A 144,179-nucleotide genomic window follows, 5' to 3' on the forward strand; every position below is an offset into this window, starting at 1 on the left:
AACTCCCCAAAGACTTGTCACCTCTGCGAAAACTTCTTGGTGGAGGGTCCCCTCTACCGGATGGAGATCGTGTCTGCTAAAGCAGTCTGCTTCCCAGTTGTCTACTCCCGGAATGAAAATAGCCGACGGAGACCTTATATATTTTTCTGCCCAGAGGAAGATCTTCGTCACCTCTGCCATTTTTGCTCTGCTTTTCGTTCCGTCCAACTGGAATCACACGGGATGATCTTGAAGATGTACCGCTCGTTGAAGGCCGTTGTAGATGGCTCTCAATTCCATCTTATTCATGAGAAAGCAGGCTTCCTGACTTTAGACTTTTTCTTGGAAGCTTTTTCCCTAGAGTGACAGCTTCCCAGCCTCGGAGACTCGCATCCGTGGTCACTAGGACACAGTCCTGAACCCCGAGCCTGCGTCCCTCTAGTAGGTGCAAGCTGTGTAGCCACCACAGGAGTGAAACCCTGGCAATTGACGACAGGACTATCAATTGGTGCATGTGTAGGTGGGAATCCCAACATGTCCCCCGGGAACACCCTGGCCTGGAACCTGCTAACTGTATGGCCTCGTAGGCCGCCACCAAATTTGCCCTGATGGATCAACACTCTTGATGGTTGCAAAACTAGTTTTTACCATTTTCTGCATTTCCAGAGCCTTTTCCATTGGAAGAAACTCTCTGAACCTCTCTGTCCAGAACCATCCCGAAAGAAAAAAAATAATCTTTCCTGTATGCAACCGTGTTAATGGAGTATGAACAGGTAGAGCGCGATGTTTTGTACCAACCGCTCCCTGGATGTCGGCTTTTACAGGTGACCGTCTAGATAAGGAATTATATTGACTCCTTCTTGAATCAGGAGGATCCTCATCTCCGCCGTCACCTTGGTGAAAACCCTCGGCGCTGTGGAGAGACCGAAAAGGTAACTTCTGGAATCGGTAATGGCAATCCTGACCCGCGAGTCTCAGATAAGCCAGGTGAGGAGGATAAATAGGAACCTGCAGGTAAGTATCTTTACGTCTACTGCAGGCATTCCGAACCGCGGTCCTCAAGGCACACCAACAGTGCAGGTTTTAGTGATATCCAGGCTTCAGCACAGGTGACTTAATTAGCACCTCAGTTATTTTGATTTAACCATCTGTGCTGCAGCCTGGATATCACTAAAACCTGCACTGTTGGTGTGCCTTGAGGACCGTGGTTGGGAATGCCTGGTCTACTGCCACCCTGTAATCTCCCTCCTCCAGACTGGAAATCACTGCTCCCAGTGATTCCAACTTGAATCTGAACCGGTTTAAGCAGAGATTCCAAAATTTAAAAAAAAACTTTTTTTTTTTTTTTTTTTTTTTGGGGGGGGGGGGGGGGGGGGGTTAGGATCGATCCGACCGAGGCGTCTGAGTTTTGGAACTACAAGAGGCTTGAATAAAAGTCCTCCCTTTGGTGCGACACAGGCACCAGGACTATGCCCTGGTCCTGACATAATTTTTGAATTACAGTTATCACTACTTTTCTTTCTGGAAGAAAAGCTGGCAAAATCAATTTAAAAAAAATTGGCATGGGGGAACGCTTGAACTTCAGTTTGAACCCCTGTGACACTATTTGTAAAACCCAGGAATCCAGGCCAGATTGACTCCAACCTTGGCTGACCAGTTTTAAAAAAAAAAACGTGCCTCCACCCGAGCGACTTCCTGCGAGGGAGCCCCAGCGTCATGCTGAAGACCTGGCAGAAGTAGGGGTAGACTTTTGTTCTTGGGAACCTGAAGCCGTTGTGGATATCTTTCCATCTCTTCCCCTACCTGCCAAGACGGGGAGACCTCTCGCTGTACTTACTGGGCCGAAAGGACTGTATATGAGGGTGATCTTTTTTGCCGGTGCAGAGGGCAAAAAAATGTCGACTTACCTGCGGCAGCCGCCTAGACTAACGCTTCCAGTCCATCGCTAAGAAAGGTGTCCCCGTTATACGGGAGAGCCTCCATATATCTCTCGGACTGTGCATCCGCGAAATCACAACGCCCGCCTAGCCGATACAGTCATGGTAGCGGCTTGTGAACGCAAGAGTCCAATATCTTACGTTGCTCCCAGCATGTATGCGGCAACTTCTTAGATATTCCCTAACTTAAGGAGTATCTTATCTTAATCAATCGGGTCAATATCTGATGACACGCTTTCTGACCACTTTCCAATAGCGCGACTCACCCATGCGCAAGCAATAGTGGCCTGAGCAGCGTAGCATTTGCAACATAAAATTTTTACGTAGATTCCACCTTTCGGTCTGTCGGCTCTTTTAGTGAAGACGTGCCAGGTACAGGGAGAATTACCTTCTTTGTCAACCTGGATAGTGTACTGTCTAACCTAGGGGTTGAGTGCCGGGGAAAGAATACATTAAGCTCGTGAAGTTAGTTGAGCCAATTTCCTGGAGCTCCTATCGTCGACACAGGACTCAGAGGCCGTGTCAGCAGTAATAGTCATAACATTTGTAAACGGATTTTACGGGACCCAGGGAGGGTTGCCTGCAGAAGGGAGAACAGAATGCCGACAACATATCTTCTACATATTCAGCATGCAGAATTAGATACAACCTTATCTAATCTCTCATTGACAGAATGCATACTACTACGTATATCATTCACCATACAGGCTCTTGGTGTGCCGGTAGCGCCACCACCTTACGACTCTGCGTCCCCAAACAGTTTCCTCCTTGAAGGAACTCCCTTCCTCAGATATGTCACTCACGTGTATCATCCACACCTCAGACATACTGGGATTAATAGGGGACAGACCTCTGTCAGAGGGACACAAAATTGATCAGCCAGCTCACACCCCAATGCAACACACAATCTGTGAAATATCATAAAACAGAACTGCAGCGCTTTAATAACATAACATGACACAATATAAGCATCATATACATCGCCCTCCCCCACCCCCTTTTTTTGCACCCTGATACTAGTCAGTAGTGAAGGGAAGACCAGCATTTCTCCGGAGGAGAAATATGGCACCGAGTAGTGTGCTGGCTTAGTGAGGAAGAAGCCCCGCCCCCACAATGGCACGCTTCTCCCGCTCTGAAGTAAATTAATTAATTAAATAATTTCACTGGCGGGGGTAGGAGTGTTTGTATGCCCCTTTTGCCAAACCAAGTGTTTTTACAGCCCAGGGTGCCCCCCCCCCTGCTGTGGGTTGTGAGAAGGTCCGCCCCAATGGCGCGCTTCGTCACTCTTTTTGTCACTGATATTTACACTGTACCACACATGAGACTTATCTACAAGCTACAAGAATCAGGGCTAGGAAGCACAATATGCACTTGGGTCAAAAACTGGTTAGATAATAGGGAGCAGCATGTTGTGGTTAATGGATCTTTTTCAACTTGGACTGAAGTGCTAAGTGGTGTGCCGCAAGGCTCAGTATTAGGACCGTTATTGTTCAATATTTTAATTAACGACCAAACAGAAGGTCTAGAGAGCATGGTGTAAATTTTTGCAGATGATACCAAATTGTGTAAGGTTATAAATGCGGAGGGGGATGCTGAGTCGCTTCAGAACGATTTAGTTAAATTAGAAGCTTGGGCAGTGAAATGGAGAATGCGCTTCAATACAGACAAGTGTAAGGTAATGCACTGTGGTAACAAGAACAAAAATAACACCTACCTACTAAATGGGGTAAAATTAGGGGATTCTCTACTGGAAAAGGACTTAGGTGTCCTCATAGATAGCAAACTGAGCAGTAGTACCCAAAGTAGGACTGCAGCAAAGAAGGCTAATAAGATATTAGCATGCATAAAACTGGGAATTGATGCTAGGGACGAGAGTATTATACTCCCGTTATATAAATCACTTGTGAGGCCACACCTTGAATACCGTGTACAATTCTGGGCACCTTACTACAAAAAGGGATATCCTGGAGCTAGAAAAGGTTCAAAGGCGGGTGACCAAACTAATTAAGGGTATGGAGACGCTGGAATACGAGGAAAGGCTTGCAAGACTAGGCATGTTTACACTGGAAAAGAGGAGATTAAGAGGGGGCATGATCAACATTTACAAATATATAAGGGGACAATATACAGATCTTGCGCAGGACCTGTTTTTTGTTAGATCAACACAGAGAACTCGTGGACACTCGCTCAGGTTAGAGGAGATTCCGCACAATACGGCGTAAAGGCTTTTTTACGGTAAGGACGACACGTGTTTGGAATTCCCTGCCTGAGGGAGTTGTAATGGCCGACTCAGTCAACACCTTTAAGAATGGGTTAGATAAATTCCTAATGGATAAGGATATCCAGGGTTACGGGACATAGTCACGCACTATGGTTATTATAAAAAAAGAGGGGTAAAACGTAACGGCAGTCATCAACTTCAGTCAAAATTTTATACAAAATAATCCTGCATAGGAGACCACAAATAGGTTGAACTCGATGGACAATTGTCTTTTTTCAACCTTAGATACTATGTTACACTGGTGGGGGTCCGGACAGTGTCCAGGCACTCAGTCCGTTGTTGCCAGGTTAGAATATATGAGGTGTATATGCTGCCCAGGGCGCCGCCACCCCTCCCCCCGCGCCCTGCAGTGCCGCTGTGTGAGAGCATGGCGCGCAGCGCGTCCGCTGTGCGGTACCTCAAAGCCGTCACTGAAGTCTTCTTTTCTTCTTCTACTCACCTGTCTTCTGACTCTGCAAAGGGGGTGACGGCAGGCTCTGGGAACAAGCATCTAGGCGTACCTAGCGTTCAGACCCTCAGGAGCTAATGGTGTCCTGTAGCCAAAGAAGCAGAGCCTTGAAACTCACAGAAGTAGGTCAGACTTCTCTCCCCTAAGTCCCACGATGCAGGGAGACTGTTGCCAGCAGTTCTCCCTGAAAATAAAAAACCTAACATAAGTCCTTTCAGAGAACCTCAGTAGAGCTCCTCAGGGTGCATCCAGTCTCACTGGGCACAGATCTAAAACTGGAGTCTGGAGGAGGCGCATAGAGGGAGGAGCCAGGTCACACCATTTGAAAGTCTTAAAGTGCCCATGTCTCCTGCGGATCCCGTCTATACCCCATGATTCTTGAAGTGTCCCCAGCATCCTCTAGGACGTATGAGAAATTGCCAATAACGTTTGAAAACTATGGTCCCAAAGAAACGAACACACTATCTAATCCAGGACACAGGACAGTATTCAGGGTTACAGATGTTCTACCCATGGATATCTTATAGCTATGCAGTTAGTATTTTAAGTCAGTAACATCTACGAAGGACAAAGCTCACGGTATATCAAGGACTCTGATTGTTTTTCATACGCATCTTCCAAGTATGCGATTGTGTGGTCTTCATGTGTAAAACAGTTAAGCGTGTGTTATGCTCACTTCCAAGAAAACCAGGAAGTTTAGGCCCTTCAAACGTAGTTTCTTCAAGGTACAGCATTAGAACCACATTCTTCTATAAACTGCTTATTACATAATGTTCTGAGGAAGGAAATACATAACACACAATTACCTTAACTAGACTGGTTGTGCTTGTATATTAGGTGTAATAAATGTCACCTTACTGTAGTTGGATGAATGCTTTATATTCTACAGCAGTCACCTATTTTCAATTATTACAACACTCTACTGTTCATGTTTTTTGTTTCTTAGCAGTATGAATGTTGACATACTGTGAATTGTATATTCCACTTGTTTCAACAGTACATTGGTGTATGTTTTCCAGATGTTTTTTTTTTTTTTAAAGGATGGTCAGACTTCTGGTGTGAAGGAAAAAGGAAAATGGGAGTAGGAATGTAGAGTGTTCACTAACATGAACAACATTTTGTATTGTCAAGTAAGTTCAGCAGATTGGTACATTTACAATGCTAATCGCGCCACTATGCAAAAACTAACAGCCACTTTTCGGTGTCCTAATGTTTGGCCAAAGCTTGACAAATAAGAGGCCCTGGCATCTCCCACTACAAGCTTTTATTAGACCACTCTCCTGCCCCTTTAGGAAATGGACATTAACCTGCAATTTTAAACCAATGGGAAAAAAAAAAGTATGAAAAATTAAATCTAGCCTTAGGGTAATTCAGTAGCCTTAGGGTAATACTGTACGGTAATTCAGTGTCAAATCACACACCAGCTCAGATTTTCTTTTAATTTGGTATATGGAAAATATATATGTAGTCTAAGAAAAATACAAAATAGTACTTAAATATGGGTGTGGTTCGTTTTATCGGCATCCGTTTGTGCGACAATGTTTTGAACGACCACGATAGTTCGAACAACACAACTCATCGACTGTCTGTATATCGGCAGTATCTTTAGTTCGACATGTATTTGATCGACCATAACAAATGATCGACAGCTACTTTATCGAATATTTTACTTAGACATGGATTAAGATCGACAGTAGTTTGCTCGACAACTGCGTTAGACCGACAGTAACTAGTTCGACATTAAATAGGCCGACTGCCATTAAATCGAACATCTTTTAGTTCGAAATGTGTTAGACCGACCACTCATTTGGTAGACAAAACTTAGATCGACACTTAAAAGGTTCGAAAGGTAATAGGTCGACATACACAAGATCGACATAACTAAGTGCGACAAAACTTAGATCGACACTTAAAAGGTTCGAAAGGTAATAGGTCGACATACACAAGATCGACATAACTAAGTGCGACAAAACTTAGATCGACACTTAAATTGCACGACATGTAATAGGTCGACATACACAAGATCGACATAACTAAGATCGACACTAATTACTTTGACAGATAACATATCTAAGATATCTACATGTAAATATAGGCCAATATAGTTTCAGTGCATGCTGGGATGTGTAGTTTCTCCACACCTGGAGTGCCACAGTTTGGACATGCCTGACATACACAATACACATCTGCAACGCTGACACCCTCCCCCCCCCCCGCCCGCTATTCCCCACGATACCCGTCCAAAGTTAGACGCCGCCTCCATCCCCCCTAGTCACCCCGCTGCCCGTCTACATTTACACGCCTAGCTAGACACCCCACTACATTACGCGCCCCATGTTTCACCGTGGCACTACAAGTAACACAACGCCCTGGCACTGCTCCCCGCTCTGGTAGCACAGTCACACCCTTTAAGAACACCCCACCCATGTCTGCCAGCACACCTGGGCACCCGGCTGCACATCTGCAACGCTGACACCCTCCCCCCCCCCCCCCGCCCGCTATTCCCCACGATACCCGTCCAAAGTTAGACGCCGCCTCCATCCCCCCTAGTCACCCCGCTGCCTGTCTACATTTACACGCCTAGCTAGACACCCCACTACATTACGCGCCCCATGTTTCACCGTGGCACTACAAGTAACACAACGCCCTGGCACTGCTCCCCGCTCTGGTAGCACAGTCACACCCTTTAAGAACACCCCACCCATGTCTGCCAGCACACCTGGGCACCCGGCTGCACATCTGCAACGCTGACACCCTCCCCCCCCCCCCCCCGCCCGCTATTCCCCACGATACCCGTCCAAAGTTAGACGCCGCCTCCATCCCCCCTAGTCACCCCGCTGCCCGTCTACATTTACACGCCTAGCTAGACACCCCACTACATTACGCGCCCCATGTTTCACCGTGGCACTACAAGTAACACAACGCCCTGGCACTGCTCCCCGCTCTGGTAGCACAGTCACACCCTTTAAGAACACCCCACCCATGTCTGCCAGCACACCTGGGCACCCGGCTGCACATCTGCAACGCTGACACCCTCCCCCCCCCCCCGCCCGCTATTCCCCACGATACCCGTCCAAAGTTAGACGCCGCCTCCATCCCCCCTAGTCACCCCGCTGCCTGTCTACATTTACACGCATTAGTGGGGTGTTCTTAAAGGGTGTGACTGTGCTATCAGAGCGGGGAGCAGTGCCAGGGCGTTGTTACTTGTAGTGCCACGGTGAAACATGGGGCGCGTAATGTAGTGGGGTGTCTAGCTAGGCGTGTAAATGTAGACAGGCAGCGGGGTGACTAGGGGGGATGGAGGCGGCGTCTAACTTTGGACGGGTATCGTGGGGAATAGCGGGCGGGGGGGGGGGGGGGGGGGAGGGTGTCAGCGTTGCAGATGTGCAGCCGGGTGCCCAGGTGTGCTGGCAGACATGGGTGGGGTGTTCCTTAAAGGGTGTGACTGTGCTACCAGAGCGGGGAGCAGTGCCAGGGCGTTGTGTTACTTGTAGTGCCACGGTGAAACATGGGGCGCGTAATGTAGTGGGGTGTCTAGCTAGGCGTGTAAATGTAGACGGGCAGCGGGGTGACTAGGGGGGATGGAGGCGGCGTCTGACTTTGGAAGGGTATCGTGGGGAATAGCGGGGGGGGGAGGGTGTTGCAGATGTGCAGCAGGTCAGGGTATTGTTTGTCGAACAATTACATGTCGATCTATGAGTGGTCGGTCTATGGTTTGTCGATCTTATGTATGTCGATGTATTTGTTTGACGAACAATTTCATGTCGATCGATAAATTGTCGGTCTATGGTATGTCGATCTTCTGTAGGTCGATGTATTTGTTTGTCGAACAATTACTTGTCAATCTAATGTTTGCCGATCTTCAGTAAGTCGATGTATTTGTTTGTCGCACAATTACATGTCGATCTATGTTTTGTCTGTCTATGGTTGGTCGATCTTCAGTAGGTCGATGCATTTGTTTGTAGAACAATTACATGTCGATGATTTGTTGGTCGACCTGACGTTGTTTCGATGTTGTGCGTGATCGATCATTTGTGTGTCGATGTTTTGTTTATCGAGCATACGTATTGTCGATGTTCAGTGTTTGTCGATGTAGTGTGTGCCGATGTTAGTGGGATGTCGATCTTGTGTTTGTAGATGTTCGAACACTGTCGATGTAGATGTTGTCTATGTTGCGTGGTCGATGTTCGCATTGTCGATCAAGCGTCTGCCGATCCATCGACCGGATACCCTTAAATATCTCATGCCGTTTCCAAATTATGGCTATGAAAAGTTTTAAAAAAATCTGTAAAAAATGTACAACCAGCATATTTTAAAATCGCCATAGCAGCTCTCCTAATTAAGCTAGAGAGGTAGGAGTTGTGTCATTTTACTATGCTTTTTATGCTCTTTCCTGTGGTATACAAAAGGCTTTGTGAGGAAAAACTTTTTCCAAATTGACATTTTTGATCATTATTATCCCCAAAAATACGTTGACAGAGAAGTTCAAAAAATGTCAGGATTAGTCTATACTAATGTTAAGTTTGTCGAAATGTAAAAGTGGGGGATAATGGGTTCATAGTTAAAAAAAAAAATGTTAAAGCAAGGTAGTTTATTCTAAAAAGCCAGTAGTAATAGGTAATTTATAGATTTAATGGTTTCATTAGTTTATTTATATAAATTAAGTTGAATAGAAATATTTGACATTGTATTAGTCAGTCAACAATGTTAGCTGAAGATAGTTTGACAATGCCTCAGTGGTTTTTAAAGTGTCATCAGAAGAAATGACACATTCTCCCAGTTGGAGTTATAGGGTCGACTTTGCAAAAGATATCTATTAGAGGTGTCCAAAGTACATCAGGCTTCCTTGAAAAGAAAAATTATGGTGAAGGTCCAGCTGCATGAATGGAGGGCATAACAAAAAAAAAAAAAAAAAAACACTCCCAACTCTCTAGCTTAATTTGGAAAGCTGCTTTGGCGATTTGAAAATATGCTGGTTGTGCGTTTTTGGCAGATTTCTTAAAACTTTACATAGCCATAATTTGTATTTAAATATCTCATGGCATTTCCAATTTTGTATTATTCTTAGACTACATATATAATTCTCCATATACCAAACTTGAGCTGGTGAGGTAAAATTTTAACAAAAAGTGTGCTGATTTGACGTGGAATGACCCTGTATCAGAATTATTAATTTCTATTACTAGCACACAGTGACTTTACAAACTTATTTTCTGTGAGCGAATATTGTATATATCTAGGGTTTTTTTTTTGCATCCAAAGTTTTGGAAATCAGATAGACCCTTTCCTTAATACTACGGTAATGCTACCACAGGTTATGTATTTTTGCCTGTCCAACATGACACAGAAGCAGATCTCTTGGAGAACAACGTTTAATAGCAATTCAGGTATGCCAACAAACAGCTATTATTCTTTAGCTAGATATCACTAACAATACAAAAGTTAAGTGTACTAGACTTTTGAAAAATAAATGTTCACAAGTTATACACTTATACTTTATCTATACGTAGTGGCAGAGATTACCAAAACAAATTAAACATCAATTATTCAATTTGTTACATCAAAATAACACTTACCACTTAACATATATTACATTCTTTGATCAAGTACAACAGATTTAGTACTGTAGTTTTATGAACAGTTTAAGACAAAAAAAAAATGTAATCCAGTTTCCAAATCTTTTATACAACTTGCAATACAGAGCCCAATATTTTTTAAAGTGTCTATGTGCACACAATTTCATTATTCTGATGCAAACCTTTTAATTGCGCTTTGATATCAGACGTTAATTATTTAGGACTGTTGAAAAGATACTTACAAAGAGGATTTGCAAAACAACATTTATGTAATATTGAGCCTCTCCCTTCAGAAAATTCCAGGCAGGCAGATTTACTGTATAGCTGGGTATGAGAACAATAAAATGAATCTACTTGGAATATAGCCTCTTATGTGAAATTTCTCCATAAAAAAGGGAAAAGAAAAAAAAAGTATGACATTCTGCATAAAAATCAAAATTGCTTTAGCTTAAACCTTTGTGTGGTTGCTAGAATATAGACTTTGTTTTATAAGCAAAACGTTTACACTGAGATGGTTTGCAAAAGATGCATGGTACTTAAAGGAAATAAACCCCCCCCCCCCCCCCCAATATTATGAATCAAATATAGACAATTATGTCTGTCAAATCCAGTTCAAACAAAAACAGCTAAACTGTGGAATGCATTGCTTCGTAACTTACCTTCCAAGGCAGATTTCCCAAATGGAAGTTACTTATTAGAAAATGCTTACGAAGATTACGAACAGATCTAAAGTAATAAAAAATATAAATATATATATATATATATATATATATATATATATATATATGGAATAAGGGTTCTGGCGACCACCGGTGTAAAAAAGAACCGTATCAGTCCATGTATGTGATAAAATAAGAGAGCTCTCCCTCTGTGACCCTCTACCTCAAAGTTAAGACTCTCCTTCATTCAATTTAATTTAAATACTTTTACCTTTATATTTATATATTTATATTGGTCTTAGTAATTTGTATATGTTTTTTAGTACACAGTCCATCCCTCCTCCCCCTTTTTTTCTTTAAATCTATTTTTTAATAATTCAGCATAGAATTGCACATACTTTGATCTATTTGTATTTTAATTGTACCTAATAAATTTGTATATTTTATTTTATCACATACATGGACTGATACGGTTCTTTTTTACACCGGTGGTCGCCAGAACCCTTATTCCATTTTTTTATAAATCACCACTACAGTAGGTTACCACTACTGCATACTTAAGGGTTGGCAGACGCCCAATAAATTTTGGGAGTGTTTCTTAGTGGGGGGTATTTACAACATCTGTGGCGCTTGCACATCCCATATATATATATATATATATATATATATATACATACATACATACACACATATATATATATATATATATACATATACATATTACACACACATACATATACAGTGGGGATTGAAAGTTTGGGCACCCCAGGCAAAAATTTATTTTAATGTGCAAAGCGAAGCCAAGGAAAGATGAAAAAATCTCAAAGGCATCAAATTACAGATTAGACATTCTTATAACATGTCAAAAAAAGTTTGATTTTATTTCCATCATTTACACTTTCAAAAGAACAGAAAACAAAAAATGGCATCTGCAAAAGTTTGGGCACCCTGCAGAGTTAATGCCTTGTACTGCCCCCTTTGGCAAGTATCACAGCTTGTAAACGCTTTTTGTAGCCAGCCAAGAGTCTTTCAATTCTTGTTTGAGGTATCTTCACCCATTCTTCCTTACAAAAGTCTTACAGTTCTTTGAGATTCCTGGGCTGTCTGTGACGCACTGCTCTTTTAAGGTCTATCCATAGATTTTCAATTATGTTGAGGTCAGGAGATTGTGAAGGCCATGGCAAAACCTTCAGTTTATGCCTCTTGATGTAATCCACCGTGGATTTTGAGGTGTGTTCAGGATAATTATCCATTTGTAGAAGCCAGCCTCTCTTTAACTTCAGCTTTTTTTACAGATGGCATCAAGTTAGCGTCCAAAATTTGCTGGAATCTTATTGAATACATTTTTCCTTCTACTCGTGAAATGTTCCCTGTGCCACTGGCTGCAATACAACCCCCCATGCTTAGCAGTTGTACAGAGGTTATTTTCATTAAATTCTGTGCCCTTCCTTCTCCAAACGTACCTTTGCTGATTCCGGCCAAAAAGTTCTATTTTAACCTCATCGGTCCACAGAACTTTATTCCAAAATGCATCAGGCTTGTCTATATGTTCATTTGCAAACGTCAAACGCTGATTTTTGTGGTGAGGACGTAGAAGAGGTTTTCTTCTGATGACTCTTCCATGAAGACCATATTTGTACAAGTATCTCTTTATAGTGGAATAGTGTACCACAACTCCAGTGTCTGCCAGATCTTCCTGGAGGGATCATGCAGTCAAACGTGGATTTTGACTTGCTTTTCTCACAATCCTGCGAGCTGTTCTGTCTGATATTTTTCTTGGTCTTCCAGATCTTGCTTTAACTTCCACTGTTCCCGATGACTGCCATTTCTTAATTACATTCTGAACAGAGGATATGGGCATCTGATAATGCTTTGCTATCTTCTTATAGCATTCTCCTGCTTTGTGAGCGTCAACTATTCTCAGTTTCAGTGTTCTACACAACTGCTTAGAGGAACCCATGGTGCTGATTGTTGGAGAAAGGTCAGATGAGTCTGGGCTTTTAAAACCTTTGAGATTGACATCACCTGGTCTTTCCAGATGATGATTGAGAACAATCCATGACACTGCCAGGTCTCAGCTGTCCAAAGGGGGCAGTACAAGGTATTAACTCTGAAGGTTGCCCAAACTTTTGCAGACGCCATTTTTTGTTTTCTGTTCTTTTGATAGTGTAAATGATGGAAATAAAATCAAACTTTTTTTGACATGTTATAAGAATGTCTAATCTGTAATTTGATGTCTTTTGGAGATTATTCCATCTTTCCTTGGCTTCTTTTTGCACATTAAAATGAATTTTTGCCTGGGGTGCCCAAACTTTCGATCCCCACTGTATATATATATATATATATATATATATATATATACTGGGTCTGATTATCTTCAGTATTGAAAAGTCCTATGAGTGCCGCCTATTCCAATTGTGTGTATATATATATATATATATATATATATATATATATATATATATATATATATATATATATATGTAAAATGTTTTAAATTTATGTTTTAAAGTAATAATCCTATGCTCACCTGAATTGCTGTTTATTCCATGATAACATTATATTCGATATTTTACCGCTATCAATAACATATTAATTGCAAATAAAAAACAAAAAAAGAAGCTAGAAGGAGCGCTTGGGAAACTGATCCTGGGACAAACACAGAATTTGACGACCGATAAGAACCACTTAGCCCATCTAGTCTGCCCATTTTTTAAAATCTTTTAGGTAATCACAGCCCTTTTTGATCATTAGTTCTTTCTAAGGATATTCATATTCCATATCCCAAGCATGTTCAAATTGCACTACCACCTCTGATGGGAGGCTACTCCAAATTATCCACTACCCTTTTTGAATAGATTACAAAAAAAGGTCTATACAGTTTACAAAAGGCAGTTACCCTTCTTCAGTAACAAGTGTTCCTCATAATGCTACTCTATTGGAGAATATCATTTTAAATTCTAGATTATAAATTAGAGCGCCCTTTCATCCCAACAGTGATCCCATAGAGAGGTATTGTTCAGAAATAGATGGTAGAAGTGAGGGGAACCTATTAGAAACTAAGTGGGAAGTTTACCTAAGCTTCCAACGAGAATAATCTTATCTGTTGCCAACAGCAACCAGCTTCTGGTTACCACTTAGTACATTCTATAAAAAAAAAATAGCTAGAATATGATTGGTTGTTATGGGCAACACCTCCCCAATACTCTTTAAAAAGGTTTTAAATATCTCCCCCTAATTAGGATATATATCTTTAGACACATTGCACTCATGTTGTTTATACTATCATCAGAAGTCAGTGGAGCTCTTGTCCACAAATGTATAATGCCTAGTCCTTATCAAAGTGGTTATTAACAGTAGTTAATTAACAGTATTAACATTTAATCACACTTCTTGAGATATAAACACACTTTGGGAGACTGTATTTGTAGCTCATAACTAAAACAACAGAGTCCCCTCATATTTTCTGCTGGTCTCCTGAGGGTGAGGCCTCTAGAAAGTACCAAAGATATGGGGTCAGCAGCAGAATCTCTCAGGAGGACCCCTTAACTAGTGGTAGAGGTTCTATGCCATATTGGATTGCAACCACTGACACCGATGTTAATTAATATGCTGGGCAGAATATCAATTGCTGAGCTTCTAATCATGGATGGATGACATCACGCCTGGCAACACATTTCCACCAATTATAGATCATTTTATTTTTTAGGACTGGTCTCGTAACCTCTACAGAGATTATAAACAATATCTGGACCCTATTCATAAAAAGGAATTTGAACTCCCTGTATCAGGTGAAGGACTACAAAACCAAAAACGGATCATTTTTGGTGAGAGGACACGGAAAACAAAAAATAGCTTTAGATTAAAGCTGTAGACCAAGGTGTTCACAAGTCTTTGTTCTTATAAAAATGATACACAGCCTGTCATTTTAGTTTATTGTTTAAAATGAAGTGCATAAACACTATAAATATCTCTTAAATCAACTTTTACTACACTAAGGTCCCTGTTTCAAAATACAATTTCTCCCCCTGAAAACAAAACATCCTGAAATCGGTCAATTAAAAATAAGTTCCATTGCTTTTCCAGCATTATTGCTTAAAAGGGATATGCTTTGCTCAAATATTCGTTTTTAAGCTTAGTCCCCATGGTTGTCAATCGCATTTACAACATTACTTATCAGGTAAGGAAGGCAAACAGGAATGCTGTGTTTACAAGACCAGAAACCACACTAGATTATCCTCAATATTTTACCTTTTCATTAAGCTCTTAGGGGTATACAGTATTTACTAGATGTCAATTTGTAGAGATTGAAAATCTCAGAAAAACGATGGGGTATTTCAGGGGCTAAAACACAAATTTACTAACATATACATTTTTATATTCATTTTTAAATGTTAGTAAATGTGTATTTTAGCCCGTGAAACTCAACATAGATGTAGATAAATTTTCAGAATTTCATAATTGATTAAAATAAACCCCCTATAGTGATGCATCCGCCCCGAACCCCCCCCCACACCTTTTTTTTTGGGGGGGGGGGATGCAATCTCAAACTGTAACTTATGTTAAAACAATGTTGTAGTCAAATTTGCCTATTAGTTTGGTATTTAATAAAGAAGGGACAGTGTATTACGAAACTGAATCATGGGCTTGAAAGATGTATTTATCTAATGGGACCTGGTTACATAAGTAACCGCTCATCCACCTAGATGCATCAGGTCATTGTTCAACCAAAAGAAAATTAAATTAACAAGAACAAAAAACAAGTGTTAAAAGAACACAAGTTAACCAACATATTTATGTTTAAAAGGTGCATGTAAAATTACATTTCAACATGTGTTTATGAAATAGATCACATTAACTATCTTAAGATATCAGTGACCAATTTTGAGAATCCAGTTAATTATTCATTTATTGCATTTTTATAGCATTGCTAGAATGCTTATTGTTCATTTACATCATATTGGTTCTTAATAAATAAGAAACATTTAAAATTCATTGAAAAAGTCACACAAGTCAGTCTTTATAAACACTGTGCTGTCCAAATATTCATATGGAGGTTGAATTTAGAATATAAATTATTGCTGCAGACTAAAGACCACACAAAACAGAAAATCATCACATCCAACAAACCAGTAATAAATGTAGGACAACATATTTCACAATAGGTTTCTCCTATTTTAAATAGCATTGTATTTTTCCTGGAATACAGTGGTTTAAATGGTCAGATTAACAGAAAGACAGCTAGCTGTTGCCTTTACAGGTCTCCAAACCGCAGGCTTATTAACAAAAAGCAGCATTATAATGTAGTGTGAACCATTGTGACGTTGAAACGAGATAAGTGAAATCCATGCAATGCTTCAGAACCCTCCAAGCAACAGTTATTTATTTTTGAGCAATGCTAGACAAAAGTAATCAAATGAATAAGCTGCTCAATGTGTATAATATCCAAATGTGTATCGTAATTTCCAGTAAAAAATAAAAATAACACTTACCCTACGGTAAAATTAGATAAAGTGTAAGGAATATGGTTAGAAACATCTGGAATGGGAAAACCTGCAGGATTTGAGGTTTCCACATACATGTTGTGTTACAAGACATTGATTCCAAGAAGCACTTCAAAATCGCAACAGCTGAAGGCTTGCAACAGCTCCCTGGATTTATCGCATTTATTTCCTATATCACACACACAAAAAAAAAAAAAGAATGTTTCTTTTGTGGGTAGATGTGTTTACCATGTACAGATGGAGATTTTGTAAGGGCCAGTAACAAGCATTGCAAAACACAGTATTTAACTATACGGTCATCCTATTTAGTCTAAGTACTGTAGTTAGTTTACCCATTTCCAGGAAGTGAATACATATCTGTTACAAGGTCATGCTAGAAGCTCTGTCAGGCAAAATCTGCTTTTACAGCTACCGGCAGAAATAAAAACAGCAACAATCATACAAATGCACAGCACATGAAGACATTGAAAATTACATAGTATATCTGTTCAATTTCAGAAACTCAAATTAGGAGTTAGGTTTGGATTTTGTTTTCTAATTCTACGCTGCTAAAGTGCATAATAATGCAGAGAGAGCAAAAAAAAAAGAAAAATGAAAAGACATGTAATCCAGTTTACACATAGCAAATGGAAGGAAAGAAACCTATAGACAGGACTATGCATCGCAAAACTCAACATTTCCTGGGGAAGCACAAAATGTAATCTTGGGGTTCTATTCCTCAGAGGTAGAAATCTTCCAGTTTCATCAAGCAGCATTTGATAGGTCTGGCAATAAGAATTGTTCAGTGAAATTAAGGCTCTAGTCAAATATTCTGTGGCCACAATACAGTTCTTTTGGCTTCATTAAGCAAATTGAGAGAATGTAAAATAAGCGTTACACTTAGGATATGGGGCACTATGACAGCCTCATGGACATCACACTGATCAGGGTGAAAGAGCTATGTATCGCCTTTTTTGCAGCTTTCAAACGTTTGAGATGAACATGGGACTAATTGGGGGAAAAGGCCATTAATAGCAATTAACACCACATGAAGTCAAAAGTGATTCATTCATTTGAAATATTTCTTTCTACCTATGTGCAACATGAAATCCAGGTTCAAATGCCATAATCCAGTTACATCACTCCATAAATTAAATTACCCAGAATACACCTGGCTTAAAGAAGCCTTTGCTTTCATGTTTAATGGCACTGTCTACACAATAGATATACTGTAGCCAGTGACAAAAGTTAACATTCTTGAAAATGCAGGTTTTTCGTTAAATAGGAACCAAAGATATACGGTGACTTGCTAAAGTATTAACCCCCTTGGCGTCTTACCTATTTTGTTACATTACAACCTGTAATTTATTTTATTTATTTTTTTAGTATCTGAATTTTTTGTGACGGATATGCACAAAATTGTCTAAATTGGTGAAGTGAAATGAGAAAAATTTATATAAAACTTTTTTATAAATAAATTTTTTTTATAAATAAAATTTTTTACATTGGCATGGGCAAATGTATTCACCCCCTTTGCTATGAAGCCCCTCAAAAGTTCTGGTGCAACCAATTACCTTCAGAAGTCACATAATTCGTGAAATGAAGGCCACCTGTGTACAATCTAAGTGTCACATGACCTGTCAGCATAAACACACCTTTTATGAAAGGCCCCAGAGGCTGCAACACCGCTAAGCAAGAGGCATCACACCATGAAGAACAAGGAGCTCTCCAAACAAGTCAGGTACAAAGTTGTTGAGAAGTACAAGTCAGGGTTGGGTTATAAAAATATATCCACATCTTTGATGATCCCCCGAAGCACCATCAAATCCATCATCTTCAAATGGAAAGAACATGGTACCACAACAAACCTGCCAAGAGAGGGTCAGCCACCAAAACTCACAGACCGGGCAAGGAATGCATTAATCAGAGAGGCAGCACGGAGACCAAAGGTAACACTGAAGGAGCTGCAGAGTTCCACAGCAGAGACTGGTGTATCTGGGCATGTGACCACAATAAGCCATACACTCCATAGAGCTGGGCTTTATGAAAGAGTGGCCAGAAAAAAGCCATTAATTAATGTTAAAAATAAGGCGGCACGTTTTGAGTTTGCCAAAAGGCATGTGGACAACTCCCCAAATGTATGGAGGAAGGTGCTCTGGTCAGATGAGACTAAAATTGAACTTTTTTGGCCACCAAGGAAAACGCTGTGTCTGGCGCAAACCCAACACATCCCATCACCCCAAGAACACCATCCCCACAGTGAAACATGGTGGTGGCAGCATCATGCTGTGGGGATGTTCTTCAGCAGCAGAAAGGACTGGGAAACTGTTTCGAGTTGAGGGAAAGATTGATAGTGCTAAATACAGGGATATTCTTGAGCAAAACCTGTTTCAGTCTGCCTGTGATTTTAAACTGGAACGGAGGTTAACCTTCCAGCAGGACAATGACCCGAAGCATACTGCTAAAGAAACACTCGAGTGGTTTAAGGGGAAACATTTAGGTGTGTTGGAATGGCCTACTCAAAGCCCAGATCTCAATTCAATTGAGAATCTGCGGTCAGACTTGAAGATTGCTGTTCACAAGCGGAAACCATCCAACATGAAGGAGCTGGAGCAGTTTTGCCTTGTGGAATGGGCAAAAATCCCAGTGGCAAGATGTGTCAAGCTCATAGAGACTTATCCAAAGTGACTTACAGCTGTAATTGCTGCAAAAGGTGGCTCTACAAAGTACTGACTTTAAGGGGGTGAATAGTTATGCACGCTGAAGTTTTCTGTTATTTTGTCCTATTTGTTGTTTGCTTCACAATAAAAAAAAAACAACAACATCTTCAAAGTTGTAGGCCATGTTCTGTGAATTAAATGATGCAAACCTTAAAACAATCCATTTTAATTCCAGGTTGTGAGGCAACAAAACATGAAAAATGCACAGGGGGGGGTGACTACTTTAGCAAGCACTGTAATCGAGGCATGAGGCACCTGCATTGTCAACTTGGTATAGTAACTTGATAAACTGTATTATCACACTGGTTCTGCTAGCAATAGCTGATGCTGCGTGTAAGAGACAATTACACTTTGAAAATGAGTACATATTCACATATATCCTCTACTAAGAGCTTTTCCATATTTATTCCTGGAAGGTTTAATGAACACAATGAGGCAGATTCAAATCAAGCACTAAATCCCATGGGAGTAGTGTGTAATGCAAGGATGCACACATTTCCAGATATTAAACATTTCATAATTTCTCTTCACAGCTCAAAATAAGCAATGCTTTAGTACCATAACATGAGGCTCCTTCCAGATCTCGCACTTAATTTGCCCCAAGTGTCTACTTATAAACTATGTTGAGATCCATTATTATGTAACAGCAAAGGTTCATTTCAGCTTGTTACACTCCGTACCACTTTCGGGTTAGAAAATTAATTTTGGTCTGAGACTACGAGAACAGTGTGACTTTTGTGAGAAGGCACAGTTTCATCTTCATGGAAAATAGCAATGGGCAATTTTAGGTAAATTAGTGTCTTGTAAGAATGGTCCCAAATTCAGATCTAATGGATGTCAAAAAGGCAACATTATATTCCCATGTTTTCAGGTCTATTCTACTACTGATGCAACAGCATTCCTATTTGCTAACCCTCAACTAATGGACATGTTCCCTAATGCCTTATGTATCGCCTGAAATTTCCTGAGTAATATTAGAAAGAGGAAAATCAATTTCACCACAATAGAAAGGAGAAGAGATAAAAAAAATTACCACAATTACGAGTGCAAATATTCTTGATTATCTGGTCATTGGCTCCCATTCACAATTACATTTAAAAGTTACTCAATTAAAATGCTCTGCAAGACCTCAATTAAGTTCTTCAATCCATAAATATAGCCAAAGTCTTTTTCATTACTTGGAAACACATGGGCAAAATCAATCATTCTCACATCGACCTGCGTGCTCTCCTTCAGCTCTGCTGAAACATGGCAAAGTACATTTTCCAGTTTAGATAGAAGATTTCCATTGAGATGTTCTGGTGGAATACGGTTGTGACTCTTCCAGGCTTTGTCTTGGTCCAAAATCTCTCCTTCCATAAATGCTTGGCTGTGTGGTCTCTTGGGACACGTCTTCTTGTGCACAGCATAAATTCTAGACAGATTTTTCTCCACTGATTCCTCATTCCTCCCATTCTCCATAGATCTCAACATACTAATGTTATTATTACACTCCAGTACCTCCTCATCTGTAAAAAGCTCTTGAGGAATAACTCTCTTCTCAAAGACGTTTCCATCAATGGATCTCCTTGTTATTTGTGGGCAAGAACCGTCATAAACAAAGAGTAGCGAGCTTGCATAAAAATTAAGGGTGTCCTGGTTCTCAAACCACTGCAGAATGCTCTGCACTTTCTGGAGGCAGGCAGAGACGGCATCTCTTCTCAGATGATAACCGTTATTGAAGAATTTTGACATACCTGCAAAACAAAACAGGCTCTTTGAGAGAGAGAGAGAGAGAGAGAGAGAGAGAGAGAGAGAGAGAGAGAGAGAGAGAGAGAGAGAGAGAGAGAGAGAGAGAGAGAGAGAGAGAGTGTGTGTGTGTGTGTGTGTGTGTGTGTGTGTGTGTGTGTTATGGGCATTTTATCTGACCCATCATGTAATACAAGAGTTTTGCTTCAAAGCTAACAAACAGGACATATTAAGTGTAATATAAAGTTTCCAGTAGAGGCACTACAGTTAAAATACAGACTCTATAGGGGGGTGGAAACAACTGGGAGAGAGGTTTAGAGAGGTAAAAACCTTGCTTACCTCACACCCAATTTTGGATTACCACAGTATCCAATTTTTTAAAAATGGACCTGGCTCTCGATGCAGGATGTAGAAAACACCTCTACAGAAGGTGAGTAATTACAGTCTAATTAAGATAATTGAAAACTTCTAATTGTTTAATTATTCCTCAGGGGTGCTAGAGCAAGTCTCAGTAATTTTTCCTAAAAGTAATGATTTTAAATCAGACTTGCTCTGGTGGTGCATGAAACAAAGTCCCATTTTCTCCCATTTAATTGAATTCCCCTCCGACAACTGAATACCCCTACATAATGGAGGCAAACCATAATGTTCACGGCTGATAAAATCTATGAATCCATTAACAATGACCAGCAAAACATAACCGTTAACCAAATACACATTGTCCAACTGCTGACTACTTTAAGATTTATTATTATTGCTCTGCAGTGCCTCATTTTACCAGCTGGTACCTATTCTTCTGTTTGTAGAAAACTGGATAGTGCCCATATTATATGGTGTGCCAAAAATGAGAGAACTCATTTCTTAAAGTCAGACAAATGGCACAGGTATTATACACTGATTTTACATATTTAGAGGGTATCCAAGCAATAAGTTGCAAGGCATCACCGCACACAACAGTTATTTACGGTGGTGCCAACACTGCGAGCTTTCCCTTGCACCTCTATGGAGTGCGAGGGAAAAGTTGCAATGCCAGAGGAGCACACAACAGAGTAATTCAATTGTTTTGGTCACCCAGTAAATTTATGGCTTCTTGCTACCAAAAACACTGGGTTCCTGACACCCAAAATGCCAGCGCTGGAATCCCGAATGCAAGTATCCAGGGGTGAATTAGGCTGCGGGAAGGGAGGGTTAGGTTTAGGCTGCAGGGATGGAGGGTAAGGGGGAAGTGAAAAGAGAAGGCTTAGCTGCCTCCTGAACCTCTGTCGGCATTTCAAATAGTATTATGACCGCCAGGATCTCGTGCCCAACCCGTTAAACCCATTTAAAGTCCTGATTAGAGAACCCCAATGGCAGTTTACGCACCCACCTTTCTGATCACCACAAGGGGCTATGAGCTGAAGTGTGGCTACCCACAGCATTTGCTCCCAATCAGAGCAATAATTAAATTGCTCCATCAGGCATCCACTAATTAGGAATACTCCCAAAACAATTCAATTCCCCCACAGAGTAATTTTAAAAGTAACCAGAGCTGTTTAGGGAATTTAGGGACCCAGACTAGGATTGGTATGGATCACAGGGTCGACCTTAATTAGGTTGACAGTGATTAGGTCAACCTCTATTGGTCAACTGGGACAAATGGTCGACCAGTTATTTCCTTTTTTTTCTGTGTTGTTTTCTCTTTCACAGCACATGGTACCCCAGTGTACTGCGTTTGCTCGACATGCTTCGGGCAATGTGCCTCGCTCTGCTACAGCTGCCCTCAACACAGGTTACTATTCCCAATTGTAGTCCCCATGGATGGTAAAGTATGAAAAAACATGTTTTTTTTAATGGGAAAACCCCAAAAAAAAAGATGTCTGCCATTTGCTAAAAGCCGACCTAATGCATGTCAACCATTTGTGGTTGACCTAATGAATGTCAGCCGAATTAATATCGACCTATCATCCAGATACAGACTGGAATAATCCCTTAGACAAATTAATACGGCGTGGTCCTTCTTGCAAAAAAGCCGTATCTTATTCTGTATCTCCGGAAATCCCTGTTGACCATACTGCTTCACAATCAGGCATAGGACAGTAGTTCGTTCATTTTCCTGCTTTCTCAAATCAAGATCTCCTGTGCTTTATACTGTCTCTTGCAAACGGTTATCTTCCAGTATGTATCAAGAATTGTTTTACAATATAATACATATAACTTATCTTTCTCCTTATACTATCTGGCTAGAGTGCGATGAAGTGCACTATGTCACACCAGGTGTATGCTCTATGGGGGTCATTCCGAGTTGGTCGCTCGTTGCCGATTTTCGCAACTGAGCGATTAAGGCAAAAATGCGCATGCGCATGGTACGCAGCGCGCATGCGCTAAGTATTTTAGCACAAAACTTAGTAGATTTACTCACGTCCGAACGAAGAATTTTCATCGTTGAAGTGATCGGAGTGTGATTGACAGGAAGTGGGTGTTTCTGGGCGGAAAATGACCGTTTTCTGGGAGTGTGCGGAAAAACGCAGCGTGCCAGGATAAAACGCGGGAGTGTCTGGAGAAACGGGGGAGTGGCTGGCCGAACGCAGGGCGTGTTTGTGACGTCAAAACAGGAACGAAACGGGCTGAGCTGATCGCAGTGTAGGAGTAAGTCTCGAGCTACTCAGAAACTGCTAAGAAATATTTATTCGCAATTCTGCTAATCTTTCGTTCGCTATTCTGCTAAGCTAAGATACACTCCCAGATGGTGGCGGCCTAGCATGTGCAATGCTGCTAAAAGCAGCTAGCGAGCGAACCCGGAATGAGGGCCTATATTGTATGCAATATAGTGCAGTGGGTTGGATCCAACGTTCTATGTCAGATGAACATGCAGTTCAATTTTAGCAAGCTAGTACACTATATAGTGCATATTGTACCATGTGTATGTTAACATAAGATATTGTATCCAATTTGCGTCATCACAACAAAGTAAGAAGCCATATCTTGTGCTAAATCTTACCGTGTGTATGCACTATTTCGTTTGTTCATGAGCTCAGGGAATTCCAATGTAAATAGTGTAGGATATCTTAACATAGCCAAAATCTTACCATCTGTAACCAGCATTACTGTCTTTTGCAAACTTATCTTCTAGCATGTATCAAGAATTGTTTTTTTATAATACATATAACTTATCTTTCTCCTTATAGATAATTTCTAATAGGATTAAGTTCCTCGGATAGATACTGTATTCCGAATGCCCTATGAGACTGCCCATAATTAGGGTTTTTTGAAGGACAGTTAAATGAGATGCAGAGAATACATTTTTTCGTTGTCACCTGAGTGGGTCATATATATAGTAAATAAAGGAGTCTGCGGCACTCAAGGTCTTATCAAAAAGCTGATTGTTATTGAAACATCAAAACAGGGACATCCGTCCCTGTTTTGATGTTTCAATAACAATCAGCTTTTTGATAAGACCTTGAGTGCCGCAGACTCCTTTATTTACTATTGATTGACACACTGGAGGCACCGGGGCAAAATCTGGACTACAAACAGAGTGCCGGGCTTATCTTTCAACATACATACATACATACACATATATATATATATATATATATATATATATACACATACACATACATATATACATATACATATATATATATATACATACATATACACATATACATACATATACATATATATATATATATACATATATATACATACATATATATATATACATACATATATATATATATATACATACATATATATATATATATATATATATATATATACATATATATACATATATATACATACATATATATATACATATATATATATATATATATATATACACATACACATATATATATATATATATATATATATATATATATATATATATATATATATATATTAAAAAAAAAAAAAAAAAAGACTTCATCATATCTTTAGGATGGATACCATGTTTGAAAAGGAAAGGTGTGAGACTACATTTTTTGATGTTTGGGAACGTTATATCACAACACTCTCTCTTCCAATGCGTAAGGGTATTCATAACAATTGCCATCTGACCGCTTGGTGTGGATTGAGAATAACAGATGGATCTTCGAGACAGTGGAGCGGGTTTGGGTTCGTTTCAGGCACCCTCAGGGAGGGTTAGGATCCATGGCGACGGGGGTTAGTTTTAGGGTGTGGGGAGGGGGAGTTAGGGTTGTCACTTGTCAGGAATTCAACTGCAGGGATGCAGCTGTTGGTCTCCTGACCGTCAGCCTCCCGACAGCCGGCATTTCATACCCAACCCAGGAGGGACATGTTTTAAGTTTAGCAAAGATGCCTTTTGGAACTACTGACGCATCAAATACACACCGCAACAAACAGTGTGTCATTTCCAATTGACCCCAATTGTGAAGAGAAAATGAGAAGCAACTCACCATCTTTTACAGTATCTCTTGTTAAGCTCCGTCCATAGTGCTGGTTTTCTGTTTCGTATCCATCAGAATCAATATGATAAACCTATAACAAAATTGCACCAAATAAACATTTTGTGTATGTGTAGTTTTGGTCAAGTCACTAAATACACAAAGTAAATTTTTCCTTTCTACGAGAACAGCTACTGATACAAGATTCAGTACTGTAACCAGCAGACAGATCTCCGGTAAAACATTGCCATCTACTGTTGTAATATGGAACTAGGAATGCAAAATCCCACAAACAGATAAGGGATACATGGCAAAAATTCCTGTGAAACCATAATAACGAAGCATCATATGCCCTCAAACATCTATCCTTTTTGCGTCTTACGACATAAGACGACTAGTTCAATTCCAGTGCTGTGCACTTTACTAAATTTAGCATTTTAGTTCATATTTAGGATTAATATTTATGTAGGAAAGGAATTGGTACCAAATCTCAGATTAAGCATAACAATGCAAGGCACGGGTCAATCATATCTGACAGCTCTTTTGCTTTCTTACCCTAGCTTCTCCTCAGTTTTGAGGCTTAGGCCGCTTATAGTTTGTGGCGCACTAAAGGGGGCTATTTGGTGCAATTCAAGAATAGGTGCATGTGGACACATCTGTACACATTATGGCTTGATGTATTGCTCATCTATGTACCTAAATCATATGCTCGGAAATTAACAGTTCTGCAGCAATTTCCACAGCATTCATTAACATGGGTGCAGGTGCTTACAGCACAGGTAGAGTCTTGTTTTGAAGACACCTTAGCGCACATATAAAAAAAAAAAAACACTAAATAAAAATTAAAAACAAAAAGTAACTTGGTTTGACACTGACAAGAGGAACTTTCAAGACAAATGACCTGAACATAAATAGACCTAAAAAAAAAAAAAAGTCTAAGATCAACCAGAAAACCACAGAGTAAATCATATGCAAGATGCAGAGCTCTGACACCTTACAGATGCCCACTCTTGCCAGCAGTCCACTTCCACCCACATATGAGCAGCATGCTGGCACAGGGATTTGGTGATACGTTTAATTTGCGGCTGTCGGGATCCCGGTGGTCAGGATACAGGTGTCGGATCCAGACAGTTGACAATGCCATCAGCCGGAATCCTGGACTATTCCCACTCGTGGGTGTTCACGACACCCATAGAGTCGAAAAAGATCCTGTGGCAAGCGCAGTGAGCCACCGAGCACGCAGCGTGGTGAGCGCAGTGAGCCACCGAGCCCGCAGCATGGTGAGCGCAGTGAGCCCGCAAGAGGACTCTCTGCGCTCGCACCGCTGCAGGCACTCTGGAGGGGTGGGATGCCACTGTCGTGATATTGACAGCCGGCATCCCATTCGCCGGTAAACCACACTGAATCAGTGATTAGCTATGTCTTCATTCCAACCAGTGCTCTACCAAAATTGTACGTTCTTCACATATTCACATGAGATTTATCCAGATGTTCTGGTTACTTCCAAAAATATTTTGATACATTTATTGGCTGCTGACAAAATGGGCCCTAGTAATGTGGCAGAGAATTTATACAATCACCTTAAGTAGGGAGAAAACAATGTGGGTACAGTAATCAAACATTATTATTTGTAATGCATATGGTGGTTTAGAAACAACAAAACACTGAATAAGTAATAGAATCTTACTCGCAAAAGAGATCCTGGCATATTTTAATTTGGCCCACATACACTGTAAATTAAAAAAGTATATGGGTTTATTGGGATCACGGATCCAGATACCTACTCTATTTGCGGGATGCTGTTGGGATTCCGGTGCTCAGGATACCAGCAGTCAGAATGCAGATGCCAGAATCCCAAGTATCCCATTGCGGTTAAGGTTAGGCTGCGGGGAGGGAGGGCTAGGCTGCAGGGAGGGAGGGGATTAGGGTTAGCTGCCCTCCTGCTTCCCTGTCGGGATTTCAGACAGTCAGGATGTTGGTATTTTGACCACCAGTATCCCGCCCCCAACCCCTATTTGCAGTGCACTTTGTATATGGTCAGAGCCCAATGAGATTATGAGACCAATTTAATTAGGGACTCGCAGCCCAGTCTCATCCAGGACTCACTGTTTTTTTGCACGTAGCCCTCGAGGGCTACAAACAGAAATGTGCAAATCCAGCAATATCGTGAGTGCGGCATCGAACCGTACTTACTCGCGAGGGCATGAACACTGCACACAACTGAATGGACAGTAAAGTGACTAAACCCTTACCACACGCTGCCATCTCTAAGTTTATTTTCTAAATCAAAAGCTAGTTTGGTTTCCCCTCGTTTTACATATTTCCTTCAGAGCTCACAGAATTTCTGTCATTTTGTTTGTGACAATGTGAAATGAAGAGTCCATCCGAAGTGTAAATACATTTTAAAAAAGTCGCCCCCCCTCCCAAGACATATTCCAGGCATTTTCTCATATCCAATCCCTTAATGGGATACATAAGGCGATTGTTTTATTGAAAAGGCCAAGAAAGCAGGAGACGCACAAGCTTGGATAAACACGACAGCATTAAGAGCTATCACATTTTACCCCTCCTCTCCTGTTCATCAAACACTTGAGAATCAAATATAATCTATTTAGTATTATGCACAGCCTGGATCTACATGCAAGTCCGTGTACTTATTACAAACCACAAACGTTATTGCTTTATAGTGCATTTTAGTACAAAGAGATGTCAAATCTGACAAGCACAACACGTTGTATATTGTGGGATCACAGGGATAAAGTTTTATAGTAATCATTGTAAATACCAATGTTATCCTTTAGGGATAAGTGACATCATTTATAATTGGGTACCCTACAAATCTTTGAGATACTGTACCCTACATCTAGCTCACATCTCATGATCTACATACACACCTCAGGAATACTTTACTCAAACTGTGTTCTATATTAATATTTCTCTTACGTCCTAGAGGATGCTGTGGACTCCAAAAGGACCATGGGGTATAGACGGGATCCGCAGGAGACATGGGCACACCATAAGACTTTTACTGGGTGTGAACTGGCTCCTCCCTCTATGGCCCTCCTCCAGATCTCAGATTCTGTGCCCAGGAGAGACTGGAAACACACTAGGGGAACTCTACTGAGTTTCTCTGGAAAGACTTTTTGTTAGGCTTTTTTATTTTCAGGGAGACCTGCTGGCTACAGGCTCTCTGCTTCGTGGGACTGAGGGGAGAGAAATCAGACCTACTTCTTCTGAGTTAAGGGCTCTGCTTCTTAGGCTACAGGACACCATTAGCTCCAGAGGGTTCGATCACTTGGTGCGCCTAGCTGCTTGTTCCCGGAGCCGCGCCGTCACCCCCCTCACAGAGCCAGAAGAAAGAAGCCGGGTGAGTATTAGAAGAACAGAAGACTTCAGTGACGGCAGAAGACTTCAGTACGGAGGTACAGCGCAGCAGTCGCGCTGCGCTCCATGCTCCCACACACCAACGGCACTCGCAGGGTGCAGGGTGCTGGGGGGGAGCGCCCTGGGCAGCAAGTTACTTGAGCCTTGTTTTACACTGGCAATATACATATTAGGGGTGCCTGGCCACTGTGTATGTACCCCCGTCAGTATAATATTTTACATTTTAGCGGGACTATAGCGCGCCGGGAAGGGGCGGGGCTTATCCGCACAGCTTACCAGCGCCATTTTCTCTTCTCCACAGTGCATGTGGAGACGCTGGCCTGGACCTCCACTCCACGAAATTGGTTAAGAGTATTCAGTACATGATTGTGGCTATTAAAGATGTTTTACATATTTCTGAAGTGCCTGCTGTTCCAGATACGAGGGTTTGCTTGTATAAGGGAAAAAAAACCTGAGGTGACCTTTCCCCCCTCTCATGAACTGAACGCTCTTTGTGAAAAGGCTTGGGAGTCGCCTGACAAAAGGTGGCAGATTCCCAAGAGAATTTTTATGGCATATACTTTCCCCTCTGACGACAGGGAGAAATGGGAGTCCTCTCCCAATGTGGACAAGGCTCTGTCCCGACTGTCCAAGAAGGTGGCGCTTCCGTCTCCTGACACGGCTGCCCTCAAGGATCCGGCGGATCGCAAGCAGGAGACGACATTGAAGGCCAATTTCGTCACTACTGGTGCACTCCTCAGGCCTGCGGTGGCGTCGGCGAGTAGTGCTATTGCTAAGTGGGCTGATAATTTAGCATCTGACATGGATACCCTTGATAAGGATAACATTCTTGTGACTCTTGGTTATATCAAGGACGCTGCAAATTACCTAAAGGATGCGGCGAGGGATATTGGCCTCTTGGGATCAAGGGCCAATGCCATGGCAGTCTCGGCCAGGAGGGCGCTGTGGATTCATCAATGGAATGCTGATGCCGACTCCAAGAAAGCCATGGAAGCTCTCCCTTTTAGAGGTAGTGTCTTGTTTGGTGACAGCCTTGCTGACCTGGTGTCTACCGCTACTGCGGGTAAGTCATAGTTTCTTCCTTATGTTCCCGCACAACAGAAAAAGACGCCCCATTATCAGATGCAGTCCTTTCGGCCTAATAAATACAAAAAAGGAAAGGACTCGTCCTTCCTCGCTTCAAAGGGTAGAGGAAGGGGAAAGAGGTCGCCTGCTGTGTCTGGCGCCCAGGACCAAAAGTCCTCCCCCGCCTCTGCCAAGTCCACCGCATAACGCTGGGGCTCCCCTATGGGAGTCCGTGCAGGTGGGGGGCCGTCTCCGAATCTTCAGTCAGGTCTGGTTTCAATCGGGCCTGGATCCTTGGGTCTCAGACATAATGTCCCAGGGGTACAAACTGGAGATACTGGAGTTTCAGGAGATGCCCGCCCCCCCCCCCCCCCGCTTTTTAAAATCAGCCCTGACAGTTTCTCTTCCAGAAAGAGAAGTAGTAAATGCTGCGATACAAAAGCTGTGTGTCAACAGAGGGTCATTGTCCTGGTTCCCCCGTCTCAACAGGGGGGGGGGGGTTTCTATTCGAGCCTCTTTGTCATGCCAAAGCCGGACGGCTCAGTCAGACCGATTCTGAACCTAAAATCCCTCAATCTGTACTTGAAAACTTTCAAGTTCAAAATGGAATCTCTTCGAGCTGTGATCTCCAGCCTAGAAGGGGGGGGATTTTATGGAAAGATGCCTACTTACACGTCCCGATATATCCTCCTCATCAGGCCTTCCTAAGCTTTGCGGTGCAGGATTGTCCTTACCAATTTCAGACATTGCCGTTTGGGCTTTCCACGGCCCCGAGGGTCCTCACCAAGGTGATGGCGAAAATGATGGTACTCCTATGCAAGCAGGGTGTCACAATTATCCCATACTTGGACGATCTCCTGATAAAGGCGAGATCAAAAGAGCAGTTGCTAAGAAATATGGAACTCTCCCTGACTGTTCTGCAACATCATGGTTGGATTCTAAATTTGCCAAAGTCTCAGTTGATTCCGACAACTCGGCTGCCCTTCTTGGGCATGATTCTAGACACGGAACTACAGAGAGTGTTTCTTCCGGCAGAAAAAGCTCTGGAAATCCAGACCATGGTCAAGGAGATTCTGAAACCGGCAAGAGTGTCGATTCATCAATGCACTCAAGTGCTAGGGAAGATGGTTGCGACTTACGAAGCCATTCCGTTTGGCAGGTTTCATGCCCAGGTGTTTCAGTGGGATCTGCTGAACAAATGGTCCGGGTCTCACCTGCACATGTACCGGAAAATAAGTCTATCTTCCAGGACCAAAATTTCTCTCCTGTGGTGGCTGAAAAGTTCTCACCTTCTTGAGGGACGCAGGTTCGGAATCCAGGATTGGGTCCTGCTGACCACAGATGCAAGTCTCCGAGGTTGGGGTGCAGTCACACAAGGAAGAAGTTTCCAGGAAAAATGGTTAAGCCAGGAAACCTGTCTCCACATAAACGTTCTGGAGTTAAGAGCCATTTACAACGGCCTTCTGCAAGCGGAACACCTTCTTCGAGGTCTACCTGTCCTGATTCAGTCGGACAACGTAACTGCGGTGGCGTACGTAAACCGCCAGGGCGGGAACAAAGAGCAAAGCAGCGATGGCAAAGGCCACAAGAGTTCTCCGCTGGGCGGAAAAGCACGTGAGCACTCGGTCAGCAGTCTTCCTTCTGGGCGTGGACAACTGGGAAGCAGACTTCCTCAGCAGACACGATCTCCATCCAGGACAGTGGGCTCTTCATCAAGAGGTATTTGCGGAAGTGACAAGGCGTTTGGGAATTCCTCAAATAGACATGATGGCGTCTTGCCTCAACAAGAAGCTTTCGAGGTATTATTCCAGGTCAAGGGACCCCCAAGCCAGTGCAGTGGACGCCCTGGTAACTCCGTGGGTGTTTCGGTCGGTATATGTGTTCCCTCCACTTCCTCTCATTCCAATTGTGGTACCTGTGGCTACGGATGCTGTGGCAAGTCCCAAAATCTCTTGATGTCGTAAGAGCTTTGAAAATTTATGTCGCCAGAACGGCTCGTTAGGAAAACGGAGGCTCTGTTTGTCCTGTATGCTTCCAGCAAGATTGGAAATTATGCTTCCAAGCAGACTATTGCTCGCTGGATTTGTAATACAATTCAGCACGCTCCTTCTTCGGCTGGGTTGCCGAAGTCAGTAAAGGCCCATTCTACCAGGAAGGTGGGCTCATCTTGGGCGGCTGCCCGAGGGGACTCCGCACTTCAGCAGCTACGTGGTCGGGTTCAAACACTTTTGCTAAGTTCTATAAGTTTGATACCCTGGCTGAGGAGGACCTCCTGTTTGCTCAATTGGTGCTGCAGAGTCGTCCGCACTCTCCCGCCCGGTCTGGAGCTTTGGTATAGACCCCATGGTCCTTTTGGAGTCCCCAGCATCCTCTAGGACGTAAGAGAAAATAGGATTTTAATACCTACCGGTAAATCCTTTTCTCCTAGTCAGTAGAGGATGCTGGGCGCCCATCCCAGTGCGTACTGTTACTTGCGGTTGTATTGTTGGTTGTTGTTTTTGGTTACACGATGGTTGTGTATCGGTTATGTTCAGCTTGTTGCTGTTTTTTTCGTTCATACTGTTATCTGGTATTACTGCTATTCCAGTTGTACGGTGTGTTTTTGGTGTGAGCTGGTATGTATATCACCCTTAGTTTAACAAAAATCCTTTTCCTCGAAATGTCCGTCTCCCCATGGCACAGTTCCTATAACTGAGGTCTGGAGGAGGGGCATAGAGGGAGGAGCCAGTTCACACCCAGTAAAAGTTTTATGGTGTGCCCATGTCTCCTGCGGATCCAGTCTATACCCCATGGTCCTTTTGGAGTCCCCAGCATCCTCTACGGACTAGGAGAAAAGGATTTACCGGTAGGTATTAAAATCCTATTTTAATATCTGTATGTAGCATTTTTACTATGTAGATATATATATACAAGAGTGCCCATAGACTGGCGTACAGCAGCCACAGCTGAAGCGATCAAAGCTTTCAACCTGGGCATCTTAATAAACACAAATAAGTTAATATTTGTATTCTTTTAAAAGTAATGTATTTTTTTATCATCCAAAACTGGGGGACACAGTGGGGCATTTGATTTGACAGAGCCAGTTAAGTGGGTAAAACCGCATATTAAACCATATTAATAGGATGTTAAACCTTAAATAAACCATTGGCTCAAATTATTACCTCTTAGACCTCAAACATGTGCACCCATTCTCTTTTTCTTGAGGTGGATCCCAGGAGCACCAATACATAAATAAGCCTTCTGTAACTACTATAGAGCAGCCGTGGCCAACCTGTGGCTCTTGAGCCGCATGCGGCTCTTTCTTTATTCAAATGTGGCTCCCGACACTCAGTCACCTGACCACAACAGATCCTGGAAACTGGTGCTCTCCAACCAGACACACAGCAGCACTACGGTGACTGAAAACTGGGGAGCCAGATACTGGGCCGTAGTGACATATGAGGGTGGGCTGGAGTGACACAAGGGGGAGCTGGCTGGAGTGAAAGAAGGATTCTGGCAGGAGAGCCATAATGGGGGAGCTGATTGGAGTGATACAGGAGGGTGCTGGCAGGAATGACACAGCGGGGAGCTAGCTGGAGTGACCAAGGAGAATCCTGGCAGGAGAGACAATGGGGTGCTGGCTGGAGTGACACATTGGGGAGCTGAAGTGTATTATGTAAATATGGCTTTTTCAATATATTTTATGTGGATCTGGATTTTTTAATTATTTTATGTGGAAGTGTCATTTTCAATGTATTTTATGTTTATTCTTGCTTTAAAAATGTATTTTACGTGTATTTGGCATTTTCATTGTATTTTATACCATGGGGTGTAGCCCAGCAGGCACAAGGTCCCACCCCATTTTTGCACACGCGCCTTCGGCTTGATGTCGGCTCTTTGATGTACCTAACAAGATCTTTTGGCTCTTTGTCTCTGACTGGTTGGCCATCCCTGATCTAGAGTAATATCTACTTAACGCAAACCAAAAGAGTGCAATTTTTCTACTAGCTAAAGGCGACAAGAAGCAGGATCCATAGCAGGAGTTAATTGCTGGGTTTCTACATGCGTATTGTAATAGATATAGGGTAATTGAAATGCCATGTGATCTCATTAAAATACAGTCTGAAGGCTATATCTGGCCTACTAGATGGGGTATTTACAATAATGGTTCGGGGCGAAAACCTTTAAAATGTTAAGTATGTGGATCATGATTTGTTTACGGACTTCAGAATAAATGTATTCTGTGGGAAGGATGCACTGGAACAGCAATACTGGGAACGTCTTCTGTATATGTACATCCTTGGGCAGGTGTATGGTTTAGTGTACTGTACAATGTCAATTGTGTTTCCCAGTGTACACTGAAATGTCTGTATCAATTATGTTGTCGAATAAAAACACTATTCAAAAAAATACAGTCTGAAATGTGTAGAGTGGTTATGTATACAAAAAAACAAGCAACTGTATCCAACTTTGAAAACAAATGTGGCATACTTAAGCAAGGCATCTCCAGGTTAAATATAGGGAGAGAATATTAAAGGATTGCTTGAATTAATGGTTAACATGGTTATAGATGTCAAGTGCAGATTCTTATTCTACTTACGTAGATAAAGCTATGGACTGTATGTCAGCTACAGTAACCAAATGTTTCTGTTAAAGAGAATAGATGGCGAAACTACAAGTTCTCATTAGAACCTTTTAAAATGATCTTGACACAAGTGTATCAGAGAGACATGATCAACAAGTGCTAAGCAGCAGGTGACTCTGAATAGAAGCATTTACCAGATATACTAGTATCAATGGGCACCCCCACATCAGCCTTTTTCAACTGAGGTGCCGCGGCACATCAGCTGCTAGGTGTGCAGCCGCCGCACAGACCCGCCTGCCGCCAGCCAGATCGCTGCCTTCCGCACGCCAGACAGTCCCGACTGTCTGCCACCGGTGTGCCGCCGCCCACCACCACACACACCCACCTGCCGTCCGCCAGAAAGTCCCGACTCCCACAGCAGCAGCCTACTGGCAGTCAGATATGTAAGGCTGCTCGTCCAGCGCTGCACTTCCGTTCCACGACAGCCGGCCCGTGACCTATGGCGAGTCATAGGTCAATCACCGCATGTCGCATTCCCACCCGCCCACACACACTGTTCTGCTGCTCCAGGCTGCCTGGTGAGGTCCCACCGTCACAAATTATTATGTGGGCTGGAGGCAGGTATGTGGAATTACTAAGTGGGGGGTGTAGGTATGTGGAATTACTAAGAGGGGAGCTGGTGTGTGGAATTACTAAGGGGGGAGCTGGTGTGCGGAATGACTAAGGGGGAAGCTGGTGTGCGGAATTACTAAGGGGGAAGCTGGTGTGCGGAATTACTAAAGGGGAAGCTGGTGTGCGGAATTACTAAGGGGGAAGCTGGTGTGCGGAATTACTAAGGGGGAAGCTGGTGTGCGGAATTACTAAGGGGGAAGCTGGTGTGTGGAATTACTAAGGGGGAAGCTGGTGTGCGGAATTACTAAGGGGGAAGCTGGTGTGCGGAATTACTAAGGGGGAAGCTGGGGTGTGGAATTACTAAGAGGGGAGCTGGGGTGTGGAATTACTAAGGGGGGAGCTGGTGTGCGGAATTACTAAGGGGGAAGCTGGTGTGCGGAATTACTAAGGGGGAAGCTGGTGTGCGGAATTACTAAGGGGGAAGCTGGTGTGCGGAATTACTAAGGGGGAAGCTGGTGTGCGGAATTACTAAGGGGGGAGCTGGTGTGCGGAATTACTAAGGGGGGAGCTGGTGTGCGGAATTACTAAGGGGGAAGCTGGTGTGCGGAATTACTAAGGAGGAAGCTGGTGTGTAGAATTACTAAGGGGGAAGCTGGGGTGTGGAATTATTAAGGGGCATGTGTGTGGAATTACTAAGGGGCATGTGTGTGGAATTACTAAGGGGCATGTGTGTGGAATTACTAAGGGGCATGTGTGTGGAATTACAAAGGGGCATGTGTGTGGAATTACAAAGGGGCATGTGTGTGGAATTACAAAGGGGCATGTGTGTGGAATTACTAAGGGGCATGTGTGTGGAATTACTAAGGGGCATGTGTGTGGAATTACTAAGGGGCATGTGTGTGGAATTACTAAGGGGCATGTGTGTGGAATTACTAAGGGGCATGTGTGTGGAATTACTAAGGAGGAAGCTGGTGTGTGGAATTACTAAGGGGCATGTGTGTGGAATTACTAAGGCGTATGTGTGTGGAATTACTAAGGGGGAAGCTGGTGTGTGGAATTACTAAGGCGTATGTGTGTGGAATTACTAAGGCGTATGTGTGTGGAATTACTAAGGGAGGAGCTGGTGTGTGGAATTACTAAGGCGTATGTGTGTGGAATTACTAAGGCGTATGTGTGTGGAATTACTAAGGGGGAAGCTGGTGTGCAGAATTACTAAGGCGTATGTGTGTGGAATTACTAAGGCATATGTGTGTGGAATTACTAAGGGGGAAGCTGGTGTGTGGAATTACTAAGGCGTATGTGTGTGGAATTACTAAGGCGTATGTGTGTGGAATTACTAAGGGAGGAGCTGGTGTGCGGAAATATGAGGGGCATGTGTGTGGCATTATTATGGGGGGGCAGTGTGTGGCATTGCTATGGAAGGGGGGGCAGGTGTATGGAATTACTGAGGGGGGGGGGGAGAGATATTCTTAAGTAGAACATATTTAATTCTACTAGTTTTAAGATAAATAACAAAATTTAAACATATTAAATATGTTGATACTTTTTATTGTATGTATTATATTTGATTTAAAAAAAATGGTGTGCATTGGCAATTTTAAAATCTTGTTTAGTGTGCCACGAGTTTAAAAAAGTTGAAAATCACTGCCCCTCATGACTACGTACTACGGATGCTAGTACGATACATTTACCATCTTATGCAGGATATGCAATACTGAAGTCTTATTAACCTTCACCAAATGTAAAACATGTTAAATGAAACCTTCGTTTGAGAGAGTTGCCTTCACTTTATGATGCAATTAAATTAGAATTACAATTATTACCCTTAATAACTGAACTGAATATCCAGTTTCTCTAAACTTACATAAAAAAAACTTTCTATTAGACAAGAGGATTAATAAGTGCTGCATTTTGCCATTTCAGACAGTATTATAAAATAAACTGCCAAAATAATCTAAACCAAAGCAAATTCGCATTTGGCTGGCAGTCTTCATTTTCACACATCATAGAACAAACGGGAAAAAGTAAATAAACACTGCCTGGACAACATGCGACTCATCCAAACAATCCTGTGAAAATTTCTCTAAAAGAAAATTAGTTCCCTGCAGGCTTATTATGTTTGACCGTGTTCCAATACCCAAATCAGGATTTAGAACAGTAGGTGTAAAGCTTTGTGCAAGGGATAATGGCTGATAAGCTCCATTAGAGGCGTTTAACCTAACTCACTGCCAGACAAGCCAGTAATACAACATGTTAAAACCTTCCAGCATTTTACAGACTCAGATGTTAAAAAAAATAAAAAATGAAAGACTTAACAGGCAACTTGTTGAATCTGCGCTCTATAGCTTGACAGGAGAGCAGATCTCTGGTACAATAATATATTAAAACATAAATATCTCTCTCTCTTTGTTGTACGTTACAACCCCAAATGATTTATACTATTCAATTTAAATTTCAAAAATACTGCGCCACTTGTGAAATGCAACCGATTTTATCAGGCAATAATTAGGACACTTTAAATTCGTATAAAGATCGATAGATCGATAGATACTAGATGTAAAAATAAGATTTTAAACCTACCGGTAAATCTTTTTCTCCTAGTCCGTAGAGGATGCTGGGGACTCCGTAAGGACCATGGGAAATAGACGGGCTCCGCAGGAGACATGGGCACTATAAAGAACTTTAGATGAGTGTGCACTGGCTCCTCCCTCTATGTCCCTCCTCCAGACCTCAGTTAGAGAAACTGTGCCCAGAGGAGACGGACAGTACGAGAAAAGGATTTTTGTTAATCTAAGGGCAAGATTCATACCAGCCCACACCATCCACACCGTATAACATGGAATATACGCAACCAGTTAACAGTATGAACAAAACAGTATCAGCCCACGACTGATCTTAACTGTAACATAACCCTTATGTAAGAAATAACTATATACAAGCCTTGCAGAAATTTGTCCGCACTGGGACGGGCGCCCAGCATCCTCTACGGACTAGGAGAAAAAGATTTACCGGTAGGTTTAAAATCTTATTTTCTCTTACATCCTAGAGGATGCTGGGGACTCCGTAAGGACCATGGGGATTATACCAAAGCTCCAGACCAGGCAGGAGAGTGCGGATGACTCTGCAGCACCGATTGAGCAAACATGAGGTCCTCCTCAGCTAAGGTATCAAACTTGTAGAATTTAGCAAAAGTGTTTGAACCCGACCAAGTCGCCGCTCGGCAAAGCTGTAATGCCGAGACGCCTCGGGCAGCCGCCCAAGAAGAGCCCACCTCCCCAGTGGAATGGGCCTTAACCGAATTTGGTACCGGCAATCCAGCCGTAGAATGAGCCTGCTGAAACGTGTTACAGATCCAGCAAGCAATAGTCTGCTTAGAAGCAGGAGCGCCAACCTTGTTGGCTGCATACAGGACAAACAGCGCCTGTTTTCCTAACCCGAGCCGTCCTGGCTACATATATTTTTAAGGCCCTGACTACATCAAGGGACTTGGAATCCTCCAAGTCCTTCGTAGCCACAGGTACCACAATAGGTTGGTTCATATGAAACGATGAAACCACCTTAGGCAAAAATTGAGCACGAGTCCTTAATTCAGCTCTATCCACATGGAAAATCAGATAGGGGCTTTTGTGAGACAAAGCCGCCAATTCAGACACCCGCCTTGCAGATGCCAAGGCTAACAACATGAACACCTTCCAAGTGAGAAATTTCAATTCAATCGTTTGAAGAGGTTCAAACCAGTGAGATTTTAGGAACTGTAACACCACGTTAAGGTCCCATGGTGCCACTGGAGGCACAAAAGGAGGCTGTATGTGCAGCACTCCCTTTACAAAAGTCTGGAATTCTGGGAGAGAATCCAATTCCTTCTGAAAGAAAATTGATAGGCTGAAATCTGTACCTTAATGGAGCCTAATTTTAGGCCCATATCCACTCCTGTCTGTAGAAAGTGGAGAAAACGGCCCAGATGGAAAACTTCCGTAGGAGCATTCTTGGCTTCACACCAAGATACATACTTTCTCCAGATACAGCAATAATGTTTCGCCGTCACCTCCTTTCTAGCCTTCATCAGAGTAGGGATGACTTCTTCCGGAATGCCTTTCCCAGCTAGGATCAAGTGTTCAACCGCCATGCCGTCAAACGTAACCGCGGTAAGTCTTGGAACACGCAGGGCCCCTGTTGCAACAGGTCCTCCCTGAGAGGAAGAGGCCACGGATCTTCTGTGAGCATTTCCTGAAGATCGGAATACCAGGCCCTTCGAGGCCAATCTGGAACAATGAGTATTGTCTGCACTCTTTTCAGTCTAATGATTTTCAATATCTTTGAGATGAGTGGAAGAGGAGGGAACACATAGACCGACTGAAACACCCACGGTGTCACCAGTGCGTCCACAGCTACAGCCTGAGGGTCCCTGGACTTGGCACAATACCTCCGAAGCTTCTTGTTGATGCGTGAAGCCATCATGTATGATATTATAGGCATTACTGAAACTTCAGAAACAAACACCTACAATCAAGTAGTCCCCTGGCGCTAACAAGATAGTTAAATTCAGTTGTAATAAACGTGTGTGTCCCAAAAAATAAAAATCTGATGCAGCTCACTGCAGAGCTGGGGGACCTCTCCACCCCCTGCAAAAAACAGTTACCACAGAAAAAAAACACAAATACAGACAGCGCTACCAGATTTCTTATTAAAATACAAATTTATTTAATTTATTCTGTTATCATTAAACTTTCATTAACCATTCTCATCTCGAAGGCTAATTTGCATACATTTATAATATTGGTATTTAAAATACTGGCCTAATCAATGAACAATCATACCATAAAACTCTGTTCCCTATACCACTTAATACTCCCCTGCTGCACAGAGCCTCCAGCTGTAATCAATTACCTCACACTGTTTCACTTGAATATTGAGTGTAGCAGTTTAGTATTTAGTACATTGATACAAAGAATACCAGCTCTGATTCAGATGTAAAATGTCTCTATTCCATTCCAAATAGGAGTATATATTATACTAATACTTTTTGTAGCAGAAGAATCACTTGTTTCGAATCAAGTTGTATATTTGAGACTCTTTGCTTCCAACAGTTCATATGGAATGTAGATATTTAGACAGCTGTTTACTTTCTTTTGTAGAAACAATTTTTTTTTTTTTTTATATTACGTTTTTATTATTGAGTTTTCAAACACATTACAATTACAAATAAATTGGCAAATGTAATCTGAAAAAAAAGGGGGGAGAAGACATACATAACATAACTAATAAAGACAAGGGGAAGGAGAGGTAGGTATCAGGGGGATCATAATACAGCAATGATATAATGTGATGAAGGGCAGAAGGTCTGCATCGCGGAACAAGCTAATCAATATGGATCGGGGATTGAAGCACAGAGAGGTCAGGTATGTCAGCTGGTGTATCAGAGGTACCAATTTGGCCCGGTCTCTCCTTATATAGGGACCATTTAAGCCATTTCTTTCTAATAGGGATAGTCTCCGAAGAGTGGGTGCCTTCAGCAGTTTCGAACACATAATGTTGATGTACCTTTTGCACTATCATTGATAAAGTGGGAACGACTGCCGACTTCCATTTGGAGGCTATAGCGGCCTTGGATGCTATGAGAATGTGTCCTAAAAGATACCTATCTTGACTCGACATTTCACCGTAATAATAGTGAAAGAGTGCTAACAGGGGGTCAGGTGTAAGGGTTACTCCTAATATGTGGGAGATGAAAAGGAACACTTCCCTCCAGAGCGACTGTATTGCTGGACATGACCAAAATATGTGAAGGATATTCCCCACCATCCCACAATTCCTCCAACAGCCAGCGGAGACATCAGGCCAAATCTTGTGTAACCTCTCCGGTGTAAAATAAACCCTATGGACCAATTTATAATACATTTCGCAGTGATTTACACACTTGGAAATTTTGAAACAAGATCTAAAGATCGCTTTCCATATATCTTCGGTGAAGGCCATAGGGAGGTCTTTCTCCCATTTAATCTGAGAGGGGAAAGTCCCATGCCGGGATTCAGTCACCAGATATTGGTACCATCTGGAAATTCCTCCCTTATTACCGCTAGGCAATAAAAGGGAGGTCAGCAATTTAGGGAGACCGGTATAGCGGGCTCGGTTGGGGGAGCAGCTTTGGAGCCAATGTCTCAGTTGCAGATACTTATGAAAATCTTGTTTAGGCACCTGAAATTGTTCCTGGAGTAGGGAAAAGGGAACTAAAACACCGTCTATTAGGACATCCTGTAGGGTGGATATGCCCAAGTCCCTCCAACGGTGCAAATGTAGATCTGGGATCAGTAGGGCTATGGTGTGGAGAGATAATTGGGGGGAGGGCAGAGCGCCAGCAGGGAGAGATTTAAGTACCATTCTCCACATCTGCATCGTTACCTGGACCGCGGAGCATTCAGCTGCCCCAGCGGGGATTGAGGTGGTAGGCAACCAGAACAGGTCTGGTAATGTAAAGGGGGATACAGCATTCTGTTCTAAGGATACCCATGGTTTGGGAGTGCTCTGGGAGAGCCAATCACTGGCCTGGGCGAGTAAACACGCACTATGGTATCTTTCTAGATCTGGGTATGCAACTCCACCGGCACATTTTGGCGCAATTAAAGTGGATTTCGCTATTCTCGGCTTTGAGCCTCCCCAGACATAGTTGGTTATCAATCGGTTAAACTTATTGCAAATATCTTTAGGGAAGGTTCTGGGGATGGTTCGGAAAAGATACATCAATTTAGGTAGGAGGACCATCTTTGCGGCTGCAACTCGTCCAACCCAAGAAACCTCCTGCATCATCCAGTCTTTGATAAATAGTTCAAATGCCCGAAAGAGAGGGTCGTAGTTACACCCCATTAAATCCCGCCCCCTAGATATATGGACGCCTAAATATTTAAGTGATCTGAGTTGCCACGCGTATTTATAATAATTTTTTAGACGTCTAAGAGTATTGTCAGGCACATTCAGAGGGAGGGCCTCAGTCTTAGTAGTATTCAACTTGTAGTATGAGACAGCTGCGTAAGAGTTCAAGAGGGAGTGTAAATGTGGCAGCGACGATTCAGGCTCTCTTAGGCATACTAAGATATCGTCGGCAAAGAGACAGATTTTGTGTGATATTCCCCCTATCACTGGACCAACAATTGAGTCTAACTTCCTGATCCGCTCCGCCAGAGGCTCGACAGCCAGCACAAAAATGAGGGGTGACAGGGGGCAACCCTGGCGAGTCCCATTAGTTATATTAAATGTAGAGGAGATGCACCCATTGGTGAAAACCGAAGCCGAGGGTGAGGAATATAAAGCCAGTATGGAGTCTAGTATTTTGCCCGTAAACCCAAAGCAGCCCAGGGTGGCCTTTAGATAGTCCCAGTGGAGTCTATCGAATGCCTTCTCTGCATCCAGGGAAAGGAGCAAGAGAGGTTCGTCTCGGGCCTGGCAGCGTTCAATCAAGTTTATTACTCTGCGTGTGTTGTCTGATGCTTGCCGGCCCATTACAAAGCCCACCTGGTCTGACTTAATCAAGCTGGGCAAAAGGGGGGCTATCCTATTTGCGACCATCTTAGCAAATAATTTAAGGTCGGTATTCAGCAGTGCAATCGGGCGATAATTCTGAACCGCTGTAGGAGATTTGCCCGGTTTAGGGATGGTAACTATTCGGGCTTCCAACATTTCCTTCGGGAAACATGTAGATTCCGAAGCTTCATTGAAAACCGACAATAAAAGCGGGGCAAGAGTTGTTTTATATGTTTTATAAAAGTTAGATGGGTATCCATCTGGACCTGGGGCTTTATTTACTGGACAGGAGTCTATGACTGCTTAGACTTCTTTGAGTACCCAGGGTGAGCTAATGGACTCGCGATTCTGAGGATCAATAGTGGGCAACGACAGTCCATCTAAGAACTTAGCTATGTCTGCCGGAGTGGGCTGGGGGGTACCAGAGTCTTTTCTAAGGTTATACAGCTGCGAATAATATTCAGCAAACGCATTAGCTATCTCACCTGGATCAGTTACTTTTACTCCCGAGGATGTATAAATTGCTTGTATGCGTTCTTTTGCTCTGCGCCCCCTCAATTTACGCGCCAGCAGACGTCCCGCTCTATTACCAAGCCTATAGTATTGTTGGTGGAGCCGCTGCAGATTGCGGTGGACTTCCGCTAAGGCAAATGTATTTACTTTTTCGCGGGCGGCAAGTAGTTGTTTAAAGAGGGCTTTATTATCGGGGTTAATTTTATGCGCAGATGTCAGACGGGCAGCTTCTCTTTCGGCCGAGGCGTGTCTGTTTCTATATTCCCTTTTAATTCTGGATGCTATCTGGATTGCGGAGCCTCTAACCACGGCTTTCAGGGAGCACCAATGGGTGAAGATGGATGTATCCTTGGGGCAATTTGTCTCCAAATAAAGGTCTAGGGATTGCTGGACGGTCTGGCGGGCCTCAGGGCGGGCAAGAAGGCATGAACCCAGTGTCCATGGACCATGTGGGACCACCCTCTTACTAATATCCCAAACTACAACCAGTGGTGAGTGGTCTGACCAAGTCATAGGTAATATGTCCGCTTTATTAATGGCCGCTAGGGTCCATTTATCCGCTAAGGCTAGGTCTATTCTAGAGTATGAACTGTGTACGTGGGAATAAAAAGTGTAATCTCGTTCTGCAGGGTGTTTGGCTCTCCAGACATCATACAACTCATACTCAGCTAGAAGTTGACTAAATCTGCCTGAGGGGTCCTGGGACGGACTGCTACGCAGGGTTCGGGTTGGACGGGAACGGTCTATAGTGGGGTCCAGCACCATGTTGAAGTCTCCAAGGATCAAGAGGGCTCCCCTAGTATGCTCCTGGAGCACTCTACAAAAGGTTCTAAGAAATGGGATTTGTTTGGTGTTAGGGGCGTAGCAAGAGACCAGAGTGGTCTCTACATTATCTAGTTGACCCACTAAGATTAGATATCTCCCGTTAGGGTCTTCACATTTAGAGGACAGAACGAATGGACAGTGTTGTGCTATAAGAAGAGCCACTCCAGCTCTCTTAGTGGGTCCGTTTGCAGTATAGCAAAGGGGGTATCGTGAATTAGTGAAGAGGGGGGGGGGGGTTTGGTTCTGGAAATGTGTCTCCTGCACCGCCACCACCTGTGCTTTAAGCTTCTGAAAATAATTCAAAGCCACTCTTCGCTTTTGGGGAGAATTAAGGCCTTTGGCATTAATAGAAACTATCTTAACCATAATCTGCTTCCAATGGGGCTAGTAATTCCGCTAACTTATTTCTGTGTTTAAGCTGATCTACCTGAGAAGGGGAGGGAAACAAAACAGAAGACATGAGGAAAAACATAAGAAAAATAAAAAAAACGAAACTAAATTGATCTCTCTTGAGATCACATCCAGTCGCCATACTGTGGCGGCTGTGTAGGTTAAAGGGGGGGTTAGTGGCAGCACTCCCACCTGCCGCCATATTTTTATATTGTAATCTAAAGAAATTGCGAATATCTCGATAGTATATGAACAAATTAATGCCCAAGTGTGCAATCTAAATCTTCAGGGCAAATAGAGTAGGATAACAACATACTAACAAGGGAACAGAACACATAACTCTAACATTAGACTCAGTCTAGCGACTCCTTCTGTATAACAAGCCCTAAAGCTATACCAACAGGCCCACAATGAAAATTAAAAAATGAAGAAGAAGAAGAAAAAAAAACAACCGCTATGTCAGGGCAGGCGTCAGGCACCTTGCCCCTATCGAAAGAGTCACTGGAGTCACAACAGTAGGAGCACATTAGCGAAGGAAACATTCCGGCTCAGAGCATGCCTCCTCACTTCACCGAGGACCAGTCCTGCTGAAGTCGATGGGGGGAGGGGTCCGCCGCGGGATCAACAATGTTCCATGATCTCAGCAATTTCGTTCCCTCATCTATGGAAGAAATAGAGACAGTGGAGCCATCTCGGGGGACCAGCAATTTGGTAGGGAAACCCCAACGATATGGGATATCCGCCTTCCTGAGGGCCGTAGTGATCGGTTGAAACGACCTCCTTTTGAAAAGGGTGGCAGCAGACAGGTCACCGAAGAGTTGAAGTCCTTGAAGGGCTGAGGATGTGTCAGACGATGGTCTAGACGCTTTCAATAAGGCCTCTTTAACGTGGAAGTAGTGTAGTTTCATTAGGACATCTCTAGGGGCCTCTCCTGGGGCCGCTCTGGCCTTCGGCAGCCGATGTATCCGGTCTATTAGGAAGTCTGCAGGTGGGGACTTAGGTAAAAGCGCCTTAAACAAGGCCACGGCGTAGTCGTGTAAACTGCTGTGTGACACCGATTCGGGGACCCCACGTAGTTTGAGATTACTACGGCGCGACCTGTCTTCCAAATCTGTGACTTTATCTCGCAAAAGCTTTACCTCCGCTTCCAGTGCATCATGAGAGTCCAATAGGCCGTTATGAGACCCCACAACTTCCTCCATTTTAGTTTCCAAATGGTCTGTGCGACCGCCCAGGTCGTCAATCGATTGTTGACACGCCGTTAATGTGGTACGGAACTCAGCCGCAACCTCCTCCTTAAATCGGGACAGAAGTAGCTTCATAGTACCGACCGTAAGGGCCTCTCCATCTCCTACTCGGTCCAGGCCCGCAGCAGTTCCGGCTTTGGGAAGGGGTACCTCCAGTTGGGGAGAGGTCTGAGGGACTGCACCCTTTGTAGAGGCCCCGACGACTTTGGAGCCAGGCATTTTCGGAGACGACTTGAAAAATGACAGCTGTTGCGCAGGTTTTGACGGTTTGTTACGTCTTGTAGGCATAATAAGGCCCCGAAGAGGAAAGGTCAGCGTTTTCAAACACAGGACTGTAATGATCAGAAGGCTCCACTGTCTCAGAGACCAACGAGACATCACGTAGATAAAGGCAGGGGTGGGAGAGTCCTCTTGTATTACATTGGCATAAGCAGGGCTGACATAGGTGTTAAGTTATCCATCCTCTCTGTACACGCAGGAGATTCTGGGGAGAGCTCCAGCCTCCACCTTTCTAACGCTCCAGGGAGACTCGGGTTAGGACTGCCGATTTTATAGGATCTGGGGTTATTGTAGCTCAAGGGGGAATAATTCCCGCTATAATCAAGCTCTGGTATAAGGGTGCAGCCTTTCTCCAGGGGAAGGATCCAGGCAGAGAGGGGGATGTGTCGGTATTGCTGGGGTCCGGGTCCCTTAAATTAGCCCCTGCAGCCTTTTAATATTGGGCATCCACCTCCAGCCCCAGCCTTCAACTTTTCTGGGGATAGGAGGCCGTGTAGGATTCGCTGTCTGCTACTGCGTGATACCCACAGCCGTGGGTGGACTCGCGGGGGGCCACAGGCTCTTCAAGTGACCCAGGGCGAGCCCGGCGGGCGGCGGGGAGGAGGGTCTACGTTGTCTCCTTGGGCCGCTCTCGTTCCTGGGCCCAGGAGCACACCGAGAGTGATTCTTTGGGTTATTAAAGCGTACCTGCAGGAGTGGATGGTGTTCTACTGGCAGACAGAGGGGGGGCCGCGGGTGCTTCAGCGGTCCGTCTGTCACTCTGTCCGACGGGCGTCCAGCAGGGACTCCTCAGCGGTGGTTGACTCGGTCCTCCCTCCGGGTCAGGGCCGCCAGCCGCGTCCTCCCGGGGGCCGCCAGTCACCTCCGTCGCGCCGCCGCTCTCCGCTGTATGTCCTCTCTTCACTCGGAGCCAAGATGGCCGCCGCCCAGGCTCCGGCGCGCGAGGTCCCGCTAATCTTCGGTCCCGAAGTAAGTCTGCCGGGCGGGAGGGAGCCTCGGGTTGTGTAGACTGCTGTTGCAGCGGTAGCAGGGTTTCGGATGGCACTTCAAACGTTCTCGGGGTGGAGGCCCACACGTCCGGGGATGATCCAGAAATTGAGGCCCCGGCTTCAGGGCAAGGAGCAGGCCGCAGTCCGCAGGAGCCAGAAAACTGGCTCCCCGACTCCGCAGCACTGACTCCCCGCTTGCACCACCAGGGTAGAGCCTAGAGCTGACCTTGCAGATCAAAGATTTGCGTGTATAGAGGCTTATTTGAAATCTTTAAGTCCCAGATCCCTGGGAGCTCATATGCAGTGCAGCCTATTCAGTCAGCCTCCAGGCCACGCCCCCTGTAGAATCAATTTTGATTTTGTGCACAACCCATATCAATAATTATTTGATTTAGTTGATTAAATGTGCATGCATATATGAATTGATCTCAAAGCAGCAGAGTTAATATGATGTCTCAGCAGACATTTAAAACATGGCCATGTTAAAATCCCGTCTTTACCGCAGTTACTTCTGGGTTTCTTTTTACCAAGGTAAAGGTATTTGGCACCAGAAGCCGGGAGCTTGGTAAAAAGAAACCCAGAAGTAATTGCGGTAAAGACGGGATTTTAACATGGCCATGTTTTAAATGTCTGCTGAGACATCATATTAACTCTGCTGCTTTGAGATCAATTCATATATGCATGCACATTTAATCAACTAAATCAAATAATTATTGATATGGGTTGTGCACAAAATCAAAATTGATTCTACAAAAGAAAGTAAACAGCTGTCTAAATATCTACATTCCATATGAACTGTTGGAAGCAAAGAGTCTCAAATATACAACTTGATTCGAAACAAGTGATTCTTCTGCTACAAAAAGTATTAGTATAATATATACTCCTATTTGGAATGGAATAGAGACATTTTACATCTGAATCAGAGCTGGTATTCTTTGTATCAATGTACTAAATACTAAACTGCTACACTCAATATTCAAGTGAAACAGTGTGAGGTAATTGATTACAGCTGGAGGCTCTGTGCAGCAGGGGAGTATTAAGTGGTATAGGGAACAGAGTTTTATGGTATGATTGTTCATTGATTAGGCCAGTATTTTAAATACCAATATTATAAATGTATGCAAATTAGCCTTCGAGATGAGAATGGTTAATGAAAGTTTAATGATAACAGAATAAATTAAATAAATTTGTATTTTAATAAGAAATCTGGTAGCGCTGTCTGTATTTGTGTTTTTTTTCTGTGATTACTGAAACTTGGTGGGATCAATCTCATGATTGGACAGTCAATCTAGAGGGCTATACACTGTTTAGGAGAGACAGACTAAATAAAAAGGGTGGAGGGGTGTGTCTTTAAGTAAAGCCGTTTTTAAACCTAATATATGGGAAGATATTCAGGAGGGGACTGTAGACACTGTCGAGACATTATGGGTAGAAATTGCATGCGGGGGAAAAGGATTAAAAAAGTTAGTATTGGGTGTATGCTATAGGCCGCCTGGTATCAACGCATCTGATGATGAATTGTTACTAAAGCAAACTGAAAGAGCAGCAGGAGTAGGAGACATAGTAGTGATGGGAGATTTTAACTATCCAGAGATTAACTGGAAAAACGATTCATGTGATACTGCTAGGGGCAATATGTTTTTAAACACACTTAATGATAACTACTTAGTCCAACTAATTGAGGAACCAACTAGGTACAATGCAATCTTAGACCTGGTATTAACAAACAATGGGGATTTGGTATCAGGTATTATAGTAGGGGAACCCATAGGAAATAGCGACCACAATATGGTCACATTCAATATCAGTTTCTATAAACAGCCCTATACTGGCTCAACTAGGACTTTAAACTTTAGCAAAGCAAATTTTGAAAAGATGAGGGTATTTTTCAGGGATATTGAATGGGAAGGTTTGTTTTTAGGAAAAAAATAAGATTTTACTTACCGATAAATCTATTTCTCGTAGTCCGTAGTGGATGCTGGGGACTCCGTCAGGACCATGGGGAATAGCGGGCTCCGCAGGAGACAGGGCACATCTAAAAAGCCTTTTAGGTCACATGGTGTGTACTGGCTCCTCCCCCTATGACCCTCCTCCAAGCTTCAGTTAGGTACTGTGCCCGGACGAGCGTACACAATAAGGAAGGATCTTGAATCCCGGGTAAGACTCATACCAGCCACACCAATCACACCGTACAACTTGTGATCTGAACCCAGTTAACAGTATGATAACAAAACACGAAGTAGCCTCTAAAAAGATGGCTCACAACAATAGTAATAACCCGATTTTTGTAACAATAACTATGTACAAACATTGCAGACAATCCGCACTTGGGATGGGCGCCCAGCATCCACTACGGACTACGAGAAATAGATTTATCGGTAAGTAAAATCTTATTTTCTCTAACGTCCTAGTGGATGCTGGGGACTCCGTCAGGACCATGGGGATTATACCAAAGCTCCCAAACGGGCGGGAGAGTGCGGATGACTCTGCAGCACCGAATGAGAGAACTCCAGGTCCTCTTTAGCCAGAGTATCAAATTTGTAAAATTTTACAAACGTGTTCTCCCCTGACCACGTAGCTGCTCGGCAAAGTTATAATGCCGAGACTCCTCGGGCAGCCGCCCAGGATGAGGCCACCTTCCTTGTGGAATGGGCATCTACATATTTCGGCTGTGGCAGGCCTGCCACAGAATGTGCAAGCTGAATTGTACTACAAATCTAGCGTGCAATAGACTGCTTAGAAGCAGGAGCACCCAGCTTGTTGGGTGCATACAATATAAACAGCAAGTCAGACTTTCTGACACCAGCCGTCCTAACTATATATATATATATATATATATATATATATATATATATATATATATATATATATATATATATATATATTTTTAGGGCCCTGACAACGTCTAGTAAATTTGGAGTCCTCCAAGTCCCTAGTAGCCGCAGGCACCACAATAGGTTGTTTCAGGTGAAAACGCTGACACCCCTTTAGGAAGAAACTGGAGACGAGACCCAGTTCTGCCCTGTTCAAATGGAAAATTTTTAATATGGGCTTTTGTAAGACAAAGCCGCCCATTCTGACAATCGCCTGGCCGAGGCCAGGGCTAACAACATGGTCACTTTCCATGTGAGATATTGGTCAACAGCATGGTCACTTTCCATGTGAGATATTTCAAATCCACAGATTTGAGCGGTTCAAACCAATATGAATATAAGGAATCCCAACACTATGTTGAGATCTCACGGTGCCCCTAGAGGCACAAAAGAGCTGTATATGCAATACACCCTTTACAATCTGGACTTCAGGAACTGAAGTTAATTTATTTCTAGAAGAAAATCTACAGGGCCGAAATTTAAATCTTAATGAACCCCAATTTGAGGCTCAAAACACTCCTGTTTTCAGGAAGTGTAGAAATCGACCTAGTTGAATTTCCTTCGTGGAGCCTTCCTGGCCTCACCCACGCAACATATTTTCACCACATGTGGTGATGACGTTGTGCGGTCACCTCCTTCCTGGCTTTGACCAGGGTAGGTATGACCTCTTATGGAATGCCTTTTCCCTTCAGGATCCGGCATTCAACCGCCATGCCGTCACACGCAGCCGCGGTAAGTCTTGGAATATACATGGTACTTGCTGAAGCAAGTTCCTTCTTAGCTCCCCAGGCCCTTAGTCCTCTGTGAGCATCTCTTGAAGTTCCGGGTACCAAGTCCCTCTTGGCCAATCCGGAGCCACTAGTATAGTTCATACTCCTCTATGTCTTATAATTCTCAATACCTTGGTTATGAGAAACAGAGGAGGGAACACATACACTGACTGTTACACCCACGGTGTTACCAGAACATCCACAGCTATCGCCTGAAGGTCTCAAGACCTGGCGGAATACCTGTCCCGTTTTTTGTTCGGGCGGGACGCCATCATGTCCACCTTTGGTCTTTGCCAACGGTCCACAATCATGCTGAAAAACTTCCCTATGAAGTTTCCACTCTGCCGGGTGGAGGTAATGCCTGCTGAGGAAGTCTGCTTCCCAGTCGTCCACTCCCGGAAAGAACACTGCTGACAGTGCTATCACATGATTTTCCGCCTAGCGAAAAATCCTTGCAGTTTTGTCACTGCCCTCCTGGCTTCTTGTGCCGCCCTTTCTGTTTACGTGGGCGACTGCCGTGATGTTATCCCACTGGATCAATACTGGCTGACCTTGAAGCAGAGGTCTTGCTAAGTTTAGAGCATTATAATTTTGCTCTTAGCTCCATCTATGTGGAGAGAATTCTCCAGACTTAATCACACTTCCTTGGAAATTTTTTCCCTGTGTGACTGTTCCCCAGCCTCTCAGGCTGGCCTCCGTGGTCACCGGCATCCAATCCTGAATGCCGAATCTGCGGCCCTCTAGACGATGAGCACTCTGTAATCACCACAGGAGAGACACCCTTGTCCTTGGATATAGGGTTATCCGCTGATGCATCTGAGGATGCGATCCGGACCATTTGTCCAGCAGATCCCACTGAAGTGTTCTTGCGGGAAATCTGCCGAATGGAATTGCTTCGTAATAAGCCACCATTTTTACCAGGACTCTTGTGCAATGATGCACTGACAGTTTTCCTGGTTTTAGGAGGATCCCGATTAGCTCGGATAACTCCCTGGCTTTCTCCACTGGGAGAAACACGTTTTTCTGGACTGTGTCCAGAATCATCCCTAGGAACAGTAGACGTGTCGTCGGAAAAAGCTGCGATTTTGGAATATTTAGAATCCATTCGTGCTGTCGTAGAACTACTTAAGATAGTGCTACTCCGACCTCCAACTGTTCTCTGGACCTTGCCCTTATCAGGAAAGCGTCCATGTTTCTTTTAAGAAAAATCATCATTCCGGCCATTACCTTGGTAAAGACCCGGGGCGCCGTGGACAATCCAAACGGCAGCGTCTGAACTGATAGTGACAGTTCTGTACCAGGAACCTGAAGTACCCTTGGTGAGAAGGGCAAATTTGGACCTGTATGTAAGCGTCCCTGATATCCAGTGACACCATATCGTCCCCTTCTTCCTGGTTCGCTATCACTGCTCCGAGTGACTCCATCTTGATTTGAACGCTTGTATGTAAGTGTTCAAATATTTCAGATCTCACCGAGCCGGTTGGCTTCAGTACCACAATATAGTGTGGAATACTACCCCCTTCCTTGTTGTAAGAGGGGTACTTTGATTATCACCTGCTGGGAATACAGCCTGTGAATTGTGTGAGGGGGAGACGTCTCGAATTTCCAATGTACACCTGGGATACTACATGTAGGATCCCGGAGTTCCCTTGCGAGTGATTCTGAAACTCTTGAGATGACCCCCTACCGCACCTGAGTCCGCTTGTACGGCCCCAGCGTTATGCTGCGGACTTGGCAGAAGCTGTGAAGGGCTTCTGTTCCCGGGAATGGGCTGCTTGCTGCAGTCTTCTTCCCTTTCCTCTACCCCTGGGCAGATATGACTGGCCTTTGCCCGCCTGCCCGTATGGGGACGAAAGGACTGAGACTGAAAAGACTGTGTCCTTTTCTGCCGATATGTGACTCGGGGTAACAAAAGGTGGATTTTTCAGCTGTTGCCATGGCCACCAGGTCCAATGGACCGCCCCTTTATACGGCAATACTTCCATATGCCGTCTGGAATCTGCCTCACCTGACCACTATCGTGTCTTTGTCTGGCAGATATGTACATCACAATTACTCTTGATGCCAGAATGCAAATATGCCTCTGCGCATCACGCATATATAGAAATGCATCCTTAAAATGCTCTATAGTCAATAAAATCTTGTCCCTGTCAAGGGTATCAAAATTTTCAGTCAGGAAATCCGACCAAGCCCCCTCAGCGCTGCACATCCAGGCTGAGGCGATTGCTGGTCGTAGTATAACACCAGTATGTGTGTATATACTGTTATGATATTTTTCCAGCTTCCTATCAGCTGGCTCCTTGAGGGCGGCCGTATCTGGAGACGGTAACGCCATGTTTTTATAAGCGTGTGAGCGCCTTATCCACCCTAAGGTGTGTTTTCCCACTCGCCCTTACTTTTGGCGGGAAAGGGTATACCGCCCATAACTTTCTATCGGAGGAACCCCACGTATCATCACACACTTCATTTAATTTATCTGATTCAGGCAAAACTACAAGTAGTTTATTCCCACCCTACAAAATACCCTTATTTGTGGTACTTGTGGTATCAGAACACCTCCTTCATTGCCCTTAACATGTAACTTGTGGCCCTAAAGGAAAAATACGTTTGTTTCTTCACCGTCGACACTGGGGTCAGTGTCCGTGTCAGTGTCTGTCGACCGACTGAGGTAATTGGGCGTTTTTACAAGCCCCTGACGGTGTCTGAGACGCCTGGACCGATACTAATTTGTCCACCGGCTGTCTCATGTCGTCAACCGGCTTGCAGCGTGTTGACATTATGACGTAATTCCATAAGTAAGCCATCCATTCCGGTGTCGACTCCCTAGAGAGTGACATCACCATTACAGGCAATTTGCTCCGTCTCCTCACCAACATTTTCCTCATACATGTCGACACACACGTACCGACCTACAGCACACACACAGGGAATGCTCTGATAGAGGACAGGACCCACTAGCCCTTTGGGGAGACAGAGGGAGAGTTTGCCAGCACACACCAAAAGCGCTATAATGTATATAACAACCCTAGAAGGTGTTGTTTCTATATATGCGCTCTTAATATATATATATATATCGCCAATTTATGCCCCCCTTCTCTTTAACCCTGTTTCTGTAGTGCAGTGCAGGGGAGAGTGGGAGCCTTCCTCACCAGCGGAGCTGGGCAGGAAAATGGCGCCTGTGTGCTGAGGAGAATAAGCTCCGCCCCTTTCTCGGCGGGCTTTTCCTCCCGGTTTGTTTAATACTGGCCTGGGTTAAAATACATACATATAGCCTTAATGGCTATATGTGGTGTATTTCTTTTGCCAAATTAGGTATTTATATTGCTGCCCAGGGCGCCCCCAGCAGCGCCCTGCACCCTCCGTGACCGTGTCAGTGAGCCTGTGAGACAACAATGGCGCACAGCTGCAGTGCTGTGCGCTACCTCTATGAAGACTGAGAAGCCTTCTGCCGCCTGTCACCGGACCTCCGTCTCCGCCGTCTTCAGCGTCTGTAAGGGGGATCGGCGGCGCGGCTCCGGGACGAACCCCAGGCTGACCTGTGTTCCGACTCCCTCTGGAGCTCAGTGTCCAGTAGCCTAAGACTTCAATCCTCCTGCACGCAGGTGAGTTGCAAGTCTCTCCCCTAAGTCCCACGTTGCAGTGATCCTGTCGCCAGCAGGAATCACTGATTAGTTTAAACCTAAAAAAGACTTTTCTAAACAGCTCTATAAGAGAGCCATCCAGGTTGCACCCTACTCGGACGGGCACAGAAACCTAACTGAAGCTTGGAGGAGGGTCATAGGGGGAGGAGCCAGTACACACCATGTGACCTAAAAGGCTTTTTAGATGTGCCCTGTCTCCTGCGGAGCCCGCTATTCCCCATGGTCCTGACGGAGTCCCCAGCATCCACTAGGACGTTAGAGAAATACTACGGAGAAATGGGAGGTACTAAAATTCCTGCTAGCTAAAAATACACTCAAATGTATTCCTATGAGTAGCAAAAAAAAGGAATAAAAATCATAAACCGATGTGGCTTAACAAAAAGATTAAGGAACTTATGGGCAAGAAAAGGCGAGCATTTAAAAAATACAAATCTGACGGGGAAGCAGAGTCATTTCAGCACTATAAGGAATGTAACAAAATTTGCAAAAAGGAAATAAGAGCGGCTAAAGTAGAAACTGAAAAACTAGTAGGAAAGGAAAGCAAAGCGAATCCCAAAAAATTCTTTAAATACATTAATAGCAAGAGATTAAAGAAGGAGAGTATAGGCCAGGCCTGGCCAACCTGTGGCTCTCCAGATGTTGTGAAACTACACATCCCAGCATGCCCTGCCAAAGTTTTAGCATTCCCTAATAGCAAAACTGTGACAAAGCATGATGGGACTTGTAGTTTTACAACAGCTGGAGAGCCACAGGTTGGCCAGGCCTGGTATAGGCCCTTTAAATGACAAGTTGGGAATCTTAAGCAAAAATGATAATGACATAGCGGACACACTAAATGAGTTTTTTTCAACAGTATTCACTCGTGAGGACCCAATTCAGGGACTAACGCACAATCTCAATAATGAGAATATCCCACTGATAAGTACTTATTTAAGCGAGGAAGTAGTCTGTGACCGATTAAAACATTTAAAGATTAATAAATCACCAGGGCCCGATGGTATCATCCAAGGGTTCTAATGGAGCTTCACTCTGAACTGGCAAAACCGCTATCTTTGATCTTTAAGGATTCAGTTATATCAGGTATGGTTCCCAAAGACTGGCGTATAGCGGAAGTAGTGCCTATATTCAAAAAGGGAAGTAAAGCTGAACCAGGTAATTATAGACCAGTTAGTCTTACATCTATAGTGGGGAAAGTATTGGAAGGTATTCTAAGAGATAGTATTCAGAAGTTCCTTGAAACCAATAAGGTCATTAAAAGGAATCAACATGGGTTTATGAAGGACAGATCCTGTCAAACCAACTTACTTGGCTTTTATGAAACAGTAAGCGCAAACCTAGATCAGGGTAAAGACGTGGATGTAATCTTTTTAGACTTTGCCAAAGCGTTCGATACTGTACCACACATGAGACTTATCTACAAGCTACAAGAATCAGGGCTAGGAAGCACAATATGCACTTGGGTCAAAAACTGGTTAGATAATAGGAAGCAGCGCGTTGTGGTTAATGGATCTTTTTCAACTTGGACTGAAGTGCTAAGTGGTGTGCCGCAAGGCTCAGTATTAGGACCGCTATTGTTCAATATTTTCATTAACGACCTAACAGAAGGTCTAGAGAGCATGGTGTCAATTTTTGCAGATGATACTAAATTGTGTAAGGCTATAAATACAGAGGAGGATGCAGAGTCTCTTCAGTACGACTTAGTTAAATTAGAAGCATGGGCAGCCAAATGGAGAATGCGCTTCAACACAGACAAGTGTAAGGTAATGCACTGTGGTAACAAGAACATAAATTACACCTACCTACTAAATGGGGTAAAATTAGGGGTTTCTGTACTGGAAAAGGACTTAGGTGTCCTCATAGATAGCAAGCTAAGCAGTAGTACCCAAAGTAGGACTGCAGCAAAGAAGGCTAATAAGATATTAGCATGCATAAAACGGGGTATTGATGCTAGGGACGAGAGTATTATACTCCAGTTATATAAATCACTAGTGAGGCCACACCTTGAATACGGTGTACAATTCTGGGCACCGTACTACAAAAAGGATATCCTGGAGCTTGAAAAGGTACAGAGGAGGGCGACCAAACTAATTAAGGGCATGGAGACGATGGAATACAAGGAAAGGCTTGAAAGACTAGGCATGTTTACATTGGAAAAGCGGAGACTAAGAGGGGATATGATCAACATCTACAAATATATAAGGGGACAATACACAGAGCTTGCGCGGGACCCGTTTTTGGTTAGATCAACACAGAGGACTCGTGGACACTCGCTCAGGTTGGAGGAGAGGAGATTCCGCACAATACGACGTAAAGGCTTTTTCACGGTAAGGACAATACATGTTTGGAATTCCCTGCCCGAGGCGGAATCTGTCAACACCTTTAAGAATGGGTTAGATAAATTCCTAATGGATAAGGATATCCAGGGGTATGGTGCATAGTCATGCATTATAGTTACTATAAATAGGGATAAAATGTAACGGCTGACAGCATCAGTCAGAAATTTTAGTCAAATCATCATGCATAGGAGACCACAAATAGGTTGAACTCGATGGACAATTGTCTTTTTTCAACCTCAGATACTATGTTACTATGTCTATTTGAGGACGTCCCCACTGACTTATTATCTCTGCAAAAACTTCTTGATGAAGTCCCCACTCTCCTGGATGGAGATCGTGTCTGCTGAGTAAGTCTGCTTCCCAGTTGTCCACTCCCGGAATGAAGACTGCTGCCAAAGCGCTTATGTGATTTTCCGCCCAGCGCAGAATCCTGGTGGCTTCCGCCATTGCCACTCTGCTCCTTGTTCCGCCTTGGCGGTTTACATGAGCCACAGCTGTGACGTTGTCTGATTGAATCAGAACCGGTAGGTTGCGAAGAAGATTCTCCGCTTGACGTAGGCCGTTGTATATGGCCCTCAATTCCAGTACGTTGATGTGTAGACAAGCCTCCTGGTTTGACCATATCCCCTGAAAATGTCTTCCTTGTTTGACTGCTCCCCATCCTCGGAGGCTCGCTTCCGTGGTTACCAGAACCAAGTCTTGAATGCCGAACCTGCGACCTTCTAGAAGGTGAGCACTCTGCAGCCACCATAGGATTGACACCCTGGCCCTGGAGGACAGGCTTATTTTTTGATGAATTTGAAGATGGGACCCGGACCACTTATCCAGAAGGTCCCACTGAAACGTCCTCGCATGAAACCTGCCGAAGGGGATGGCCTCGTAGGTTGCCACCATTTTTACCAGTACTCGAGTGCATTGATGTACTGACACCCTTTTCGGTTTTAACAGGTCTCTGACCATGTTCTGGAGTTCCTGGGCTTTTTCCATTGGGAGAAAAATCCTCTTTTGTTCCGTGTCCAGAATCATGCCTAAGAACGATAGCAGAGTTGTTGGAACCAACTGTGACTTTGGTAGATTCAGAATCCAGCCATGTTGCTGCAGGACTATCAGGGAGAGCGCCATGCTTTTCAGCAACTGATCTCTCGATCTCGCCTTTATCAGGAGATCGTCCAAGTACGGGATAATTGTGACTCCCTACCTGCGCAGGAGCACCATAATTTCCGCCATTACCTTGGTGAAAATCCTCGGGGCCGTGGAAAGCCCAAACGGCAACGTCTGAAACTGGTAATGACAGTCCTGTACAGCGAATCTCAGGTACGCCTGATGAGGGGAATATATGGGGACATGAAGGTATGCATCCTTTATGTCCAGTGACACCATACATTTCCACCCACCCTCCAGGCTGGAGATCACTGCCCGGAGCGATTCCATCTTGAATTTGAACTCTCTCAAGTACAGGTTTAGGGATTTTAAATTTAGAATGGGTCTGACCGAGCAATCCGGTTTCGGGACCACAAATAGGGTAGAATAGTACCCCTTCCCCTGTTGAACTAGGGGAACCTCGACAACCGCTTGTTGTCGACACAGTTTTTGAATTGCAGCTAAAACTATCTCCCCTCTCTGTGGGAGAAGCCGGTAGAGCCGATTTGAAAAACCGTCGAGGAGGCATGTCTTCGAAGTCTAGCTTGTAGCCTTGGGATACAATTTCCATTGCCCAAGGATCCACGTCTGACTGAGCCCAGACGTGGCTGAAGAGTCGAAGACGTGCCCCCACCGGCGCAGACTCCCTGAGTGGAGCCCCAGCGTCATGCGGTGGATTTAGTAGAAGCCGTGGAGGACTTCTGCTCCTGGGAACTAGCCGTAGCAGGCTGCTTTTTCCCTCTTCCCTTACCTCTGGCGAGGAAAGAAGAGCCCCGACCTCTTCTGGACTTATGCGACCGAAAGGACTGCATCTGATATTGCAGCATTTTCTTTTGCTGTGGGGAAACATAAGGTAAAAAAGTAGATTTGCCCGCGGTAGCTGTGGAAACCAGGTCCGCGAGACCTTCCCCAAATAAATCCTCACCTTTGTTAGGCAAAAAATAAGATTTTACTTACCGATAAATCTATTTCTCGGAGTCCGTAGTGGATGCTGGGGTTCCTGAAAGGACCATGGGGAATAGCGGCTCCGCAGGAGACAGGGCACAAAAAGTAAAGCTTTTCCGATCAGGTGGTGTGCACTGGCTCCTCCCCCTATGACCCTCCTCCAGACTCCAGTTAGGTACTGTGCCCGGACGAGCGTACACAATAAGGGAGGATTTTGAATCCCGGGTAAGACTCATACCAGCCACACCAATCACACCGTACAACTTGTGATCTAAACCCAGTTAACAGTATGATAACAGCGGAGCCTCTGAAAGATGGCTTCCTTCAACAATAACCCGAATTAGTTAACAATAACTATGTACAATTTATGCAGATAATCCGCACTTGGGATGGGCGCCCAGCATCCACTACGGACTCCGAGAAATAGATTTATCGGTAAGTAAAATCTTATTTTCTCTATCGTCCTAGTGGATGCTGGGGTTCCTGAAAGGACCATGGGGATTATACCAAAGCTCCCAAACGGGCGGGAGAGTGCGGATGACTCTGCAGCACCGAATGAGAGAACTCCAGGTCCTCCTTAGCCAGAGTATCAAATTTGTAAAATTTTACAAACGTGTTCTCCCCTGACCACGTAGCTGCTCGGCAAAGTTGTAATGCCGAGACCCCTCGGGCAGCCGCCCAAGATGAGCCCACCTTCCTTGTGGAGTGGGCCTTTACAGATTTAGGCTGTGGCAAGCCTGCCACAGAATGTGCAAGTTGGATTGTGCTACAGATCCAACGAGCAATCGTCTGCTTAGACGCAGGAGCACCCATCTTGTTGGGTGCATACAATATAAACAACGAGTCAGATTTTCTGACTCCAGCTGTCCTTGCAATATATATTTTTAATGCTCTGACAACGTCCAGTAACTTGGAGTCCTCCAAGTCACTTGTAGCCGCAGGCACTACAATAGGCTGGTTCAGATGAAATGCTGACACCACCTTAGGGAGAAAATGCGGACGAGTCCGCAGTTCTGCCCTGTCCGAATGGAAAATCAGATATGGGCTTTTGTAAGATAAAGCTGCCAATTCTGACACTCTCCTGGCAGAAGCCAGGGCTAGAAGCATGGTCACTTTCCATGTGAGATATTTCAAATCCACCTTTTTTAGTGGTTCAAACCAATGAGATTTTAGGAAGTCCAAAACCACATTTAGATCCCACGGTGCCACTGGAGGCACCACAGGAGGCTGTATATGCAGCACTCCCTTAACAAAGGTCTGGACTTCAGGGACTGAAGCCAATTCTTTTTGAAAGAAAATCGACAGGGCCGAAATTTGAACCTTAATAGATCCCAATTTGAGACCCATTGACAATCCTGATTGCAGGAAATGTAGGAATCGACCCAGTTGAAATTCCTCCGTCGGAGCACTCCGATCTTCGCACCACGCAACATATTTTCGCCAAATTCGGTGATAATGTTGCACGGTTACTTCCTTCCTTGCTTTAATCAAAGTAGGAATGACTTCTTCCGGCATGCCTCTTTCCTTTAGGATCCGGCGTTCAACCGCCATGCCGTCAAACGCAGCCGCGGTAAGTCTTGAAACAGACAGGGACCCTGCTGAAGCAAGTCCCTCCTTAGAGGTAGAGGCCACGGATCTTCCGTGATCATCTCTTGAAGTTCCGGGTACCAAGTCCTCCTTGGCCAATCCGGAACCACTAGTATCGTTCTTACGCCTCTTTGCCGTATAATTCTCAATACTTTTGGTATGAGAGGCAGAGGAGGAAACACATACACCGACTGGTACACCCAAGGCGTTACCAGCGCGTCCACAGCTATTGCCTGCGGATCTCTTGACCTGGCGCAATACCTGTCCAGTTTTTTGTTGAGGCGAGACGCCATCATGTCCACCATTGGTCTTTCCCAACGGGTTACCAGCATGTGGAAGACTTCTGGATGAAGTCCCCACTCTCCCGGGTGAAGATCGTGTCTGCTGAGGAAGTCTGCTTCCCAGTTGTCCACTCCCGGGATGAACACTGCTGACAGTGCTATCACATGATTCTCTGCCCAGCGAAGAATCCTTGCAGCTTCTGCCATTGCCCTCCTGCTTCTTGTGCCGCCCTGTCTGTTCACATGGGCGACTGCCGTGATGTTGTCCGACTGGATCAATACCGGTTTTCCCTGAAGCAGAGGTTCTGCCTGGTTTAGAGCATTGTATATTGCTCTTAGTTCCAGAATGTTTATGTGAAGAGACGTTTCCAGGCTCGTCCATACTCCCTGGAAGTTTCTTCCTTGTGTGACTGCTCCCCAGCCTCTCAGGCTGGCGTCCGTGGTCACCAGGATCCAATCCTGTATGCCGAATCTGCGGCCCTCCAATAGATGAGCACTCTGCAACCACCACAGAAGAGACACCCTTGTCCTTGGAGACAGGGTTATCCGTAGGTGCATCTGAAGATGCGACCCTGACCATTTGTCCAACAGATCCCTTTGGAAAATTCTTGCGTGGAATCTGCCGAATGGAATCGCTTCGTAAGAAGCCACCATTTTTCCCAGGACTCTTGTGCATTGATGTACAGACACCTTTCCTGGTTTTAGGAGGTTCCTGACAAGCTCGGATAACTCCTTGGCTTTTTCCTCCGGGAGAAAAACCTTTTTCTGAACCGTGTCCAGAATCATCCCTAGGAACAGCAGACGAGTTGTCGGCATTAACTGGGATTTTGGAATATTCAGAATCCACCCGTGCTGTTTTAGCACTTCTTGAGACAGTGCTAATCCCATCTCTAGCTGTTCTCTGGACCTCGCCCTTATTAGGAGATCGTCCAAGTATGGGATAATTAATACGCCTTTTCTTCGAAGAAGAATCATCATCTCGGCCATTACCTTTGTAAAGATCCGAGGTGCCGTGGACAATCCGAACGGCAGCGTCTGAAACTGATCGTGACAGTTTTGTACAACGAACCTGAGGTACCCCTGGTGTGAGGGGTAAATTGGAACGTGGAGATACGCATCCTTGATGTCCAAGGATACCATAAAGTCCCCCTCTTCCAGGTTCGCTATCACTGCTCTGAGTGACTCCATTTTGAACTTGAACTTCTTTATGTACAGGTTCAAGGACTTCAGATTTAGAATAGGCCTTACCGAGCCATCCGGCTTCGGTACCACAAAAAGAGTGGAATAATACCCCTTCCCTTGTTGCAGAAGAGGTACCTTGACTATCACCTGCTGAGAGTACAGCTTGTGAATGGCTTCCAACACCGTCTCCCTTTCGGAGGGGGACGTTGGTAAAGCAGACCTCAGGAAACGGCGAGGTGGATCTGTCTCTAATTCCAACCTGTATCCCTGAGATATTATCTGCAGGATCCAGGGATCTACTTGCGAGTGAGCCCACTGCGCGCTGTAATTTTTGAGACGACCGCCCACCGTCCCCGAGTCCGCTTGAGAAGCCCCAGCGTCATGCTGAGGCTTTTGTAGAAGCCGGGGAGGGCTTCTGATCCTGGGAAGGAGCTGCGTGTTGCTGTCTCTTCCCTCGACCTTTGCCTCGTGGCAAATATGAATAGCCCTTTGCTCTCTTATTTTTAAAGGAACGAAAGGGCTGCGGTTGAAAAGTCGGTGCCTTTTTCTGTTGGGGAGTGACTTGAGGTAGAAAGGTGGATTTCCCGGCTGTAGCCGTGGCCACCAAATCTGATAGACCGACTCCAAATAACTCCTCCCCCTTATACGGCAAAACTTCCATATGCCGTTTTGAATCCGCATCGCCTGTCCACTGTCGCGTCCATAAAGCTCTTCTGGCCGAAATGGACATAGCACTTACCCGTGATGCCAGTGTGCATATATCCCTCTGTGCATCACGCATATAAAGAAATGCATCCTTTATTTGTTCTAACGACAGTAAAATATTGTCCCTGTCCAGGGTATCAATATTTTCAATCAGGGATTCTGACCAAACTACCCCCGCACTGCCCATCCAGGCAGTTGCTACAGCTGGTCGTAGTATAACACCTGCATGTGTGTATATACTTTTTTGGATATTTTCCATCCTCCTATCTGATGGATCTTTAAGTGCGGCCGTCTCAGGAGAGGGTAACGCCACTTGTTTAGATAAGCGTGTTAGCGCCTTGTCCACCCTAGGAGGTGTTTCCCAGCGCTCCCTAACCTCTGGCGGGAAAGGGTATAATGCCAATAATTTCTTTGAAATTATCAGCTTTTTATCAGGGGCAACCCACGCTTCATTACACACGTCATTTAGTTCTTCTGATTCAGGAAAAACTATAGGTAGTTTTTTCATACCCCACATAATACCCTGTTTAGTGGTACCTGTAGTATCAGCTAAATGTAACGCCTCCTTCATTGCCAAAATCATATAACGTGTGGCCCTACTGGAAAATACGGTTGATTCGTCACCGTCACCACTGGAGTCATCGCCTGTGTCTGGGTCTGTGTCGACCGACTGAGGCAAAGGGCGTTTCACAGCCCCTGACGGTGTTTGAGTCGCCTGGACAGGCACTAATTGATTGTCCGGCCGTCTCATGTCGTCAAACGACTGCTTTAGCGTGTTGACACTATCCCGTAGTTCCATAAATAAAGGCATCCATTCTGGTGTCGACCCCCTAGGAGGTGACATCCCCATATTTGGCAATTGCTCCGCCTCCACACCAATATCGTCCTCATACATGTCGACACACGTGTACCGACACACAGCAGACACACAGGGAATGCTCCTAATGAAGACAGGACCCACTAGCCCTTTGGGGAGACAGAGGGAGAGTTTGCCAGCACACACCAAAAGCGCTATATATATATATCAGGGATAGCCTTATAATAAGTGCTCCCCTATAGCTGCTTTGTTATATAAAAATATCGCCATAAATTTGCCCCCCCTCTCTGTTTTACCCTGTTTCTGTAGTGCAGTGCAGGGGAGAGACCTGGGAGCCGTCCTGACCAGCGGAGCTGTGAGAGGAAATGGCGCCGTGTGCTGAGGAGATAGGCCCCGCCCCTTTTCCGGCGGGCTCGTCTCCCGCTATTTTGAGAAATCAGGCAGGGGTTAAATATCTCCATATAGCCTCTAGGGCTATATGTGAGGTATTTTTAGCCTTTATAGGTACTCATTTTGCCTCCCAGGGCGCCCCCCTCCCAGCGCCCTGCACCCTCAGTGACTGCCGTGTGAAGTGTGCTGAGAGGAAAATGGCGCACAGCTGCAGTGCTGTGCGCTACCTTTAGAAGACTGCAGGAGTCTTCAGCCGCCGATTCTGGACCTCTTCTGTCTTCGGCATCTGCAAGGGGGCCGGCGGCGCGGCTCCGGTGACCATCCAGGCTGTACCTGTGATCGTCCCTCTGGAGCTTGATGTCCAGTAGCCAAGAAGCCAATCCATCCTGCACGCAGGTGAGTTGACTCCTTCTCCCCTCAGTCCCTCGCTGCAGTGATCCTGTTGCCAGCAGGAATCACTGTAACATAAAAAACCTAGCTAAACTTTCTCTAAGCAGCTCTTTAGGAGAGCCACCTAGATTGCACCCTTCTCGGCCGGGCACAAAAATCTAACTGGAGTCTGGAGGAGGGTCATAGGGGGAGGAGCCAGTGCACACCACCTGATCGGAAAAGCTTTACTTTTTGTGCCCTGTCTCCTGCGGAGCCGCTATTCCCCATGGTCCTTTCAGGAACCCCAGCATCCACTAGGACGATAGAGAAATGCTTCGTTGAGTCGGCATCACCCGACCATTGGCGGGTCCACAGGGCTCGCCTAGCAGAAATCGCCATGGCGTTGGCTCTCGAACCTAGCAGACCAACGTCTCTCTGAGCGTCTCTCATATATAAGACCTCATCTTTAATGTGACCTAAGGTCAATAAAATGGTATCCCTATCTAGGGTTTCAATGTCCGCTGACAAGGTATCCGTCCAAGCCGTAACAGCGCTACAAACCCAAGCCGACGCTATTGCCGATCTGAGCAAGGCCCCCGTATGTGTATAAATAGATTTTAAGGTAGTTTCCTGTCTGCGATCAGCAGGATCCTTGAGGGCGGCCGTGTCTGGAGACGGCAGCGCCACCTTTTTGGACAAGCGCATTAACGCCTTGTCCACCCTGGGTGAGGATTCCCACCGTAACCTGTCCTGCGCAGGGAAAGGATACGCCATAAGAATTCTTTTGGGAATCTGCAGTTTCTTGTCTGGAGTTTCCCAAGCCTTTTCAAATAATGCATTCAGCTCATGAGATGGGGGAAAGGTTACCTCAGGTTTCTTTTCCTTAAACATGTGTACCCTCTTGTCAGGGACAGAGGGGTCATCATTGATATGTAAAACATCCTTGATTGCAATAATCATATAATGAATACTTTCGGCCACCCTTGGGTGTAACCTCGCATCATCGTAGTCGACACTGGAATCAGAATCCGTGTCGGTATCAGTGTCTGCTACTTGGGACAGGGGACGTTTCTGAGACCCTGAAGGGCCCTGTGACAGAAAAAGCACAAACAAAACTCTAAAAGCTATGTGTGCAAATGCTAGGAGCTTAGGAAATAAAATCCCAGAACTAACTGCAATAATGACAAGGGATGATCTAGACATTGTGGCAATTACAGAGTCATGGTACAATGAAAATCATGACTGGGACATAGCTATACCGGGATATACTTTGTTTAGGAAGGACAGAATTGGAAAAATCGGGGGAGGGGTAGCAATGTATGTAAAAAATGCCATAAATACTACATTAATACAAAGTATTGAAGAAAAAACTGAGGCCCTTTGGGTGACCATAGAAACAGGGGAAAAGTTGATTATTCGTATTGGCGTGATATACAGGCCACCAGGTCAGGAAGAGGAACTTGACAAGAACCTATTGCAGGACATAACTAAAATGGCATTAAAAGGAGAGGTAATAATCATGGGAGACTTTAATCTTCCTGATGTAAACTGGGAGGTGTCTGTTGCTAGTTCCACTAGAAGTAGGAACATTTTAAATTCCCTTCAGGGAGCATCCCTCCACCAATTGGTGAGGGAGCCCACTCGGAAAGACGCAATATTAGACTTAATACTTACAAATGGAGACAGATTATCAGACGTAAAAGTGGGTGAAAACCTCGGATCCAGTGATCATCAAGCAGTATGGTTCAGCATTAAGACAGAGACTGACTCGTCCCATACAAAAACAAAGGTGTTGGATTTTAGGAAGGCTGATTTTGTAGGGATGGGAAAATGTGTAAGCGATTCTTTGGCAGAGTGGAGGAACTTGGAAACAGTGCAGGAGAGGTGGAAAACATTCAAATGTGCAATATTGAAGGCAACAGACCTTTGTATCAAAACTGTTAGGAAAAACACAAGGAAAAGGAAGCCAGTGTGGTTTGCAAAAGAAGTAGCAAATATTGTGAGAGCAAAAAAGATGGCTTTTAGGAAATATAAGCAGACACAAAATAATGAAGACAAAAAGATATATCTTGTTAGACAGAAGGAGACAAAGAAGGTAATCAGATGTGCAAAGGCACAAGCTGAGGAGAAAATGGCCCAGTCAGTGGGTAAAGGAGGCAAAACTTTTTTTAGGTATATAAGCGAAAAAAGAAAAACAAAAGGCGGAATTATAAAACTAAAGACGGACACTGGGAATCTTGTTGAGGGAGACAATTTAATAGCAGATCATCTTAATGATTATTTTTGCTCAGTATTTACTACTGAAAGAGAGGGGAAGGGGCCACAGTTAAGTTGCAGGGATATTCAGGAAAATGAAACAAGTACATTTACAGAGGAGAAGGTCCTAACAGAACTCTCAAAGCTGAAAGTGGACAAATCTATGGGGCCAGATGGGATACATCCAAGGATACTAAAAGAACTTAAAGAGGTGCTGGTAGCACCATTGACAGAATTATTCAACCAGTCATTAGCTACAGGAGAAATTCCAGGGGACTGGAAAAGAGCAAACGTAGTCCCACTGCACAAAAGTGGAAGCAAGGAAGAGGCAAACAACTACAGACCAGTGAGTCTTACATCAGTAGTAGGGAAATTGATGGAAACACTCTTAAAAGAAAGAGTTGTAGATCATCTCAAATCCAGCAATTTACTGGATCCCAAACAGCATGGATTCACTGGGGGAAGATCATGTCAAACAAATCTTATTGACTTTTTTGATTGTGTGACTAAAGTGATGGATAAAGGTGGAGCCATGGATATAGCTTATCTTGACTTTAGTAAGGCTTTTGACACAGTTCCACATCGCAGACTGCTAAATAAACTTGAAAGTTTGGGATTGGATATTAGGATTATTGAATGGATAAGATCTTGGTTGCGGGATAGAAAACAGAGAGTTGTGGTAAATGGAGTGCATTCACAGGAGGGAAATGTTACCAGTGGAGTACCCCAGGGATCTGTACTTGGACCAGTGCTTTTCAATATCTTTATTGGTGACATTGCAAATGGGATTAAAGGGAAAGTATGCCTTTTTGCAGATGACACAAAGGTATGCAACAGGGTAGACACACCAGGTGGGGTAAAACAAATGATTGAGGATCTAGGTAGACTAGAGGAATGGTCAAGAGTCTGGCAATTACAGTTTAATGCCAAAAAATGCAAAATCATGCACTTGGGTCTCAAAAATCCTAAAGCTAAATACAGTATTAATGGCACTATACTGGAAACTACTGAGGAGGAAAGGGATCTAGGAGTCACTATTTCAGATGACTTAAAGGCAGGTAAGCAATGTAACAAGGCAATGAGGAAGGCTAGTCAGATGCTTGGCTGCATTGGGAGAGGAATCAGCAGCAGAAAGAAAGAAGTAATAATGCCACTGTATAGGTCATTGGTACGGCCTCATCTAGAATACTGTATTCAGTTCTGGAGGCCATATCTTCAAAAGGATATTAATACATTAGAAACTGTACAAAGGAGGGCAACTAAAATGGTGCATGGCCTACATCACAAAACATACCCAGAAAGACTAAGAAATCTCAATATGTATAGTTTGGAGCAGAGAAGAGAAAGGGGGGACATGATAGAAACTTTCAAATATATGAAGGGTTTTAACAAAGTCCAGGAGGGAAACATTCTCCAAATGAAGAGAAGCAATAGGACACGAGGACATGCACTGAGACTGGAGGGGGGGAGGTTCAGGGGAAATTTGCGGAAAAATTATTTCACAGAAAGGGTAGTGGACAAGTGGAATAGCCTCCCATCAGAGGTGGTAGAGGCTAAGACAGTAGAGCAATTTAAACATGCATGGGATAGACATAAGGATATCCTTACAAAGAAATAAGGATCAAATAAGGTTAGTGATAAAAAAAAATAATATATAAAAAAAAAAAAAGGGGCAGACTAGATGGGCCAAGTGGTTCTTATCTGCCGACAAATTCTATGTTTCTATGTTTCTATTGACTCCCTGTTCAATCCCTGGACTATGCTTTGACCAACCTCTGATGTAATAAAGACACATTTGCATTTAAAACATTCAGCATATCCATCCAATCATGTCCCGGCGTTGCCGACGGAGACACCACAATCATCTGCTCCACCTCCTCCTTAGATGAGCCTTCCGCTTCAGACATGCCGACACACGCGTACTGACACCCCCACACACTCAGGGATATCTATATGGAGACAGTTCCCCAATAAGGCCCTTTGGAGAGACAGAGAGAGAGTATGCCAGCACACACCCAGCGCCAACTGACACTGGATACCAAATTCCCAGACAAACAGCGCTTTTATATAAATATACACTCACTGCGCCAATAAAAAGTGCCCCCCCCCCTCGCTTTTTTGCCCTCTGTCACCATGTTCAGCAGGGGAGAGTCCAGGGAGCCAGCTTCTCTGCAGTGCGCTGTGGAGAAAATGGAGCTGGATAGAGCTGGAGGATCAAGCTCCGCCCCCTCAGCGGCGGGCTTCGGCCCCGCTCAAATTTTCTATACTGGCGGGGGATTCTATAATATAATGCCTCCGCAGCCTCTATATATATTAGCCAGTCCCAAGAGGTTTATAATTGCTGCCCAGGGCGCCCCCCCTGCGCCCTGCACCCTTCAGTGTGTGTTGTGTGTGGGAGCAATGGCGCGCAGCGTTACCTCAGAGAAGATCTGAAGTCTTCAGCCGCCTTTGAAGTCTTCTTTCTTCTTATACTCACCCGGCTTCTATCTTCCGGCTCTGTGAGGACGGCGGCGGCGCGGCTCCGGGACGAACGGCGAGGGTGAGACCTGCGTTCCGACCCTCTGGAGCTAATGGTGTCCAGTAGCCTAAGAAGCAGAGCCCATCATTTAAGTAGGTCTGCTTCTCTCTCCTCAGTCCCACGATGCAGGGAGCCTGTTGCCAGCAGTGCTCCCTGAAAATAAAAAACCTAACAAAATTATTTTTCAGAGAAACTCAGGAGAGCTCCCCTGTAGTGCACCCAGTCTCCTCTGGGCACAGGATCTAACTGAGATCTGGAGGAGGGGTATAGAGGGAGGAGCCAGTGCACACCCATGTAAAGTTCTTTATAGTGCCCATGTCTCCTGCGGAGCCTGTCTATATCCCATGGTCCTTACGGAGTCCCCAGCATCCTCTAGGACGTAAGAGAAAAAGCACTCCCTAATATATAAGGATGTCAGCTGTTCCCCAAAGTACCCGGGGGTGGTAGGTCCCCGTAAAAATGTGTGGCGGTAAATCCTTTTCTCTTAGTCCGTAGAGGATGCTGGGGATGCTTCAAGAACCATGGGGTATAGACGGGATCACAGGAGACATGGGCACTTTAAGACTTTAAAAGGGATGTGAACTGGCTCCTCCCTCTATGCCCCTCCTCCAGACTCCAGTTATAGGAACTGTGCCCAGGGAGACGGACATTTCGAGGAAAGAATTTATTGTTAAACCACGGTGAGCATCTTACCAGCTCACACCTCAGTATGCCGCAGAACGTGGCATTCAATAGAACACCAGCCCACGGCATGAAGAATATGCAGCAATACGCTGACATAAAGCGTAACACAACCTGTGTGTGTAAACACAACCAATAACAGCACAACGCATGACATGGCATGATCATCATCAGCAACAGGCTGACGTAAACACAACACACCATGTGTGTAAACATACCCAATAACTGCAGATACAGTACGCACTGGGACGGGCGCCCAGCATCCTCTACGGACTAAGAGAAAAGGATTTACCGGTAGGTATTAAAATCCTATTTTCTCATACGTCCTAGAAGATGCTGGGGATGCTTCAAGAACCATGGGGTTTATACAAAAGCTCTAGAACGGGCGGGAGAGTGCGGACGACTCTGCAGCACCGAATGACCAAACAAGAGGTCCTCATCAGCCAGGGTATCAAACTTGTAAAACTTCGTAAAGGTGTTTGATCCCGACCAAGTAGTAGCTCGGCCAAGCTGTAATGCCGAGACCCCTCGGCCAGCCGCCCAGGATAAGCCTACCTTTCTAGCAGAACAGTACTTAACCAAGAACTAAGCAGTACTGAACTAAGTAACCACTGCAGGATCACGAAGCGCTGGGCGGGCGCCCAGCATCCTCTACAGACTACGAGAAAAGGATTTACCAGTAGGTAATTAAAATCCTATTTTCTCTTACATCCTAGAGGATGCTGGGGTACACATTAGTACCATGGGGATGTACCAAAGTTCCCAGAATGGGAGGGAGAGCGAGGCGGCTCCTGCAGAACTGATTGACCAAACTTTAGGTCCTCAGAGGCCAAATTATCAAACTTGTAAAACTTAGCAAACGCGTTCGACCCAGACCAAGTAGCCGCTCGGCAAAGCTGTAAAGCTGAGACACCCCGGGCAGCCGCCCAGGAAGAACCACCTTACGAGTAGAGTGGGCCTTAACAGATGTAGGACACGGCAATCCTGCCAAAGAATATACGCATGCTGGATAGTGAACCTGATCCAGCGAGAGATAGTCTGCTTAGAAGCAGGACACCTAATTTTCTTGGGATCATACAGGACAAACAGCTTTTTGGATTTTGCACGACCACCTCTAAAGAAAGTGGTAGGAGGCTTGGACTTTTTTTGCCTTAGCGGTCCGAAAGGACTGCGACACAGCTGAAGAAAATGGTTTCTTCGTAGAAGGTGTAGCAGAGGGAAAGAAAGGTGACTTACCCGCGGCTGCCGTGGAAATCCACGCATCCAATGCTTCCCCAAAAAGAGCCTGACCTGTGTAGGGTAGGTTCTCCACACTTCTCCTGGATTCTGCATCTGCAGACCATTGGCGTAGCTAGTCCCCTACGAGCTGAGACCGACATGGAAGATATCCATGCAGTCAGCGTACCCAGGTCCTTCAAGGATTCTACCATGAACCCCGCAGAATCCTGTATGTTATGTAAAAATAATTCAATTTCCCTTCTATCCATTGTATCCAAATCCTCTAGTAATGTGCCTGACCACTTTACTATGGCTTTAGAAATCCATGCACAGGCAATAGTGGGCCTTAACGCCACTCCTGAAGCCGTGTATATGGATTTGAGCATAGTGTCAATCTTACGATCAGCCAGTTCTTTTTAGACACTCTGGAGACAGATGCGTCAACTATGGGTGCCTTTTCCCAATTTTTCCTATCCTCCTCAGGGAAAGGAAAAGCAACCAGAACCCTTTTTGGGATCTGGAATTTTTTCTCCGGGTTTTCCCAGGATTTTTCAAATATAGCGTTTAATTCCTTTGACGCAGGGAAGGTTAGCGAGGCTTATTGTCAGTGAAGTAAGCCTCCTCAACCTGCTCAGGTGGCGTGTCATTAACGTTTAACACATCTCTAATGGCCTCAATCAACACCCTCAGCACGTCCCCATCACCGTCTGCTGTATCAGAGTCTGTATCCGTATCATCTTGCATAATCTGGGCAAGTGCACGTTTCTGTGGGAACATACTAGGGGATTTTGCAGGAATAGGAACATAACCTGACCAAACTGCCATAGAGTTCTTTAACACCCGAGTTTCAGTCTCAGTATTAGCTACACTGGTAGAGATCTGAGAGATCATCCCCTTAATAGAGGTCAACCACTCAGGCTCATTAATAGGGATCTGAGACAAGACATTACATTCCTGTATACATGGAATGGATTCCTTCTGAGAGGAAACATCCTCTGCAGCATATGACACAGAGTCCCTAGACATGGCTATGTGAGACAACACCCACCCACACCCACAGGGAAATGTCAGACACAGTTTCCCCCAAGGATGCCACAGAGAGACACAGAGATTGGAGCCAACCCACACACAGCGCTTACTGAGGTAGATATAATACAACTACCTAGCGCTTACTGTGTACCTTTATAGACTACACAGTATTTAACACAGCCTCCCCCTCCTTCTACAACCCCCTGGTACCGCACAGGATAGCTGAAGTTGCTTGGAGGGACAGCTCTCCCTGTCAGCGTCTCTGTACAGGATCTGCAGGCAGGAAAATGGCGCTGAACGCTGCTGGGTCCGCTCTGATGAGAAGCTCCGCCCCCTGAACACGGCGCTGCTCCCCGCTCTTCAAACCTTTATACTGGCCTGAGGATTTCAGCTGGCAGCGTAACAGAGGTCCCCGACAGGCTTGCTGACCAGTGTAGGACATCCCTTACAGTGCCACACTATGTACCACTGAGCCTCCAGAGCGCAGTTAATACTGCGCTTCCCACCCTGTTGCCGCCATCTTCACACTGGCTCCCCGCTTGCTAAGGGGGCCGTTGACTCACTCGCCACTAGAATCTTCAGGCTCTGTTAGGGGGTGGCGGCAGAGCTGTGGGAGTGAGCTGTCGCCTGGGGCGGCGAACGATCATACCCTCAGGAGCTAATGTCCTGTCAGCGGAGATAGTGGCTCAAAACACCTCAGGGCGGACACTTCCCCCCCCCCCCCCCCCCCCCCAAGTCCAAGGAAGCAGGGAGGCTGTTGCCAGCAGCCTCTCTGTGCATAACTTAACTATAAAAAATAATAAAACTAAAGAAGCTCTAGGAGCTCCCCTAGCTGTGACCAGCTCCTCTGGGCACATTTTCTAAACAGAGTCTAGTAGGAGGGACACAGAGGGAGGAGCCAGCCCACACTCTCAAACTATTAAAGGTCCTAGTAGACCAGTCTAAACCCATGGTACTATTGTGGACCCCAGCATCCCCTAGGACGCAAGAGGAAGTAAAATGCTTACCTGTAATGTTTTCCTGTGCACAGTCAAAAAGTTGTTGTGGTGTAAGAATCTGATCATCATCTGAACGTAGAAGGCTTGCTCAGTATGCTAAATTCACTGTGCCACCTACAACATCGCAAGGCTCTTTGCCACAAACAGTAACGGAAAAATGCCGCTCTGCTTCTATACAAAAATCATCTTTATAAGGGCATAAGTTGGCAAAGTTCATCTTGTTCTTAAGTTGTGTGGCTTACCCATCGGAGAAGTAAAGATTTTTTCTTGTGTGTGTGGTGGTGGGGGGGGGGGGATTTTTTAAATTTTTTCTTCAGGTAGTTTGAGATTTCTCCGGAAGCAGTAAACGGTCACTGTGTTGTGTTCCAGTCCGAGATAACATAGCTAAGAATCTGTTTTTATTTTACCCTTGTAATACACCTCAAATGGGAAAATTGTAGATAGGCCTATCACTGGTCCAATGATAGCTTTTTCATATGTGACCCAAATGGTCCAGGGACAGGTTAGGTTTGGGGGGGGGGGGGCTTAAATTCGCGACCAAGGGGCTTTTCATCACTATTTAAAGCCATCCCAAACCTATCCTGTACCACATGTAGTGGTCCAGAAAAATGTAAAGATGGGCCTATTCAACACAACTGAAGTGCCTTTCCGCTTATGTTTATGTGCCTGCGCAGAAGTGGAAGCAGTACCTATCTGTAGCATCTTGTCCTCAAACACACCTGAAGAGGAACATAGTTTTCAGTAATGTAGTGAAACTGAAAAAATATTGTTTTGTTAATTTTTAAATACAATTTTCATGGATCACTCAAAAACTAAAGCTCTTACAGCAAGTGATCCAAATAGAAAACTTTTGGGATTTATTAACAATAGTATGAGTGGGCTGGGCTCAGGAGACCAGCGTTTGATATCTTTAGATTGCTGGCTGGGGGGGGGGGGGGAAGGGGGGGGCGCAACAATGATGCACGATGCCCCTTGCTCTCTGCGCTCGCCACAGGTTCTATTCCCACTCTAGGAGTTGAAATAGTCGCCGTCAGTCGTCATGCTGACTATCGGGCTCAGAATCGGGCGGGATCCAGTCGTCGATATAGTGACCAGCGGTATCCCAACTACATCCCATATGAGCAGTTTGAGATTTTTTTTCTCTAAAAATTCCAAAAATTTGGTGTGGAATAACCCTTCACCATTCTTTAAAAATAATTAAATACTATTGAATAAAAAAAAAACACTAACACATGAGACTCAACGCCTTACCCTCATGCCCAATACCAGGAAACCAATCTCTTCCATCAGGGGGTACTTGCTGACTTGCTGTTGAATCTTCTCAGCCGATGCAAACGGATCATAACTCTTTTGGCCTATTTTGACATCCATAATACATGGCTTGCTAAATTTACGAGTTACATCTTCCAGTTTTAAATACAGATCTGCAATGAAAATAGCTATTTTTTAAATACAGCATTGCATCTCTGCACTGAGCAATACTTATTAAGCTAGTAAAATATGAATAGCTGGCCAAATAAAAAAGGTTCACATTTCCTGCAGATATCTTCATAATGGTTTAATTGGAACATTTTACCAATGACACTCGCTACAACCAACTATGTAGTAATTAGCATCTACCTGTAAGTATTTCCAAATCACATACCGCATCTCAATACATGACAAGCTTTCAGAGAGTAACAATCCAAAAATAGGCTATACAGTTAAACAGTCCCCTTCGCTGGCATGGGTTAGTTAGTGCCATGATTGTTCTTAAAAAGGCCCTATTGCCATATTTTAGACTTAGCTGCTGCATTACTGAGAATTATTTGTCACGTACTCAAACAAAACTATATATAGATAACACATACTATCAGTGGACATTTTAGAAGTACTCAAAAAATAAATATGTAAAGGGTCAAATTATGCTGGGTCTACAAATCTCACTTCCACAAAACTACAGATGTGTCCTCATACATGTAAGGGGCAATTCAATTGTGTTAACAGTGACAATAATTAACGGGCGCCACGGAAGGAAATCAATTGAATTCTCCCCCTAGCCTCAATTTGGCATGAGACTAAAGGTGCCTGGCGCAAGTAAGCCACCCGTTACTGTGCGAATCTGCTAACGCCAGGCGTCTTTTAAGACTGCAATGCGATGTGACTATGATGCACCAGGAAACTGCTCTGATTAATTTGATATGTTACAACTGTATATCTGTGTGCGTCTCAGTCTGTATACGAAGCACAATTAAATTTGTCATGAAAAGAAAAAGCCACTGCCACTGTATAGCAACACTACAGATACAGAGCAGCGCCTGGCATGCCAAGAGGGTCTGTTTGGCGCAACTGCAATAATAGTGTATGAGGGGGATGTAGTTGGCATCCAAACGTTCACTATGCCAGTTGTCAGAAGACCAGTAGCAGAATCCTGACAGGCAGAATCCCAAAAGTAAGTATGCTGGTTAGGGTTAGGCTGCAGGAGGAGAGGTTAGGGAGACGGTAAGAGGTAGTGTACACTTACCCTTCAAAAAGTGTCAGGATTCTAACAGTAGGGATGCTGCTGTCTGTATTTTGACCATCAGCATCCTGACTATCAGGATCCCGTATACAACCAGTATGAGGACACATCTGTATAAGCTCTTATGAGTGTCTTCCCACTAGAAGGAAACATTTTATTTAGTTGGCAAACAGTTTTTGGAAGATAAGATAAAGCCACAATGAAATGGAAAGTATGATACTGCAAGGACTGTCTGCCCTTATTTCCAGCTGCAGAAAGAGTAAGAACCAGTCCCATACAAACACACTGATTCCATTCACATGCCCTGAGAGATAAAGGAATATCTGGAGTCAGTGTAACTAAAAAAGCTGCATACTCCCACAATACTAACATGCTTTAACTGGTCAGTTACAATTAGGAAATAAAGAGGTATAATATATATAGAATACCATTTGTAGATCCTGGTGGTGACCATATGCCAAAATATTTTGGTAAAAAAGTCTGCAGGTCACAGAGTTTAGGATTAGTGCAGTCACTTGTGAAAACCTGTGGCAAGAAAGAGAATTTAGACAGAAATGTACTAGACATGTGGCCATTTTGCTGTAATTCCTGGCTACGGTCTCTTTACAGGCAGCATCTGTGAAATGTTAGTGACCGATGATAAACCTGGTTTCTGGGAAAAGAACACATCAAACACACAGTAGCTGTGAAGTAAACTATCTGCCTAATAAACCTGGAATAGAGCAAATGTGTATATTTCACTGGTTCAAATCCCTAACTAACTTGCCAAATATAAGACATGAAGTAGCAAAACCAAGGAAAAAGAAAACCCCCAGCAAGTCAGTGTTATTACTCCTCATGGCTTGTATTATGCGATAAAACCTCGGGGGGGAGGGGGGGGAAGCAAATGCTAGAATTATTGTAGTCTCAAGAAAACTGACTAATCCAGCCTGTAGCATACTCACCATGTTATAGAAGTCCAGTTCTCTTGGTCCACGAGGTGGAGGCTGTAATTGTTTTAAGACAGTCCCATCAGGATGCTGCAGTATGCCTTAAAATGAAAACATTGATATATTATAAGCGTATAATTTGTTTCATTGGAGGGGGGGGTGACTAGGGTCAAACTTGTAAAGCATGATTAACAGAACAATTGCCTACACAGAGTGGTAGCTGCTATGTTGTGGGATAATGCAATTCCCATAAGGATGCAGCCTATTATTTCACTGGGAACACGTAAAAACTCTGTCACAAGACGTAGTCCTCCTAAAATCAAGAGGGGTTGAGGACACTGGACTTGACACAGTCTGTGTTGTTTTACTCTCTGTTCCCCTCACCCTATTTGTGTACTACCAAAGGCCATCTAGATTGTAAGCGCTCAATAGTTTGCCTTCAACTCACTCATTCTTCTGTATCTAGGGTCCAGAAAGACAATGCATGAAGAGAAACCTTTCTGATGGGTCTTTCTTCTAGCAGCTCACTCAGAGGCTTTTCTACGTCAGATCCCCTTGATACAACAGTTGCTCTTATATTCTATTTCTCTTACGTCCTAGAGGATGCTGGGGGTCCACATTAGCACCATGGGGTATAGACAGGTCCACTAGGAGCCATTGGCACTTTAAGAGTTCGAGAGTGTGGGCTGGCTCCTCCCTCTATGCCCCTCCTACCAGACTCAGTTTAGAAAATGTGCCCGGAGGAGCCGGTCACAGCTAGGAGAGCTCTAGATTTTCTCTAGTAAAGTTGTTTTTTAGAGTTTATTCTTTTACAGGGAGGCTGCTGGCAACAGCCTCCCTGCTTCGTGGGACTAGGGGCAGGGGGGGGGGAGGGGGAGTAGTGTCCACCCTGCGGGGTCTGAGCCACTATCTCCGCTGACAGGACACTGGGCTCCTGAGGGGATCAAACGTTCCCCGCCACAGGGGATCGCTCACCCCGGCAGCATGCCGCCATCCCCTTACAGAGCCAGAAGATCAGTGGTGAGTCAGTCACCAGCCCACCTAGCAAGCGGGGAGCCGGTGTGAAGATGGCGGCAACAGGGTATGGAGCGCAGCACTAAATGCGCTCCGGGGCTCAGCGGTACACAGTGCGGCGCTGTGAGGGGCGCCCTGAGCCAGCGCCTACACCCTACACTGACCACCAAGCCTGTCAGGGTCCCAGGATCGCTGCCAGCAAAACTCCTCAGGCCAGTATAATCTTCAGAAGAGCGGGAAGATAGCGCCATTAAGGGAGCGGAGCTTCTCCTCAGAGCAAACACAGCAGCATTCAGCACCATTTTCCTGCCTGCAGAAGCGCCGTCAGTGAGAGCTGTCACTCCATTTCAACTCCAACTATCTCTTACGGTACCAGGGGGTTGTAGAAGGTGGGGGGGGGGGGGGCTGTGTACAGACTGTGTAACCTATTATGGTGCACAGTCAGCGCTGGTTGGGGGTCTCCCTATAACTTTGAAGCGCTGTGTGTGGGTTGGCTCCAATCTCTGTCTCTCTCTTGCCATTCTTGGGGGTAAAACGGTGTGTGTCCCCGTGTGTGTGTGGTCTCCATTAAGCTATGTCCAGGGACCCTGTATCATATGCTGCAGAGGATATGTCCTCTCAGGATGATCCCATTCCATGTAATCAGGATTGCACTGTCTTAGCGCAGATACCAGCCAGGGAGCCTGAATGGTTATCCTCTATCAAATCTATGATTTCTCAGATTTCTACTAGGGTTGCACAGAATTAATCTGCAACTCAGGTTTTACAGAACTCTATGGCAGTTTGGTCCGGTTCTGTTACCTCAGGGCCCCTCACTGTAGGTTCCCACAAACGTGCTCTTGCCCAGATTATGCAAGATGACACGGATACCGATTCTGACACGGTGGTGATGTGCTGAGGGGGGCCGCATCTCTTGTAAAAGGGGTGCAGTTGATGATAGAGTCTATTAGGGATGTGTTGAATATTGCCGATACAACACCTGAGCAGGTTGAGGAGGCTTACTTCACTGACAGGTTGAGGAGGCTAACCTTCCCTGCGTCCAAAGAATTAAATGCTATAGTTGAGAAAGCATGGGAAAACCCGGAGAAAAAATTCCAGATCCCTAGAAGGGTTCTGGTTGCTTTCCCCTTCCCTGAGGATAGGAAAAAATAGGAAAACCCACCTATAGTGGACGCGTCTATATCCAGACTCTCAAAAAAGGTGGTTTTACCTGTTCCAGGATCTATCGCCTTAAAAGAGCCTGGCTGATCGCAAAATTGATACTACGCTTAAATCCATATACACAGCTTCAGGGGCGATACTACGTCCCACTAACGCCTGTGCATGGATTTCCAAAGCTATAGTAAAGTGGTCAGGCACGTTACTTGAGGATTTGGATACAATGGATAAAAATTATGTTGAATTGTTTTTACGTAACATTCATGATTCTGCAGGATTTATGATGTAATCAATGAAAGACCTGGGTGCCATGGCTGCAGGGATATCTTCCATGTCTGTCTCAGCTCGTAGGGGGCTTTGGCTGCGCCAGTGGTCTGCTGACGCGGAATCCAGGAGAGGTGTGGAGACCCTACCCTACACAGGTCAGGATCTTTTTGGGGATGCGTGGATTTCCACGGCTACAGCAGGTAAGTCTCCTTTTCTTCCCTCAGCTGCAGCTGCTACGAAGAAACCCTTTTCTTCAGCTGCATCACAACCCTGTCGGACAGCCAAAGCAAGAAAGACCAAGCCATCCAACACCTTCTTTAGAGGAGGTCGGCCAAAATCCAAGAAACCTGCTGTTGCGGGTTCCTAGGAACAGAAACCTAATTCAAGTACGCCAAAGCCCTCAGCATGACGGTGGACCGCGTGGCCTGGAGGTGGGGCCGGGGGGGGCGAGACTCAGGCATTTCAGTCACGTCTGGGTGTCGTCCGGCCTGGATCCCTGGGTGCAAGATATTGTGTCCCAGGGGTTCAGGTTGGAATTTCAAGATATCCCTCCTCACAGATTCTGCAAATCAGGCTTGCCAGCTTTGCTGGCAGACAGGGCTATCCTACAGAAAGCCATCCAAAAGTTGGTGGAGGCACAGGTTATTGTACCAGTTCCACTCCATATGCAATATTCGAACCTTTTCGTGGTACCGAAACCGGATGGTTCGGTCAGACCCATTCCGAACTTAAAATCGCTAAACCCATTCCTGAGGGAGTTCAAGTTCAAAATGGAGTCTCTAAGGGAGGTGATATCAGGGCTGGAGGAGGGGGAATTCCTGATATCCAGGGATACCAAGGATGCGTACCTCCACATTCCGATTTGGCCGCCGCATCAAGCTTATCTCCGATTCGCACTGTTGGACTGTCATTTTAAACTCCAGGCCCTGCCATTCGGCCTCTCCACAGCACCAAGAGTATTCACCAAGGTGATGGCAGAAATGATGGTTCTCCTCCACATACAGGGGATGAACATAATTCCATATCTGGATGATCTGCTGATAAAGGCATCGTCCAAGGAGAAGCTGTTACAGTCCATTGTTCTCATGACCCATATACTCAGGGAACACTGTTGGATCTTGAATCTTCCAAAATAACATTTGGAACCAACGAGGAGGTTGTCCTTTCTGGGAATGATCCTCAACACGGAAGTGCAGGGGGTGTTTCTTCCAGAGGGAAAAGCGTTGGTGATACAAACAATTGTCCGAGATGTCCTGAAGCCAGCCCGGGTGTCTGTTCATTAGTGCATTCGCCTTCTGGGGATGATGGTGGCCTCTTACGAGGCTTTGCAGTACGGGAGGTTTCATGCTCGGTCCTTCCAGCTGGGTCTCCTGGAAAAGTGGTCGGGATCTCATCTACACATGCACCAGAGAATACGTCCGTCGCCAAAGGCCAGGATTTCACTCATCTGGTGGCTACAATTACCTCACCTTCTGGAGGGCCACAGGTTCGGGATTCAGGACTTGTCCTTCTAACCATGGATGCAAGTCTCCGGGGCTGGGGCGCAGTCACTGAAGGGGAAACCTTCCAAGGAAGGTGGTCAAGTCTGGAAGATGGCCTACAGATAAACATTCTGGAACTAAGAGCCGTCTACAACGGTCTTCTCCAAGCGGCCTATCTTCTCAGAAATCAGGCCATTCAAGTGCAGTCGGACAATGTAACGACAGTGGCTTACATACACCGACAGGGCGGAACGAAGAGCAGAGCTGCAATGTCAGAGGTAACAAGAATCATCCTCTGGGCAGAAAAACACGTGTTGGCACCGACAGCAATCTTCAGTCCGGGAGTAGACAACTGGGAAGCGGACTTCCTCAGCAGACACGATATCCATCCAGGGGACTGGGGTCTCCATCCGGAGGTGTTCAAGGAGGTAACAGATCTTTGGGGTGTACCCCAAATAGACATGGACTCTCGCCTCAACAAGAAGCTTCGGCGCTATTGTTCCAGGTTGAAGGACCCGCAAGCAGTGGAGGTGGACGCCCTAGTGACTCCGTGGGTATTCCAGTCGGTGTACGTGTTTCCACCACTCCCACACATTCCAAGAGTGCTCAAGCTCGTAAGGAGAACAAGGGTTCAAGCGATCCTCATTGCTCCAGACTGGCCAAGAAGGTCTTGGTACGCGGATCTACTGCTAGAAGAGCCGAGGCCTCTTCCTCTTCGCGAGGACCTGCTGCAGCAGGGGCCGTTCGCCTATCAAGACTTACCACGGCTACGTTTGAAGGCATGGAGGTTGAACGCCAGATACTAGCTCGGAGGGGCATTCCGGACAAGGTTATTCCTACCCTGATACAGGCTAGGAAAGGAGTAGCGTCTAAACATTACCATCGTATTTGGAAAAAATATGTATCTTGGTGGGAGACCAAGAAGTTTCCTATGGTGGAGTTTCAACTGGGACGGTTTCTCCTCTTCCTGCAAGCAGGCGTGGATATAGGCCTGAGGTTAGGATCCATAAAGGTCCAAATTTCGGCCCTATCCATTTTCTTCCAGAAACAATTGGCTGCCCTCCCTGAGGTTCAGACTTTTTTGAAGCGAGTTCTGCACATCCAGCCTCCCTTTGTACCGCCTACGGCACCCTGGGATCTTAAAGTTGTGTTGCAGTTCCTCCAGTCGCATTGGTTTGAGCCTCTACAGGAGGTTGAGGTCAAGTTTCTCACGTGGAAGGCTGTCACTTTGTTGGCCTTAGCTTCTGCTAGGCATGTGTCAGAGTTGGGGGCTTTGTCCTGTAAAAGCCCATACTTGAATTTCCATGAAGATAGAGCTAAACTCCGGGACACGTCAGCAGTTTCTTCCAAAGGTTGTGTTGGCATTTCATATGAACCAACCTATTGTGGTGCCAGTTGCAACGATTCCTCAATCTCATCAAAGTCCTTAGATGTTGTAAGGGCTCTAAAACCCTAATGTGAGGAGGACTGCTCGTCACAGAAAAATTGAACTCTGTTTGTCCTGTATGATCCCAAGAAAATTGGGTGTCCTGCTTCTAAGCAGACAATTTCTCGCTGGATCAGGTTCACTATCCAGCATGCGTATTCTACGGCAGGCTTGCCGTGTCCTATGTCTGTTAAGGCCCACTCTACTCGTAAAGGTGGGTTCTTCCTGGGCAGCTGCCTGGGGTGTCTCGGCTTTACAACTCTGCCGAGAGGCTACTTGGTCAGGGTCGAACACGTTTGCAAAGTTTTACAAGTTCGATACTTTGGCCTCTGAGGACCTTAAGTTTGGTCAATCGGTTCTGCAGGAGCCCCCGCGCTCTCCCTCCCGTTCTGGGAGCTTTGGTACATCCCCATGGTACTAATGTGGACCCCAGCATCCTCTAGGACGTAAGAGAAAATAGGATTTTGGTTACCTGCCGGTAAATCCTTTTCTCGTAGTCCATAGAGAATTCTGGGCACTCGCCCAGCGTTTCGTTTTCCTGCAGTGGTTATCTGGTTCAGTACAACTTTGGTTTTTAGTTAAGTACTGCATTGTTACTTGGTACGTAATGTTTCAGCAGTTGCAGAGTTTCAAGCTGGTTAGCTTGTTTTGCCTTGTGTGTGAGCTGGTGTGAAACTCGCCACTATCTGTGTATAATCCTTCTCTTGAAGATGTCCGTCTCCTTGGGCACAGTTTCTAGACTGAGTCTGGTAGGAGGGGCATACAGGGAGGAGCCAGCCCACGCTCTCAAACTCCTAAAGTGCCAATGGCTCCTAGTGGACCAGTCTATATCCCATGGTACTAATGTGGACCCCAGCATCCTCTACGGACTACGAGAAAAGGATTTACCGGTAGGTAATTAAAATCCTATTTTCTTAATATAGTGGAAATTCCAATCAGCAAATGTTTATATATTTTCTTACAGCTTCCACCTGCCATGGAACCGTCTATGATGGGAATTCAATCGTTTTGGGCGTCTAATTATCCCGTCTTAAAGGGACTGTTTAGGCACCCAAACAACTGCCAGTATTCAATGGTGTTTGGGCGCCCATGAATATTGTGCAAGTCATGCACAATCACAGGGTTTAGCCATGTAAAACATCTAAACCCATCTAAAGTTCTGCTTTGGGCACCCAAAGTAATGCTGGATGCCTAAAGTGGTGAGTTTGCATATATTTTCTCTCACTCCTTAGGAGGCAACAAGAAAGAAAAAAAAAAAAAAAAGGGTCCTCCTTTGCTAAAGGATGCACAAACAATTTAATTGCTGCCTTCAGGAGCCATCTAGTGGCGGGCACAATAGAAACAACTGAATACACACCAGTGTTTGACAACTTATTTATTTCCAACGCCTTAGAATTGACCAAGGTTATTTACTAGAGTTGGCGCCACAAGCGACAATATTTACTCAACTTTAAGTTCATCACCAGGCATGTATATATTGCGTGTGTGTGTGCGCGCGTGTGTACACACACACACTCTACCAGGAAAATATTTGAGAAGAAACCCCTTTACCCAGATTTTAATCAAATTGAAGAAGTTCTACGTTTAATGGAGTTAAACGCATACAATAACAATTGGGAATAAAAAAAAAAAAAAAGAAAGAAATCAAGTATCAACGGGGCATATTCAATTGTGGCGCACAACCTGCTGGCCATCTGAAGGAATGGGCATCTATCGGAGCTATTCAATTGTTTCTCCGATAGACACCCATTAGCAGCAGTCAGGTTTTTTTTTCTCAAAGCCTCAGGAGGTGAGAGAAAAAAAGTGCTAATAAATCAGTAGTTTAGGCTCCCAAACTGGGACTTTGGACGCCCATTCAAGCTCTTTAGAAAGGTTTAGCCACTTTTGGGCTTGATTCAATTCTGCGTAGATTGAATAGCGCCGGGAATAAGCTCCAGTGCTATTCAATTCAGTGCGCTGTGACACCCGACGAAAGGATTTCTTCTTGCACCACTCCAGTGGGGTGTGAGCAGAAATCTGACAAAAGTGCTGGCACAATGCAGATTTCTGCCCTTAGTGCGGTGGAAACAGAATCGCGCCGAGCACTTTAGACGAGAGAATACCGATTCTCGCAGCAAAACACCCTGTTTAGTCCGAATGTAACCGGCCGACCCCGGCATGACAGCGCACTGAATTGAATAGGCTAATTCCCGGCGCATTCTACTGAATTGAGCAGTTTGCGTGCCTAAATCTGGAGCCGTCAGGTGCCTTAACTGGTAATGGGAGTCTGATCGAAGCAACAATTGAATTGATCCAATAAACGCCCATCAGGGGGCACAGAAAACACCTGAATCTGCCCCAATTTGTTTAACAAAATGTAATCTAAACTTCTGACTCAAATAAGTCACCTGCAGATATAACTGCCAAATAAACTCATAGAATTCTTTCTAAAACGGAAATCATTTTTCAGGAAGTTATTCCCAACACGTTTTAACACTAATTAATCCGTCTCACCACTTAGCTGCTGCTTCTTACTAAGGTAATAGTTTAGACCTAAACCTCTTACTAGTGTATTGCCTAGGGCCGGTTGGCTTGTGCTGGCCTGGGGGATCCCGTGCTCTGGACTTGAAAGATAAACTGGGTACACACTAGCCGATATATCGACCGTTCTATTGAATGACCGATATATCGATGGCCCGTCAACCAGTGTGTACAGACAATATGTCTGTGAACGCAGTCGTTCACAGACATATCGGGTAGGCCTTGCTGCACACACAATGACAATATATCTACAGATATACTGGCGCATCGTGTGTGTATGGGCACTTGCTGCAGAAGGCACTGGTGATTGACAGCTCAACTGTGTGGGCGTATGTAAATGCCCGTCCATTGATCTGCAGATATATTGATCAGTGTGTATCCACCATTAGTGTTTAGGGATCCATCACAAGGTCACGGTGGGTGGGTTCATACTTTTGCCCAAAACTATGTCAAGTACCTCAAATTTACTGCATGTTATATTGCAGAGTTTACTCTAATTATTCTGATTAGCAGTGTTCAGCATTTAGGGGGTTATTCAGAGATGAACGCAGATTGCTGTATACGCAGCCATGTCTGAGTTCATCTCTGCACATGCTGGGGGCCGCCACGTGTCACATGCAGCTTCCCCGAAAACGGTTCCAGCCTGCTCCGTTCTCCTGGCGCTCCCACCGCAGCACCGTAACTCCACCCCCACAACACCCACACCTGTCAATCACATTGCGGCGATGCAGCCGCAATGTGTAAGGTCACGCACGTGCTCATCGGCCGATGCGTGTACCACCTGGGTGCGGTGGCTGCGAGTGACCACACGGCTGCGTACAGGTCTGAATCGAGCCCTTACAGTGTGCACCTGTTTTCTTTTGTTTCTATGTAGAAGTTCCCACAAATCTGTTGCACTTGTAGTTTGCTCTGCTTTCACCCTTCTGCCCAGTTCATTCCAAACCAACTCAACAGAGTTTAAGTCTGAAGACTGTGCTGGCCATTTAATGATTTGAAGCCTAGCGTCGTCTTGTTCTTTCCTCTAAGGTAGTTATGCCATAGCCTGGAAGTATGTTTTGGTTTATTAATTAGTTTGCTGTAGGGATGAACCCTTGACCAACTTTATGCATAGACCAGAGTATATTAAAATAAGAATTTACTCACCGGTAATTCTATTTCTCGTAGTCCGTAGTGGATGCTGGGTACTCCGTAAGGACCATGGGGTATAGACGGGCTCCGCAGGAGACTGGGCACTCTTAAAAGAAAGATTAGGTACTATATCTGGTGTGCACTGGCTCCTCCCTCTATGCCCCTCTTCCAGACCTCAGTTAGGGAAACTGTGCTCGGAAGAGCTGACATTACTAGGAAAGGATTTGGAATCCAGGGTAAGACTCATACCAGCCACACCAATCACACTGTACAACTCGTGATAACTATACCCAGTTAACAGTATGAACAATAACTGAGCCTCTCTCAACAGATGGCTCATACAATAACCCTTTAGTTAAGCAATAACTATATACATGTATCGCAGAGAGTCCGCACTTGGGACGGGCTCCCAGCATCCACTACGGACTACGAGAAATAGAATTACCGGTGAGTAAATTCTTATTTTCTCTGACGTCCTAGTGGATGCTGGGTACTCCGTAAGGACCATGGGGATTATACCAAAGCTCCCAAACGGGCGGGAGAGTGCGGATGACTCTGCAGCACCGAATGAGCAAACTCAAGGTCCTCCTCAGCCAGGGTATCAAACTTGTAGAATTTTGCAAAAAAGTGTTTGAACCCGACCAAGTAGCAGCTCGGCAAAGTTGTAAAGCCGAGACCCCTCGGGCAGCCGCCCAAGAAGAGCCCACCTTCCTCGTGGAATGGGCTTTTACTGATTTAGGATGCGGCAGTCCAGCCGCAGAATGTGCAAGCTGAATCGTGCTACAGATCCAGCGAGCAATAGTCTGCTTTGAAGCAGGAGCACCCAGCTTGTTGGGTGCATGCAGGATAAATAGCGAGTCAGTTTTTCTGACTCTAGCCGTCCTGGAAACAAAGTTTCAGGGCCCGGACTACGTCCAGCAACTTGGAATCCTCCAAGTCCCTAGTAGCCGCAGGCACCACAATAGGTTGGTTCAAATGAAACGATGATACCACCACCTTACGGAGAAATTGGGGACGAGTCCTCCATTCTGCCCTTTCCATATGGAAGATCAGATATGGGCTTTTACATGACAAAGCCGCCAATTCTGACACACGCCTAGTCCAAGCTAAGGCCAAAAGCATGACCACTTTCCACGTGAGATATTTTAGCTCCACGGTCTTAAGTGGCTCAAACCAGTGGGATTTTAGGAATCCAACACACGTTAAGATCCCAAAGTGCCACTGGAGGCACAAAAGGGGCTGAATATGCAGCACCCCTGTAACAACGTCCGAACTTCAGGCAGTGAAGCCAGTTCTTTTTGAGAGAAAAAGGGATAGGGCCGAAATCTTGGCCTTTATGGATCCTAATTTTAGGCCCATAGTCACTCCTGACTGTAGGAAGTGCAGGAATCGACCCCCCTGGAATTCCTCTGTAGGGCCTTCCCGGCCACACACCAAGCAACCTATTTTCGCCATATACAGTGAAAAAGTCTTGCTGTCACGTCTTTCCTAGCCTTTATCAGCGTAGGAATAACTACATCCGGAATGCCCTTTTCCGCTAGGATCCGGCGTTCAACCGCCATGCCGTCAAACGCTGCCGCGGTAAGTCTTGGATCAGACAGGGTCCCTGTTGCAACATGTCCTGACTGAGAGCCAGAGGCCATGGGTCCTCTGAGAGCATTTCTTGCAGTTCCGGGTACCGAGTCCTTCTTGGCCTATCCGGAGCAAAGAATATTGTTCACACTCCTCCGTTTATTACAATTCTCAGCCCTTGGGTCTGAGAGGAAGAGGAGGGAATATATAGACCGACTGGAACACCCACGGTGTTACTAGTGCGACCACAGCTATCGCCTGAGAGTCCCTTGACCCAGCGTAAAACCTTTTTTATCTTTTTATTGAGGTGGGATGCCATGTAGTCCACCTGAGGCAGTTTCCATCAATTTGCAAAACTGCGTGAAGACTTCCTGATGAAGTCACCACTTTCCCGGGTGGAGGTCGTGTCCACTCCCGGAATGAACACTGCTGACAGTGCGCTTACTTGATTCTCCGCCCAGCGAAGAATTCTGGTGGCTTCTACCCTCGCCACCCTGCTCATTGTGCCGCCCTGGCGGTTTACATGAGCCCCTGCGTTCTAACTGGATCAGAACCGGTTGGTCGCGAAGCAGGAACTCCGCTTGACTTAGGGCGTTGTATATGGCCCTTAGTTCCAGGATATTGATATGAAGGCAAGTCTGTTGGCTTGACCATAAACCTTGGAATTTTCTTCCCTGTGTAACTGCCCCCCACCCTCGGAGGCTTGCATCCGTGGTCACCAGGACCCAGTCCTGAATGCCGAATCTGCGGCCCTCGAGAAGGTGAGCACTCCGCAGCCACCACAGGAGAGACACCCTGGCCCTGGGGGATAGGGTGATTAACCGATGCATCTGAAGATGTGATCCGGACCACTTGTCCAGTAAGTTCCATTGTCCTTGCATGGAACCAGCCGAAGGGGATGGCCTCGTATGATGCCATCATCCTTCCCAGGACTCAAGTGCAGTGATGCACTGACACCTGTTTTGGTTTTCAATAGATTCCTGACCAGTGTCATGAGCTCCTGAGCTCTCTCTATCGGGAGATAAACCCTCTTCTGGTCTGTGTCTAGGATCATGCCTAGGCGAGGCAGATGAGCGGTAGGAACCAACTGCGACTTCGGAATATATAGAATCCAGTCGTGTTGCCGTTTCACTTCCAGAGAAGGTGATACGCTGTCCAGCAACTGCTCTCTTGATCTCGCTTTTATGAGGAGATCATCCAAGTATGTGATAATAGTGACACCTTGCTTCCTCAGGAGCACCATTATATACGCCATTATCTTGGTGAAATTGGTAATGACAATCCCGTACCGCAATTCTGAGGTACGCCTGATGAGGTGGATTAATGGGGACACGAAGGTATGCATCCTTTATGTCCCGATTCATTTCAGGCTTGCAATGACCGCTCTTAGCGATTCCATCTTGAACCTGAACCTTTTCAGGTATATGTTCAGGGATTTTAATTCAATATGGGTCTAACCGAACCGTCTGGTTTCGGGATTATAACATGGTCAAATAATAACACCCTCTTGTTGAAGGAGGGGACCCTTGACCACCACCTGTTGAAGATACAATTTACGAATTGCAGTTAACACTGGCTCCCTCTCTTGGGGGGAAGCCCGCCGGGTCCTCGGTGAGGGGGCATCTTCTTACAGTCCAGCCTGTATCCCTGCGATACAATTTCTATTGCCCAGGGATCTAACAGGGAGTGAACCCACTTGTGGCTGAACTTACGAAGGAGTGTCCCCACCAGGCCTAGCTCCGCCTGTGGAGCCCCAGCGACATGCGGTGGATTTTTGTAGAGGCCGGGGAGGACTTCTGTTCCTGGGGACAAGCTGTGTTGTACAGCTTCTTCCCTCTGCCCCCGGCTCTGACAAGAAAGGACGCACCTCAGACTTTCTTGTTTCTTTATTCGAAAAGCTGCATTTAATAATGTCGTGCTTTCCTAGGCTGTGCAGGAATATAAGGCAAAATATCAGAATTACCAGCTATAGCTGTGGAGACCAGGCCCGAGATCCTTTCTCCACACAATCCTCAGCCTTCCATATGCCTCTTAAGTCGGCATCATCTGTCCAATGTATATTCTACAGGACACGTCAAGCAGAAATCGACATAGCTTTTGTCTCTAGGACCCAGTATACTCATGTCCCTTTGGGCATGCTTTATAATTATATATCTATCACTTAAGACAGCATCTTAAAATATTTATATGCATACTAGGGTCTCAATCTCTGCTGATAAGGTACCTGTCCACGCTGCCACAGCGCTATAAACCCATGCCGACACAATCGCCGGTCTGGGTAGTATACTAGAATGTGCACACTATCTGCAGGATCCCTGAGAATAGCTAGTGCAAACAGGACACCCAAGGGGAAGATTCTCAACACATCCTGGCCCTAGTGGGGAAAGGATACAGCCTGAGAATTCTATTGTGGGAAGCTGCCGTCTCTTGTCTGGAGATTTCCGCTCTCTTTTTCCTCATGAGAGGAGGGAAATTTACCTCAGCATTCTCCCCCTTAACATGTGTACTCTCGTGTCAGGGACAGATGAGTCATCAGTGATATGCAAATCATCTTTTATTCCAATAATCATATATTGAATATCTTTTAGCCCTCTTGGCTGTAACTTTGCATTATCGTAGTCGACAGTGGAGTTAAACTCCGTGTCGATACTTTGTTATTTTGGATAGTGAGCATAGAGAGACTCTGAAAGACTCTGTGACATAGGGACAGACCAGGGTAGATTTCCTTTCTGTTCCCTAACCTTTTGTGCAATAATTTTACCTCAGCACTTACACATATCCAAACAGGTGTCGGCGTTGTTGACGGAGACACCCTCCCACACACTTATCCGCTCTATCACCTCCTTAGAGGAGCCTTTTACCTCAGACATGTCGACACACGCGTACCGACACACCACACACACAGGGGATGCTCTATTTGAAGACAGTTCCCCCACCAGGCCCTTTGGAGAGACAGAGAGAGAGTATGCCAGCACACACCACAGCGCTATATAATACAGGGATGTACACTATACTGAGTGATTTTTCCCCTATAGCAGCTTATGTACACAGTTTTGCGCCTAAATTTATGTGCCCCCCCTCTTTTTTACCCTTTGTGTACCAGGATACTGCAGGGGAGAGCCTGGGGAGCTTCTTTCCAGCTGAGCTGTGAAGAGAAAATGGCGCCGGTGTGCTGAGGAAGAAGGCCCGGCCCCCTCAGCGGCGGGCTTCTGTCCTTTTATGTACTTTAATGGCGGGGGTTAATGCACATATACAGTTTATCAGACTGTATTATGTGCTTTTCGCCAAGCAAGGTAATCTAATTGCTGCCCAGGGCGCCCCCCCCCCCCAGCGCCCTGCACCCATCAGTGACCGGAGTGTGTGGTGTGCTAAGGGAGCAATGGCGCACAGCTGCAGTGCTGTGCGCTACCTTAATGAAGACCGGAGTCTTCAGCCGCCGATTTTCAACTTCTCTTCGTTCTTCTGGCTCTGCAAGGGGGACGGCGGCGCGGCTCCGGGACCGGACGCCGAGGACTGGGCCTGTGTTCGATCCCTCTGGAGCTAATGGTGTCCAGTAGCCTTAGAAGCCCAAGCTAGCTGCAAGCAGGTAGGTTCGCTTCTCTCCCCTCAGTCCCACGTAGCAGTGAGTCTGTTGCCAGCAGATCTCACTGAAAATAAAAAACCTAACAAATACTTTCTTTTCTAGGAAGCTCAGGAGAGCCCCTAGGGTGCATCCAGCTCTGGCCGGGCACAGATACTAACTGAGGTATGGAGGAGGGGCATAGAGGGAGGAGCCAGTGCACACCAGATATAGTACCTAATCTTTCTTTTAAGAGTGCCCATTCTCCTGCGGAGCCCGTCTATACCCCATGGTCCTTACGGAGTACCCAGCATCCACTAGGACGTCAGAGAAATGTGTATTACATGGCGCTGCAAAATGTTGTGGTAGTCCTTTTGGTTTTGGGTGCCTGTCATTCTGAGCAAGGTGCCTACTCCGGGATCCAGCAAAAATACCCCAGACCTCTTCCACGTTTGACAGTTGGTATCACAGTGTTTATTTACTAATCAGAGACTTGTAAAAATTATAAGGCAATGCATTCAATAGTAAAACATAGGAGGTTCTGAAATTAAAAGCATTGCCCTTTTACATTTGTGGCTTAAACATGCCAGGAAGCAGAAACCTTTATAAGCTACTGCCTAGTAAATATAAACCCTGCATGATGAACCATTTATACATTTTCATTCATGAGTCCATAATACCTTCCAGTTAGTAGTACACGTGAGTGCTTCATGGCCCAGGCAAAACTCTCTCATTGCTGCAGAACATCCCTCCAGTTTTTTTAAGATGGTGAGTTTTTTGTGGGTTAATGTATGCACAGCAACATACAGGTTAAAGTATCACAGGATTATCTAGTGTTAAAATAAATAAAATATATCTATTTTATTTTTTTCCTAATAGAAGTCGAAAGCTGCCGTCTGTCGAAAAGACGGGAGTTTTCGACTTTTTTAGGTCGGAAGGGGTTCCGACCTATTCAATCTAACCCCAAATTATTCGACTTGTTGAAAAGCACGTGGATCAGCGGAATAGCTGCCGATTCGCGTGCTTCTGTCGAAAACGGGGCCAAAACCGACATTGAGATGCAGGAGCAGAGACAGGGGAGACGAGGAGAGCAGCGCTACAGCAGCGTAGCCGGAGGATGTGTCATAGCAGCGTCTACCTGGCTCCAGCAAGCGAGACTTCGCTTGCTGGAGCCGGATGGACGCTACCGTGAGCAGTGGCTGTGACACATCCTCCAGCTACACTTGCTGGAGCCTCTGCTGTAGCACTGCTGTCCCCCATCTCCCCGCTGGTCTCCCCCTTCTCCGGTCCCTCATCTCAATTTGACTTTTTTAAAGTCAAATTGAGATGGGCGTTGAATAGCCCTTGTCGGATCCATTCCGACAAATGCATGTCAGAATGGATCCGACCTCAATTGAATATACCCCATAGTAAAGCATGTACTCTGAAGACAGTAGTCAGACTGCAAATTAACACTATGGAAAGACATTTGCACCAACATGACCTGCTCTGCTAAAGCGATCATTAGAGACAATTAGCTTCAACAGGTTTAGATTATTTATTTATTTTACACCTATAGAGAGTGCATTACGTACTTTGTAAGTCTCATACATGACAGGACATGTTTAAAAAAACAACCCAGTGCTCAAATAGAAATTAAGCTGCTCCTTTTCTTTACCACAATTAGTTTGACAGTTCACTATTAAGTTGTTCAAACTGATTACATAACACTTTGCATTCAAGGAGAAAATGACAGTCTAAACCTATGATAACAGGGTCACTCCGAGTTTATCGTAGCTGTGCACAGCAACAATCAGGCACTCAGACATGCGGGGGGGGGGGGGGGGGGGGGTTGACACCCAGCACAGGGCTAGTCCGCCCACCTTGTCAGTGCCCCCCACCCCCGCAGAAATGCAAAAGCATCGCGCTTTTGCAATTGAGGAGTAATTCCCAGCCAGCGCAGCTCCTGTGGCTGGCCGGGAGAACCTCTTCGTTGCCCGGGTCGCAGCGGCTGCGTGTGAAGTCACGCAGCCGCCGTGGCCCGCCCACCCAACGGTCCAGCCGCGCCCCCTAAACGGCGGCTTAATGCCGCCGTCCAGCCCCCTCCCATTCAGTGACTGCCTCTGCCTGTCAATTAGGTAGAGGCGATCGCTAGGCAACGACGGCCTTCGGCGCCGGCACATGCACAGTTCCGACCGGATCGCTGCAGCAAGCGATCGAGTCGGAATGACCCCCAATAACCTTTATGACGGTTTACAATCACTTTTTTTGTTGCTCCAATTTTTGTTGCTCCAACACTGCAGCGCCAGAAATTGATACAAAAATTAAATAAATACAAAGATAAAATAAAAAATAAAATAATCCAGGAAAGGGGGTGTGGCCACGAGTAAAAAGGGGTGTGGGACTACTGGAGACACTGAACCTGGTACAAGGCCTCTTTTGCCCAGTACAGACCATATAAAAAAACGACACTGTACCGGCTAAATGTTACAGTTGGATGGTATGCAATTATTAAAGTACTGTAACTAAGGATTTACTGAATCAGTATATTTTAGGAGTATACCGATATGTGCTCAGAAAAAAAAAAAGGCTCATTAAATCCTGCACTCCACAATTGCAAGGAAATCAGATTCAATTAAGCCACAGGACAACTTTTACACATTGATATAGGTATGGGTCGTTGGGTCGACACAACTTAGGTCGACAGTCATTAGGTCAACCACTATTGGTCGACAGGGTCACTAAATCGACAGGTCAAAAGGTCGACATGAGTTGATGTTTTTTACTTTTTTCTGTGTCGTTTTCTTCATAAAGTGACGGAGAACCCCAAGTAGTGCACCGTGTTCGCTCGCCATGCTTCAGGCACGGTCCCTCGCTCTGCTACCGCTGCACTCAGCACAGGTTAACGTTCCAAATTGTAGTCCACGTGGATCGTAAAGTATGAAAAAGTTCAACAATTTTTACAAAAAAAGTGAAAAACTCATGTCGACCTTTTGAACTGTCAACCTAGTGACCCTGTCAACCTAATACATGTCGACCAATAGTGGTCGACCTAATGACTGTATCCCCATTGACATGGCTATATAAAATGTATAGGCATGATTTTTTAAGCATCTCTCCTTTTATACTGAAATTCTTGTGAGGTAGATCAGTGTTAAATTATGATGGTGCTAAACTGGTTTTGAGCAACCAGGGATGAAGGGCAATGTTACTGCACAGCAAGCATGTAATAAATGCGTTTGAAACATATGAACATTTGTTGTTGTACCATCTACATCCGTGCAATTGGTTTCATAGCAATCATCAGTGTGCATTTCATACCTGCCTACCCATCCGGAAAATTGGATGGCGCTCCTGGCCACCCAGTAAAAGTAAGCAAGCCTCCCAGAGCTAGCCGCAACCCCCCGCAGTGCCCAAGAAAGTGGTCAGTCTGGGGAAAGCTGTTGACACAATTTGCGGAGAATCGCTTCATTGTAGCCCCGTCCCCACTTTGCAATGCCTGCAATGTGGGCAGTGTATACCAGGGGACGTGGCTGCGATGGTGCAATCGCGTCTCCATGCCCCATTTCCAGAGCACCCCCCCCCCCCCCAAGTTCATAGTCAGCAAGCCTGGTGCGCGTATCCTTGGTGCATTGTATCTGAAGACAGACATAATTACACAATCGCAAAACTGCGAATAGCCCGCAACTCCGTTGCCACACCCTCAGTAAACTTAGCCTACTAGGAAACACCCCCCCCTTACCAATCAGTTACTCGCAGCAGCCACAAGTGGAGATTCACCTGATTGAAGTATGACTCCGCATCGCCCCTAATTGTTTTCGCCCACCTCGGAAAAGCAAGTTCAGTGAGAAAATAGACATGGTAGGTCTGCAAAACCGACTTGCATTTAACTCTACATCAGTACCTAGTTGTCAAAAGGCATTTCCCAAATGGCAAAAGCATTTTTGACAACCACACTACAATATCCCTAGTTTGATATACCTGCCCAAATAACTAGAGAATTTAAAAAAAATCATATTGCAAGTCTGTACAGAATACATATATGAAGTCACCATGTCAATACCAGAATGGCGGTGCCAGTATCCAGATGCGGTTGTAATCCCACAGCACAGATGGTGTAATGGTTAGCATTACTGCCTCACAGAGGTCACAGGTTCAATTCCAACCACAGCCCTAACTGTGTGGATTTTTGATATTATCCCTGTGCTTGCGTGGGTTTCCTCCAACAACCCAAAAATATACTGGTAGGTTAATTAGCTCCCAACAAAAGAAAAAAATATATATACCTTAATAAACAGGTGCATGTGTTTAGGGAACACTAGATGGGCCAATTGGTTGCAGTCAAATTCTTTGGGGTCGGTTATATTTTTTTTTTTGTGTGCGGCCGCCTCTAGAGAGAGTGCCCAGTAATTCAATTGTCCTGCCATTCTGGGTGCCCAGCGGAAGCGTTGGACACATTTTTTCCTCACAGCTTCCTGAGGTGTGGGGAAAAAACGTGTAGAAACTCTGAAGTTTGGGCGTCCAAACGGATAGTTTGTTTGGACACCCAAAACAAGGAGTTTAGACGGGTTTAGCGGTTTTAGACGGCTAAACCCCGTCTATTTGAGTGCGACATGTGCAACGTGCATAGGCGCCCAAACACAATTGAATTGTGACAATTGTTTGGGTGTCTATTTTTAGACGCCCACAACAACTGAATCTGTCCCTATGTATATATGTTAAATAATTTTAACAACGTAGGTACTGTAACGTTAAACATCCTGCTTTACATCATAAAGTTGTGTCTGCACGGTTAAAATGCTTTAAGTAATACAGCAGCTTTGTCGTGATACCGGTGTTGGCATTCTGATTTCAGCTAAGTGAATACACACAGTCTGTACTTCGCTGCTGGTTGCAAAATAAAGACGGTATGGCATTAATTAGTCAATAAAGCTATAACATGGAAGGAAGCTTACTCAATATACTGTATAACACGTTCACAGTTTCTTAACGCAATGTCGTGCTCAAACTAGAATACACTACTCGACTATATGCTGTGAAAGCAGAAAAGTATTTATTCTGGCAATCTGAGGATACTCACTGGGCAAGATTTTAAACCAGTTTGCAGTAAAATAAGAATTTACTTACCGATAATTCTATTTCTCGGAGTCCGTAGTGGATGCTGGGGTTCCTGAAAGGACCATGGGGAATAGCGGCTCCGCAGGAGACAGGGCACAAAAAAGTAAAGCTTTTACCAGATCAGGTGGTGTGCACTGGCTCCTCCCCCTATGACCCTCCTCCAGACTCCAGTTAGGTACTGTGCCCGGACGAGCGTACACAATAAGGGAGGCAATTTGAATCCCGGGTAAGACTCATACCAGCCACACCAATCACACCGTACAACTTGTGATCTAAACCCAGTTAACAGTATGATAACAGAAAGAGCCTCTTAAAGATGGCTCCTTAACAATATAACCCGAATTTGTTAACAATAACTATGTACAGTATTGCAGATAATCCGCACTTGGGATGGGCGCCCAGCATCCACTACGGACTCCGAGAAATAGAATTATCGGTAAGTAAATTCTTATTTTCTCTATCGTCCTAAGTGGATGCTGGGGTTCCTGAAAGGACCATGGGGATTATACCAAAGCTCCCAAACGGGCGGGAGAGTGCGGATGACTCTGCAGCACCGAATGAGAGAATTCCAAGTCCTCTTTTGCCAGGGTATCAAATTTGTAGAATTTTACAAACGTGTTTTCCCCCGACCACGTAGCTGCTCGGCAGAATTGTAATGCCGAGACCCCTCGGGCAGCCGCCCAAGATGAGCCCACCTTCCTTGTGGAATGGGCCTTAACAGATTTAGGCTGTGGCAGGCCTGCCACAGAATGAGCAAGTTGAATTGTGTTACAAATCCAACGAGCAATCGTCTGCTTAGAAGCAGGGGCACCCAACTTGTTGGGTGCATATAGTATCAACAGCGAGTCAGATTTTCTGACTTCAGCCGTCCTTGAAATGTATATTTTTAAGGCTCTGACAACGTCCAACAACTTGGAGTCCTCCAAGTCGCCAGTGGCCGCAGGCACCACAATAGGTTGGTTCAGGTGAAACGCTGATACCACCTTAGGGAGAAAATGCGGACGAGTCCTCAGTTCTGCCCTATCCGAATGGAAGATTAGATAAGGGCTTTTATAAGATAAAGCCGCCAATTCAGATACTCTCCTGGCGGAAGCCAGGGCCAGTAACATAGTCACTTTCCATGTGAGATATTTAAAATCCACCTTTTTCAATGGTTCAAACCAATGGGATTTGAGGAAATCTAAAACTACATTTAGATCCCACGGTGCCACCGGAGGCACCACAGGAGGCTGTATATGCAGTACTCCTTTAACAAAAGTCTGTACCTCAGGAACTGAGGCCAATTCTTTTTGGAAGAATATTGACAGGGCCGAAATTTGAACCTTAATAGATCTCAATTTGAGACCCATAGACAATCCTGATTGTAGGAAATGTAGGAAACGACCCAGTTGAAATTCCTCCGTCGGAACACTCCGATCCTCGCACCACGCGACATATTTTCGCCAAATGCGGTGATAATGTTTCGCGGTGACTTCCTTCCTTGCCTTAATCAAGGTAGGAATGACTTCTTCTGGAATGCCTTTCCCTTTTAGGATCTGGCGTTCAACCGCCATGCCGTCAAACGCAGCCGCGGTAAGTCTTGAAAGAGACAGGGACCCTGTTGTAGCAGGTCCCTTCTCAGAAGTAGAGGGCACGGGTCGTCCGTGACCAACTCTTGAAGTTCCGGGTACCAAGTCCTTCTTGGCCAATCCGGAGCCACTAGTATTGTTCTTACTCCTCCTCACCGTATAATCTTCAATACCTTTGGTATGAGAGGCAGAGGAGGAAACACATATACTGATTTGTACACCCAAGGTGTTACCAGTGCGTCCACAGCTATTGCCTGTGGATCTCTTGACCTGGCGCAATACTTGTCCAGTTTCTTGTTGAGGCGAGACGCCATCATGTCTACCATTGGTCTTTCCCAACAGTTTATTAGCATGTGGAAGACTTCTGGATGAAGACCCCCCTCTCCCAGGTGAATATCGTGTCTGCTGAGGAAGTCTGCTTCCCAGTTGTCCACGCCCGGGAAGAACACTGCTGACAGTGCTATTACGTGATTCTCCGCCCAGCGAAGAATCTTGGCAGCTTCTGCCATTGCACTCCTGCTTCTTGTGCCGCCCTGTCTGTTTACATGGGCGACCGCCGTGATGTTGTCCGACTGAATCAACACCGGTTTTCCTTGCAGGAGTGGTTCCGCCTGGCTTAGAGCATTTTAGATTGCTCTTAGTACCAGAATGTTTATGTGAAGAGACTTTTCCAGGTTCGTCCATACCCCCTGGAAGTTTCTTCCTTGTGTGACTGCTCCCCAACCTCTCAGGCTGGCGTCCGTGGTCACCAGGATCAAATCCTGTATGCCGAATCTGCGGCCCTCCAATAGATGAGCCTTTTGCAACCACCACAGAAGATATACCCTTGTCCTTGGCGACAGGGTTATTCGCAGGTGCATCTGAGGATGCGACCCTGACCATTTGTCCAACAGATCCCTTTGGAAAATTCTTGCATGGAATCTGCCGAATGGAATTGCTTCGTAAAAAGCCACCATTTTTCCCAGGACTCTTGTGCATTGATGTACAGACACCTTTCCTGGTTTTAGGAGGTTCCTGACAGGTCGGATAACTCCTTGGCTTTTTCCTCGGGAAGAAAAACCTTTTTCTGAACCGTGTCCAGAATCATCCCTAGGAACAGCAGACGTATCGTCGGAAAACAGCTGCGATTCTTGGAATATTTAGAATCCAGTCGTGCCGTCGAAGAACTACTTTAGATAGTGCTCTTCCGACCTCCAACTGTTCTCTGGAACTTGCCCTTTTTAGGTCGTGCAAGTAAGGGATAATTTAGATGCCTTTTTTCTTTGAAGAAACATCTTTTCGGCCATTACCTTGGTAAAAAGGCCCGGGGTGCCGTGGATAATTCAAACGGCATCGTCTGAAACTGATATTGACAGTTCTGTACCACGAACCAGAGGTACCCTTGATGAGAAGGACAAAATTTGGACATGGAGGTAATCCTTGATGTCCAGGGACACCATATAGTCCCTTTTTTTCCGGTTCGCTATCACTGCTCTGAGTGACTTTATCTCGATTTGAACCTTTTATGTAAGTGTTCAAAACATTTTAGATTTAGACTATGTGTCACCAAGCCGTCTGGCTTCAGTACCACAATATAGTGTGGAAAAATAATACCCTTTTCCTTGTCGTAGGAGGGGTACTTTGATTATCACCTGCTGGATATACAGCTTGTGAATTGTTTCCAATGCTGCCTCCCTGTCGGAGGGAGCCGTTGGTAAAGCAGACTTCAGGAACCTGCGAGGAGAAGATGTCTCGACTCTCCAATCTTTACCCCTGGGATAATACTCGTACGATCTAGGGGTCAACTTGCGAGTGATCCCACTGCGCCCTGAGACTCTTGAGACTACCCCCCCACCTTGAGTCCGCTTGCACGGCCCCAGCGTCATGCTGAGGACTTGGCAGACGCGGTGGAGGGCTTCTTTTCCTGGGAAAGGGCTGCCTGCTGCAGTCTACTTCCCTTACCTCTATGTCTGGGCAGATATGACTGGCCTTTTGCCTGCATGCCCTCATGGGAAAGGAAAGATTGAGGCTGAAAAGACGGTGTCTTTTTTAGCTGAGATGTAACTTGGGGTAAAAAAGGTTGGATTTCCCAGCTGTTGCTGTGGTCCCCAGGTCCGATGGACCGACCCCCAAATAACTCCTTCCCTTTATACAGTAATACTTCCATCTGCCGTATGGGATCTGTATCACCTGACCACTGTCGTGTCCCTGACATCTTCTGGGAGATATGGACAACGCACTTATCTTGATGCCAGAGAGCAAATATCCCTCTGTGCATCTCACATACATATATATAGAATGCATCCTATTAAATGCTCTACATGAATAAAATATTTTCAGTCAGGGAATCCGACCAAGCCAACCCAGCACTGCATCTCCAGGCTGATGGCGATCGCTGGTCGCAGTATAACCACCTTATGTGTGTATATACTTTTTAGGATATTTTTTTTTTTTTTTCAGCTTCCTATCAGCTGGCTCCTTGAGGGCGGCCGTATCTGGAGACGGTAACGCCACTTGATAAGCGTGTGAGCGCCTTATCACCCTAAGGGGTGTTTCCCAACGTACCCTAATTTCTGGCGGGAAAGGGTATAACGCCAATATTTGCTATCGGGGTAACCCTACGCATCATCACACACTTCATTTTATTTTATCTGATTCAGGAAAAACTACAGGTAGTCTTTTCACTCCCACATAATACCCTTTCTTGTGGTACTTGTAGTATCAGAAACACGTAACACCTCCTTCATTGCCCTTAACGTGTGGCCCTAATGAGAAATACGTTTGTTTATTCACCGTCGACACTGTATTCAGTGTCCGTGTCTGTGTCTGTGTCGACCGACTGAGGTAAATGGGCGTTTTTAAAACCCCTGACGGTGTTTCTGAGACGCCTGGACCGGTCCTAATAGATTGTCGGCCGTCTCATGTCGTCAACCGACCTTGCAGCGTGTTGACATTCTCACGTAATTCTCTAAATAAGCCATCCATTCCGGTGTCGACTCCCTAGAGAGTGACATCACCATTACAGGCAATTTCTCCGCCTCCTCACCAACATCGTCCTCATACATGTCGACACACACGTACCGACACACAGCACACACACCGGGAATGCTCTGACAGAGGACAGGACCCACTAGCCCTTTGGGGAGACAGAGGGAGAGTCTGCCAGCACACACCAAAAACGCTATAATTATATAGGGACAACCTTATATAAGTGTTTCTCCCTTATAGCATCTTTTATATATATACAATATCGCCAAAATCAGTGCCCCCCCTCTCTGTTTTAACCCTGTTTCTGTAGTGCAGTGCAGGGGAGAGCCTGGGAGCCTTCTCTCCAGCTTTTCTGTGAGAGAAAATGGCGCTGTGTGCTGAGGAGATAGGCCCCGCCCCTTTTTCGGCGGGCTCGTCTCCCGCTATTTTTGAAGTTAGGCAGGGGTTAAATATCTCCATATAGCCTCTGTGGGCTATATGTGAGGTATTTTTTGCCTCTAATAAGGTTTTTATTTGCCTCTCAGAGCGCCCCCCCCAGCGCTCTGCACCCTCAGTGACTGTTGTGTGAAGTGTGCTGAGAGGAAAATGGCGCACAGCTGCAGTGCTGTGCGCTACCTTTATGAAGACTCAGGAGTCTTCAGCCGCCGATTTTGGACCTCTTCTCTCTTCAGCGTCTGCAAGGGGGCCGGCGGCGCGGCTCCGGTGACCATCCAGGCTGTACCTGTGATCGTCCCTCTGGAGCTAGTGTCCAGTAGCCAAGCAGCAAATCCACTCTGCACGCAGGTGAGTTCACTACTTCTCCCCTAAGTCCCTCGTTGCAGTGATCCTGTTGCCAGCAGGACTCACTGTAAAGTAAAAAACCTAAGCTAAACTTTCTCTAAGCAGCTCTTTAGGAGAGCCACCTAGATTGCACCCTTCTCGTTCGGGCACAAAATCTAACTGGAGTCTGGAGGAGGGTCATAGGGGGAGGAGCCAGTGCACACCACCTGATCTGGTAAAAGCTTTACTTTTTTGTGCCCTGTCTCCTGCGGAGCCGCTATTCCCCATGGTCCTTTCAGGAACCCCAGCATCCACTTAGGACGATAGAGAAAGTGTCATTGTTGTGTACATGCTACTGTGGCTTACCCCACGCAACCCAGTTAAAGCCAAGTCGTGATTTGTCAGCACTGCTGAGATCCATGGAGCCTCAGAGAAACTCGTACACAGTGCAAAGGTTAGACAGTAAGATAAACAAAATTACAGTTTAGACACAACAGCAAACGACACTGTTTGCATCCAGTAACTTCTTTTGAAAGGTTGTCAACAAAACAAAATAAAAAGGCAGTATTACTAAAAACGCTATACACTAATATATAATAAATAAATCAGTTTACAAAATAACTTCCATTTTCTGTAACCACAAATACCTCTACTAAATATATGGCAGCATTCCAGCACTCAAACAAAGCAAAGACATTTGCTAATCACCTTCTTTGCTGTTCAGTTATTACCACAGCAAGCGAGACCCAACACACCGGATCTAACAGAAAGCTTTAGGAGGCTCAAGTTCAGCACATGGGACAGTTTCACTATCCACATGGACATCTGTGGGAATAGTAACCTGTGGCCAGCAAAGTGGCGTGAGCCACCGTAACCAAAGCATGGTGAGTGAAGACAGCACGCTTTGTTACACTTTTTAATGAACTGAACAAGTTTAATGATGATCTGAAGCAGGTAAATTATGCTTATCCATGGGGTACAACTTTAGAGCAGATAATGCCGGATTACTCCCCCACTATGGATAGAGGCACACAGTGCCAGAAGGGATTTCCAGCTCCTGATTAATACAGCACTTGGGGGCAGATGTATTAACCTGGAGAAGGGATAAAGAAGTGATAAAGCAGCAATAAGCGCAATGTAATAACGCAGCAGCCAATCATTACGGATTAGAAAAATGACAGTTAGGAGCTGACAGGCTGGTGCATTATCACCTTGCATTTATCACTGCTTTATCCTTTCTCCAGGCTTAATACATCTGGTGAGTGGGTCCAAAGGAAAGGGTACCCTCCAAGAATATTGTGGATAAGAGGACCTATTTGATTTATATAGAGTGAAATCAACTTTGATCCTTACAAGCTCAAAAAATATGCTGCACCACACCTACAGATAGATAGATATGGAAGAAAAAAAATCTTACAAATCTGTATTTGTACAGGCCAAACCTTATCTTCTACCCACCCAACAGGTCAACATTCATCATACTCGCTGCTTTACTCATATAATGTACAGAGTAGCATAACACAGCAGCTCTTGCACTACACACAAACAATGCCATTGGCCATTTACCATAGTTTAGAAAAGCCTCAGATTTCCCATTAAAGGTCTGGCAGTCACCCAATACTTGTATCACCAGTAACAGTATTTATACAAGTTATCCAGCACAGGAGTTCTTACTCTATAGCCTGGTACCCAACCAAACCATGGCTCTCCAAGCAGAATGGATGAGACGCAAAACCCTCAGATTTTGCTGCAATTCTCACCTATACAGGTTCAGTCTTGTGACGTACAAAGTTATCATCACACGCAAAATATATGTATATATATATATATATATATATATATATATATATATATATATATATATATATATATATATATATTTTTTTTTTTTTTTTTTTTTTTTTTATTACACACACATGTGTTGTACACTGTCCATAGAGCTGCACAAAGATTACATGTATAAATGATATGACTCGCAGATAGCTACTATCACTGAGGAGAAGGTGAGCAATGTGACAAGAAACCGCATAAGGTTAGGGTCAGGGGCCTCTGCGATAGTCGCGATAGAGTGAACGAAGGGACAGTAGGTGAGGGGGCAGAGCCCAGCAATACTCACCAACTTTATCCTTGCCGTACATATGGCCGGCCACCTGATGCGAGAGCGGGACGCAGCCGTTCAGTAACTTGTTGTGGCCGGGGTCTTTCCGCAGCAGCTCCGGATCGCTCCCCCCGGTGGGGCGGTGAGGGTCCTGGCTGCCCGGGGGAAGCGGCTCGGCGGCCCCGTGGTGGCGGTGCTGGGTCTCCATCCTGCAGCAGAGATGAGGGAGCCCCTGCACGAGGTGGGAATGGGTCTCTGCCCTCACCGGGCGCTCTCCGCCTTCCTCCCCTCCGGCGTTCCGGCAACCAGCATGTCGCGACTGGCGACACGCCGCGCCTATCGCCAGCTCAGGCGAACGGCAGCGGCTGAGATTGCAACAGAGCTGCGACAGCGGACACACGGACGGTTCTCTAGCTCCTGCGTCACCGCGTTACCTCTCTCTGCCAGCTGCGGCGCCGCCCACTGCGTGACGTCACTGCAGCTCTCACGTAGCTTCTGGTACAGTCAGGGTGCTGGCGGCTGCTGCGTGGGCGTGGTCTGGCGGGGACACATCATGGGGGTGTGTCTGTTATGTAAATAAGGACCTTGGGCTCGGCTCTGAGTATTGTTAACTCATGTGGTGACAGCTGCCCGGCTGTGTGCTCTGTGTGACCATAGGGGTAGGGCTGTCTCTTATCTACAGTTTACATGATACACCAGGACTGACGTGCAATGGTTATATGTGTCTGGTGCACAGATAACAAAAGGCAGGGTCAGGAAATAGCACTAATGGTAACAGTTAATGAATAACATGGATTTGCAGGATTATAAATATTGTCAGACCTAGTACTTATATATTCATTCACATGTACAGTGCCAGTATATTTCTTTACAATCGGTATATTAGTAGCAGGGCACTGTTAATAGATGTATCACACATTGGGACTGATTCATGTTTGTGGGTAAATGAAAAAAAAAAGTAACTTTGTTTCTGGAACAAACTACAGTATGTTGCCATGCAAGGGCAGGGGCAAACGCAGGATTTAGTGAGGGGGGTTTCCATGTGGGGGTGTGGGGGTGTGTGTATATATGTACAGTATGCATGTATGTGTGCACGTACGTGTGTGTGTGTGTGTGTGTGTGTGTGTGTGTGTGTGTGTGTGTGTGTATATATATATATATATATATGAGTGTGTGTATATATATATATATATATATATATATATAATGACAAAAAGTAGGCACTCACTGTAGATGTTGCTTAATACCGAGGTGCCCTCCTTATATGTAATAGGTGGCATCCCCCCTTCCCATGCAGTAGAAACCAGGCGGCACTCAGCGGTCTCTGTGAGTAAATCAATGTATTACAGTACAAAAGGCATAGTGTACCGACGTTTCAACGCCACATAAAGCGGGTTTTTTTTCCTTCAAGCCTACAGTAAAGCACCTTGAAAAAAACGCCCACTAAAACATCGGTACACTATGCCTTTTGTACTTTAATACATTGATTTACTCACAAAGACTACTAAGTGCCACCTGGTTTCCACTGCACGGAGGGGTGCATGCCAGTCTCCACCCAGGGACGTGCTGTATTGCACCATATACACACAGAGTGACACACAAACACATATACACAAACACACACCCAAACATACATACACAAACATACATACACACAGAGCCGGCCATAGGTATAGGCAAATTAGGCAATTGCATAGGGCATTTGATATGCCTAGGGGCATCAGCAGCTTCTGCTGATTAAAATGATATGTGGCATGCCTATATTCAGTGTGTAGCATTTCATATGCAGATACAGCTGCAGTCTCACACAGTATATAGGCATGCTGCATATCATTTTAATCAGCAGAAGCTGCGTGTTCATCCTAGCCACATAGCAATGAAAATAAGATGCATTTTCATAAAAAAAAAAGGTGTGCCCGACGTTAGCATTGAGGCAAGATTTATGAGGACACATCTGTTTCCAAGCAGAGGCAGAGGTCACAGTGTTAGCGGCAGTGTGAGTGCTGTGTGCATGTGAGTGGGTTGGTTGTGCAGTAGTGTTTGGAATGTGTAAGGAGCATTATGTGTGTCATGTAAAAATGCATTAAAATGTGCAACATATGTGTAAGGGGCACTATGTGTGTCATTATGTGTATAAGGGCATTAATAATGTGCAGCATATATGTAACAGGGTACTACTGTACGTGTGTCATTATGTGTATAGGGGCACTAATAATGTGTAGGGGCACTATGTGTCATTATGTGTATAAGGGCATTAATAATGTGCTGCATATGTGTAAGGGACATTATGTGTAAAAGGGCATTAATAAAGTTGTCATAATGTGTAAGGCACATTATGTTTATAAGGACATTAATAAGGTGTCTCATGTGTAAGGGGCATTACTGTGTGGAATTATGTATATAAATGCATTACTAATGTGTGGCATTATGTGTATAAGGTGCTCTACTATGTGACGTTGCGTATAGAAGGGGCACTACTGTGTCGTCTAATGTGAATAAAGAGCAATAGGGTGTGGTGTAATGTGAATAAGGAGCAATTCAGTGTGATGTAATGTGAATAAGGGGCTCTACTGTGAGGAGTAACGTTTATAAGGTAAAGTGATACTACTGTGGGATGTAATATGAATTATGGACACTATCGCATGATCAAATGTGAATAAAGTTGCAGTACTGTGTGGCGTAATTGGAATTGGGGTTACCATTGTGTGGTCATGCCCCTTACCAGCAAAAACACACCCTTTTTGGGCTGTGCACCAAATGTGCGAACTGTTCCTATTTAAAATATGGGGGGTCCAAACACCAAAATAAGGACTGCTATGGGTGAGGGGTGATGGTGCTGGGAAAGAGGTGCTGGGTCAGAGGCGGAACCAGTGGTGGTGCTAGGGGGCATCAGCCAAAATCTTGCCTAGGGCATCATATTGGTTAGGTCCGGCTCTGCATACACAAACAATCACATACATACACACATACATAAATGACTACAAATACAAACATACACACAGTTACAGTATGTGATTACCCTTCCACCAGGCGCTAGCAGCAGTGTGAGGACGGAGGGAACTTGCGCAGCCAGCAGCTCCCCCTTCACCCCTCCGGACTGTTTATAGTAGAGAGCTATGGTAGATCTCTGCTGCCGCTGCAGTGTAGCGGGTCCGCGGTCGCGATCGCGGCTTTTACCTGAGACGGAGACAGCTGTGTCTCCATCTCAAGAACAGAAGATTCAACTCATCAGGGGGGGGAGGGTTTCCAGGTACTTGGAAACCCCCCCTGCGTGCGCCACTGAAGGGGATCAAATACATGTATACTGTTTCTGTGCAGGGCCAATACTGGCTGCTTTTACATGTAGCCCACAAATCATTGTTGCCTTCCCTCCCTCATTCTGCAGGAGACTGCCTGAAAAAGTAGAAATCTCCCTAACTCCCTGAATAGTCCAGCAATCTCCCTGATTGCACCTTACCCCCATTATGTAGCTGTTACATTCTTGGGGAAATAGAGAAATCAGAGATACATACATTATAAAGGGGTCATCAGTGCCATTTTCCTGCATTGGTTATAAGGCACACTGATCCCTATGGCTACATGCATTTTAAATAAGGTTTCTCGTGGCCACTTACAGTATATGGAACCTCTTGTAAAACACAATACACAAATCTTACTAACTTTGAGGCTTATTTACATTTGCATGTAAGTCATTTTCATGACACACCTCTCAGATGTAGCAGTACACATCAGCGCTGATAGGTGTTACTTTCACAATCTCCCTGAAACGCTTTTTCAAAAGTAGGCAAGTATGCCACAAATGTTAGACAGCTATAGTTTTACTCTGCACCTTATATTTCCGTTTGAACACAACCCACCCAAATCTAACTCTCTCTGCACATGTTACATCTGCCCAACCTGTGGTGCAGCATGGTTTTGCCAATTTGATTTTTTGCTTTAATTACAAACATGAATCAGGTCCATAATACAGGTGCACTTAGACGCCCACAATTGTACGCCCATATTCCGAGTCGTACACATCTATGCCATTGCTCTAACTCCAGCCATAAGAACCGCTGTCATCACTATCAATAACACACCCACTCCATGCCAGTAGATGTTATATTATTTCAATAACACTTATAACATCTACTGGCATGGAGTGGGTGTGTTATTGATAGTGCTGACAGCGGTAGATCTACTGGCATGGAGTATAATTGATATGCATAAGATATGACTGAATATGAAGAGCAATGTGCATATGCACAACTCAGCATAGGTGCAATTCTGGCTGCATGATCGCGAAACATCCACAGAACATTTCTCTTATATCCGAGTATCGTATTACTGTCCAGTAACCATACATCACAACTTTTCTGTGGTGCATGCCTGAAATTAGGGCACATGGCCTCGTAGCAAGGGGTCATGGCCTCATGGTAAATATCATGCCCATGAGCCACGCCCCCATTTTCTTCTTGGTGGAGGCATTCCTAGTGCTCCAGGAGCTGTTCGACATGTCCCCAGTCCCTTTTTCCCATGAGTAGATGCCCAGCACGTGCACATGGTATGTATTCACTGCTGTGCCTGAAAAACTGGGATGGTTGGGAGGTATGCAGTGCCGTTCAGCCATCACAGAGAAATGACTGAGAGATGCGTACTTATAACACTTTCAGATGTGTATGCAAGCTGGGACATATGCACAGTTTTCAAAAACAGTAATTGCTAGATGTGGCCACTTTCAGACTTACATGGGACTCAAAATCAGTTCATTGTGTATATTTGAAGTCTAAAAATGAGTTATAGACATTTGGCACACATCCCTCAAGGTAAATTATCTCCTACTTACACGTTGTGCCAATGCATGCAGTTCAGAAATGTAGTGTTTTGGTATTTGGAGAAGTGTCCTTTGACTTAGGAATATCATAGGCTCTTGGGGTCAGCTGGTAGCTGAATTGTTTCTGGTTTCTGACTCCTTTTATCCTGCGTCTACCAATATTACGTGAAGATTCATCAGATTGAAGTTTCTATTTTGCGTCATCTCATTAAGTAATCATAGGACTGAGAAGACATCCTTCAATCTTCAAATAATTTCTCACTGGCAGATCACTGAGAGATTCTTCTGGAGAATACTCATCATCACCAGTGCCACTGCCATGCAGTGTTCCACAAGTTTATATACTATCTCCCATGCTTTTTGCAGTATTCATGCTACCACTGGGTGAAATAATCAAACATCATGGCCTGGTCTACCACTGCTATGCAGAGGATACATAACTGTAATTGTCCTTGCTCTGGGTAATGAGAACCCAATACCAACCATAAATGGCTGCCTAGCTGAGGTTCAGGAGTGAATTAGCGCCAACTGTCTGTTATTGAATCCTGATAAAAGGCGGTCCTTATGATAGCAGCTCACCAACAAGGGACAAGATGGCAGATTAGTCAATCAACTGGGCTTAATGCTTGGGGGCTCAGAATTACAAAACAATGAACATTTGCAGAATTTAGATGTTGCCTTGGATGGTGGCTTGGTATTGGTTTTGCATCTGTATTTAAAAAAACAAAAAACAAACATAAAACAGCTAAAGTTACAGAATTTTAGCCAGTTCTTATTCCTACAGTATTATTGACCTCAATAACATTAATGTCTGCTCATTTCCAGTCAATTTTTACACAATATTGTTTTCATACACTTTAGGCCTAAAGATTGCAGGGAGGTAGCTGGATGACTAAGCTAAGTGACAGCAGTGACAGCAGTGGGGGGGTGTCTTTACGTAAAGCCGTTTTTAAAACCTGATATACGGGAAGATATTCAGGAGGGGACTGTAGACACTGTCGAGACATTATGGGTAGAAATTGCATGCGGGGAAAAAGGAATAAAAAAGTTAGTATTGGGTGTATGCTATAGGCCGCCTGGTATCAACGCATCTGATGAGGAATTGTTACTAAAGCAAATTGAAAAAGCAGCAGGAGTAGGAGACATAGTAGTGATGGGAGATTGTAACTATCCAGAGATAAACTGGAAAAACGATTCATGTGATACTGCTAGGGGCAATATGTTTTTAAACACACTTAATGATAACTACTTAGTTCAACTAATTGAGGAACCAACTAGGTACAATGCAATCTTAGACCAGGTATTAACAAACAATGGGGATTTGGTATCAGGTATTATAGTAGGGGAACCCATAGGAAACAGCGACCACAATATGGTCACATTCAATATCAGTTTCCATAAACAGCCCTATACTGGCTTAACTAGGACTCTAAACTTTAGCAAAGCAAACTTTGATAAGATGAGGGTATTTTTCAGGGATATTGAATGGGAAGGTTTGTTTTTAGGAAAAAATACTACAGAGAAATGGGAGGTACTAAAATTCCTGCTAGCTAAAAATACACTCAAATTTATTCCTACGAGCAGCAAAAAAAGGAATAAAAATCATAAACCGATGTGGCTTAACAAAAAGATTAAGGAACTTATGGGCAAGAAAAGGCGAGCATTTAAAAAATACAAATCTGACGGGGAAGCAGAGTCATTTCAGCACTATAAGGAATGTAACAAAATATGCAAAAAGGAAATAAGAGCGGCTAAAGTAGAAACTGAAAAACTAGTAGCAAAGGAAAGCAAAGCGAATCCCAAAAAATTATTTAAATACATTAATAGCAAGAGATTAAAGAAGGAGAGTATAGGCCCTTTAAATGACAAGTTGGGAATCTTAAGCAAAAATGATAATGACTTAGCGGACACACTAAATGAGTTTTTTTCAACAGTATTTACTAGAGAGGACCCAATTCAGGGACTAACATATAATCTCAATAATGAGAATATCCCACTGATAGGTACTTATTTAAGCGAGGAAGTAGTCTGTGACCGGTTAAAACATTTAAAGATTAATAAGTCACCAGGTCCCGATGGTATTCACCCAAGGGTTCTAATGGAGCTTCATTCTGAACTTGCAAAACCACTATTTTTGATCTTTAGGGATTCAGTAATATCAGGTATGGTTCCCAAAGACTGGCGTATAGCGGAAGTAGTGCCTATATTCAAAAAGGGAAGTAAAGCTGAGCCAGGTAATTATAAACCAGTTAGTCTTACATCTATAGTGGGGAAAGTATTGGAAGGTATTCTAAGAGATAGTATTCAGAAGTTGTTATGAACAACAGGTAGTGGTTCATTCCTATTTTATGTTTATAAGTTGTCTTGCAGGCCAGGATTTCCCGTTGCTCTGTTTAAGAATACTCTTGGTTGCTGCCGCTGGTGAGTCTGTGTAATTGCAGCTTGTTCCCATGTGTTCAGCCTCACCTGGCTGCTAATTGCATCTTGTCAGTTTGGAGTCATGCAACAGGGCAGCTGCATTATATTATTAATTAGGCCTCTCTGTTATATGCTGGCTCAGTGCAATTCACAGACGCTGGTGATATTTCTAGGTTTCCAGTCTGCTTGAGTTCTGAGCTTGTACCTGCCAGTTCCTGAGCTCCTGTGTAGCAGTGTCTGTCGATTCCTGTGTCAGTCCCTGTGTCAGTCCCTGTGTCGATTCCTGTGTCTGATCCCGTGTCCTGCCGTGAAGCGTTCCTGTCCAGAAGTCCGGTGGCTTTGCCTATGCCTGGTCGAGTTTCTGGCTTCTTGGTGTCCACCGGTCTGTCGTTTGGGATTCTGCCTGTCCTCCAGTTCTGAGAGTCTGTGTCGGCAGCATTGGGGGTTCCTGTCCGTTTGCCATTATTCATACCGGTTCCGTGAGTAGCGGCTCTGCCGCGTCCGTCGGCCTAGGCCGCTGTATTCCGTTATTATTTCTGTCACTGGTGTTTTGCAGAGGGTTCTGCTTATGCTGTCACCGCCGGTACACAAAAGTATTGTGTCGGCGTGTGGTCAGCATTTCCTTTGTTGTTCTTTTCCTTTGGCGGCAAGCCGCACATACTTTGGTTTTAGGTTTGTTAGTAGCCCCTGGCCTTGTTGTTTAGTCAGAGGGCCCCTTGTTATCACCCTGTCTCGGTTCACTCTTTGTCTCTCATTAAGACCTGAGGGGGCATCGAAGTTGGGCAGACGTAATCCGCCCTTCAAATGCGGCTGCCATGGGCTCAAGCAACCATAGTCTCGCAAGAGTGTACTGACAGCACGGGCGAGACAACGGAGATAGGGCGCCAGGGGCTATTCCCTTTCCATTCCCCTTTCCCAGCATTACGTCCTGGTGCTCTGGACTCGCTTCATAACATCTCCCTTGTTCTGAGCACCAGGAACCTAACATTATCACCAGCCCAACCACAAAAAAGAAATAAAACTTTTTTTTTTTCTTTTTTGGCCCAGTCCAGTGTCTAGTCTAGAATCCAGCCCTGTCTAGAATTCAATGTGCAGAATCCAATCCGGTGTTTAGAATCCAGTCCTGTTTAGAATTCCTTGTGCAGAATCCAATCCGGTGTTTAGAATCCAGTCCTGTCTTGAATTTAGTGTGCAGAATCCAATCCGGTGTTTAGAATCCAGTCCTGTCTAGAACTCAGTGTGCGGAATCCAGTCCGGTACTTAAAAAAGAAAAAACAGTCTTGTTTTGTCTAGTTTAAAAATTTAGTCTTGCCTTGTCTAGTCTTGCCTTGTCTAGTCTAGTTTTAAATCCTTCTATGTCTACTATGCAAGCACTACAGGCATCTCTCGCAGCCCTGAACTCTGCTTTCAGTGCTTTGAGACCAGAGCGACTAGAAGTTTTGCAGCAATCCCTAAAGCAACTGCAAAACCTTCTGACTAAAATCTTGCTCATCTTGCCAGAAGTCGTTGAGAGTACATCTATCTCTAAAGAGACTCTTGTTCACAGTATGGTGACAAGAGAATCCTCTGGTTTAATTGAAGAGAAAAGGTTTAAAAGTTTTCTGCGGCCCAGGCTCTCAGAAGAGGAGCGTCTGCGTCGCAGAAACTTAAACTTATGCCTATATTGTGGGGGTTTAGGCCACTATCTGCAGACCTGTGAGTTGCGCAAGCCAAAGTGTGGTGACGAGTCTTGCCCTCTGTCCAAGTTCAGTCAGGATACAAGACCTGCTCCTTTCTCTACTGTGGCAGAGGTACTTGTCACACAACCCACACTAAAAAGCTCTCTGTCCTATAATTGGGGTCCTTGGGCAAGGGAGCCCCATTATAGATTCAGGAATCAAAAGAGAATGTTTCTCTCCTCTCTTGAGGTTCCTGTTGAAGCAGAGTTGCAAGCCCCTGGAGTGGTGCCCGATGCCCAGGTTCCTAGAGTGGTGCCCGATGCCCAGGTTCCTAGAGTGGTGCCCGATGCCCAGGGTCCTGGAGTGGTGCCCGATGCCCAGGGTCCTGGAGTGGTGCCCGTTGCCCAGGGTCCTGGAGTGGTGCCCGTTGCCCAGGGTCCTGGAGTGGTGCCCATTGCCCAGGGTCCTGGAGTGGTGCCCGTTGCCCAGGGTCCTGAAGTGGTGCCCGTTGCCCAGGGTCCTGGAGAGGTGCCCATTGCCCAGGGTCCTGGAGAGGTACCCGATGCCCAGAGTGCTGGAGCGGTACCCGATGCCCAGAGTGCTGGAGCGGTACCCGATGCCCAGAGTGCTGGAGCGGTACCCGATGCCCAGAGTGCTGGAGCGGTACCCGATGCCCAGAGTGCTGAAGCGGTACCCGATGCCCTAGCTTATAGAGGGACATCAAATATTATAGTTCAGGTGTCCATACCAGAAGGGGTCTCAGAAGCTGTTACCCCAGATAGGGACTTGAGAAGCAAAACCCCAGAAGGGATATTTGAAGTAATATCCTCAAGTGGGGTCTCGAGAGACGCAGCCTCTAAGAAGGGTCTAGAGGTCACTTCCCCAGGAAAGAACTTAAGAGGCGTATCATTAGTGGAGGTGCTGAAGGTTATAGCTTCAGCAAAAGTCCCGGAAGTCATAGTCCCGGGAGAAGTTTCGATAATTATCGACTCAGAGAGAGAGGCCGACGGCTCGGTCCCAGTAAAAGAATCTGAGGTGCTGACCCCAGCGGGGTTCCCGGAGGCCTCTGCCCCAGCGGGGTTCCCGGAGGCCTCTGCCCCAGCGGGGTTCCCGGAGGCCTCTGCCCCAGCGGGGTTCCCGGAGGCCACTGCCCCAGCGGGGTTCCCGGAGGCCACTGCCCCAGCGGGGTTCCCGGAAGTCACTTCCCCCGGGGTGGGGTTCAGAAAGCCACTGCCCCGTGTGGGGTTCAGAAAGTCACTGCCCCGTGTGGGGTTCAGAAAGTCACTGCCCCGGGTGGGGTTCAGAAAGTCACTGCCCTGGGTGGGGTTCAGAAAGTCACTGCCCCGTGTGGGGTTCAGAAAGTAACTGCCCCGGGTGGGGTTCAGAGAGTCTCAGCCTCGAGTCAGGTCAATAGTGACCAGGTCCTAGCAAAGCACTCCAGTCAGTCAGATGGGAAGGAAACAGACCCTGACTCTGTTGATATCTCAACATCCATAATCTTTGATGGGGACTTAGCCCAATTTCTGGTGCTTTTCAAACACTATTACAATATTATGTTGTCTAGACCATTTCTGGGCATCACTTCAGAGAACCTTGTGCTCTATCTGATTTATTCTTTTAGAGGAGAGCCTTTTGAGTGGGCGACCAGCCTAATGAAAGCTGAAGATTCCATTCTTCAGGATCCCCCAGCATTCAGTGATGCAATTATTAAAAGATATGGTTCCAAAGAAATTGGTTCAGGTTCCTCTAAGTCACCCGTCGTGTCTGCTGAGAGTCCACCAAATACTGTAAACTCGGCACAAGAGTCTCAGCCCGTTGTTTTGACTGCAGGATGTGCTTTTCTGAATTCTTCTTCTAATAGGAGTACTTTGCCAGAAAGTTCAGCTCCCAAGGGTAAGAAACCTGTCTCTGATTTGAACGCAGCCTTGCTGGGTGGTACCATCAATTCAGACAATGTTTGGGGAATTACCTTGGTCAGACCTAAAGAGCTTTGTAAAAAGAAGAAGAAGAAGAAGAAAAATAAATAATTTTTGACTCTTGCCTTGATAAAAAAGATTTTTTTTCCTTGTCTTGTGTCCAGTGGCCACCGTCAGGGGGAGGGCACTGTTACAAGCTGTGGTTGCAGCTTGTTTCTGTTTTCTTGACTGTTAGACCAGTGTGTCAGGTTTTTTTTTGTATCACTTGTTTTGGATAGTCTGTATTTTGGGGTCCTTTGACCCCTCCTCAAGGGGGGGGTACTGTTATGAGCCACGCCTGTGGCTCATTCCTGTTTGGCATGTCGGTTAGGTATTTTATGTTATTCTTCTGTTCATGTTCCCCGTGGGTGTCATGGGGTGCTCGGAGCTCACCCTTAAGGAGGGGATACTGTTATGAACCACAGGTAGTGGTTCATTCCTATTTTATGTTTATAAGTTGTCTTGCAGGCCAGGATTTCCCGTTGCTCTGTTTAAGAATACTCTTGGTTGCTGCCGCTGGTGAGTCTGTGTAATTTCAGCTTGTTCCCATGTGTTCAGCCTCACCCGGCTGCTAATTGCATCTTGTCAGTTTGGAGTCATGCAACAGGGCAGCTGCATTATATTATTAATTAGGCCTCTCTGTTATATGCTGGCTCAGTGCAATTCACAGACGCTGGTGATATTTCTAGGTTTCCAGTCTGCTTGAGTTCTGAGCTTGTACCTGCCAGTTCCTGAGCTCCTGTGTAGCAGTGTCTGTCGAGTCCTGTGTCAGTCCCTGTGTCAGTCCCTGTGTCGATTCCTGTGTCTGATCCCGTGTCCTGCCGTGAAGCGTTCCTGTCCAGAAGTCCGGTGGCTTTGCCTATGCCTGGTCGAGTTTCTGGCTTCTTGGTGTCCACCGGTCTGTCGTTTGGGATTCTGCCTATCCTCCAGTTCTGAGAGTCTGTGTCGGCAGCATTGGGGGTTCCTGTCCATTTGCCAGTATTCGTACCGGTTCCGTGAGTAGCGGCTCTGCCGCGTCCGTCGGCCTAGGCCGCTGTATTCCGTTATTATTTCTGTCACTGGTGTTTTGCAGAGGGTTCTGCTTATGCTGTCACCGCCGGTACACAAAAGTATTGTGTCGGCGTGTGGTCAGCATTTCCTTTGTTGTTCTTTTCCTTTGGCGGCAAGCCGCACATACTTTGGTTTTAGGTTTGTTAGTAGCCCCTGGCCTTGTTGTTTAGTCAGAGGGCCCCTTGTTATCACCCTGTCTCGGTTCACTCTTTGTCTCTCATTAAGACCTGAGGGGGCATCGAAGTTGGGCAGACGTAATCCGCCCTTCAAACGCGGCTGCCGTGGGCTCAAGCAACCATAGTCTCGCAAGAGTGTACTGACAGCACGGGCGAGACAACGGAGATAGGGCGCCAGGGGCTATTCCCTTTCCATTCCCCTTTTGCCAGCATTACGTCCTGGTGCTCTGGACTCGCTTCATAACATCTCCCTTGTTCTGAGCACCAGGAACCTAACAGAAGTTCCTTGAAGTCAATAAGGTAATTAAAAGGAATCAACATGGGTTTATGAAGGACAGATCCTGTCAAACCAACTTACTTGGCTTTTATGAAACAGTAAGCGCAAACCTAGATCAGGGTAAAGAGGTGGATGTAATCTTTTTAGATTTTGCCAAAGTGTTCGATACTGTATCACACATGAGACTTATCTACAAGCTACAAGAATCAGGGCTAGGAAGCACAATATGCACTTGGGTCAAAAACTGGTTAGCTAATAGGGAGCAGCGCGTTGTGGTTAATGGATCTTTTTCAACTTGGATTGAAGTGCTAAGTGGTGTGCCGCAAGGCTCAGTATTAGGACCGCTATTGTTCAATATTTTCATTAACGACCTAACAGAAGGTCTAGAGAGCATGGTGTAAATTTTTGCAGATGATACCAAATTGTGTAAAGTTATAAATGTGGCGGGGGATGCTGAGTCGCTTCAGAATGACTTAGTTAAATTAGAAGCTTGGGCAGCGAAATGGAGAATTTGCTTCAATCAGGGCCGGCGCTACCACTAGGCAGCTTTAGGCAGCTGACTATGGGCGGCGGCCACTGGAGAGCGGCAGCACACACTGGCGATGAGAGGATTATTTCTTCATTATTCCCTTGCTTCAGCTCAGCAAAGCTCCTCTTCTTTAAGAGACGAGGAGCAGCCAGGGATGTTGTCGTCGCCCAGCCACCACTGAGACTGTGTATAACGTGAGTGAATGTAATACTAAACACCGACTGACTGTTCATTCCTATCGTCTCTCTGCAATCCTGTCGCCCCCCCAACTCCACGCTAGCACTCTGCATATTGCCGTCCCGCGTTATGACAGCACCTGTCCTGCCACCTACTAGTCAGACACTACCACATGTGCATTTCCCCGCGATTGGGCTCCCTGGCCCGCTCCTGGCCTCCCATAAGTTACCTGCTCCCCTCTCCGTTATTGGGCTCCCGCATGCCGCTCCCGGCTTCCCGTAAGTTGCCTGCTCCCCCTTCCTTTATTGGGCTCCTGCGTGCCACATAATGTTACCAGCTCCCCCCTCCCTCTCCGCCCCCCCCCGCGATTGGGCTCCCGACTTTCCGTATGTTACCTGCTCCCCTCTCCGTTATTGGGCCCCGCGTGCCGCATAATGTTAATTGCTCCCCCCCTCCCGCGATTTGGCTCCCTCTTGTCACCCGCTCCCCCCCCCTATTGTGCGCTTGTACCTTGACCGCTCCCCCCCTTATTCCCCCCCTCCCCCCCGCGATTGGGCTCCTGTTAGCTCTTTCATTTATCAGTTCACAATAGACATGATTTGATAAATTCATTTTAAGTAGTGACGCTTAGTTTAAAAGAACATTGAATTCAACATAACAAAATTTTAGTATAGTATCTGCGTCCGTAATCTTTGACACTGATTTCATTGTTTGTAAACACTATTTAATAAACAAGGTACATATATGCTAAAGGAGTTTATAGGCCCTACACACTAGGCGATTGGCAGCCGAGGTGCCCGACGGCCATTACAGCCCACAGACGACCCGGCAGCAGGAAGGGGGGTGACAGGGGGAGTAAAGTTTCTTCACTCCCCCGTCACCAGGCACCATAGCCCTGCATGCTAATATGGACGAGATTGTCCACATTGGCATGCATGTGTAAACGAGCCAGCATCAACGATGAACGAGCGCGGGGCCGCGCATCGTTCATCTTGGTGCCTACACTCGGAAAGATATGAACGAGTTCTCGTTCATTAATGAACGAGAATGTTCATATCGTTCAGTTAGATCTATGAGGGCTAAAACACACGAGCCGGCTTTTGCGGGCCGGGAAAAAGCCGGATGGCTTTTTCCCGTGCCGGCATTGTAATGAACAGTGTGAGGTGTAGTGTCCTTACACACTGCACAGCCCCGGCCCTGCTGCCGGGTTGCAGCCGGAACTATCCACTGGAAGGTCCGGCTGCCGGGCCGTCTTTGCAGACAGTGAACCGTGTGTGTGAAGAGGAGCTTTCACACACAACGTTTTTTTTCCAAGCCGTGTCTAATGCTGCGCATGCGCACAGCATCACACACGGCTCAAAGCCGTTGTGTGTGAGAGACTCTGCCGGTTTCTCCCGGATGGCAAAAAGCCGGACAAAGTTTGTCCGGCTTTTTGCCATCCGGGAGAATCCGGCACGTGTGTTACAGCCCTAAGTGTGTAGGGGCCCTAAGGGGCAGAGTAGATGGGCCAAATGGTTCTTACCTGCCATCAAATTCTTTGTTTCAAGTGGCCCATTTATCATGGATTGCTTAGTGAATGTGACCTGGGCAGGATCTTACTGCCCAGGATCGCAATGCAATGTTCGATCCTATCGGGTTAATGTATCACCCGCCACCTGCAGAGACAGGGGCTCCGAAAGGATTCCGTCCCTGCGATGTGCTCTGCGGGCTGCCAGGGGTCCTGTGCATACACGGTCACACGTGACCGCGATGCACTGATGCCATTTCCAGCGGAGGGTTCCAGGGAACCCAGCCAGAACTTCTTTCTGTGATCCGTAGTACATACGCTACAATGAGCTACCACAATCAAAAGATTGCGGTAGCTGCGGGGAACAATATTGGAAATGCTTCGCATTCCCAATACTGATACATCGGGCAGCATCGCATCCCCCATAGAAACCTATGGGGGATGTGGCTGCGGGCGGAAATGGAGGGATCGCAGCAGGTATTTCCGATACCTGCTGTGATCCCTCCTTTATACATTCCAGGGATACTTATTATTTGTGACTAACCGTCTGTTTTCGGGAACATAGCCGCAAATATTATTTGATAAATGGGCCTCTTAATCTTTGGTTGGCTGTATGTTTTCTACATTGTCTGTTTTTCATGTATGTAAATTTTCAGTGATATACAGTATTGTTAGGATTGGCAAAAACCTGTCACCAGTTACATCTGCCTGTATGTATTTTGTGGAAAAGCCCATATGTAAATGTTTGTGGTATTCTTTAATATATGTAGAAAAAAGTAGTGCATTTAGAGGTGACAGAATAGATTTGAATACTTGGCTGGTATGGTCTGTTAATTAGCTGCTTATATACATGTGATTGTGTTCCACTGCAGATGTGGGTGGAACGCAGCACAGAGCAGTCGTCACACTGCATTGGTTAAGTGTCCTGTTGTGTGCTTATGCGTTCCATACAGCCCTCTGTGATTATGAGAGCCAGAGTTTGTCCAGAGCTGTGGGGTTGCTGTCTGTGGATTGAGCGGCATGCATAGTACCCTAGGGGTCATTCCACGTTGTTCGTTCACTGACGTTTTTCGCAGCGATCAGGTAACTACTGCGCATGCGTATGCACCGCAATGTGCAGGCGCGTCGTACGGGTACAAAGCGGATCGTTGCTGAGCGATGGATTTAACGAAGAATCCATTCGCACAGCGGATCGCAAGGAGATTGACAGGAAGAAGGCGTTTGTGGGTGTCAAGTGACCATTTTCTGGGAGTGTTTGGAAAAAAGCAGGCGTGTCCAAGCGTTTGCAGGGCGGGTGTCTGACGTCAATTCCGGGACCAAAAAGACTGAAGTGATCGCAAGGGCTGAGTGAGTTTAGACCTACTCAGAAATTGCACAAAATGTTTTTGCAGCGCTCGGCTGCACAGGCGTTCGCACACTTGCAAAGCGAAAATACACTCCCCCGTGGGCGGCGACTATGCGTTTGCACGGCTGCTATAAGTAGCTAGCGAGCGATCAACTCGGAATGATTGCCCCTATCCATGGTGGTGAGTGTTTATGGCCACTGTATGTTATATAGATATTGAGTTGCCTATTTATATAAGTGAGAATTCTATTAAGGCATTTTAAACAGTGCCACTTCTAGTTTGTCCTACACCAACATCAAGTTTTATTAATAATTAATGTGGGCTTCTCTATTTCAGGCAAAAAGTATGGAGACAGGTTATTTTCTACTTGCCTTTGGAGATGGAGGTTGTGCCATAATTAAGGTCCTTTAAGGGGCCGAAACGTCAGCTTGATTGACTGTACTGTGTCACTTTTGAGAAATAATCCCAAATGTATAAACCAACCATAATACCCTAACGCCATCTCCCAAACTAACCCTAATACCCTAACCCAAACCTCTAAAACAACCCTAATACTCTATCCCTAATATCCTAACCCAATCCAATAAACTAATCATAATACCCTAACCCCTAATTCAAACCTAAATCTAATACTTTGGCCCTCAACCCTAAAGGGCAGACTGAAAGGATCATGTGGCTATTATCTGCCATCAAATTCTATTGGTGTGGCACTAACTCACATTTATCAAGCGGTGGCTGTGAAACTAATAAGATGCCTCCCCTGCACTTTTTCACCTGATGGGCTAAGTATGTGAGGGTGTGAGGGGGGGGGGGGGGGGGGGGGTACACCAAAGATTTGCCTAGGGTGTTAAGAAACCTTGCACCGGCCCTGGCTTCAATACAGACAAGTGTACGGTAATGCACTGTGGTAACAAGAACAAAAATAACACCTACCTACTAAATGGGGTAAAATTAGGGGATTCTGTACTGGAAAAGGACTTAGGTGCAGGGCCGGTGCAAGGTTTCTTGGCACCCTAGGCAAAACATCTCCCTACTGCCCCCCAACACTATCAATTACCCACTTTCCCAGTCAGTAAGGTGAAAGTGATTAGGCAGAGTATTATACGTTTCTCAGTCGTCTGACTGCATTGACTACAACAAGGATGTATCTCTCAAAGACATCCTTAATTATTTGATGGGTACCCCCTTCCCAGATCCTGGCACCCTACCCAGTTGCCTATCTTTTTCTATTTGATTTTGTCTCTCATAAACTGCCTCTCACATACATCCACACACTGCCTCTCACATACATACATACATACATACATACATACATACATACACTGCCTCTCATCCATACATCCATACACTGCCTCTCTCATACATACATCCATACACTACCTCTCTCATACATACATACATACATACATACATACATACACAGCCTCTCTCATACATACATACACTGCCTCTCACATACATACATACATACATACATACATACATACATACATACATACACTGCCTCTCACATACATACATACATCCATACACTGCCTCTCATCCATACATCCATACACTGCCTCTCTCATACATACATACATACATACATACATACATACATCCATACATACATACACAGCCTCTCTCATACATACATCCATACACTGCCTCTCATCCATACATCCATACACTGCCTCTCTCATACATACATCCATACACTGCCTCTCTCATACATACATACATACATACATACATACATACATACATACATAGCCTCTCTCATTCATACATACATACATACATACATACATACATACACTGCCTCTCACATACATACATACATACATACATACATACATAGCCTCTCTCATACATACTTCCATACACTGCCTCTCATCCATACACTGCCTCTCTCATACATACATACATACATACATCCATACATCCATACACTGCCTCTCTCATACATACATACATACATACATACATACATACATACACAGCCTCTCTCATACATACATACATACATACATACATACATACACTGCCTCTCACATACATACATACATACATACATACATACATAGCCTCTCTCATACATACATCCATACACTGCCTCTCATTCATACATCCATACACTGCCTCTCTCATACATACATACATACATACATCCATACACTGCCTCACTCATACATACATACATACATACATACATACATACATACATACACAGCCTCTCTCATACATACATACACTGCCTCTCACATACATACATACATACATACATACATACATAGCCTCTCTCATACATACATCCATACACTGCCTCTCACATACATACATCCACTGCCTCTCACATACATACATACATACATACATACATACATACACTGTCTCTCACATACATACATACATACATACATACATACATACATACATACATACACTGCCTCTCTCATTCATACATACATAGCCTCTCTCATACATCCATACACTGCCTCTCACATACATACATACATACATACATACATACATACATACATACATACATAGCCTCTCTCATACATACATACATCCATACATACACTGCCTCTCACATACATACATCCACTGCCTCTCACATACATACATACATACATACATACATACATATATATACATACATACATACACACACTGTCTCTCTCATACATACATCCATACACTGCCTCTCTCATATATACATCCATACACTGCCTCTCTCATACATACATACATACATACATACATACATACACAGCCTCTCTCATAGATCCATACACTGCCTCTCACATACATACATACATACATACATACATACATAGCCTCTCTCATACATACATACATACATACATACATAGATACATACACTGCCTCTCACATACATACATACATACATACATACATACATACATACACTGTCTCTCTCATACATACATCCATACACTGCCTCTCTCATACATACATACATACATACATACATACATACATACACAGGCTCTCTCATGCATCCATACACTCCCTCTCACATACATACATAGCCTCTCTCATACATACATCTATACACTGCCTCTCACATACATACATACATACATACATCCACTGCCTCTCACATACATACATACATACATACATACATACATACATACATCCATACACTGTCTCTCTCATACATACACAGCCTCTCTCATACATACATACATACATACATACACACACACACACACACAGGCTCTCTCATACATCCATACACTGCCTCACATACATACATACATACATACATACATACATACATAGCCTCTCTCATACATACATACATACATACATACATACAAACATACATACATAGCCTCTCTCATACATACATACATACATACATACATAGCCTCTCTCATACATACATCTATACACTGCCTCTCACATCCATACATCCACTGCCTCTCACATCCATACACTGTCTCTCTCATCCATACATCCATACACTGCCTCTCTCATACATACACACACACACACACACACACACACACACACACACACACTCTCTCATACATCCATACACTGCCTCTCACATACATACATACATACATACATAGCTTCTCTCATACATACATACAAACATACATAGCCTCTCTCATACATACATAGCCTCTCTCATACATACATCTATACACTGCCTCTCACATACATACATACATACATACATACATACATACATACATACACTGCCTCTCACATACATACATACATCCATACACTGTCTCTCTCATACATACATACATACATACATACATACATACATAGCCTCTCACACACATACACTGTCTCTCTCATACATCCATACACAGCCTCTCGCATGCATACATACATACATACATACATACACTGCCTCTCGCATGCATACATACACTGCCTCTTTCATGCATATATGCATCCATACACTGCCTCTCACATACATACATCCACTGCCTCTCACATACATACATACATACATACATACATACATCCACTGCATCTCACATACATACATCCACTGCCTCTCACATACATACATATATACACTGTCTCTCTCATACATGCATACATACACAGCCTCTCTCATACATCCATACACTGCCTCTCGCATGCATACATACATACACTGCCTCTTTCATGCATATATACATCCATACACTGCCTCTCATACATACATACATACACTGCCTCTCTCAAACATTCATCCATACACTGCCTCCATACAGACATACATATACATCCATACGCTGCCTCCTTGCGTACATTATACATCCATACACTGCCTCTCTCACACATACATACACTGCATCTCTCATACAAACATACACTGCCTCCACACATACATATATACATCTATACACTGCCTCTATACATATATATATATATACATAGACACACACATATATACATAGACACACATACACACACATCTATACACTGCCCCCATACATACATCCATACACTGCCTCCATCCGTACGTACGTACGTACGTACGTACGTACGTACGTACGTACGTACATACATTCATACATATATACATCCATCCATACACTGCCTCTCATACATACATACATACATATATCCATCCATACACTACCTCTCTCATACATACATACATACATACATACATATATCCATCCATACACTACCTCTTTCATACATACATACATACATAAATATATCCATACATACATATATCCATCCATACACCACCTTTCTCATACATACATACATACATACATACATACACTGCCTTCATACATATATCCATCCATCCATCCATCCATATACAGTCTCCATATATACATACTCATACATACATAAATCCAACCCCCCCTCCCCCAGCCAGGGTGAACTTTGGTCACTTCCCCGGGGTGTGACTCCAGGCAGCGGCATCTTACCGCTGGCCAGGGAGCCATGGAGGGAATACTGCTCCATGTTGTTGCCACCATCTCGCGGATCACGATGCTGCCCAGGATAGCACTGCTGCTGCTGGCGGGGAGGCACTGCTCCCGTTTCTGACTTTGGCTACATAGTCCATGATGGACGCTGACACTGGTAAGAGGCGGGCGGCTGCGGATGGCGAGGGGCAGGCGGCTGCGGCTGGAGAGAGGCGTGCAGCTGCGGCTGGAGAGGGGCGGGCGGCTGAGGCTGGCGAGGGGCGGGCGGCTGAGGCTGCGGCTGGCGAGGGGCGGGCGGCTGCAGCCTCTGATCAATTGCTGGCTTTCAACATCCGAAACCCGCAGAGATATATTTAAAAAAAAAAAAAAAGGTACTGTGGGTTGCAGGGGACATTGTCGGACGCTCATCCCTCATGTTAATGTGCTGACAATGCGGCGCCCTCCGGTGGCCGGCGCTCTAGGCAGCTGCCTAAAGCTGCCTAATGGTAGCGCCGGCCCTGCTTAGGTGTCCTCATAGATAGCAAACTAAGCAGTAGTACCCAAAGTAGGACTGCAGCAAAGAAGGCTAATAAGATATTAGCATGCATAAAACGGGGAATTGATGCTAGGGACGAGAGTATTATACTCCCGTTATATAAATCACTTGTGAGGCCACACCTTGAATACTGTGTACAATTCTGGGCACCTTACTACAAAAAGGATATCCTGGAGCTAGAAAAGGTTCAAAGGCGGGCGACCAAACTAATTAAGGGTATGGAGACGCTGGAATACGAGGAAAGGCTTGCAAGACTAGGCATGTTTACACTGGAAAAGAGGGGGCATGATCAACATTTACAAATATATAAGGGGACAATATACAGATCTTGCGCAGGACCTGTTTTTGGTTAGATCAACACAGAGAACTCGTGGACACTCGCTCAGGTTAGAGGAGAGGAGATTCCACACATTACGGCGTAAAGGCTTTTTTACGGTAAGGACGATACGTGTTTGGAATTCCCTGCCTGAGGGAGTTGTAATGGCCAACTCAGTCAACATCTTTAAGAATGGGTTAGATAAATTCCTAATGGATAAGGATATCCAGGGTTACGGGGCATAGTCACGCACTATGGTTATTATAAAAAAGAGGCGTTAATCGGAACGGCAGTCATCAACTTCAGTCAAAATTTTATACAAAATAATTGTGCATAGGAGACCACAAATAGGTTGAACCCGATGGACAATTGTCTTTTTTCAATCTTAGATACTATTTTACTATGTTACTATGTAGCGCTTAAACGTCCAACATGGCACATCTAGGAGTGGCACTGCAGTGGCAGACAGGGTGGCAGTTTAATAAACTATGCAAAAAAAAAAACAGTCAGCAATGCTCCAAACAACACATAATGCAAAGAAAAGAGGTGCAAGATGGAATTGTCCTTGGGCCCTCCCACCCACCTTTATGTTGTATATATTAAACTGGACATGCACAGTTTAACAAGCCAATCATTTCAGCGACACGGACTGCCACTAGTGGCTGAAATGATTGGTTTGTTTGGGCCCCCACAAAACAAGCTGGCAATGGACAGTGCATAAACTGTCTCTCCATAGGCAAGATGTCATCATCAGCATCCGATTCCTCCTTCCCATCAGTGTATACATCCTCTTCTTCACACAATATTAATTCGTCCCCGCTGCAATCCACTGTATAAGGTGCATCTTTAGTTTGTGGACGTAATTGTCGGTAAAGGTCTTCCTCGTGGAATTGGTAATTCATTTTGATGAACATCATCTTTTGCACATTTTGGGGAAGTAACCTCCTATGGCGATCACTGACAAGGCTCCCGGCTGTGCTGAAAACTCTTTCTGAGTACACACTGGAGCAGGCCTGGCCAACCTGTGGCTCTCTAGATGTTGTGAAACTACACATCCCAGCATGCCCTGCCACAGTTTTCGCATTCCTTAATAGCAAAACAGTGGCATAGCATGATGGGACTTGTAGTTTTACAACAGCTGGAGAGCCACAGGTTGGCCAGACCTGCACTGGATGGTGGGCAACTTAAGTAAAGCAAAGCCAGTTTGTGCACAGGCCTCCAAATTGCCTTTTTTCCTGCCAGTAGTGAAACGGACTGTCTCACATGCTTATTTGGATGTTATCATGGAAATAATCATCAACCATTCTTTGAATTATGACCATAACATATGCAGTGACAGTAGACATGTCAGTAATTGTAGGCAGCTCCTTCAGTCCAGACCAGATGTAAAAACTTGTTTCTGACTGATCTTCATCACCGCTAGGTCTCTTAGGAAAATGTAGTTGTTTCTTCGCAGACGCAGTTGCCGGAGAAACTGAAGGAGGAGATTTTGCCGTGTCACGTGCTGCTTGGGGTGGTCTTCAGTATGCCGACTGACGGGATCCCGGCGCACAGTATACCGGTGCCGGAATCCCGACAGCCGGCATACCGACACTTATTCTCCCTCGTGGGGGTCCATGACCCCCCTGGAGGGAGAATAAAATAGCGTGCACCGTGTCCGTAGCGTGGCGAGCGCAGCGAGCCCGCAAGGGGCTCATTTGCGCTCACCTCACTGTCGGTAAGCCGGCGGTTGGGCTCCCGGCGCCGGTATGCTGGTTGCCGGGAGCCCGACCGCCGGCATACCATACTGAACCCTGCTGCTTGAGCTCACAATTTTCTCACCAACAGCTCTTTGCAACTCTTCAGATTTGTGTCCGTCAGAAAGAAAGATCCAATGTAGGATTTAAACTTAGAATCAAGTATGGTCATCAAAATATAGTGATCTGATTTCAAGAGATTGACGACCCTTGAATCCTACAGAAGCCAATCAAGGGCTTGACCTATAAGTCCGACATGTTTAGCATACTCACTTCCTTTCAGTTCCTCCTTCAATTTGTCTGGCTTTTTTTTAAGAGTCTAATAAGAGGAATGACCTGACTCAAGCTGGCAGTGTCTGAACTAACTTCACATGTGGCAACTTCGAATGGTTTGAGAACCTTGCACAACAAGAAAATTATTCTACACTGTGCTTGACTAAGTTCCATTCCCGCTTTTTTACCTATGTTATAGGTCGATGTGTAGCTTTGGATGGCCTTTTGCTGCTCCGCAATCCGCTGAGGCATATAGAGGGTCAAATTCCACCTTGTTACTACCTCTTGCTTCAGCTGATGGCAGGGCAAGTTCAACTGTTCTTGCAAGTGCTGCAATTTTCTACATGCACTTGCAGAATAGCGAAAATGTTTGAAATTTTCCAGGCCACGGACAGCATCTCCTGCACACCCCTGTCATTTAAAAAAAAAATTGCACTACCAAGTTAATTGTGTGTGCAAAACAGGGGACAGGTTGGAATTCGCCCATCTGTAATGCTCTCACAATATTGGTGGCATTGTCAGATATCACAAATCCCAAGGAGAGTCCAAGTGGGCTAAGCCATTTTGCAATGATTTCCCTGAGTTTTTCTAAGAGGTTGCCAGAGGTGTGCCTCTTAGTGAAACCGGTGATACACAGAATAGCCTGTCTCTGAATGAGTTGGCATTTGTGAGATGCTGCTGGTGCTGCTGCTGGTGCTGCTGAAGAAGACAGTACATCTACCCAGTAGGCTGTCACAGTCATGTAGCCTTTAGTTTGCCTGTTCCACTTTTCCACATAGCCGTGGTTAAGTGGACAGTGGGTATAACTGCAGTTCTGAGAACACTAATAACGCTTTTTTTAATGTCCTTGTACAGGCTGGGAATTGCTTTTCTAGTGAAGTGGAATATAGACAGTGGCGGTTCTTGCCACGGGCAAGCAGTACTTTTGCCCGGGGCGCCGCCTTCCGGAGGGCGCCGGCGCCATCCGGAGGGCGCCGCACCAGGGCAAGATCCGCCACTGTGCCCCCCGCAGTGCCCAGCTGTGCCCCCCGCTTTGAAGGGAACCAGACGCGTAGCGTCTAGATTACCTTCATTGAGAGGACCTTAGTTGTACGGTGCGCGATGACGTCATCGCGCACTGCACAGCAAAGGTCCTCTCCATGAAGGGAAACTAGACGCTACGGTCTAGTTTCCCTTCATGGAGAGGACCTTTGCTATGCGGTGCGCGATGACGTCATCGCGCACCGCACAGCATAGTGGCACAGACACTAGGGGTCATAATTGACCTCTAGTGTCTATGCTGTTCTATGGGAGAGACGTAATAACGTCTCTCCCATAGATCGAGGAAAGGAGAGAAGAAGAGCGGCGTCGGCGGAGGAGGTCTGCAGCGGTCTGGATCAGGAACGGGGATGGTAAGTATACTTTTTTTTATTTTATTTTTTTTCAGCGTCGCTACAGGGGCATAAATGGGGGGCGTAACTGACCACGCCCCCATTTGAAGCCACGCCCCTATACTTTGCCCGGGGCGCCACAATCCCAAGAACCGGCCCTGAATATAGATGTGATTTAGTACTGGGGACACAGTACTTCAATCAACTGTCTAAATCCCACTGCACTAATGGCGGATACTGAACACATGTCTAACACCAGCATAGTTGTTATGGCGTCTGTAATCCGCTGTGCAACTGGGTGACTGCTGTCTTACCTGCTCCCCCTTGCAAAGGATTGTTTAACAGTCAATTGTTTTATTACATTACTACAAGTAGTCTTCCTGGTCCCCTTTTGGACAGCAGCAACAGGCATAGCACTCAGGGATGCTTCTGAGGAAACCCGGAGAGGAGAGGAGTCAGTCATGAAATTAGATGCAGGACTACTTCTAATCATGACTGAGGATGTTGATGATGCAAGTGTTGGTGGAAGATATTGCAGGCCCTTGGATCTAACAGAGAGAAGGGAGCAGCTAGGTGATGCTGGACTGGCTGTTAAGTTTTTACACAAAGTTTCTGAATTTGACAATGACCTTTGATGAATGCGCGTAACAGGGAGGATGTTCCTAGATGGTTAACGTCCTTACCTCTACTTACTATGGCTTTACAAAGGCTACAGATGGCTTTAACACTTCTTGTCTGGATTTGTAATTTTTTTGTTATTTAGCACTGTAAAATTATATTGCTTTGATTTTACATGACCTCTGTGCTATTAGGCATCGGCCTTAGCAGATTACATTGACGGACTTGCATTGTCAGGAATAATGGTAGCAGCTTCAGCACTAATACGTGGTTCATGATCTCTCAATTATTCGTCCTTCATTTCTATCAACAAACGCAAAGTGGGGTACAGCACACACCACAATTTGTACAATTTGTGTCACACAATACGTGTATGAGTCAGAAATAGTAACCGAACACTGTGGTTTAATTTCATCAACAGTGTCGCACAATACATCTATGAGTATCAAATAAAATATATTCCTGTATCACACAATACGTGTTTGAGTCAGAAATAGTAATCGAACACTGTGGTTTAATTTCACCAACAGTGTCGCACGATACATGTATATGAAATAAAATATATCAATGTGGTACCACCTTCACCCACAGTGTCACACAATACGTGTATGAGTCAGAAATAGTATCCGAACGCTGTGGTTTAATTTCACCAACAGCGTCGCACGATACATGTATATGAAATAAAATATATCACTGTGGTACCACCTTCACCCACAGTGTCACACAATACGTGTATGAGTCAGAAATAGTAACCGAACGCTATGGTTTAATTTTACCAACAGTGTCGTACAATACATGTATGAGTATGAAATAAAATATATCACTGCGGTACCACCTTCACCCACAGTGTCACACAATACATGTATGAGTCAGAAATAGTAATCAAACACTGTGGTTTAATTTCACCAACAGCGTCGCACAATGCGTGTATGAGTACGAAATAATAATATACTGCAGTCTTACCGGCAGTGTCACAGTACTTAAAACTACTTGAATAAAAATAGTATAAAAATTGTATAGTACACTTGGGTACAGCACAATATATATATATATATATATATATATATATATATATATTTTTTAGAATTATAATTTAATGCTTTTTGTTTTTAGCATTTATTATTTTAATTTTACACTGGGCCGGAGCCCCTGGATGGACGGACAGTGCACCCCCATGACTGATACAGCAGAGCTCACAGAGCACCCCTGGACGGATACAACAGAGCTGAAAGAGCACCCCTGGACTGGTACAGCAGAGCTGACAGAGCACCCCTGGACTGATACAGCAGAGCTCACAGAACACCCCTGGACTGATACAGCAGAGCTGACAAAACACCCCTGGACTGATACAGCAGTGCTGACAGAGCACCCCTGGACTGATACAGCAGAGCTGACAAAGCACCCCTGGACTGGTACAGCAGAGCTGACAGAGCACCCCTGGACTGATACAGCAGAGCTGACAAAACACCCCTGGACTGATACAGCAGTGCTGACAGAGCACCCCTGGACTGATACAGCAGAGCTGACAGAGCACCCCTGGACTGGTACAGCAGAGCTGAAAGAGCACCCCTGGACTGATACATCAGAGCTGACAAAGCACCCCTGGACTGGTACAGCAGAGCTGACAAAGCACCCCTGGACTGGTACAGCAGAGCTGACAAATCACCCCTGGACTGGTACAGCAGAGCTGTCAAAGCACCCCTGGACTGGTACAGCAGAGCTGACAGAGCACCCCTGGACTGGTACAGCAGAGCTGACAGAGCACCCCTGGACTGGTACAGCAGAGCTGACAAAACACCCCTGGACTGATACAGCAGAGCTGACAGAGCACCCCTGGACTGGTACAGCAGAGCTGACAGAGCACCCCTGGACTGATACAGCAGAGCTGACAAAACACCCCTGGACTGATACAGCAGTGCTGACAGAGCACCCCTGGACTGATACAGCAGAGCTGACAGAGCACCCCTGGACTGGTACAGCAGAGCTGAAAAAGCACCCCTGGACTGATACAGCAGAGCTGACAAAGCACCCCTGGACTGGTACAGCAGAGCTGACAAAGCACCCCTGGACTGGTACAGCAGAGCTGACAGAGCACCCCTGGACTGGTACAGCAGAGCTGACAAAGCACCCCTGGACTGGTACAGCAGAGCTGACAGAGCACCCCTGGACTGGTACAGCAGAGCTGACAGAGCACCCCTGGACTGGTACAGCAGAGCTGACAGAGCACCCCTGGACTGGTACAGCAGAGCTGACAAATCACCCCTGGACTGGTAAAGCAGAGCTGACAGAGCACCCCTGGACTGGTACAGCAGAGCTGACAGAGCACCCCTGGACTGGTACAGCAGAGCTGACAGAGCACCCCTGGACTGGTACAGCAGAGCTGACAGAGCACCCCTGGACTGAGTAGAGCTGACAAAGCACCCCTGGACTGGTACAACAGAGCTGAAAGAGCACCCCTGGACGGATACAACAGAGCTGACAAAGCACCCCTGGACTGGTACAGCAGAGCTGACAAAGCACCCCTGGACTGGTACAGCAGAGCTGACAAAGCACCCCTGGACTGGTACAGCAGAGCTGACAGAGCACCCCTGGACGGATACAACAGAGCTGACAAAACACCCCTGGACTGGTACAGCAGAGCTGACAAAGCACCCCTGGACTGGTACAGCAGAGCTGACAAAGCACCCCTGGACTGGTACAGCAGAGCTGACAAAGCACCCCTGGACTGGTACAGCAGAGCTGACAAAGCACCCCTGGACTGGTACAGCAGAGCTGACAGAGCACCCCTGGACTGGTACAGCAGAGCTGACAGAGCACCCCTGGACTGCTACAGCAGAGCTGACAGAGCACCCCTGGACTGGTACAGCAGAGCTGACAGAGCACCCCTGGACTGGTACAGCAGAGCTGACAGAGCACCCCTGGACTGGTACAGCAGAGCTGACAGAGCACCCCTGGACTGGTACAGCAGAGCTGACAAAGCACCCCTGGACTGGTACAACAGAGCTGACAAAGCACCCCTGGACTGGTACAACAGAGCTGAAAGAGCACCCCTGGACGGATACAACAGAGCTTACAAAGCACCCCTGGACTGGTACAGCAGAGCTGACAAAGCACCCCTGGACTGGTACAGCAGAGCTGACAAAGCACCCCTGGACTGGTACAGCAGAGCTGACAAAGCACCCCTGGACTGGTACAGCAGAGCTGACAAAGCACCCCTAGACTGGTACAGCAGAGCTGACAAAGCACCCCTGGACTGATACAGCAGAGCTGACAGAGCACCCCTGGACTGGTACAGCAGAGCTGACAGAGCACCCCTGGACTGGTACAGCAGAGCTGACAGAGCACCCCTGGACTGGTACAGCAGAGCTGACAGAGCACCCCTGGACTGGTACAGCAGAGCTGACAAAGCACCCCTGGACTGGTACAGCAGAGCTGACAGAGCACCCCTGGACTGGTACAGCAGAGCTGACAGAGCACCCCTGGACTGGTACTGCATAGCTGACAAAGCACCCCTGGACTGGTACAGCAGAGCTGACAGAGCACCCCTGGTCTGGTACAGCAGAGCCGACAGAGCACCCCTGGACGGATACAACAGAGCTGACAAAGCACCCCTGGACTGGTACAGCAGAGCTGACAGAGCACCCCTGGACTGGTACTGCAGAGCTGACAAAGCACCCCTGGACTGGTACAGCAGAGCTGACAGAGCACCCCTGGTCTGGTACAGCAGAGCTGACAGAGCACCCCTGGACGGATACAACAGAGCTGACAAAACACCCCTGGACTGATACAGCAGAGCTGACAGAGCACCCCTGGACTGATACAACAGAGCTGACAAAACACCCCTGGACTGAAACAGCAGAGCTGACAAAACACCCCTGGACTGAAACAGCAGAGCTGACAGAGCACCCCTGGACTGGTACAGCAGAGCTGACAAAACACCCCTGGACTGATACAGCAGAGCTGACAAAACACCCCTGGACTGGTACACCACACGCCAAATATACACAGTACTGACGGACACCTCCATTCAGTACATTCTCCACAGCCATAGTGAAGAGTTTGCCGATCACAGGGACCTTTATAGAATCCAAAACCCACGAGAATCTGACAGCGGGAAAATGACGTTTGGCCTATCTTTGGGATCCGAGTCAGGCGGAAAAACCAGAGCCAGACTCGGATCCCGGCTCGGAATTCCATGTTCGGGTGGGTCCAGTTCTCCGAGTTTTCTTTTACTCTAGTTCTTTTACTCAAAGAGGTTGTAGATAGAGAAGGAATGGTAGGGTCCCTTAGCAACAGCAACTCACAATGATGGCCTTTGGGGTAGAATAAACTCAGCCTCTCTCAGTTGCAGGGCTTGATCTGTATTTGCATAAGAAACATAAGGGTCTATTTACTAAGCCTTGGATGGAGATAAAGTGGACGGAGATAAATGATCAGCCAATCAGCTCCTAACTGCCATGTCACAGGCTAGGTTTGAAAAATGACAGGAGCCGATTGGCTGGTACTTTATCTCCATCCAAGGCTTAGTAAACAGACCCCTCAGTCTTTTCAGAAATAACTGTCTGTCTGCGCTTGCATAAAACTCAGTCTTACAGAACAAATATCTCCCTTGAATTTGCATTAACTCATTCTTTTAAGCACAAATCTCTCCTTTGGCTTTCACAGTAAACTCAGTCTTTTTTAACTTGCAAAATATGGCACTGCTGGCTGTTCCCTTTAAACACTGTATATATATGTATATATATATATAGCAAACATTCCAAAAGCATGAGAATCCCTCCTCAGCAAAAAGAAAGAAACCAGCACACCAACACTAATCGATTCAAAAGTGCTCTATTTCAGCATGGCAACAGTCAGAATTTGAAAAAAACATTATCCTCCAGTTAGGCTAAACATGATACATCACATGTCCCTCTGGTAGAAAAGTCATGGTTTCATCTGCCCAACAGCTGTTTCGGTGTCACCACCTTCCTCAAGGGCATCCAAACTACTACTGAGCCAAACCCCGTCTTATATCCTCAGTCAGACGCCCGTCAACAACCTCATAATCCCACTCACCTGTTCACAAAAAGTACCAACACCTGGGACCAGTCACGTTCAACTTCACATCGCTCAAAACCGGAAGTTCCCGACTTGGAACGCAATCGGCTCGCGGTGGAACGCACTTCCTGTCCCGGCATACATCGCGGGAGCAACACACTTCCGCAAATTGCGGCCGGGCGCTCCCGCTAGCCAATCCACTGAGTGCACAGGAGTTCACCTAGGCAACCAAAGTAAACCAATTCTCCTCACCATCCGAATCCAGCTTTGACAATACTCTGGTAATCACCCACAGGTGCTCCCAGCGTTTTCAAAGAACCTAATGTGACTGGGACTGAGATATGCCTGACAGGCGTCATTCCCGAGGACTCCTATGTCAAATCAATACAGGACCCAAAATAATAACAAAACAACAAAAAAAACATATATATACATATCCTACAACATACAAAAATAAAGAAATAAAAAACATAATATTACACATAATCAATAATCAATAATCAATAATCATAAAGCAGCCCTCAGAGATCATTCCTACCAATATCAACATGGCAAGTGTGAACCACGGCAATAATATGATAATCTAATGAAAAACGCTCAAAAATTAATCATATTTATAAGAAGCAAGTAAACGTTAATTCCTCATTTAGGCCAAGTGGTGAGACAGTCTTGAAGTTATATATCAGTTCACATTCTTTCTGTAGCAGCCTTTTATGCCGATCACCCCCTCTCTTCCAAGGTTTGATCTGGTCCAACGGCATAAATTTAAAGTCACGTAATGTGTGACCACAGGTCGCAAAATGCCTCGCTACAGGAGGTGTAGTTTGTTCAACCTTGGACATAGCTTTTTTAATTGAAGAACGATGCATGGCAATACGTTCTTTCAATCTCCGGATCGTTTTCCCAATATAGATTAGCTTGCATGGGCACAAAACCAGATACACGACATATTTGCTATCGCAGGTCATGTGATGCCTGAGGACAAATTTCTTTCCAGTTTGCGGATGGATAAAAGTATCGCCAGTAATCATATGCTGGCAATTGACACAGCCACTACACCCATAGGCTCCATTTTTCAAGGATAGCCAATTTGCTCTCAGGGTTCCTGGGCTAATGTCAGAAGATGTAATCATGTCCTTCAGGTTGGAACTTCTTTTATATGCAAAAAGCGGCTTATTTCTGCAAAAAGGACCCATAGTCTGATCTGACTGCAATATATGCCAATGCTGATAGATTGAGCTTCTTAAATGTTGGGATGAAATAGAAAATGTATTTGGAAAAATCATCCGGTCCAAGGCTGTTTTATCCTGAGATTTATTTAACAAAGAACTGCGATCTAGTGTGAGGCATCTCTGGATAGCCTCCTCGATCTCCGCTGAAGGATAACCTCGTTCAATAAAATCGTTACCCATTTTCCACAGGGCATCTTTTAGTGTGGTCTTATCTGATGTTATTCTCACCACTCGGATCAATTGTGAGAACGGAAGTCCTTTTTTAAGTGGTCTAGGATGAAAGCTCTCACATAGTAATACCGTGTTCTTATCAGTCGGTTTCTTAAAAATTGCCGTATCAAACTTGCCATGATTAATAGAGACCGTAATGTCTAAAAAATCTATACTCTGAGGGCTGCTATTGTGCGTCAACTTGATGGTGCCTGCTTGCATGTTCAATTCATCAATAAAGTTGGACAGTGTACCACTGTCCCCTGTCCAAATTAAAAAAATATCGTCGATAAAACGCACAAAAAAAGCAATGTACTGTGAATATAGAGTGCTGCCCAAAATGTGTTTCTTTTCATACTCATGCATAAATAAATTGGCGTACGATGGGGCCACATTGGACCCCATCGCCGTCCCTCGTAATTGTAGAAAAAAATAATTTTCAAAAATAAAATAATTTTTATGCAAGATCATATCCAAAAGCAGCACTAAATATTCACAGGGGGGACCTGTATATGCATCATTTGAAGTGATAGATGTTCTTATAGCATCAATACCTTCCTCATGCCCAATATTGGTATAGAGACTCGTAATATCACATGTGACCAACAAGCATTTGTCAGGTGGAGGACCAAATGCAGCTAGTCTCTGCAAAAAGTCTGTTGTATCCTTTAAAACTGTCGGTGTGGACCGTACTACCGGCTGCAAGAAGTAATCTACAAACTGCGATAAACTTTGGCACAGTGACCCCCTCGAGGAGATAATTGGCCTCCCTGGAGGCTTGGCCAGGGACTTGTGAATCTTCGGCAATATATATAAGATGGGAATGATCGGATGTTCTTGAGTTAGAAACTTTGCCGTAGGCTCATCAATCCATCCATTGCCAAGCCCCAGGGAGATAGCAGCATCAATCTCTTTCTTGTAACCAAACGTGGGATCATATTGTAATCTCTTGTAACATATTTGGTCATCAAGCTGTCTATATACCTCAGTTATATAATCACTCTTGTTCAAAACTACCACCCCTCCACCTTTATCGGCTGCTCGCACTACAATAGAGGTGTTGGTTTTAAGGTTTTCAATAGCTTTTTGCTCCTCTATGGTGGTATTAGAAAAGGAACGCTTTTGTTTTCTCATAAAGGGTATTATATCTGTTAGGCGCCGGGGTCCGCTCGTCGGTGCGTACAGCCGCCGGCTCCCTGGCAACGCTAGACGCCGGGCGCACGGAGCCGCTCTGACCTTAGCAACGGGGACGCCACGTTCGGCCGCGTTCCCCGTTGCTGGGTCTGTCCTGGTTGCCTCATGGTGTGCTGGCCGTGCAGCATGCAAGCTGCACGGCATTTCAGTTGATTGCCCTGTCTGGATTTTGATTGGAGGGTTCCTGAATAAAGGCACCCTCAGGACTCCTTACAGACGCCGGTGATAGCTTCCTGTTTGCCTGTGTCTGCTACAGAGAGTTTCCAGTCCTGCTCAATCCGGTTGTTCCTGTCCTCAGAGATCCTGTACTCGGAAGTTTGTCATCTGTCCCTGGAGTCTGACCGAGCACCTTTAACATCTTGTGGTGTTCGTGAGTCGCGGCTCAGCCGTGTGTTGCGGCTTGTCCGCTTACTGTTTATTATTTAGTTTACTTGTGTTCAGGAGCTTTTGCGGAGGATTCCGCTCCCACAGATCCACTCTGGTATCCAGCGGTGCTGGATAGGAGTAACGGATCAGGGGATCTTTGGTTGTCCTTTTCCCTGGCGGCTAGTCCGCACATACCTTTGGTTTAAGTTAGTTAGCTTGTAACCCCTGGCCTGGTTGCTTAGTCAGAGGGCCCCTTGTTATCACCCTGTCTCGGACTTCCCCTTGTCTCCCTTTAAGACCTGCGGGGGCATCGGGGTTGGGCAGACATAATCCGCCCTTCGAACGCGGCTGCCATGGGCTCAAGCAACCATAGTCTCGCAGGGGATTTCTGATAACACGGGCGAGACAACGGAGTTAGGGTGCCAGGGGTTACTAGGCTCTCCTGCTCCCACAACCAGCTTATTTTCCCTGTACTCAGACCTCTGCCATAAGATATCCTCCGGTCTGGAGTACAGGAATCATAACATTATCACCGGCCAGACAAAAGAAAATTTTTTAATTAACAGGAGTTAATTTTTTCACTTATTCAGTTGGGAGATTTTGTCGGCCTCATGAATCCCGCCGGTATTGGGCCAAATCCTGGCCAGCTTCTAGTTAGTCAGATTCAAGAACTTACTCAGATGGTTCAGGATCTGTCCCTCCGGGTGAGGTCACAGGAAGATCTGTTACGGACTTCCCCGAGGGTCATCCCTGAACCAAAAATGCATCTGCCTGACCGTTTTTCTGGGGATAGAAAACAGTTTTTTAATTTTAAAGAGTCTTGTAAACTTTATTTTCGTTTAAGACCAGTCTCCTCAGGTACGGAGGCTCAGCGGGTTGGAATTATTATTTCTCTGCTTCAGGGGGATCCTCAGACCTGGGCTTTTGGTTTAAAGACAGACGATCCGGCCTTATCGTCTGTAGACGCCTTTTTAAAATCTTTAGGGCTATTGTATGACGACCCTGATAGAGAGGCGTCCGCTGAGAGTCAGTTGCGTGCTCTTAGACAGGGTAGGAATCCCGCAGAGAATTATTGTACGGAGTTTCGCCGTTGGTCGAACGACTGTGGATGGAATGACCCAGCTCTGCGCAGTCAGTTTCGCCTCGGCTTATCTGAATCTATAAAAGACAGTCTCCTTCAGTATCCCGCTCCTGAGACTCTCGATAAACTCATGGAGCTCTCTATTAAGATAGATCGTCGGCTCAGAGAGCGGAGGGCTGAAAAAGGGGCATCTGTCGGGTCTACTCCTTGTGTGCTTTCCATTCCTGTAGACATGGAGGAACCTATGCAGATAGGTCTCTCCAAACTGTCTCCTGAAGAAAGAACCAGGAGGCAAAATTCTGGTCTTTGTTTATACTGTGGAGGTAAGGGACATTTTGCCCGTAGTTGTCCGAACAAATCGGGAAACTTCCTGACCAAGTGAATTGTGAGGGGGTTCACTTTGGTCTGCAGCTCATCTCCTCAAATAACTCACTGTTAGTTCCTGCTAAAGTTTCCTTTGGCAGCCTCTGTTCCTCGGTCTCTGCTTTTGTGGACAGTGGAGCTGCAGGGAACTTTATGGATTTAACATGGGCCAAGGCCTTAGGTATTCCTCAGTTAACCTTGGGTAGGTGTGTCACCATGCATGGTTTAGATGGGAGTCCCTTGTCCAATGGGGTTATTTCTCTAGGTACACCTCCTGTTTTACTCTCGGTGGGAGCCCTGCATTCTGAAAAGATTGCGTTTTTCCTTACTCATTGTCCAGCAGTTCCTGTGGTTCTGGGTCACCCTTGGCTGGCCTTTCATAATCCCATCATTGATTGGCAGTCGGGGGAGATCTTACAATGGGGTACCATCTGTAATAAAGAATGTATTACGCTTCCTATCCGAGTAGCTGCCGCCGTTCCTGCACCCATTCCTGAGGAATATCAGGATTTTGTTGACGTGTTTTCCAAGGGCAATGCGGATATTCTGCCTCCCCATAGGCCTTACGATTGTGCCATTGAGCTAATTCCTGGTGCCACGTTGCCTAAAGGAAGGTTATATGCATTGTCTGGTCCTGAAACTGTGGCCATGAATGAGTATGTGAAAGAAAGCCTTGGGAAAGGTTTTATCAGGCCATCTAAATCCCCTTTAAGTGCAGGTTTCTTCTTCGTAGAGAAGAAGGATGGTTCACTCAGACCCTGCATTGACTTTAGAGCTTTGAATAAAATCTCAGTAAAGAATACTTACCCTCTGCCGCTGATCTCTGTCCTCTTTGATCAGCTACGTTCGGCTGTGATTTTTTCTAAGATTGACCTTAGAGGAGCATATAACCTCATCAGAATCAAGTCAGGGGATGAGTGGAAAACGGCATTCAGTACTCAATCAGGCCACTATGAGTATCTGGTTATGCCATTCGGCCTGTCAAACGCTCCGGCAGTTTTCCAGGATCTCATTAATGATGTGCTCCGTGAATTTCTTGGAAGATTCGTTGTAGTCTACTTAGACGATATTTTGATATATTCTGACTCTGTAGAACAACATGTTACCCAGGTGCGTCAGGTGCTAAAGAAATTACGTGAAAATCACCTATATGCCAAACTGGAGAAGTGTGAATTTCATGTCACGGAGGTATCCTTTTTAGGGTACATTATTTCCCCTCGGGGATTCCGTATGGAACCAAAGAAGCTCCAAGCCATCCTTAGTTGGGCGCAACCCACCAACTTAAAAGCAATTCAGCGCTTTTTAGGGTTTGCGAACTACTATAGAAGATTTATTCACTCTTTCTCTGACCTAGTTGCTCCCATTGTGGCACTTACTAAGAAGGGAGCAGATCCTACCAATTGGTCATGTGAAGCTGAGTTATCTTTTCAGGCCTTGAAACAAGCCTTTGTCTCAGCCCCTGTCCTTAGACATCCCAACCCAGAATTGCCTTTCATTGTTGAGGTTGATGCCTCGGAGGTTGGAGTTGGGGCTATCCTTTCTCAGAAGGATCCAGATTCCCTTGAATTACATCCTTGTGCCTTTATGTCCAGGAAATTCTCATCTGCAGAATCCAACTACGATGTTGGTAACCGGGAATTGCTGGCTATTAAATGGGCTTTCGAGGAGTGGAGGCATTGGCTTGAAGGAGCGACCCATACCATTTCAGTTTTGACTGATCACAAAAATCTTCAATACATTGAATCTGCTAAACGACTGAATGCCCGGCAGGCTCGTTGGGCTTTATTTTTTACTCGTTTCAAATTCATTATCACCTTCAGGCCAGGTTCCAAGAATACTAAGGCAGATGCCCTGTCACGCAGTTTTCTTCCAGTTCAAGACAATAGTCCTGTTACTCCCATACTTCCGTCTTCAGTCATTCGGGCAGGCCTCACACAGGATGTATTTACCCAGTTAAAGCTGCTTCAACATCAAGCTCCTGGAAATACTCCTGCTGGTCGTCTTTTTGTCCCTGAGTTTTTGAGAGCTACTGTTTTGGCGGAGTTTCATGATAGCAAGGTTGCCGGGCATCCGGGAATCGCTAAGACTTTGGAATTAGTCTCCCGCTCAGTATGGTGGCCTGGTCTTTCCAAAGACATTAAAGAGTTTGTTTTTTCTTGTCAGGTCTGTGCACAGCATAAAGTTCCCCGTTCTTTGCCTATAGGTCAACTTATGCCCTTGAATGTTCCCCTTAGGCCATGGTCGCATATCTCCATGGATTTTGTGGTGGACCTCCCTCTGTCAGCCGGATGCCGAGTCATATGGGTGGTAGTGGACCGTTTTAGCAAAATGGCCCATTTCATTGCTCTTCCCCGATTGCCATCTGCCCAGGGATTGGCAGTCTTGTTCCTCCGCCATGTTTTCAGACTCCATGGCTTACCCACTGATATTGTTTCTGATAGGGGTCCACAATTCATTGCACAATTTTGGAAGTCTTTTTGTGCTTCGTTAAAGATGAAATTATCTTTAACGTCCGGTTATCATCCCCAATCCAATGGGCAGACTGAACGAGTTAACCAATCTCTAAAACAATATTTGCGTTTGTACTCGGCCAAACTCCAAAATGACTGGTCTGAGTTTCTTCCTTTGGCGGAGTTTGCTTATAATAATGCCTGTCATTCCTCCACCAATGTGTCTCCATTTTTTGCAGTTTTTGGTTTTCACCCCAGAGCTAATTCATTTTTTCAACATTCCTCTGTCTCCTCTCTGGCCCTGACCTCTCATCTTAAACTTATTTGGAAAAAAGTGCACTTGGCTCTCAGAAAAGCAGCATTCCGGGAAAAAAGATTTTCTGACAGGCTCCGGCGGCCGTGCACTTTTAAAGTAGGAGACAGGGTGTGGTTGTCGACTCGCAACAATAAACTTCGACAAACCTCAGCCAGATTGGGTCCTAGATTTATTGGACCATTTCTCATTATCAAAAAAGTCAATCCAGTTGCTTTCCGGTTACGTTTACCAAAAACTTTACGGATCGGAAATACCTTCCATTGCTCATTACTGAAACCATATGTTTCGTCCAGTAGATTTCCTCGTAAAATATCTCAGGGGAGATCACCAATAAATGTACAGGGTCAGCAGGAGTTCTTGGTGGAGAAGGTTCTCGATTCCAAGTTGTCCCGGGGTCGGCTTTATTTTTTGGTACATTGGAGAGGTTATGGGCCAGAGGAAAGGTCTTGGGTCCTGGATGAGGATCTTCATGCCCCGAGGCTCAAAAGGGCATTTTTTCGAGAATTTCCTCAGAAACCCGGCTTTAGGGGTTCCTTGACCCCTCCTCAAGGGGGGGGTACTGTTAGGCGCCGGGGTCCGCTCGTCGGTGCGGCCCGGCGCCTAGCAACCAGGGACGCCGTGCGCGTACAGCCGCCGGCTCCCTGGCAACGCTAGACGCCGGGCGCACGGAGCCGCTCTGACCTTAGCAACGGGGACGCCACGTTCGGCCGCGTTCCCCGTTGCTGGGTCTGTCCTGGTTGCCTCATGGTGTGCTGGCCATGCAGCATGCAAGCTGCACGGCATTTCAGTTGATTGCCCTGTCTGGATTTTGATTGGAGGGTTCCTGAATAAAGGCACCCTCAGGACTCCTTACAGACGCCGGTGATAGCTTCCTGTTTGCCTGTGTCTGCTACAGAGAGTTTCCAGTCCTGCTCAATCCGGTTGTTCCTGTCCTCAGAGATCCTGTACTCGGAAGTTTGTCATCTGTCCCTGGAGTCTGACCGAGCACCTTTAACATCTTGTGGTGTTCGTGAGTCGCGGCTCAGCCGTGTGTTGCGGCTTGTCCGCTTACTGTTTATTATTTAGTTTACTTGTGTTCTGGAGCTTTTGCGGAGGATTCCGCTCCCACAGATCCACTCTGGTATCCAGCGGTGCTGGATAGGAGTAACGGATCAGGGGATCTTTGGTTGTCCTTTTCCCTGGCGGCTAGTCCGCACATACCTTTGGTTTAAGTTAGTTAGCTTGTAACCCCTGGCCTGGTTGCTTAGTCAGAGGGCCCCTTGTTATCACCCTGTCTCGGACTTCCCCTTGTCTCCCTTTAAGACCTGCGGGGGCATCGGGGTTGGGCAGACATAATCCGCCCTTCGAACGCGGCTGCCATGGGCTCAAGCAACCATAGTCTCGCAGGGGATTTCTGATAACACGGGCGAGACAACGGAGTTAGGGTGCCAGGGGTTACTAGGCTCTCCTGCTCCCACAACCAGCTTATTTTCCCTGTACTCAGACCTCTGCCATAAGATCTCCTCCGGTCTGGAGTACAGGAATCATAACAATATCCTTTTTCACCAATTTTATAAATACATCTATGGCTGGATTACTGGAGGGTGGTTCAAAAGTACTTTTGCTTGGAAATGGAGTGGCCAATTTATCCTTGGTCCCATGTTTACTAAAAAAATCTCGTAATTTAAGCTGTCTCTGAAATTTATACAACTCCACTTCACAGTCAAAAGTGCTCTGTCTAAATGTTTGCACAAAGGAGAGCCCCTTAGATAAAACCCCCAATTCTATATCAGTAAGGGTATAATCAGAGAGGTTATATACCTTTATCTCCTCCTGTTTTTCCAAAGGTTTTCCTTTTGAGATGTTTGCTTTCCGTTTTCCCCTCCTGCAGCGCCCTGATCTTTTTTGTTCCGGGTACGTGCAAGACCTGCCTCCCTTAAAAAAGGTGCACTCTGGGTGGTAGACTGATCCGAGTCAGATGTATGAGACTCAATATCAGTATAAGACCGCTCAAAACGTTTCCTGCCAAATTGTTTAGGACGCCATTGTCGAGTCCCACCTTGAAAAAATACCCAAGGGTATACTCTAAGTTCTTTATAGTCATCTCTCACCTTCTTATATTTATTCTTTTTAAAGGTAAGTAACTCAGTTTTAAATGTCTTGATATTATTCTCTAACCTAGGTAACCACTCAGTTGATGTATCAGACTTAAGTAAATCTAGTCCCAAAGCTTCACATGCACTAATCTCCTTCTCAAGAAAATTAATCTCCGTATTAACCTGCTGTATTACAAGCACCATCAAGTCGAAGCTGCATTGATTAAGAATATGACACCACTGTTTGCAGAAATCTTTGTTATTTCTTCCGATGGTCGGTTGATTCTTAATCCGGAAGCCCCGCGGAATTAACTTGTCTTTATGGTATTGGGACAACGTAAGTCCATGCAAGTTTAATTCCACAAGTCGTTTTTGCATCTTCAATAAATCTGAAAAGATTTCTGCAGGACTGTCAGTGTCAAATTTTAACTGATCCGTATTAGTAAATAAAATCTTAGATATGTCCTTTTCAAGGAACCTCTTGGTCCCTGCCAAATCACTGGCATCCAGATCCATATTGAAAAGACAAGAAATTTATGAAAAAAAGAATTTTCAGTTGTAAAAATAGGTTTAAAGGATGGTGCTGGCTCCACATAAAATATTACAAAAAACAAGCAAGAAAAGCCGCACACATTTGCATAGTTAAGTCCGGGTGCTGTAATTCCATATAACAAGTATAGCAAACATTCCAAAAGCATGAGAATCCCTCCTCAGCAAAAAGAAAGAAACCAGCACACCAACACTAATCGATTCAAAAGTGCTCTATTTCAGCATGGCAACAGTCAGAATTTGAAAAAAACATTATCCTCCAGTTAGGCTAAACATGATACATCACATGTCCCTCTGGTAGAAAAGTCATGGTTTCATCTGCCCAACAGCTGTTTCGGTGTCACCACCTTCCTCAAGGGCATCCAAACTACTACTGAGCCAAACCCCGTCTTATATCCTCAGTCAGACGCCCGTCAACAACCTCATAATCCCACTCACCTGTTCACAAAAAGTACCAACACCTGGGACCAGTCACGTTCACATCGCTCAAAACCGGAAGTTCCCGACTTTTTGTGAACAGGTGAGTGGGATTATGAGGTTGTTGACGGGCGTCTGACTGAGGATATAAGACGGGGTTTGGCTCAGTAGTAGTTTGGATGCCCTTGAGGAAGGTGGTGACACCGAAACAGCTGTTGGGCAGATGAAACCATGACTTTTCTACCAGAGGGACATGTGATGTATCATGTTTAGCCTAACTGGAGGATAATGTTTTTTTCAAATTCTGACTGTTGCCATGCTGAAATAGAGCACTTTTGAATCGATTAGTGTTGGTGTGCTGGTTTCTTTCTTTTTGCTGAGGAGGGATTCTCATGCTTTTGGAATGTTTGCTATACTTGTTATATGGAATTACAGCACCCGGATACACACACACACACACACACACACACACACACAGAGCCGGCCCTAACCAATATGATGCCCTAGGCAAGATTTTGGCTGGTGCCCCCCTAGCACCACCGCTGGTTCCGCCTCTGACCTTGCACCTCTTTCCCAGCACCATCACCCCTCACCCATAGCAGTCCTTATTTTGGGGTTTGTACCCCCTATATTTTAAATAGGAACAGTTCGCACATTTGGCGCACAGCCCAAAAAGGGGTGTGATTTTGATGGCAAGGGGTATGGCCACACAATAGTAACCCCAATTCCAATTACGCCACATAGTACTGCAACTTTATTCACATTTTATCATGCAATAGTGTCCATAATTCATATTACATCCCACAGTAGTATCACTTTACCTTATAAACGTTACTCCTCACAGTAGAGCCCCTTTTT

General features: G+C 45.4%; 1 protein-coding gene across 1 annotated transcript; it reads right to left on the reverse strand.

Moving 5' to 3' along the window:
• Window positions 1-19,469: 19,469 nt before the first annotated feature.
• On the reverse strand, window positions 19,470-102,886 carry IPMK (inositol polyphosphate multikinase). The gene is made up of 6 exons (XM_063961741.1): window positions 102,380-102,886; window positions 75,763-75,848; window positions 75,247-75,343; window positions 73,570-73,742; window positions 25,212-25,293; window positions 19,470-20,819 (listed from the first exon to the last, which is right to left on the reverse strand). Exons 1-6 carry the CDS (start codon window positions 102,567-102,569, stop codon window positions 20,185-20,187), a joined length of 1,263 nt encoding a protein of 420 aa, XP_063817811.1. The 5' UTR covers window positions 102,570-102,886; the 3' UTR covers window positions 19,470-20,184.
• Between the last annotated feature and the right edge of the window lie 41,293 nt (window positions 102,887-144,179).

Source organism: Pseudophryne corroboree, chromosome 3, assembly GCF_028390025.1.
Source record: "Pseudophryne corroboree isolate aPseCor3 chromosome 3, aPseCor3.hap2, whole genome shotgun sequence".
Classification (NCBI taxonomy): Eukaryota; Metazoa; Chordata; class Amphibia; order Anura; family Myobatrachidae; genus Pseudophryne; species Pseudophryne corroboree.

Coding starts and splice junctions, on each gene's coding strand:
- IPMK (XM_063961741.1), bottom strand. CDS start 102,569: ATGGAGACCCAGCACCGCCACCACGGGGCCGCCGAGCCGCTTCCCCCG. Junction 75,849..102,379: donor GTACGGCAAGGATAAAGTTG/GTGAGTATTGCT, acceptor TTTCATTTTAAG/GCATACTGCAGCATCCTGAT. Junction 20,820..25,211: donor AAGAGATACTGTAAAAGATG/GTGAGTTGCTTC, acceptor TTTGTTTTGCAG/GTATGTCAAAATTCTTCAAT.